At 38.1% G+C, this 144179-nt stretch overlaps 4 protein-coding genes across 4 annotated transcripts; all 4 read right to left on the reverse strand.

Annotated features, from left to right (window-relative positions):
• Window positions 1-4375: 4375 nt before the first annotated feature.
• LOC138392464 (myosin-8) lies at window positions 4376-34745 on the reverse strand. The gene is made up of 40 exons (XM_069483246.1): window positions 34725-34745; window positions 34491-34534; window positions 32785-33024; window positions 31950-32093; window positions 31706-31862; window positions 28436-28463; window positions 28229-28337; window positions 28046-28138; window positions 27853-27916; window positions 27064-27162; window positions 26868-26971; window positions 26570-26708; window positions 25322-25440; window positions 25084-25233; window positions 23760-23930; window positions 22535-22844; window positions 22350-22417; window positions 20675-20762; window positions 20473-20590; window positions 19953-20076; window positions 19719-19855; window positions 18036-18291; window positions 15316-15558; window positions 15052-15228; window positions 14826-14971; window positions 14649-14739; window positions 14169-14558; window positions 13619-13745; window positions 12912-13030; window positions 12584-12780; window positions 10942-11125; window positions 10693-10858; window positions 10471-10595; window positions 8842-9150; window positions 7944-8147; window positions 6826-6951; window positions 6565-6735; window positions 6276-6380; window positions 5618-5713; window positions 4376-4657 (listed from the first exon to the last, which is right to left on the reverse strand). The coding sequence occupies exons 3-40, from the start codon at window positions 32992-32994 to the stop codon at window positions 4508-4510; spliced, it is 5814 nt and encodes a 1937-aa protein (XP_069339347.1). The 5' UTR covers window positions 32995-33024; window positions 34491-34534; window positions 34725-34745; the 3' UTR covers window positions 4376-4507.
• A 19101-nt stretch (window positions 34746-53846) lies between these two features.
• On the reverse strand, window positions 53847-79780 carry LOC138392465 (myosin-4). Its single transcript, XM_069483247.1, has 40 exons — window positions 79759-79780; window positions 79500-79548; window positions 76780-77022; window positions 76527-76670; window positions 75999-76155; window positions 75239-75266; window positions 75026-75140; window positions 74516-74608; window positions 74329-74392; window positions 74083-74181; window positions 73855-73958; window positions 71911-72049; window positions 71169-71287; window positions 70918-71067; window positions 70215-70385; window positions 68581-68890; window positions 67344-67414; window positions 66387-66474; window positions 66187-66304; window positions 65733-65856; window positions 65504-65640; window positions 65118-65373; window positions 64169-64411; window positions 63675-63851; window positions 63292-63437; window positions 62897-62987; window positions 62420-62809; window positions 61806-61932; window positions 61261-61379; window positions 60944-61140; window positions 59140-59323; window positions 58895-59060; window positions 58668-58792; window positions 58091-58399; window positions 57323-57526; window positions 55493-55618; window positions 55232-55402; window positions 55041-55145; window positions 54851-54946; window positions 53847-54084 (listed from the first exon to the last, which is right to left on the reverse strand). Exons 3-40 carry the CDS (start codon window positions 76981-76983, stop codon window positions 53932-53934), a joined length of 5820 nt encoding a protein of 1939 aa, XP_069339348.1. The 5' UTR covers window positions 76984-77022; window positions 79500-79548; window positions 79759-79780; the 3' UTR covers window positions 53847-53931.
• An 11738-nt stretch (window positions 79781-91518) lies between these two features.
• On the reverse strand, window positions 91519-114180 carry LOC138392466 (myosin-4). The gene is made up of 38 exons (XM_069483248.1): window positions 113977-114180; window positions 113736-113879; window positions 113448-113604; window positions 112341-112368; window positions 111441-111555; window positions 111250-111342; window positions 111076-111139; window positions 110277-110375; window positions 110081-110184; window positions 109790-109928; window positions 109465-109583; window positions 109224-109373; window positions 108032-108202; window positions 106921-107230; window positions 106760-106827; window positions 105532-105619; window positions 105332-105449; window positions 104909-105032; window positions 104684-104820; window positions 104332-104587; window positions 102583-102825; window positions 102315-102491; window positions 101353-101498; window positions 101183-101273; window positions 100706-101095; window positions 99996-100122; window positions 98294-98412; window positions 97984-98180; window positions 96613-96796; window positions 96022-96187; window positions 95811-95935; window positions 95118-95426; window positions 94827-95030; window positions 94369-94494; window positions 94108-94278; window positions 93741-93845; window positions 93523-93618; window positions 91519-91671 (listed from the first exon to the last, which is right to left on the reverse strand). The coding sequence occupies exons 1-38, from the start codon at window positions 114178-114180 to the stop codon at window positions 91519-91521; spliced, it is 5817 nt and encodes a 1938-aa protein (XP_069339349.1).
• A 4547-nt stretch (window positions 114181-118727) lies between these two features.
• LOC138392467 (myosin-2) lies at window positions 118728-142805 on the reverse strand. Its single transcript, XM_069483249.1, has 38 exons — window positions 142602-142805; window positions 142346-142489; window positions 140791-140947; window positions 139569-139596; window positions 139372-139486; window positions 139176-139268; window positions 138564-138627; window positions 138358-138456; window positions 137449-137552; window positions 136798-136936; window positions 136316-136434; window positions 136077-136226; window positions 134667-134837; window positions 134269-134578; window positions 133579-133649; window positions 132617-132704; window positions 132410-132527; window positions 131149-131272; window positions 130924-131060; window positions 129286-129541; window positions 127459-127701; window positions 127191-127367; window positions 126963-127108; window positions 126790-126880; window positions 126314-126703; window positions 125545-125671; window positions 124735-124853; window positions 124409-124605; window positions 123492-123675; window positions 123252-123417; window positions 123025-123149; window positions 122549-122857; window positions 122258-122461; window positions 121242-121367; window positions 120978-121148; window positions 120790-120894; window positions 120577-120672; window positions 118728-118880 (listed from the first exon to the last, which is right to left on the reverse strand). The coding sequence occupies exons 1-38, from the start codon at window positions 142803-142805 to the stop codon at window positions 118728-118730; spliced, it is 5820 nt and encodes a 1939-aa protein (XP_069339350.1).
• Window positions 142806-144179: the final 1374 nt, after the last annotated feature.

Consider the following 144179-nt stretch of genomic DNA (forward strand, 5'->3'; position numbering starts at 1 on the left):
CCTAAAATTTTAGCATAGAGATAATCTCTACCTGAACTTTGGTTTAAATCCTTTCACACATTTTTTTCCTGTGTTTGTATGTGCTCTTAAACACTTACACGATTGGAGTATCAGTCTGCAAGCACTGTTTTGTATTCTGCTTTTAGAACATATTTTGAAAGTTTTCTCATGGTATTAACTGTTTTTCTACATCATGGTGTTGTTTTTTTGGTTTTTGTTTTTTTTTTTAAAGAGATAGGCTCTCACTCTGTCAACCCAGGCTGGAGTGCAGTGGCTCAATCATAGCTCACTATAACCTCAAACTCCTGAGTTCAAGCAATCCTTGTACCTCAGCCTCCCAAGTAGGTAGGACTACAGGTGTGCATCACCATGCCTGGCTAACTTAAAAAAAAAAAAATTGTAGAGATGAGTTTCACTGTGTTGCCCAGGCTGGTCTTGAACTCTTGGCCTCACATGATCCTCCTGTCTTGGCCTGCCGAAGTGCTGGGATTATAGGCATGGGCCACCATGCATGGCCTACATCACGATTTTTAATAGTTACATAGTGTTCCATCCTTTGAATATACCATAATTTATATACCCAAATGTCTATTGTTAGACATTTATGGTGCTCTAATTTTTTGTTCTTTTAAATAGTCTAATGAATGTATGTACACGTAAATGGTTATGCATCTCTTTAATTATTAAATTCATAGAATGGACTTTCTGGGCAAAGGCTAAGGATGTTTTATGGTTTGTTATGGTAGAGTCCCTGTTACTGGAGCCTTCACAATAATATTGCATGGGAAAACACAGAGTAATCAATCACTAATGATTTGTTGATCACCAGATGTTGTAAATATACAGTAATTGATTCAAATTATGAAATAAAATGAGAAATCTTGCAAAAATTGCAGAACTTAATGAGGTCAGTGAAAGTGGTGTTAGAAATCTGCTCGACCTTTTCAAAGCCATTGACCAGTGTGGATTAGCAGTGTTGAAGCAGTTAATAACTGAAGAACTGAAAATGGACAAAGATGATAACCTAATAGTTGCTTCAAGTGAATGAGTTCAGGATCAAAGGATTAAGATGGCCCTGAAAAATATGGATGAAGCCATCATATATTTTTGCAAAAAGTACATTATTTGTGATTGCATTATAAAAGTTAAGCATAAAGGGTGCAATAGAAAAATTTATGTACTTTTCCTCCCAATTGCAGCAATTATTCATTCTTTGTTCTAAGAATTAGCAGAGTTGTAATTATGACCTAAATTTTAAGAAATAGAATATAAACATATTTTATAATATTTTTAGTTTTATTTTTAAGATCAAATCCTAGTTCACAATTTATTATGAAATTTTGGACCTCATTTTTATTTAGATTCATTTCAAATGGTTGTTTTTCCAGGTGGCATGATTGTCTATGTAGAAAATCCTGAAGAATCTACAAAAAATCTTAGAACTAACAAGCAAATTCAGTGAAGTTTCAAGATACAGAATAACATACAAAAACAGTTTTTTTAATATGATGGACACCAAAATTAGAAATACAGTAACATTTACAATCATTTTAAAAAAGAAAAAAATAGGTGTAAATTTAAGAAAACGTGTACAGGACTTTTATGCTGAAAACTATAAAACACTGATGAAAGACCAAAAAAGATCTAAATTAATGAAGAAACAGATTGTAGTCACAAACTGGAAGACTCAACAGAGTAAAGATGTCAATAAACTGGTAAACAGGTTTGATGCAATTCCTGTCAAAAATTATGATTGTGGCTTTAAAGTTTGGCATACGGTATTCTAATTATTATTATTTTCCCAAAGTGCTATAATTGTTATTTTTTCCCCAGTGAAAATTTTTAAATAGCTTTAAGGAGGTATAGTTGACATACAACACTACATATATTTGAAGTGTACAATTTGATACGTTTTGACCTATGTACAATTTGATACATTTTGTCCTGTGAAACCACATCTTAATCAAGATAATGAACATGTTCATAAGCCCCTAAAATGTCCTCCTGCTGCCTTGTAAACCTCCCTCCTCTGCCTTTATGCCCCCCATAAACCCTCCCTCTCCATCCCTAGGCAACCACTGGTCCACTTTCTATCACTATAGATTAGTTTTCATTTTCTAGAATTTCATATAAATGGAATCATACAGTATGTATTTTTGTGGGGGCAGCTGGATGCTTTCAATCAGCATAATTATCTTGAGATTTATCCATGTTTTTTCCCCCGTTAACAGTTTATTTCTTTTTACTGCTGAGTAGTATTTCTTTGTATGGATAAACCCCAATTTGTTTACCCATTCGTCTGTTGATGGACGTTTGGGTTCTTTCCAGTTTTCAGCTATTACAAATATGCTGTGAATATTCGTGTATAAGTCTTTGTATGAACAAATGCTTTCATTTCTCTTGGGTAAATACCTAAGAGTGGAATGGCTGGATCATACGGATAATTTCTTAACTTTTAAAGAAGTTACCAAACTTTTCCCAAGTGGTTGTAACATGTTACTTTATTACTAGCAGGCATGAAAGGTCCAGCTCCTCCACCTCTTGGCCAACACTTTGGGTTTTTTGGCCATTGTAATAGGTGTGTGGTGGTATCTCATTGTGTTTTAATTGATATTTTCCTAATTACTCATGATGTTGTGTTTTTTCAGGTGCCTGTTTGTCATCTGTATATCTTCTCTAGTGAAATGTTTGTTTAAACCTTTTGCCTTTTAAAATATTGAGTTTTCTTTTCATTGAATTTTTAGATTTGTATATATATTTTGGATACAAGTCTTTTATCAGGAACATAAATTTCAAATACTTTCTCTCAGTCTGTGACTTGTCTTTTCATTCTCTTTGTGTTTTTCAAGGAGCAGAAGCTTTAAAGTTTGATCAAGTTCAATTTATCATTTTTTTCTTTTATGGCTCATGCTTTTGGTGTTATATCTAAGAAACCTGTGCCTAAGCCAAAGTCACGAAGATTTATGTTTATTTCTGGAAGTTCTTAGGATTATAGTCTTGCACTTGATCTTAGCCAAAAGGCTGAGAAGTGATGTATAGTTTTGATTTTCTCTTTGATCCAAAATTTTGTTTGAGAGAGGATTTTAAATTTTTTTTCTTTTTTTGTTTTGAAATTTAATTATTTTATACGTATTTGAGATTGTAGCTTGCACAATTGAGCCTGTAAAAGATGGAGGCTGATAGGGGTGAGAGGTTGGGGAAGAGTAGATGCTAGAAGGTGGAAGAAGGAATGCATAAAGTACAATCTTTATCTAGATTGCATATTTTGTTCTGCTGCTTCCCCTCTTTTTAGAGGACAAACTCACCATGTTATACTCTGCCAAGCCTTTTTTATCTTACCCGTCACCCCTCTTTTCATAAGTTCATTCTTTCTTGGCCTCTCTGTCTCTCATGCAGTCTATTTGAAAATCCTATGTGTGCTACCTTCAATAAATCTAGACTCCATCCACTTATCATCTGCCAATGCTGTTTTTCTGGTGTAAGCCTTTGTCAGTTTTTATATTTTATTTTGCAATAGGCTCCTAACTAGTTTCTCAGTTCCTACCTTTGCTCCCTTCAGTCTGTTCTCAACACAGTAGCCAGAGTAATATCACTTCTCTGCCCAAAACCCTCCAAGGCTTTCCCACCTCACTCTGAGCAATGGCAAGCATCCTTAGAGTGGCCCTGGGGCCCTAGATGGTCTGGTCCCCTGGTTCCTCTCTTGTGTCATAAGTGTCTATCTTGCTCATTCTCCTCCAGCCATACTGGCCTCATCCCTGTTCCTGCAACATGCTCACCTGCCCCTGCCTCGGAGCCTTTGCATTTTCTGTTGTCTCTGCCCAGAAATGCTCTGCACTCATATACCCACTTGGCTTACTCTCTTGCTTCCTTTGGGTCTCTGCTTAAATGTCATCTTACTAGAGAGGCCTTCTCCGACTACTCTCTACCTCCCACCTACTTTATTTCCTACTACCACTTATCATCTGACACATTACAGTTATGTGTTTATTTACTGCCTTTCTCTCCTTGTGGAATGTAAGCTCTCTGAGAGCAGGAACTATGTTTTCTTCACTGCTATACCCACAGGACTTAGAACAGAGTCTGGCACGTAGTAGATGCTCAGTATCTATTTGTGGAGTGAGCAAATGAATAGGTCCATCTAGAGGGGCAGCCTCACGGAGTATTTTTCTTAGTAATTTGTAACAATCTAGAGAGATTTGATAAAAGCAAGCACAGCAAAAGACATTTGTGTGTGTGGAGAGGGTGGAGGGGCAGGTGGGAAAGGTGGAGGTACAAACTCTTGAATGCTCTGCAAGCCATATGTAATATTAAAAATTAATAGCCAGGTGAGAACTGTGAGAGTAAATAATTTTGTAAATAAAAAATGAAAGTCTGGTTTAATTTATAAATTTACTGCAGTTTTTATTTATTCTACATTAAGAGAAAAATAAACATCATAAAGCAAATGACCAAACATAGCACATTTTGTGCATTTCTTCAGCCACTCGGCAGCATCAGGCAGGTGTGCTTACTCTGCACTGATTTTTGTGTGAACCTCCCGGCTCTTCACTCGCAATTTGTTGACCTGGGATTCGGCAATGTCAGCCCGTTCCTCTGCCTCCTCCAGCTCATGTTGGAGCTTGCGGAATTTAGATAGATGAGCGTTGGATTGTTCCTCCTAAGAACAGAGATAAAATTGTGAGAATTAGACTTTGTGGTTCTCATTTGCACTTGTCACCAGGCAGGATTATTTCCTCAAATCAGATATTTCCTTTTTATGGTCTGTTTGCCATATCTGACTTCAAATCTAGATAGGATTTGTAACTTCAATTACATATTTTACTTTAAAGGATGAAAGGAGAAATAGTTTTGAAGTGGAGGGGACAGCCTCATGTATGTCCTGAGTGGAAAGGAGAAAGAGACCCATGCACCCTTATAGAGTTCAGTAAGTAAATGTAAGGTCACATTATAGCTTTGGGGAAATCCCACTTAAAACATTTTTCTGCCATATATTTTGACTCCAGCGTATAGAGAAAGGGAAAGAGTGGGGCTAGAAGAAAGTCTTCCTTTGTTGGTTTGGCTTATTACCATTTACGCCTTTCCCTTTCTTCTTTCCTGCTTCCTACCTATTACATATGTCTGGAAGAATGGAAGAACAAGCAGGAAAAGTGTAGGTGGAGAATCTTCCAGCATGTTCTCATAGCAGCTACGGCAAACACTGGGAGGAGTCCCTGCTGATGACACTGATAGTGAGTGAATAAGTCAGTCCCAAAAGATCGATGTTTGGCTTTTGAGAATACTTGATTTTGTTTATGTCTAGAGGGACAGGAATATTTATCATGGTGTTAATTAGAGTTTCTACTGTATATTCATTGCAGCTATCACGTAAGGCAGGTTATTTGGAACTTTTTCCCCACTAATCCTTACAAATTGCTTAATAATAAAAATACTACCTCTTCTTGCAGTCTTATCCTGTAATTAGGATTTGGGGCATAAATTCATATTTATAAAATCACCCGTCTCAAAATATGAGTGGTAGATTTTTACTTTGTCTCCTTCCTTCTTAACACAGTCTTTTAATACACTTTCTATTCCAAAAGAAGTTTGCTTCTTTCCTCGAGGGCTTGAAGATACTTACAGCCTCCTCAGCTTGTCTCTTGTATGATTTCACCTTCGCCTGTAATTTATCTACCAAGTCTTGCAGCCTGAGAACATTCTTGCGGTCTTCCTCAGTCTGAAAGTTTGAAAAAACAATCTGAATTCAACCCAGAAAAACAAGCCTACTGTGGGTGGTAAAATAAATACTTAGTAGGATGGCAGGTTGATCTGGGGGTAAAGGTGATCAACTCCAAGGTGTTCTCTATAGAATTAACAGTAGCACTCTTGTTAACTGTTTACAATGTGCAGGTGCTATATTAGGGAATTACACACATCTCTAATTCTTACCTCCTTATCTTGAACAGTAGATGCTGTTATCCTTATTTTACAGATGAAGAAACTGAGGTCAGAGTGTTAAGTAACTTACTCCAGTTCAAAAAGCAAGAGAGGCCAAACTAGGACTGATACTTAGTTTATCTGGTTTTAAAAGCCATGCTCTTTCCTCTCATGCTATTTTCTAAAGGCCTCCCTAATCTTCCTGGCTGAGAATAGGTCTGCGATAGGCAACTGTGTCTTTTACCCCTTATATGCACTGAGTTAATGTGTATCTGTTTTCAAGTGCCACGTAAATTGTCATCAGGTTTTCATTTTCCCTTTGGGGAAGAAGACCGGATAGTCTAGAAAGCTATGCCCTTTACCTGGTAAGTGAGTTCCTTTACTCTTCTCTCATGTTTCCGTAAACCTTTAACAGCCTCGGCATTACGTTTCTGTTCATTTTCAACCTCTCCTTCAAGTTCACGTACCTGCAACCAAGAAAAATATTTATGCAGTCAATCTTGGGGGATAGTAATTAGCCTAGGACCTACTGAAGATATGGGGTGGGTGTCCCCAGCCTCAGGATGAGAATAGGAGTCCATATATAGGAAGAGAGAAGGGAAGAAGGAGTGCCGTTTTCCCCTTCCCAGATTCAGAGATTGGGACACCCACTCTGGCCTCCAGTTTCTGGATCTGCTTCTTCCCGCCCTTCAGCGCCAGCTGCTCGGCCTCGTCCAGACGGTGCTGCAGGTCCTTCACCGTCTGCTCCATGTTCTTCTTCATCCGCTCCAGGTGGGCACTGGTGTCCTGCTCCTTCTTCAGCTCCTCCGCCATCATGGCGGCCTAGTTAGCAAATAAATCGAGAAAATAATGAATCCTGATGATAGCAGGTAACACACATATGTCAGTGAGACAAATGCTCATCTTGCTCACATCAGTGATGGCCTTCTTGGCCTTCTCTTCTGCATTGCGTGATTCTTGGATTACTTCTTCCATTTCACTCTGGAGTTGTGAAACATCATTTTCCAATTTCTTCTTGGTGTTGATGAGGCTGGTATTCTGTTAAAAATAGTTAGTGGAAATTTACAAGATTTGCAGTTCGCCCTCTTAGGATTTTACAAATGTCTTACTTGATGGCTCTTGTAAGGGACCTGCTGGCAACATTTCGCTAAACTTTAAATATTTGTTCAGTGCAAAATACTAATCATTTGCAAGGCTGAAACTCTCTTCCCCAGCGTCCATTTGATTTATGCATAAGGGCTTCTGAGGTTTAAGAATGCCCGTAATAGACATTAATTAATTGCTCATTCAATTATATTTCAACCAGACATCGATAGTTACTCTATCCTTAAAAGGCTGGAGATGTTAGAAAAGAATAGATTTTTTTGTGTGTGTGAGTACCTGGCACTGACAGTTTCTCAATTAGAAGGAATCTATTTTCTGTGAACTTTCATGCTTTGTTCCCTTGGAGAATACTGAATTTATAATATCTTATGAAAACATATTCTTAAAATTTCAACTGTGTGGTTCTCAACGGGGAGTAGTACTGCCTCAACAGGTATTTGAAAATGTTTGGGGGTGGGTATTTTTGGTTGTCAGAGTGACCAGGGGGTGCTACTGCCTTTAATGCCTGGGCAAGTCAGGGATGCTAAGTGCCCTGCAAGGCACACGGACAGCGAGCACAATGCTAAATGCATAAGTGCCCCTGATGAGAATCACTGCGTGGAGCATTTTCAGATTTTGGAGTCAACAGGCATCTTTACTCAAGTTTATTCCACCTCATGGTTTCCAAAATAATCTAAAAAGACAAACTTTATTTTAAATAAAAATGTAGTAGCCTTTTTTGGGGGTAGAAAATCCAAAAAGGCAAATAGGAACAAACACCAAAGACATCACCCATAATCCCATCATGCTAAGATAACTGCAGTGAATATTTTAAAGCATATATGCCATGTGTGTTTTATACACACATGTTTATACAAATGGGGTAGTTTCATATTATAATTCTGATTCATCACTCACCAGTACTGGCATTTGGTGTGAGGTCTCACCTGGGTGTGCAGGAGCTGGACGCGCTCACTGGCGTCCAGGAGCTCCTGCTCTGCCATCTTCCTGCTCCTCTCCGTCTGCTCCAGCGTGGCCCGCAGCTCCTCAATCTCGGCCTGCAGCAGGTTGGCTCTGCGCTCAACCATGGCCAGCTGCTCCTTCAGGTCCTCCTGGCCCCGCAGAGCGTCGTCCAGGTGGAGCTGGGTTTCCTGGTAAGTTTAAAAAAAAAGAAAAAGAAAAAAGGCCGTAGATGTTCTGAAGAAAATGTGAATATCTTAGGAGATTAACTGGAAGAATGTATTTGTGCCAGAAACAGGAGATGACATGCCTGACATTTGAAGGTACCTGAGAATGGTGATGTCATTTGCTTAGGGTGAGAGAGAATTATCAGGAGATACAGATTCTTGTTCTATTTCTGCCATTAAGTGATTATTGTTTCATGGGTGAGTCACTGATGTCTGTCATTTATGAGGCATTTTCCACATGCTCTACCCAGCACTTTACATCCATTATTTCATTTGATCCTCACAGTAACCCTGTGAGGTGGATAGTTTCATTTTTATTTTGAAGAAGAAGAAACAAAGTTCTGAGAGGTTAATTAAGTTGCCTAAAATTGGGCATCTAGTAAGTGACAAAACTAGGACTCAACCTTAGGCTTGTCTGGTGGCCAAGTCTGTGTACTTTCTCTCACATCTTACCTTAATCTCTGGGCTTCTGTTTGTTTTTCTACATAAAATTTCCTTAAAAATATGTTGTATATGTATTTGATTTAGCTACCTCTGTGCTATCAGCTGTATAATTTGTTAAATGAAAAAAAGAATGGTTTAACAAGGTGTTTTGGGGAATGGAAGACAGGTAGGAGCTTCCCTAACTCCTCTGAGAGGCTAATGTGGACCCATTTACCTTCAGGATCCCTTGGGTGTTCCTGTAGTTCCTTAAGCTCTCTGCAGCCAAGCGGTTGGCGTGGTTCAGCTGGATTTCCATTTCATTCAGATCTCCTTCCATTTTCTTCTTGACTCTCAGCGCATCGTTTCTGCTTCTAATCTCTGCATCCAGCGTGCTCTGCATCGACTCCACGACTCGAATGTGGTTTCTCTTCAGCTGATCAATTTCCTCATCCTTTTCAGCAATTTTCCTATCGATTTCAGACTTGACTTGGTTCAACTCAAGCTGGATACGCAGAATCTTCCCTTCTTCATGTTCAAGGGATGCCTTAACGAAACAGTGAACAGTTAATAATGGAAAAGGGGCCAGGTGCTGTGGCTCATGCCTGTAATCCTACCACTCTGGGAGGCCGAGGCAGGAGGATCGCTCGAGGTCAAGAGTTCGAGACCAGCTCTGAGCAAGAGCGAGACCCTGTCTCTACTAAAAATAGAAAGAAATTATCTGGACAGCTAAAATTATATATATAGAAAAAAAATTAGCCGGGCATGGTGGTGCATGCCTGTAGTCCCAGGTACTCGGGAGGCTGAGGCAGGAGGATCGCTTGAGCCCAGGAGTTTGAAGTTGCTGTGAGCTAGGCTGACGCCACAGCACTCTAGCCTGGCAACAGAGTGAGACTCTGTCTCAAAAAAAAAAAAAATAAATAAATAAATAAAAAAATAATGGAAAAGACCTTGAATATTTGGAGTATATTCTCTTGTGAGCCAAATTCTTATTAGTATCAGTTTGTCTAATTTTACAAAGTGTAATACAGTAGTTCCAGGAACTTGTTAGGTAAATCATTCTTTTGTTTATTAAGTCACAGATTATATAGGGCAGCTCTGTAATAAAGGTGCTTTGTGTTTACAAATATTATTCATATTAGTACTAACAAAATTATATGATTAAACATATGTGTAGTAAACATGAACTCTCAATCTGTTTAATAAATTAAAATATTCATGTGTGATACACTAATCCCTGGTCTAGAAACTATCAGTTTTAAAATATGTTGATATTTTTTTCTGAGTAAATAATACATGTTTGTTGTAGAATGTGGGGCAATACATAAAGACAGAGAAAAAAAACTACCCATTGTGCTCCAACTCAGAGACAGCCATTTTAATGTGGTGTATTTTTTATAGTCTTTTGTCCTACTTCTATATATTTTTATGTAATCAAAATTATATTGTATATGCAAATTTATATCTTTAAAAATTACTGTCTACTGTAAATATTTCCCCACAATAATCATATTTAATGTCTATATAAAATTCTATCATATGGCTGTTCTAATAATTTCAAAATAATTTGTTTATTTTTCTCCTTAGATTGGACATCTTTGTCTTAAAGATTTGGCTTCATTTAAGATTATTTTCTTGGAATAAATTCTTAGAAATAGAATGAATGGGTCGGTGTATTTACATTTTTAAGGCTTTAGATAACTACTGCCAAATTGCCTTTCATAAAGGTCCTACGGGTTTAAATTGTCCCCAGCTTCATGATAATGTATTTGTCTCACAGTACCATTGGCAGTTTGAGTGTTTTCACTCATCCGATGTTTGTCTTTGATTTTTTTTTCCCTACAGCATAATACAGGGTAATATGTACCTCTGCTTCCTCTAAGGCAGCCTGAATTTCACATTTCTCTTGTTCCACTTGCTTCTTTATTTTCTCCAATTCATGAATTTGCTTTCCTCCCTCTGCAATCTGCTCAGTGAGGTCAGAAATCTCCTCTGTGGGTGAACACAGAAGGGAGGAGTGGTCAGAAAAATGTCAACATGGAAAGGTGTTTCCGGGCTTTGTGGGGTAGGTAAGGTTATGAGGACTCACGCTGCAAGTTCTTATTTTCTCTCTTTAGCGTTTCAAGTTGATCCAAGGATTCCTCAAAGGCATTCTTCACCTTGAAAAGCTCAGTGCTAAGAGAACGAGACTCCTTCTGGGAGGCTTCAAGCTCAGCCTGAGTTTCCTCATACTTCTGCCTCCATTCTGATAGGACCTGAAAAGCAATAAGGCATTAGCTGATGCAAGGAGAAGGGAAGACCAGTACAACATTGATAAAGTTTAAGCAGGCTGGGCCACCCTGTCAAAGTTCCTTTGCTTCTTATCCAGAGCTGCACAGGCTGCATTAGATCTCTCCACATCGAGCATGAGGTCTTCAACTTCATTCTGGAGCCGCTGCTTCGTCTTTTCAAGGGAAGCACATTTGGCGTTCACGGCTTCTACATGTTCCTCAGCTTCCTGCAGACGCTGGGCCAGCTTCCTCCTGAAAAGTTAGCCAGGCAGTCAAGGAGAGTGGCCAAGACCAGGAGCAAAGCGATAATCTCCTTGGTCCCTTTTCACAGTTCTATTTCTATATTGGCAAGTAACATATGGTTTTCAAAATTCTGGCAGCCAGAACTTCTTTCTAGATTGATAAACTGTATGAAAAGTTCCAAAGTGGTGAACAGTTGGATTCAAGTCCTCGGTATGTTTTTGAATTCTTAGAGGCCACTGTTGGTGCTGCCATTTTATGTGCCTTATTACGTATGTAATTCAGGATTTTTTAAGACTTCTGATTAAGTATAGTTGTGGAAAATGACTAGCCAGGACAACTTTACTGATTGATTTATATATCCCTTCTCATTTCTTTTTTGTTTTAGAGACAGGGTCTCACTTTGTCACTGAGGCTGGAGTGCATTGGTGTGATCACAGTTTACTGCAACCTTGAACTCCTGGGCTCAAGTGATCCTCCTGCCTCAGCCTCCCAAGTAGCTGGGACTACAGGCATGTTTCACCATGCTCAGCTAATTTTTTAAATTATTTATTTATTTATTTGTAGAGATGAGGTCTTGCTATGTTGCCTAGGCTTGTCTTGAACTCCTGGCCTCAAGCAATCTTCCTGTCTTGGCCTCCCAAGGGCTTAGATTATAGGTGTGAGCCACCACGCTCGGCCTGCTTCTCATTTCAAAAAAGATTTGAGGCTAACTAGATATTTTAATTGGTAAAAATACACTGAGCCTGTTCCTTTGCCTGCTAAGACTTTCCATTTCATTTATTAATATGTACTTTTCCCCCAGAGAATAGCCAGTTTCTTCTGATCATATATATTTGGACAGTCTCACCAGAGAAAGAAATTAATGGATAAATCAGGACAATTCATGCAATTTAAGCAAAGGAAGATTTTTTTTTTCTAAATTGTCTATGTTTTTCATTTACAATTGTGTGCCAAGTACACATCCTTAAGGTAGAAGAAAGCCTTTAGCTCTGATGCCCAAGAAGATCTACTTGAAAGTCTCCTTTGGTCTGTACAAAGACTAAGGCTTTACCTTATTTAGACCAAAACTAGACATTATGTATGGTTTGGTGGCCTCCAACATCAGTTTTAAGATGTATATCTGTCTACTCAATGATTAAGAAGGTGGGTTTTAGAATCAGAATGTCTGGTTCCAATCCCAACTATACCATTTATTAAGCATATACCCTTGGGTTAGTTGGTTAACATCTCATAGCCTTGATTTTCTCATCTGCAAAATGGGGATAAGAATAATGATAACAACATAATATGAAAACTAAATGAGTTGATGTATATCTAGTACTCGACACATAGTATGTACTCATTAAATGTTAGCTTTTGTTGTTGTTATCATTATCAGCAACATCATCACAGCTGTTTCTGGGAGTTGCTAAGTTGGGCAGCTAAGAGACCATGTCTTTTTCCTCCTCCAGAGTTTACAAAACATACTTGGCCTCCTCCAACTCCTCTGTGCGCTGGATGGCGTCCGTCTCGTATTTGGTCCTCCACTGGGCAACCTCACTGTTGGCCTTGGACATTGCCCTCTGTAGCTCAGCCTTGGCTTCCTGCTCCTCCTCATACTGTTCCCGCAGCAGGTCACAGTCGTGGCGGGAGGACTGCAGGGCATGGGCCAGTGCGTTCTTGGCCTGTAGAAGTAGAAGTTCAGTGACTTAAATTCATGTATTTAGTAGCAATGTTTAATTTATACGCCTTAAGTAGAAACCCAACTGGGCATGTTTGGATTTGATTAGTCAAGACTGTCTTTGGCAAAACTCACTTTGGTTTCTTCCTCTAGCTGACGTTTCAGCTCCTCAATCTGCTGAGTAGATGCTTGTTTGCTCCTTGAAAGCTGAGAGACTAAAGCATCTCTCTCATCTAATTGTCGGGAATATTCACCTAAGAATAAAAGAAATAAAGGCATTTTTTAATGGCATAAAAATAAGCCTAAAGCTGTTACATACACATATATGTCTGCATGTGTGTGTGTGTACACACATACACAGATTGAGCATCCCTTATCCAAAATACTTGGGACCAGAGTGTTTCAGATTTTTTCAGATTTTGGAATATTTGCATTATACTTACTGGTTCAGCATCCTTAATCTGAAAATCTGAAATCCGAAATTCTCCAGTGAGCATTACCTTTAGGTTCATGTTGGTGCTTCAGATTTTGGAGCATTTCAGATTTTGGATTTTTAGAGTAGGGGTACTCAACCTGCGTGTGTGTGTGTGTGTGTGTGTGTGTGTGTATGTAAATATAAAGAGTTACTTTATCTGCTTCTGGTTAGAACTGGAGATTTAAAAGCAGAATTGCCATAGGAGTGTAACAGGTAAACTTGTCTGCTCAGTCTTGCTTTTTTTTCTTTTTGAACTTCTCAGCAAATTTTGATTTTCCTCTCTAACATGGGAGTATTGCTGTTTATTAGAACCCCCGGAATCCTTTCTTATCTAGTCCATGGTTTGGGGACCCAGAGGTGTCTTTACCTGCTTCAGTCTGCAGGCGCGCTCTCTGCGCTGTCAGGTCGTTTATCAGCCGCTGCTGCTCCTCTTCCCTGGTCTTAAGTTCACTCACCTGATCTTCTAGAGTGCGGCACATCTTTTCAAGGTTTCCCTACGGGACGTGTGGCAATGAAAGATTACACATTGAATATAGTAAAAGAATCAAGTAAAAAAACTTGATTCTTAAAATAATTTTAGAGTGAATAAATTTATGTCAATTGTGAGTAGGAAGTTATGAAATCAACTCTGTGGACCATGCCAGAACTTAAGCATAGTGAGTGTGCATGATGTCCCTTAACTGGTCATTGTTGGAGACTAATTTATCCCAAGGATACTGACACTTGCTTAAAGTGGATTTTGAAATCATCATAATGGATCATAAACAACATTTTTAAAAAAACTAAGTAGAATGGAATTTATTAGGGTAGAAAATATTTGAGTAGTGGTATAAAATGCCCCAAAACGATATTTAATGACAGAGAATAATGGGTGTTCTTGTAAGCCATTACCTTCATTTAAAGACAGTATTGGGTACCTTGGCTTTGGAAATGGCCTCTGCATTACTGCTAAGGTCATCGATCTCCATCTTCAGCTCACTCTTCTCCTTCTCCAGTTTCTGTTTGACCCGCTGCAGGTTGTCGATCTGCTCCCCAAGCTCGGCCATACTGTCTGCGTGCTTCTTCCGAAGAGCAGCCACTGTGGCTTCGTGCTGCAGGGTGGCCTCCTCCAGGTCCCTGCGCATTTTCTGGAACTCGGCCTCTCGCTTCTTGTTCAACTCCACCTGGGCAGAAGTTGCCCCACCAGCTTCTTCCAGCCGCTCGCTGATCTCCTCCAGTTCCCGGGAGAGGTCAGAGCGCTGCTTCTCTGCTTTGGCCCGGGAGGCCCGCTCTGCCTCGATTTCCTCCTCCAGCTCCTCAATGCGGGCCTGGGAGTGAAAGAAGCTCATTAGCATAAACTCATCACAACTTCAAGGTTTTTTTTGGTGTGCAGAAAAAATAGAGGTGAGATAACAAACCTGCAACTCTTTGATCTTCTTCTGTAGTTGAATTTCTACTGCTTGCTCATCTTCAATTTTGCTTATCAAATTGCTAATTTCAAATTCTTTCCTTTAGATGGAAGAACAAGACATATTAATACTCATATGAATTAAAAGATGGTATCACGTAGATTTTTTTTTCCAAAAGGCTCCTACTTTTTAAGCTTTTCATCAAGTTGCTGTTTGTCATTTTCTATATCCATTGTGGATTCTTGGGCCAATTTGAGATCACCCTCCAGTTTCCTCTTTGCTCTTTCTAGGTCCATTCGAAGTTTCTTTTCTTGCTCCAGAGTCCCTTCCAGCTAATGAGAAAGTAAATATGTTAAAAATTGAAAGTATATTTTAAAACAATCTTTCAAAAGGATATAAAAAATGGGTTTACATCATCCACTTGCTGCTCTAGCTTGGTTTTAGCTTTGGTCAGGGTGTTGACTTTGTCCTCTTCTGCTTGCAGGTCATCCAGGGTCTGTTGGTGGGCCTCTTGGAGGGCCTTCTTCTCTTTGGTCAGCTTTGCGATGGTTTCATCCAGGCCTGCCATCTCTTCTGTGAGGTTTTTCACCTACAAAAATTAAGAAAGAGATTATTTCTCCTAGAAAACAACTTGGTGGCAGAACCCCTATATAGTATTGTAGAATATGATTCATACCTTGTTCTCTGTGGCATGTTTCTCCTTCTCAACCTTGGCCAGTGTCAGCTCAAGGTCATCAATGTCTTTCTTGAGTTCTGAACATTCATCCTCCAGTTTCCTCTTCTTGGCCGTCAACTCAGCATTGATCTCTTCCTCTTCCTCAGCTCTCTCAGTCGCCTCCTTGATTTTGGCCTCGAGCTGGATTTTGTTTTTAATGAGTTGCTCACACCTTTCCTCTGCATCAGCCAAGCTATCTGCTTCCTGTGAAGAGATTTATTCAGATATTTAGAGTTTGTTTCTTATTTCGAAAATTGTTTTCGTGCAAAAATAATGGTGTTTTCCTGAATTCTGTTAAATTTGTCAGTATGAATGTAAGTTCAATTAAATTGAACATTGTAACATGGGCCTGGAGAAATGCAGGTAATTAGAAGTGAGACTATGACTTTAGAAACAAACTAGTTTGCAAAATGATTGGGTTTGAGTCATTTAACTATTTAAAAAAATAGTGTGTAGAAGTGTGGAAAGACCTCCACAGGGCAAGCCAGGGTGCTTGCCCCAGTATTGGCTCCATCTGTATGACCTTGGGCAAATTGCTTTATCCCTCTTATTCTCAATTGTTTCATTTGTAAATAAGGGGGTTGGAATAGATGATTGCTGAGAGCTTTTCAACTGTAATATTTAAAGATCATGATTTAGTTAAATTGGCTAGTTTTTTTTTTTTTCATTCCCTACCCTCCTCAAACAACTAATTGCTAGACTGAGTTAAAAAAAGAAAAAGAATTTAAATACATTTCCATGAAGCATTTTTCATACACTAAAACCTTCCTGATAGCCCATAATAGTGCTATAATTGTCCACAATTTCCATTTCCATTTAAAGAATTAACTATTAGTCTCAAAATGAATTTTATTTTTTGAAACTTTTACCCCAATTTTTTTTTATTTTGAACAGTGTTAAACCTACAGAATAGCTGTATGACTAGTACAATAAATTGCCATATACCATTTACCTAAATCCTCAAGTTGTAGACATTTTATCATATTTGTTTTTTTTCCTCTCTAAACATACACACACTTCATTTGAAAGTAAATGGCAGATAAGATATTTCAGCATTTCTCTCCTAAGAACATGAACATTCTCTTACAATACCATCATTACAAATAAAGATATTGTCATTGATACAATAATATTTTCTAATATATAGTCTATCTTCAGATTTCTCCAGTGTCCCAAAAATGTTCTCTATAACTTTTGTTGGTTTTGTTTTATTTTTATATGCAATACAAGCAGTAGGCCTAAACTGTATCATAATTCTCAGAGAGTTGTGAGTTGACCAGGCTAGAGGTTCTTTTGCTCAGAACGGTTCTACTGAAGGAAAAATTGATGAGCTGTTCTTAGCCCTTTCTGGTTTTGTGTTTTTGTTTGCTTTTGCTTTTGTTTTCCTGTTCACCTTCTAATTCTGGTTGATATGGGAAACCTATGTTGAACCTCATAAATTTTGAAAATTTTCAAACCCATGTAACAAGTTAGAAACAAATAGAATGAACAGTGATAATCATGAAACTAGATTCACCAGTTGTTAACTTCCTGCCACATTTGCTTTATCGGGTCTTCTCCTCTCCCCCCATAATTATCAAAACAAATTTTAGACTATATGAGAACATGGAATTCTGAGAAACGATAAAGTTTTTATAATTGACTAATTAAAGGACTCAAAAATCAGTCTAACTTATTAGATTACTCTGGCCTGGGGAATTTTTTTACCTTCTCAGTGTTTGTTTTGTTCTTAAGTGTTTAAAAATGTTTAAATGGAATATAGTAGGGATTTCCTAGGGTTCCTCTGCTTTTCTTTTTTTTTCTTCTTCTTGAGCTTTACTGATTAATGCTTTTATTTTTAATGGTGATATACTCAATATGTATTCATTCATTGCTGATAACTATGAAAACAGGTTAAGATAGAGAGGCTGTGGTCCCATGCTTTTGGAAAAATGTAACCTTCAGATAAGTGAAGCTGTCAGAAGGAAAAATTGAAAATGGCTAAAAAATTTAGGAAAACTGTCCTTTTCACAGGTTACTTTATGACATTGTTAAGCCTGTTGAACCAAGAAAGTGGCAGGTTCTGTTTGGCCAGGATGCTGTCACTGAACTTACCCCCACCCTGGTGACCGCTCCTTCCTGAGCCAATAAACAGAGGGCCGAGGAACTCAAGGTTTGTGTCAAAAGAAGAATCAGGGAGAACACATGGCTCTAACTCACATGCTGATATTTCAGTTCAAGTAAATACAAGTAAATTTACTGAGCTCAATCTTGGAGGTTGGGGCAAGGAGATACAGAGAGAAATAAGATTAACTGTCATTCTTGAATTTAAATACAACCTCATAGACTTGCGTTTTAGAAGAGAGAACTATACTTTTAAGGCTGGGATGAAGCAGCCAAGGAAAAAGAGTGAAATATTGGACTGGGATTTGGCGGCTTGGCTTTAAACTGCTTCCTTCACGGCTGTTAAATTTTGTGATAGTATTGAATAAATTATTCAGTCTTTCCTTTTCCCTTTGTAACTTGGAAGTAATTGTGCCTTTCCTTCCTCACAGAATATTGAAAGACAAGTGAAATACTAAAAAAGGCAACTTGAGGTTTTTTTTTTTTTTTTTTTGATAAGGCCATTAGTAAATCCAAAGTATATGCATATTCCAGAAACGCTTCAGTAACATGGCACATTCAGAATATGGAGTACTTACAGATTGAACCTGGAGTTGCAGGTCATTTTTCTCTTTTAAAAGAGTGACCATTTTTTCCTCCAGTTCCTTCCTTTTTGCCTCTGACTTGGCGAGTTCATCTTTGGTTTTCTGGAACTCCTCCTTCATGGTGGCCATCTCCTTCTCCGTCTCTGCACTCTTGAGGAGGGGCTTGATCTTGAAGAAAAGTTTCATCCAGGGCCAGTGCTTGACATTCATGAAGGCACGGACATTATACTGGATGCAGAAAAGGGCTTCTCTGCAATGGCATAAAAATGTCAGTGTAGATTGATCTCTTAGAGGCAATGTTATTATTATTTATTATACACAAACTCCCCTTTTAATGAATGCTCCCCACATATAAATGACATGTCACATTCTCTACATATCATGTGCACATGTACACACACACACATACGTGCTCACACACTCCAAGTAGTCCTCAGTATAACCACTTTGCTAATGTGAGTAATGTTCATATTGAGCAAATATGTGTCCTCAATCTCTGTCAAACTAGCAAAGAAGCTGACGTTAGAGGGTAAATACTGTGACTGTATGAACAGCATGTACCGTCTGACATATTACAGTATTAGTGATTTGGGAGTGGGCATGGCAATTGTAAGCTGATTGTGCTGCTTTGCTGTTGGCAGATGGATATGAACTGTGAAATGGCATAGGTTGCTTTCTGTACTGCCCCACCTAAACTGACTTTATGATTCGTCATTTCTTCCTTGAAGCCACTCCTCTTACTCTGAACACCACTGAATTATCCACTCTATAAACTTCTTTTGTTAGCTTCTTCAGATAATATACTGGCTTGTCTTAAATTCTTTCAATTGCCTCAGTCTTATTTGCTTAATCAGATTGTTAATATTCACAGGTCATTTAACATGGGTTGATCTCCAAAATTTGTTTTATTTAAATAAGATTGAAAAATAGTAATAAAATATACCCCTTCTGCAAAGTATAGCCATAGACTGGCTAGGTTTGACTACCTTATAGCAATGTGTATGTCTCTTCAAGCTTGTTACAGTAGAAATTCTGTTTCTATAGGTTCAATTTTTAAGACCTATAACTCTGCAAAGGACACAAACCACAATGTAGACACACGGAAGAGACTCAGGAACACTTATAGTGCAGACCTGAATCAGTATAGATGTGTGAAATGAATGTGCATGTGTGTGTAAGGAGAGGGAATGCAGTAGTGCTGGGTAGGTAAGCTGGGTGGGGTTAATTACAGAAAGCAGAAATGGAAGTTCTGAATTGTTAAATAGATAAATTAGGATGTGGGAAGAGGGCTTGTCAAACATGAGAATAGGAGACAAGCAAATTGTTTATCCTGGCTGGAAAATGCTGTGTGGTTGGAAATGATAGATGAGGTGGGGAATAGAGAGGACCTTGACGGCCCAGCAAGGCAACTGGTGTGATGACAATAGTGCTTACTGCAGACGGTTCCTGCAGCTATATGGGAGATGGATGGAAAGGGAGGAATTGCAGGCAGGAGAGAAGTTTTGGAGGGAATCCAAGTGTGAGGGCTGAAGCAAAGGGCTGATGTCCTGTCGTGGTGAGTTCTGAACTGGGTGAGAGGCACATATTAGCCACAAAATAAAATAATTAATGAATAAGGAAGGCTAATGGATAGTCCCTAAGGGATCGTATAATCCTGATATTCTGTATGGTTGTTACCTCCTTTGCAACATCTTCTGATATTCTACCCTCATTAGGAATCCCCTACAGACTGCTTGCGTTCTTGTTATAATCTGGGCCAACTTTTCATCTCTCATTTCTTCCAGAAGACCCAAAAGTCCAGCTTTGAAGAAAACCTGGCAAAAGGAAGAGTCACAAATCATCCCCGTACTACAGGAGACACAGAAATGGCGGAAGGTACTTGCATCAGGTATAAATAAATAACAGCTATACCTTGGTGTGTCCAAATTTATATTGAGTATGATCAATATCAATAGAGGCAAGAAGTTTCTCAGAAGCCTTCTTACTGTCAATGAACTGTCCCTCTGGAATAGCACTTGCATTTAAAACCTTGTATCTGCTCAGTTAAACAAAGAAAGAATGGTTAGGAAAATGCAATCACATGCAAACCAAATGACACCAAAACAAAAGATCAATGAACATATGAGAGCAAAAGTAAAAGTGCAAAATCCAACTGTCCTATAAAGTCAGATAGTAAAACAATATGACTTTCTGTTGTATGTCACCATCCTGTTATTCTTCTAACCCGTTATTCTGTCCTACCACCACAGGACTAACTATTTGACTTCTTAATTTTATAATATATACTAAGAAGGGTGCCTGACATCTGTGCTGAGTCAAAAAATTTAAAAAATATGCTAAGAAGGATATATGAAATATAATGAACAGAGGAAAAAAATTAAGGTGGTGAACTAATCACAGCATTCAGTGAAATACAGCAAAGAGGACTGACCTTTGCTTAAAATCCCCATATAAGATTCTGCTTGGGAATCCTTTCCTACAGATGCGGATGCCTTCCAGCACACCGTTACACCTCAGCTGGTGCAGGACAAGTTCATGTTCCATTGCCCCTAAAAATATAGAATAATACTTACTGCTGGGCATTTAATTTTCAAACCTAAGACTGTTGGATTATTTCATGCTCTGTGCCTTACCGGGAGTTTTGGTTTCGTTGGGAATGATACACCGTACAAAGTGAGGGTGTGTGCTCCTTAGATTGGTCATCAGTTTATTTAAATTTTCCTAGAACCAGACAGAAGGGATTTGATGAGAAAGTTAGATTTCGGATTGCCTTTTTTGTAATTATATAGAATGAACCTAGGCAGTCTTTTAACCATGGCATAAGTCTATGAGGCTTCAGTTGCTCTGTATTTTGAAGGTCTCAAGAGTTCTAGCCTGCCAAATAACCAAAAGGCCAAAGTATTGGGAAAAATACATATTCTAAGATATTCATTTATAACACCTAAGTTCTGTCTTGTAGACAAACTGCAAATTCAGTAGCCTTGATGCACAGGAAGTGTTTCTCAGTTGGGAATCAGAAGACAAAAGACTGTGGCCTCTCTCTGCCACTAATGAGTTGTCTGACTCTATAAAATTCCTTTTGTCTTTCTGGGTCTTATCTAAAAATAGTTGAAATTATCTCTGAGGTCTCTTTCTTCTCTCTTAGTGCCAATAATTTTCACAGTAGCAGTTTACCGTGGTAATCTAGGTTAGCAATTATCCTAACTTTTGCCATTCCTTCCTTGCATTTATTGTTCCCTGAGACCTCTAACTTTTGTTTTGCTTTGTTTTTTGAAGACTCTAAAATTTTGAGACTATATAACCTTGTGTGGATAGATCTTGGGTACCTGAAAATATCTACAGTCTGAAGCCTATAGGAGAGTTATTCCAGAAATAGAATAATTGATGATGACAGAGGATGATGTTTTACTCAGTCACAGAAAACTCACATACAAATATTTCTCAGTATTTCTTAAGCATACTCTTAAGAAGTCACATTTTTTTTTTCGCATCTCAGTTAACAATTAGAAAATGAAGAAAATAAGTAATGTGAGTTTCCAATCTTGAAAACATGTACAAGGATAAGTTGATGAAACAAGAATTTATTTGGTAAGATACTACAAGTGGGTAGTGAGAAAGAAAAAGAACAAGAGCATTTTTCTTGTTTAGGGCTTAAGTCTATGTATATCTGCATTTTAGTTTTAAAAGGAATGAGACTTAGCAACACAAATTTTGATAAAGCAGCCATTAGTCCAGACATTTGGCATATTCCCCTTTCGAGGAGCCAGTTCATAATGCTATGTAAGAAAATCACATTATTTTATAGTAAAATTATTGTTCTTTTGATTTCAAGAGATGTGTTCTGGCTTAATCATCCATTTAAATCACTAGGTTTGGCTTTTTAGATGATTTTCAGCTATAATAAAAAATTAAATGCATCTCAGAGGGCAAAGATGTGTTTTGGTGGAAGATGTAACGAGTGTATCTCAGGCTTATTCTCAAAGGGCAACATTAGTAGAATAAGAATACAACCTTCCACAGGGACAGCTTTGAAGTTTAGCTACTACGCCTCTTTAGAAATCAGCCTCATATAATAAGAAAGCTTCTAAGGACATGTTGGCATTGCTGAATACTTTAGATAATCATAATGAGGAATAATGGGTAAAGCATCCATCCCTACAGGAGGAGTATTTGGCTCTACCCTGACAAGAGTGAATATTTGAAGTGACTCCTATTAACATTTCATTCCCTCATAATTTATTCTAAATCCTATAATTATGGTAATTCATAGAAACTGAATAGATTTTTCAAATTAAATTTGTACTTTACCCTGAAAAGGGCAGACACAGTCTGGAAAGATGAGCCCTTCTTCTTAGTACCTTTCTTTGTGCCGCTATCTGAAGTAAAAAGAAAACCCCTCGATTAGAGTAGAATACCAGAGGTTTATATGAACATATGTTATATGAACATTCTGTGGGAATAGATTTAATTTAGATTAAGGGCACAGAAAGTACCTGCTTCAGCACTAGCATACGTAGAAAAGAGACTAGCCAGAGTCTTCATGGCGGACTTCTGGTACAGCCCAACCACAGTGTCATTCAGGGGGTCCTTGTTTTTGTCAAGCCAACCAGTGATGTTGTAGTCCACAATGCCAGCGTAGTGAATCAGGGAGAAGTGGGCTTCCGCCTTGCCTTTGACCACCCTGGGCTTCTGGAAGTTGGCAGACTTGCCCAGGTGCTGGTCATACAGCTTGTTCTTGAAGGACGTGTCTGTTGCCTTGGGGAACATGCACTCCTCTTCCAGGATGGAGAAGATGCCCAGTGGCTGAATTCAGAAAAGTAGACATTTGTGTCAACCTAACTTCTCTCAAAAAATATAGACAGGGTGGCTGTCATTTGATTGAATTATGAACACCCCAAATTAAATATGTGTATGAAATAAACTGCGGTCTCAGCCCAAAGAAGTTCCTTTGTTAGTACTAGAATGACTTTTCTACCATTCCTTCTCACATTCAATCTGTAGCATGATTTTTAATTAAAAGAATAGCTAGATACCAACTCCAAATGTCAGCACAGCATGTGGAGGTGACCTGCTAAAATGTTACATATTTATCAGTTTTTTCCTATTAAATGAATAAATCTATTGTCAAAATTTTATTTTGCTTTGAAAAGGACTTACTGACTTAGAATGATGTTGGCTGTATGTGCAATAATTAAACAGTATATATAAATAACTCAATCTTATTTAAGATATTTTGTGTACATAATCTCTTTAAAGACAATGAAGCAGCATTTACAATTTGACTTCTTGAATTCAAACAGATTAGCTTTCATGAAAGCACTCGCTGTATTATTTATGCATTACTATTTATTTAGAAAAATATTTTTTAAAAAAGAAAAATATTTTTATTACTGATATCTTGGCTCATAATGGAGATAGGTTAAGAACTAATGAAGGCATTGCTTCTAGTGAAGCAGGTCATCTTAAATAGTTTTCAGTGCTGTTTTAAAATTGGATTTGACTCAGTATCAGAATAAAAATTGTTAGAACAAAACTAAACTGTCAGATCCATCTTATATAAAAGTTGAAGAAGTAATTTCAAAATAGTAATTTTCCAGTTTGTTCAGATCTCAAACTATTTGAGATTACAGTAATACTTTCTCGAATTAAGACATCTGGGAAAGTTATTCTTACAGTCCTTTACAGTCCGACCTTTCTTTAGAAGTCAAACAGGCCTACCTTCTCTATGAGCTCGATGCAGGCAGCCAGGTCCATGCCGAAGTCGATGAACGTCCACTCGATGCCTTCCTTCTTGTACTCCTCCTGCTCCAGCACGAACATGTGGTGGTTGAAAAACTGTTGCAGTTTCTCGTTGGTGAAATTGATGCACAGCTGCTCCAGGCTGTTAAACTGCACAAAACAGTAGAGATTTCCAATATATATTAATGAATGGTATATAGTATATAGTAGTAAAATTCATTACTGAAAAGTTAGGGAAAGTTATTGGAAAAATGTGGAATACAGTAATGAGATACAATTTAAACTAATTGTTGTTCCTTCACAGTTCCCAGGAAAAAAAATGATTATTATTGACATGAGCCTTTCTCATGAATTCTGGGCATTATATAGGGGCCGAGATATCAATTAAACAGTCTGGTAGAATTCATCTCCTTTCACCTCTAAGATTACATGGGCAAAAATATAGATTAAAGTACAACCATGGTCCTGTGTGTTAGGGTTCAGATTTAAGGGTAAGAGGAGATCTAAGTTATTGGAAAGCCTCACTTCTGTCACCACTCCTACTCAAGATAAAGTTCATATTTTCACCTTTGGCTGTCACACTCAGGAAAGCTTACCTTAAGACCATTAGTATAAAGCTCTTGTTTTATGAAGTGAAATGAATAGGCCTAATTTCTCTTCTATTCATATCAAACACATGGCAAATCCCCCTTGTTAGGTCTGTGAACGTAGGGACCTTATATATCATAGCAATTGAAGATCCAAAAAGTCTTTGTAAAATTAAAATTTACTCCCTCATTTTATAGATAATGAAGCTGATGCCCTGGAGGTGAAACAGTTTGTGTAAGATGAACCTGGAAGGGGAGAGACTATCATTTGTCTTTGGGCTTCTGCCTTTGAGCCTTTGCTTCTCCATGAAAGATATCTTGTGTATGGACCAGATGCTACAGATCTGGGTTCCTCTCTTGACTTTGTCTTATATGGCTGTGGAATCTTTAGCTAGTGTTTTGATTTCCCTGCATCTTAGTTTCCTCTGTATGTAATTAGGGATAATATTAGCTACTCCTTGGGTTGTTTTGAAGATCTAATAAGGTAACATTTTCAAGTCCCTAGTATAGTGCCAGAAATACACTGACTGCTCAATACATATTAGCTGTTATTAGTATTATATTCTGTTATCTCCTAGCTATTTTGGAGATAGCACTTGTTCTAGGTGCAATGTGGGTACTACAAATGTAAATGAATAATGATAATACCTATTAATAGTATATAAAAGATCACAATTGCCTACCTCTCAGTTTTTATTAATATGAAGATAACTCACATCAAAGATCTCAAAGCCAGCGATGTCCAGGACCCCGATGAAGTACTGCCTGGGCTGCTTGGTGTCCAGCTGCTGGTTGATGCGGGTGACCATCCACAGGAACATCTTCTCGTAGACGGCTTTGGCCAGAGCACCCACCGCATTGTACACCTTCACAGATAGAGTGAAATGTTGGCGTTATTAAAGATGTGTCATGAAGGCCTGGGATGTGTGTGATTCACTGAGGTCATGTACTTACCTGCTGCACGGTCTGGCCTTTGGTGACGTACTCATTGCCCACCTTGACCCTGGGGTAGCAGAGGGCTTTGAGCAGGTCAGCAGAGTTCAGACTCTGGAGATAGGCTGCCTTGTCAGCAACTACAGAGGCACAATTCAGGAAATTTTGTTTAGTGGTAGATATCCTCTTTAACTTAATCTTTCCATTTTTCTCCAATTCCTTTTCTATTATTCTATAGACGATCAAATGTAGTTCTCTATACCTTAGAGCATATGTTTGCCACTAAATATTTGATCAGTTACGCTGGCCTTTAGTGATGTGTTGCAAGTAACTTTTGAGAATTTTTTCATCAATGATAAACATAAGTTTACCAGTTTTCATTGCAATATTTATGAAAAGTAAAAGCCAAAGTTTCCCTATTTTTAAGACACATTGGCCTAGTTGGAAGGATAAGGTAAATATTCACTGTCAGGGAGAGGTAAAATTCAGAATATTTGAGTTCTTAGTTTTGCCCCTCCCAATTTAATCTTGCTGAATTAATTTCTTTATCTGAAAATATGGATATTAAATTTCACTGGGTGACCGCTATAGAGTTCCTTTCTAAAATTTTGTCAACGACTATAATGTAAATAAATGCCACATGTCAGGTACAGAGATAACTTCTGAAAAGTTTAGAGGCAGGAGAGATAATATCAAGTTTGAGTGGTCAGGAAAGGCTTTAAGGAAAGACGATTAGCTTTCTATGGTAGGTCCTGTACATTGCATGTTCTTTCCATATGTAGAGTATATGATTTTTCTTTTTCAATTCCTTTTTGGTTTGCTGCCCATATTGTCTATAGGTTTATATATAGACAACACATGCATGCAGATGTCTCTAGGAGCACCTTTCACTGTGTTTGGGCAGATTCTCTATTGCTAGTTACTAGAATTTCCTGGCCAGTGCTAAAATAGACCAGTGTGCAAAGTTATCTTATATACCCACCCTGATTGCCAAGGCAAAGCAGGAACACTATTCATCTCATTCTGTCTTATAGGTTGTGCTTATAAGTGGCCAATTGGGGTTCACTGTGACTTATTTGGGCTTGATACAAATGATAGAGTTACGGAGATGTACGGAAGGGAGGGGGTGATGAAAGCATGCAGTGTGTGTAAATGTGTATTTGCCCTTCAGAGGTACAGCTACAAAGGAGATGTGAAGTGTAGAATAGGAGTTTTTTGGGGGGGGACTGTATTGTCTGATTCAAACACAGATGGAGGTTCACTTGGTACCTTCAGTGCCATCTGGCTCAGCTTGTTCCTCGCGCTGTTTTTGCTTGAACTTCATGTTCCCATAATGCATCACAGCCCCTGTGAGTTTATAGATGGACACTTTCTCTTCAGGAGTAAAGCCCAGGATGTCAATGGCACTCTGTCAGAAAAAATGATAGGACAAAAGTTAGGGCAGAAGAGACTAACTTAGAGGAAAATTTATGCTATATCAGGATATACTAAGGTAACCACATCTACAGTGGGTTGCTATTGTCATTCCTATACATAATGGATTTTTTAAAAATTGTGTGTAACTTACATCTGTGGCCATCAACTCTTCTTGGTCATCAATGCTGGGAACTGTGATCTCCCCCTGACTGACAAAGGCATAGTCGTATGGGTTGGTGGTGATCAGGAGCATTTCTGGATACATAGAATTCAAGGTATACATTTTACATTAGAAGATGTTAGTGCAGTGATTAACTTCTAGCCTGTGAATTTAAGTTCCCTCTTACCAATTAGATCTGGCTTCTTATTGGAAGTGATCTGATAAAAAATATGGTAGCTTCTTTCAGCCTTTAGCTGGAAAGTAACTCTAGACTTCTCTAGAAGATCTGGAAAGAAAGAGAGAGAGAGAGAGAAATTGAGTTAGAAAAAAATAGTAGTGCTTCTAAGATATTAAATGAACCTCAGTGTCTCTGGCCAAAATTGCAGGTATTACATTTGACTCCACTGAGATTTCAATTTCATAAATCCTGTGGTTGTACATGCTAGACTTGCAGATGGATATGGCAATTGCCCATGATTCTCACCATCTAAGGGCAGCAACTGAAGCATACCTGCTCTAGAACAAACATTTTTTTTATGTGGAGGATCCATGACCTCTGTATTTTAGTTGATCCCTAATATCCCTTCCTTCTGTGGATCACCTAAGATTAACTTTGTTGTGAGGGGGCACCTTGGAAGCATCTTCCAAAGCTCAGATCAAGAGCAAATCATACAGATGTATCGGGAACCCATAGGTAACTCATAGGAATCCATAGGAAGCCCTAGTATTTGTCCTGGAAAAAAAAAGTTATAGTTGCTTCTGAGCAGGAATTTCTCTAGGATATGCTATAGAACCAGCAGTCTGAGATTGAGATAAATGGAGCCCTCAGTGGATTATGGATAAATCTGGCATTAGCTCACAGGCAACACTGGCAGCAGATCACTCTTTTACAGGCATGGTGCACAGCAAGTGTTGCAAAATATCCCTGGAAATGAAATCATTTGTCTCTCTGTTTTGATGTAGTCCTGTTACTCACAGGTTTCGATATCAGCAGATGCCAGCTTCCCTGTAGTACCGAAGTGGATTCTAATGAATTTACCCTTGAAAAGATAAAGATTATTTAGTATTAGAAAACTGAAGCACACAGAGAGATGCAACTGAAATAATAATTCAGACATGGCTACTCTGGAAGTTTAGGGCTAAGACCCCTCGGTGACTAAGGGACTTACAAAACGAGAGGAGTTGTCATTCCTCACGGTCTTGGCATTGCCAAAGGCCTCCAGGAGGGGGTTAGCACTGATGATTTGATCTTCCAGAGTCCCCTGCAAAGGCAAGAGCAGTTCTCACATCTGGGGCTCCATATATCTGCGAGCCTTGACAGTCTTGATTCTAACTGTGACTATCAGACGCACCTGCATTTTGCCAGATTCCTCCTTCTTCTTCTCTCCAGTAACTGCAATTGTTGCAAAGTACTGGATGACACGCTTGGTATTCACAGTCTTTCCTGCTCCGGATTCTCCACTGTCAAACAGAAATCCGAGAAGAGATCAGAACTATGGCCCACATTGTCAACATATAAGGCAATCACTGCAAATCAGAAAGGGAAAAATATCACATACGTGATCAGGATGGACTGGTTCTCACGATCTGTGAAAGAAATCAAGATAATCAGTTAAGAAAATGAACATTCAATATAAAGATTATTGAATCAGTTCAGATAAAACAGTATGTTCTTTTAAACTGTTTGAATTTGTGTCCTATGATTTTGGTTTTGGGTTTAGCCTCCAAAATAGCCAATTGTTGGTTGGAGTAAAATTTGAGAAAATAAGAGACAAAGAATCATCTGGGTGGGTTTTTTTGTACTTATTAATTTTGTTGTGGTAGTAAAATACACATAATAAAATTTACCACTTTAACCATATTTAAGTGTACATACAGGTCAGTCGTATTAAGTACATTCATTATGTTGTGCAACCGTCACCACCCTTCATCTCCATAACTCTTTTCATCTTGTAAAACTGAAACTCTGTGTTCATTAAATACTAACTCCCCATTCCCCACTCCTCCCAGCCCCCAGAAACCACCATCCTCCTGTCTCTCCTGTGAGTTTGACTACCCTAAATACCTCATATAAGTGGAATCATACAGCACTTGTCTTTTTTGTGGTTGGCTTATTTCACTCAACATGATGTCCTCAAGGTTCATCCCTGTTGTAGCATATGTCAGAATTTCCTTCTTTTTTAAGGCAGAATACATTGTATGTATATACCACATTTTGTTTATTCATTCATCTGTCAATAGGCACTTGCTTTGCCTCCCTGTTTTAGCTTTTGTGAATAATGCTGCTATGAACATGGGTGTACAAATGTTTCCTCGAGACCCTGCTTTCAGTTATTTTGGGTATACACTCAGAAGTGGGATTGCTGGATCCTGTTGTAATTCTATTTTTCATTTGATGAGGAGCTGCCGTACTATTTTCCACAGCAGCTGTATCGTTTTATATTCCTGCCAACAGTGTACAAGGGTTCCAATTTCTCTACATCCTTGCCAACACTTGTTACTTTCTGGTTGTTTTTTTTTTTTTGATAGTAGCCATCTTAATGGGTGTGAGGTGTATGTTTTATTAATTTTTAAAACTTTTGTTATGGAAAATTTTGAACATACACGAAAGTGGAGACAATAAATATAATGAGCCCCCATTGCACAGTTATTAACATTTGGCTAGTTTTATGTCATGCATACCTCATCCCAGTCTCCTGGATTATTTTAAAGAAAATCCCAGGTATTATATAATTTTATTTATAAATATTTCAATAAGAATTATAGAATTTTAAAGTCATAAGAGATCTTAGAAATTGCTACTTAGGCCAGTTCTTTCTTTTAAAAGAAAAAGAAGCTGAGACCCAGAGAGGAGTAAGTGACTTTTCCAATATTATATATTTTTCTGTTACATGACCTCCTCTCAGCTTTTGATGTTGTTACTTTGAATGCTGGTAATATTAAATAAGGAAGAGACCTGGAATTGTGAATGTTTGTGTTTATTTGCTTCTAATTTCCTTCTAATGCTATACACATTTCTAAATAATAAGAGCAAACACTAAGTTATGTGGCTCATATGTTGTATTTATATCGATTTGCTGGTTTGTTAAATCTTTAATTCTATAGTGATAGATTTTAGAGAATACTAAACTCTAAAAATCTATTCAGAGAAAATAGTTACAAATCTAGATATTATTTAGATGTAGAAGCAGAGATAGACTTTAGAGAACTTTAAAGTTCCACTCAGGGAAGTAGATGCAGATTTTGGATCACATTCAGTTTGATTTTTTTTTTTTCCAGTTTAAGCAAAATCATAGACGATCATATCACATCTAGTGGGAGCATAGATGAGAAAACACTGTTCTAGTCTCTTTTTGCAATGCTAAAATATATGCTTGATTTTATATGAAAATCATGTTTGGGAGCCATAAGTAACCTTGAATTTGGAGCAGCCTCAGCAAAGCCTGGGGCCTGGGGACGTTGGTAGGGGTGGTGGTGTACATAGCTGTGTAAATGCAGCTGCTGAGTATTAAAACCTCTGACTGAGCCAGCGTTTGGATAATTTCTGAGAGGTAGCAGCTTCTGTTGACAACGAAAGAATGAGTTACTGGCATAGAATCCTTGTAAAATTGCTGGCCAATTTGTAATGGGAGAGTCCTATTTTATTCCTTTCTCTTTTCTGTCCCCCGTTAAGAGACAATTTAAAAACAAGTTCAATAAAACAAGCAAAAAGGAAAAATAACCCTCAGTTTCCAAAATTCCATGGAACAATGGGAACTTGGGAATTTAGAATATTTCCAGAGACACTGTATTTGGTATGTGAAGAGGAAAGATTTTAAATGCTGTATGTGGGCCTATAATGCATATCAAAGCTGGGTGTTTATGCTTTCATAAGGCAGGAATAACAGATTTTATATAACTTTTAAAAAATTTTTCTAAGAGAAGAGATTTTTTTTTTCTCAAATAAAAAAGGAATTCCCTGAGTGCACATTTGGGAATAACACCAGTTGGGTATCGGACAGAGGTTGGGGCTGGGTGGAAGGGATGGGTGTATACTTACTTGATGAGTGCAATGCGCACTGCCTGGGGAATGGACACGCTTGAAGTTCTGACTGAGGGGGATGGGGTGGGGGTAGGGGAGGGGTGCACACCTACGTGATGAGTGTGATGTGCACTGTCTAGGGAATGGACACAATTGAAGCTCAGACTTGGGGGGATGGGGAGGCATGGGCAATGTATATAGCCTGATCTTTTATACCCCCATAATGAGCTGAAAAACAAACAAAAAATAAAAATAAAATAAAAAAAAATAAATAAATAAAATAAAAAAAAAGGAAGATTTTTTTTCTTTCATTCTAATAGGACAGAGCTTTAAAATCTTTGGGAGGAAAGCCATAGCTCTTTCTTTACTCATGTTCTACTCCAAAGGCTGGCAATATTAGCTGTGTCATTTGAAAATAAAGATAAGAATTCACAAAGTTTTCCAGCTGTGGCTGATAACTCTTTTCTTTGATTACCATGGATGTGGATACTTTTTAAAAATCAACTTGTTTTCTATCCAAATTGTAAAGTAAAAAAGTATGGAAAGCAATAAATACATTTACAGAGGTCTGCTAATGTTTTCACCTAGGCTTCCACTTCCTAGCTATGTTAGTTTGGACAGGACAGTGACTTCAGGGAGCTTCACTTTACTCATCTGTAAAATGGAGATGGCTGCTGGGAGGAATTTAGGGCATCATGGCTGTGAAAGTTTTTTTGAAAGCAGTGAAGCCCCATGTGGCTTGAAAAAGGTCTTGTTCATCAGAGATTCTATTTGCACATTTCTGTAAGTAGATGCCTCACTCACTCACCAGTCAGCATGAACTGATAGGCGTTGTCAGAGATGGAGAAGATGTGAGGCGGGGCCTCCTGGCGCTTCTTGCCTCGGTAGGCCGTCACCACCTCGGGGTTGTACACCGGCAGCCACTTGTAGGGGTTGACGGTGACACAAAAGAGGCCTGAGTAGGTCTGGGGAAATCAGAAAATTCAACATGTGGTTGTTACTTTTATTCAGATAAATAAATGGAATAACAAGAGCTGTTTAAGGGCACTCACATAGATCATCCAGGCTGCGTAGCGCTCTTTGAGGTTGTACAGCACTCCAGGCTCATGTAGATGGGTCATCATAGCCATGTCCTCAATTTTGTCATATTTTGGAGGGTTCATAGGGAAGACTTGGTCTTCTCTTACAGTCAGAGTCTGGTAAGTAAGCAAGAGACCAATTTGTTTTAATGGTTGGAGGTTGAGTTTATGTTTGCCTATTTATTTTGGTATAAAACTATAATTATATATACTTTCATTATATCATTCAATGTTCTTTAAAAAAAAGCCATGAAAATATATTCATTTCAGAGTTTGATGTTAAGAAAATATGTTTCCTATGACGAATGAGCTAGGACACTAACTTTTTTCTAGATTTTTTTCCTCTCATATTCTTTTTCTCATCCCAGATTTATCAGTTTATGTCCTTTTATTATTTTAATAGGTTACATTTTTAATTTTTCCTTTCATTCATTGCAAGAAACTTTATACTGGGAAAGTAGTAGGGATATTAATACGTTATTTAAGTACATTTTAAACTTCTGATAAGGGGAACTAGTTTTTATTTCTCCCAAGTTTGGAGATTTACATTGCGAAGTGGGGAATTGAAGGGAAATAGTAAAGGCCTTTACTTAGTATGGTGAAGTCCTCTGGGAAGTTGGGGAGGGCAGACACGAGATTATTGCTATGAATTCCTTTTGCCTTTCAAGTCGGATGTCTATACACTGACTAGAAGGGTGTTTGTATTGACAATAGGCTTAGAGATTCTCAGTAAGTTAGGCTTCTGCTCCTGAACTGAGGAGATAGAGAAATAAAAATGGAAGTATTTTCTCTTTATGTTTTCACTTACTGCTCCACCTTCAGTCTTTACAGTTACTTTTCCTCCTTCCTTGCTTTGTACAGTGCTCTTCACGTAGGACTCCTTGGGCTCCACGACAAAGACAGATGTTTTAGCATCAAAAGGCTTGTTTTGGGCCTCAATCCGCTCCTTTTCCGATTTTCGAAGGTAGGGAGCGGCTTCGCCAAAAACAGCCATCTCAGCGTCCGAACTCGCACTCATGGCTGCGATTTATTTAGCAAAGTATATTGCCTTGGGGAAAAAAACAAAGAAGAAGGAGAAATAAAAAGCAGAAGTTATAAATATGAGTTAGGATTTGAAATGGAAGAAATGTTGAGTGTAGCCTGTGCTGGAACTCTTCCTCCAGTCTGGCAAAACCTCAGTGTTCTAACATAGTCCAAAGGACTAGTTTGGAATGAGACTGTAATTGGGGCTTCATTTTTAGGACTTTGCAAATTTCCTTTCCAGATCAAATATCTTGATCCTCAGGGCCAGGATACCTACAATTGAATTAGAGTGGAATCCTTACGTGTTTTTTTAATCTCTGAATGTAATAATCTCTATAGCCTAAAACTCTTGATGGATTGTTTTATAGAAATTGTCATGATTTAATCCTCACTTCTCCTTCTGCATAGTGTTTGCATCTGCCATCTGCTAAGACAATCACATAGTTAGGAAAGAAAGTTTGTTTTGTGCAAATGAAGGTCGATATTTTCAAAACTACCAGGAATATCTTTGCCTTTTAGATGGCCATTTTCTCTCATAAATCAAATAATTATTTTTAACATCTATTTTGATATTAGATGTTATGTGTCTCAGTGAGTTGTTAAAAGAACCTCATAATACATTCTAATACTCTGGATTTTTTGTCATTTGGCTTGTTACCAAGACTGAGCATTGCCTTAATTCTAAAATCTTTTTTGACAGTCTCCTTTTGACATGAGGGATTTCAGCTGTCAGTTAACAGGTCTAACCACAGAGAAAGGAGAGCTCCAGCATGAAGGCCCATCTTCCCACACAAATTCCGTAAAGTTCTTTTCTTTTCACTCAGAAAAAGAAAAGAGAAAAAAGTTTAAGAGTACATCACATGCATGTAGGCCATTGTCTTCTATTGACAAATATGCCTCTGCAATGTTGATGTGTTAGATTGATTGAGTTTTTCTGTTACTTTCAGGTAGTAAGTTTGGAAAGGGCAGGATCACTCTTAAATTAGTCATGGCATTTAGCATCCTAAGAGTGTAATACTTGCAACTTTTAAAATGAATAATAAATCTTTCTAACAACAAATAACAATGAATCATCAAAAGTAGCTAAAATATTACGGTTTTCACAAGGTGCTTGTGTTCACATTTTTAGATAAGAATTTTTCTGGGGTTTTAAAAAACTGTGAAATGTCTAAGTTTTCAATGTTCTGCAGTAGAGGAAGGTTGGCATGCAGTCTATTGCCCCTGGACAGTTCTAAGCACAGCTGAGAACTCACTGTCAGAGCTAATTCTGTCCTAAATGGTCCTTTAATCCTGGAACTCAAGTGAGGATAGTCTCTGAGAACAAGACATTCTGAGAAAATGAATTTCTAGCATTTATAAGCAGTCATTTGGAAACGCTCTCTACTGATATAATGGCAAAAACATGGAAATGGTATATAATTAAGAATTATTCACAGCTTCATTAGACTAAATCCCCTTTGTCATCAATAACTGAATAAAGCCAAGTCTTACCTCTGGAGTTCCAGATGAAAATGCACGTTCAAAACTGTCCCACACTGTAAAACAACAAGTTTCTTATTAGTGCTTGAAATTCCAGTAATACAGTTGTAGAATTAAAATTTCCCTGCCCGAAAGCCTGGCTCTATGAAAACAAAAGTCAAAGTTGAGAGCAACTGTTTCATGCTCAGAGATAGCCCCAGGGTCAGCTCTTTCTGTCCCCGCGGTCCCAAGGGCCCCATCACTTACCTCTGGCTTCTTGGTGGAGATAAGGCACAAGGGTTAGCCCCGCTTATATAGGAACTAATGTGCTGATGCTGCAGCTACCTCCTCTTTGTTAGGGCAAGACATTTGGCAACATGAACCCTCAGCATAGTTTGTAGTGACATTTGGCATGTTTGGATATAATTAGAAGTATTCATATCATTTTGAGTATGTGAACCAATCTCCTATAAATAATTTGACAGAGACCAATCTGCTGGTAGAGAATGCTTTCTAGTGTGCTCAGAAGGGAATCTTTGACAGTGCCTGGTGGGGCCTCAAAGTAAGTTCTTAAGAGCTATATTCAGTTTGGCAAACTCTTTCATGCATGCCTTTGGTAACTGAATGATCAGCTCCTGTGACACATTGTTGTCATGGCCTTGACCACTTTTCCATATTTGTTACCTTAGGAAGCCCCCACTGGATTTCCTTGGGCCACTGCCAAGGTTCACCCCTGGAGTCCAGGCTTGTGCAGCAGAGCCAGTCTGAGAGAGGAAATTCTATGCTGAGTCTCTACCATTGGGCCAGAGTCGACCTACCTAACATTGAAAAAAGTTACTATTAGAAAATAACATATATTCATTATAGGAAAAAAGTACAGATGAACAAAGAGGAAAATGTCTATAATTCCATTATGCAAAGATCAAGTAAGATATAGGCATATAAGTGGGATCATGTTATAGACATTATGTACTACATATATGTCTTGTAATCTGTTTAAAAATTAATATAGGTAATTTTCATATCACTAATGTAATTTACACCCTTATTCTTTAAACAAATTATATTATGATTGTTCTTTTTAAATTAGAATCTTTCTATTTTTAGAAGATGGAGTATATTGAGGTATAATTTACATACAGCCAAATTTACTCTCTTTAGGTATTACTTATATGAGGCTTTTTTGCTTTTATTTTTAATTTTTAAACTTTATAATAAACTTCATTTCTGTTGTTGTATGGTTCTCTGAGTTTTTACACATTCATCAATTCATGTGACTACCACCGTAGACAGGATGCAGGACAGTTCCAGTTCTATGGGTTTGATAAATACATGCAATTGTATATACAATTGATGAATGTGTAAAAACTCGGAGAACCATACAACAACAGAATGAAGTTTATTGTAAAGTTTGAACATGTAAATAGGTGGAAAACCATACCATGTTCGTGGATCAGAAGAATCAACATTGTTAAAATGTCTATACTGCCCAAAGTGATCTACAGATTCAATGCAATCCCTACTAAATTACCAACATCATTTTTCACAAATATAGAAAAAATAATTATACACTTTGTATGGAATCAGAGAAGACTCCATATAGCAAAAGCAATTTTAAGCAATAAAAACAAAATGGGAGGTATTAATTTGCCAGACTTCAAACTATACTACAAGGCTGTGGTTCTTAAACTGCCTGGTATTGGCACAAGTGCAGGGACACAGACCAGTGGAACAGAACAGAAAATCCAAATATAAAACCATCCTTATATAGACATCTAATCTTTGACAAAGCAGACAAAAACATACTCTGGGGACAAGAATCCCTATTCAATAAATGGTGCTGGGAAAACTGGATAGCCACATGTAGAAGACTGAAACAGGACCCACAGCTTTCACCTCTCACAAAAATCAAATCACGGTGGATAACAGACTTAAACCTTAGGTGTGAAATGATTAGAATTCTACAAGAAAATGTAGGAAAGACTCTTACAGACATTGGCCTAGGCAAAGAATTTATGAAGAAGACCCCTAAGGCAACCACAGCAACAACAAAAATAAATGAATGGGACCTGATTAAATTAAAAAGCTTCTGCACAGCCAAAGAAACAGTCACGAGAATAAACAGACCATCTACAGAATGGGAAAAAATTTTCACATACTACACATCAGATAAAGGACTGATAACAAGAATCTATTTAGACCTCAGGAAAATCAGCAAGAAAAAATCAAACAACCCTATCAAAAAGTAGGCAAACGACATGAATAGAAATTTTTCAAAAGCAGATATAAGAATGGCTAACAAACATATGAAAAAATGCTCAACATCCCTAATCATCAGAGAAATGCAAATCAAAACCACAATGAGATATCACTTAACCCCAGTGAGAATGGCCTTTATCAAAATGTCCCAAAACAACACATGTTGGCGTGGATGCGGAGAGACAGGAACACTCATACACTGCTGGTGGGACTGCAAACTAGTGCAACCCCTGTGGAAAGCACTATGGAGATACCTTAAACAGATTCAAATAGACCTACCATTCGATCCAGCAATCCCATTATTGGGCATCTACCCAAAGGAACATAAGTCATTCTATGACAAAGACACCTGTACCCAAATGTTTATAGCAGCACAATTCACAATCGCAAAGATGTGGAAACAACCCAAATGCCCATCAATTCATGATTGGATTAGTAAATTATGGTATATGTATACCATGGAGTATTACTCAGCTATAAGAAATAACAGTGATACGACATCTCTTTGATTCTCCTGGAGAGAGTTGGAACACATTATATTAAGTGAAGTATCCCAAGAATGGAAAAACAAGCATCACATGTACTCACCAGAAAATTGGTTTCCCTGATCATCACCTAAATGCACATTTGGGAATGATACCAATCGGATATCAGACTGAGGTGGGGGTGGGGGGAGGGGATGGGTGTATGCCTACATGATGAGTGCGTTGCGCACCGTCTGGGGAATGGACACGCCTGGAGCTCTGACTTGGGGGGATAGGCAGTACATAGGCAACGTATGTAAACTGAACTTTTGTACCCTCATAATAAGCTGAAATAAAAAAATAAAAAATAAAAAATATCAAATATTTAAATTAAAAAAAAAAGAATGCATTGGATTTTATCAGTGTTTTTTCCATATCTATTGAGGTTTCTATTTTTCTCCCCTAATCTGTTAATGTAGTAAATTATATGGTAGATTTTTTTTCTCACTTTTACCATCCTGGAATTCATGAAGTAAAACCTATTGTGTTTTTTTGTGCTATCATTTTCTGATTTTGATACCAGAATCATATTAGTCTTGTATAATAAATGGAGTAGCTTCCCATTTATTTCTGTTTTCTGCAGCATTGTGTTTGAGATGTGAATTACCTATTCAGTGGAACTCATTTGGACTGTAGCCTTTTTGGAGGAAAAATTTTTTATTTACTTGTATTGAGTTTTTTTAATACAATTATTGATTATTGATTAGTTTGTTTAGAGTTTCTACTTGTTTTTTTGACTCACTTGGATAATTTGTATTTTCTCAGAAAATTACTCATTTCATGTGACTTTTTAGTTTTTTTTATACTTTTGTGCATATCTTTTCATAATAAAAAAATCCCTGTGTAGTCGTGTTCTTTTCTATTCTTTACATTGTTTAATTTTGTTCTTTTTATTTTAAATCATATTTTTCAAAGTTTTATCTTTTTAATTTCGTTTTATTGAATAACTCTTATTTTCTAATTTATTTTCTGCTTTTAATTTTATTAATTCCTTTATTTTATTTCCTTAGACTTATTTTTATTACTTAGAATTAGTTCAAAATTTCAGTGTTGCAAGATGGGGAGGATTCTTTCTAGCTGTTAATTCTTTTTAGCATGTGTGTGTGTGTATGTGTGTATATGTGTGTGTGTGTTGTGTAGTTCAAAGCCTAGTGGCCCCAAAAGGAATGAGAGATGTGGTTATTGAGTTTGGATTTGTGTGTGTGCATGTAAGTAATAAAACAATTTAAACAGTATTCAGATAAGAACATTATCAGCAACCCCACAAACTTTAACTCTTATTTTCCTTTCCCAAAGGTAACTGTAAGTTTTACTTTTATTATATCATGTCTCTGCTTTTCTTTATAGTTTTAACATTTGTATATACATGCCTAAACAATGTAGTTTAGTTTTGCTTATTTTTGAGCTTCATATGAATATGACTTTATTTATTCTTTAGTATCTCACTTCTTTTGCCTGAAATTATTGTTGTGAGATTTTTCCACAAAGTTGCATGTAGCTATATTTTATATTCATTGCTGTACAGCATTATGTTGTATGATAATATGACAATTTGTTTATTCATTCTACTATAGACAAATTTTGGGATTGTTCCCAGTTTTTTGGTACAGTTTTTGATTTAATTTAATTAATTCATTTTTTGCCATGATGACTGTCAGCTTTATGATATCTTATTCTAGAATTAATTGATATTTCTTTTGTGGCTTTGTACATGGGTCAGTTCTTTATTTAGGTAGAATTTTACATGCCTTAAAGGTCATCCATTTTAAGTATACAATTTGATGAGTTTCAGTAAACTTACATAGTTGTGCAACCATCACCACAATCCTGTTTTAGAATACTGTCATCAATCCGAAAAGTTTTCCTTGTGCTCATTTGCTATCAACTTCCATTCAACCCCAAACCCCAGGCAACCACTGATTTGCTTTTTATAGCTATAGTTTTGCCTTTTCTAGAAATGTTATATAAATGGAGTCATACAATATGCAGTTTTTTGTGTCTGGTTTCTTTCCCTTACTATGTTTTTGAGTTTCATCCATGTTGTTGCATGTATCAGTAGTTCATTCCTTTTTATTGCTGAGGAGTAGTCCATTGCATAGAAGTGCAACATTTTGTTTATCCATTCACCAATTGATGGACATTTGAATTCTTCCTACTTTTTGGTTACTATGAATAATGCTGTTATTAATATTCCATATAAGTTGTTAGATGGACATTTGTTTTCACTGTTTTTCTTTCATGAAGGGGTGTCAGATATTATAACAAATGGTCAAACAGACTTGGAAGTAGTAGAGAACAGATAGAGAAATTTCTCAGAATGGAGAATTGTAATAGTAGAGTTTTTAGTAAAAGGCAGGAAGTTTCCAAGAATTAAAAGCTTTTACTACACAATGAAGTAACAAGCCACTCTACCTGACATCAAAACATATTATAAAAATATAAGATTAAAATAGTATAGAATTATTACAGGTGGAGATAAGTAGCTCAGTAGAACATAATACAGTCCAGAAATGGACACTTGCATGTATAGTAAGTTAGTATAGAATAAAGGTGGCATTTCAAATCCTTAGGGGAAAGGAAGAAAAATTCAATGAATTAAAATTAAGACTTACCATTTGACAAAAAACTAAATTACTTCTTTGCCTGACACCATTTATAAAACTAAGTTCCAGATGAATTCATATCTTAGGCATGAAAATAAAACAAAACCATAAAAGTATTAAATAATTGAAGAAGATACATAAACATATACCATATGTTTATGCCCCAGGAGTAGGGGAGATCTTTCACAAGACAAAAAGACCATACATTTATAAAACTGACTACATCAAAATTTAAAACTTCTCAATGATTAAAAAAATCTCCATAAACAAATTGAAATATAAGTGATGGGCCAGGAAAAGCTATTAGCAACTTATATAACAGACAAGGACGTTATATTTAGAATATATCTCCTGCAAATCAAAAATAAAGGGAGATACAAGAATATAGAAAAAATAGCTAAAAGCTATAAATAGACAATTCATGGGAGAGGCAGTAAAAATGGCCAATAGACTTGAAAACACGCTCAACCTCAGGAGGTGTAAGCTCAAATAACAAAGAGCTAGTGTATAGAAATAAAAAACAATTGATAGTAGCAAGTGGTGGTGGTATGGAAAGTGGATACTCTGATATGCTGCGAGTAAGGGTGTAAATAGCCAGGGCAATTTCTTGCATCTTTTGAAATTTAAAATTGCAGTAATTGCACTTCTCACTCTGTTACAGAAGCACCTTGAAATAGGAAATTATTCTGAAGGCTGTGCATTTAGCATTTCTTCTAATAACAGAAGAACTTTGGAAACAACTGTCTATTCAGTGACTTTGTAATTTAATTAAGGGGCCACCTGTTAAGTGGTGGTGCCCTGATGATGTGATCAGTGGTGGAAACTGGACACTCACCTTAATCTGAGATTTGGATCAGCATGATCCATTTTCCACTGGTTCACTTGGAGATATAATACTGAAAACTGAAAACCTTATTTAAAATAACAAGAAACCATGAAATAAAGAGTTTTAATGGGCAATATATATGAGAAAACTAAACTGTGAGATATACTTTACCAAAGTCTAATTATTGGTATATTCCAACCATTCTCTTATATGTAGATATCACTTATACAACTCCTGCGTGACAACTCATTTCCTCTAACTTAGACTAAAGGCTCTTCCAAGGTCTGGCTTATGTCCCTTGTCCTTGTTCTTCTGGCTAGTATCCACTTACAATTAAGCCCAAGGCAAGCATTAAGTTACCAATGGTCCTTCTGCTCTGAGAGTCCTTGCCAGAAATTAGCTTATAATACCTGAGATTCCCTTTGCTCTAAGAGTTACTCTATTTTCTCTCTTCAGTAAGTAAAAGCAGGTGAATTATAGCCACTTAAGACATCTCTACTTTTTCTAATGCGAAACTCTGTAACCTAGATGGTAATTATCTTCTCTTCAACAAAAGGAAACAGCTTGCCTTTCTTATGATTTATGCCAAAGAGGAATCTTATTTATGTATGTTCTTGCATGTATCAATAGCTAATTTCCTTTTATTGGTGAGTAGACCTCCATTGTAAGAATATACCATATTTTGTTCATCTATTCTCTGGCTGATAGATATTTTTCTTATCTTTTTGTAGACATAACTGTCTTTTCTTTTGGTTAGAAAGAAGGAGTGGAATTGTTGTATCAAGAGGTAGGTGTATATTTAACTTATAAGAAATAGCCAAACATTTTTTTCAGAGTAATTATACTGTTTCACATCCTCACTAGCAATGTATGACTGATGTAGTTACTCAGGATCCTCGTCAACATTTGTCATTGTTGCCCTATAAAGTTAGCCATTTTTGTTGGTTTGTACTGGAATCCCTTTGTGGTTTTAATATGTATTTTCTAGGTCAATGATATTGAGCAACTTGTAGTTAATAGACCTTCATGGATCATCTTTATGAAGTATTTAAGTCTTTTGCCCATTTTTATTGGATTGTTTTCTTTTAATTATTGTTTTGTATGTATTCTTTATATATAAGTCATCTGTTGAATATATGTATGGCATATATTTTCTCACAGTCTGTGGCTTGCCTTTTTGTGTTTTTAATAGTGCCTTTATGAGCAGTAGCGTTAACTTGGAAGAGGACTAGTTTATCATTTCTTCTTTTATATTTAATGTTTGCTGTGTTCTGTTTAAGAATTTTTGACTGGGCATAATGACTCATGCCTGTAATCTCAGCATTTTGGGAGGCCAAGGTTGGAGGATCACTTGAGGCCAAGAGTTCAAGACCAGCCTGGGCAATATAGTGAGACCTCATCTCCACACAAAAAAATTTTTTTTTAAATTAGCTGGACATGGTGGCGCACATCTGTAGTCCGAGGTACCTCCACAGGCTGGGGCAGGAGGATTGCTTGAGCTCAGGAGTTTGGGGCTGCAGTGAATTATGATTATGCCACTGCACTCCAGCCTGGGCATCAGAATGAGGCCCTGTCTCAAAAACAAAAAAATAATTTTTTCCCAAAGTAACAAAGATAATCTCCTATGTTTTCTTCTAGGATATTTATAATTTTAAGATTCACATTTAGGTCTGTTATCTGTCTTGAATTAATTATTTATATGATATGAGTTATTTCTTCCCATACAGATATCTAATCAGTGCAGCACTGTTTATTGCAAAGACTTCTTTCCACATAGAATTACACTGGCAACTTAGTAAGAAGTCATTTGAAAAAAAAATGTGTGTATACATATGTAGTCTATTTCCAAACTTTCTATTCTACCCCATGGATGTATTTTTCTACCCTTACCCTAACACCACACCATCTTAATTACTGTAGGTTTATATTAAGTTTTAAAGTCTTCAGGGTAAGTTCTCCACCTTTGTACTACTTCTTTTTTAAGATTGCTTTGGGTACACTAGGTCTTTTACATTCCTGTACATATTAATATCAGCCTGCCAGTTTCTACCAAAAAATATAAACAAACCAAAAAATGCCTGATGGAATTTTGATTGAGGTTATATTAAATCTGTAGATCAATTTGTGAAGAATTGACAAATTTACAATGATATTGAGTCTTCCAGTCCAAGAACATGGTGCCTCTCTCTTAGTCCCAATTTTAGGCAGAAAAGGTTTACTATTTCATCATTAAGCAAGATATCTTAGCTGTACTTTTTTTGTAGATGTCTCTAATTAGACTGAGAAGGTTCTCTTTTATTGCTAGTTTGCTGAGAGCTTTCTTTCCCCTGAATGGGTGTTGAATATTGATTATCAAATACTTTATTGCATCTGTTGAAATAATCATATGATTTTCTCTTTTATTCTGTGAATGTTATGAATTACTTGATTTTTAAATATTAAACCTACCTTATATTCCTGTGATAAATTCCACTTGATCATAATTTATTATTATTGTTGTTATTATTTTCATATATAGTTATATGCTTCATAATGACATTTTGGCCAGTGATGGATCACATATATGACCACATATATGATAAGAGTGGTCCTCCCTTATAAGATTATAATATTGTGTTTTTGCTATACATTTTCTATGTTTAGATACAGAAATACCATTGTGCTACAGTTGCCTACAGTGTTTAATACAGTAACATGTCACACAGGTTTGTAGCCTAGGAGCAGTAGGCTCTAGGTGTGTAGTAGGCTATACCATCTAGGTCTGTGGAAATACACTCTATGATGCTAGCACAGTGACAAAATCACCTAATGATGCATTTCTCAGAATGTATCACCATTGTTAAGCAACACATGGGTGTATTGTTAGATTTGTTGAATTTAATTTGCCAACATTTTGTTAAGGACTTTTTCATCCATGACGGTAATTTTCTGTATTGTTTTTGTATTCTCTATTTCATTAATTTCTGCTCCAATCTTTATTATTTCCTTACTTCTGCTAACTTTGGATTTAGTTTGCTCTTTTTTTCCCTGTGCCTTAAGGTAGAAAGTTAGGTTATTGATTTGAGATCTTTTTTTCTTTCTTAATATACGCATTTACAATTATGAGGTTCTCTCTAAACACTGCTTTAGCTGCATCTCATATGTTTTTATATGATATGTCTTCATTTTCATTCATCTCAGTATTTTCTGGTTTCCCTTTTGATTTTTTCTTTGACACATTGATTACTTCAGAGCGTGTAGTTAAATTTCCACATATTTGTGAGTTTCCCAAATTTTTTCCTACTATTGATTTCTAATTTCATTCCATTGTGGTCAGAGAACATACTTTGTGTCATTTCTATCCTTTTAAGTTTACCGTTTGTTGTATAATCTAGTATATGTCTGACCTAGAGAATGCTCCATTTGTTCTTGCAAAGAATATATATTCTATTGTTGATGGGTGGCCTGTTCTACAGATATCTGTTAGGTCCAGTTGGTTTATAGTGTTTTTCAAGTCTTCTTTTTTCCTTGTTGATCTTCTGTTTAGTTGTTTGATCCATTATTGAAAGTGGAGTATTGAAGTCTTCAACCATTATTGTTGAATTGTCTATTTCTCTCTTTATTTCTGTCAGGTTTGCTTCATGTGTTTGGTGCCTCTGTTATTAGGTGCATATAGGTGTATAAATGTATCTTCCTGATGGATTTATCATTATACAATGTCCCTCTTTATCTCTAGTAGCATTTTTTTGTTTTTATTAAAGTCTATTTTGTCTTCTAGTCAGTATAGCCACCCCCAACTTTCTTATGGTTGCTGTTTGCAAGATATATTTTTCAAATCTATTTTACTTTCAATTAATTTGTATCTTTGAAATTAAAGTGTGGCTTCTGTAGACAACATATAGTTGGATCATGTTTTTTTATCCAGTCTGAAAATTTCTGCTTTTTGATTGAATTGTTTAATCTATTTACATTTAATGTTATTGATATAGTTGTAGTTATCTTCTATATACCTCATGCCTTTTTTTGTTCCTCTGTTATTCATTACTGATTTCTTTTGCATTAAGTGAGTATTTTCTAATGTAACAGTTTAACTTATTTAATAAGTTTTCACTGTTTTAAAATGGTTGCTCTAGGGTTTACCATATACTGCATACCTTAACTTATCAGACTCAGTTTTAGATTTATACTAGTTTAAGTCCAGTGATGTATAGAAATGTTATTCCTATATAGCTCTATTCCCTTTTCTCCATTTTGTCATATTATTGTTATATATATCTCTTAATATTACAAACCCAAGAGTACATTATTAAAATTACTTTACTATCTGTGATCATTTCCTTAGCTCAATACAGTTTTGCTCCCACATACCTCCTTTGTGCTATATTGACAAGTATATTGCACATGTATTACGTTTATTGATGGCATAGGCCCGACCATACATTGTATATGTATTATTTTATACAATTTCTTTTTAAATCAATTAAGAGAAGAAAGGAGAAAAATATGCATTTATGCTTTCTAGTAATTGCATAATTACCTTTCTGGTGCTCTTTTTTGTGTGTGGATATGAATTGCTTTATGGGATCACTTGTTTTCAGCTTGAATAAGGCATGTCTTATAAGGCACATCTACTAGCAGCACATCTTCTCAGTTTTTGTTTATCTGGGAAGGTCTTTATTCACCTTCATTTTTAAAAGATAACTTTTCTGGATATAGGATTTTTGTTTGACTTTTTTTTCTTTTGTTTTTGTTTTTGGTCTTTGAGCACTTTGAATATATTATTCCACTGCCTTCTGCCCTCTGTTGTTTCAGCTTAGAAATCAGCTCTTAATTGTACTGTTCCCAGTAAGTAATGAGTCATTTTTCTCTTGATGCTTTCAAGATTTTCTTTTTGTCTTTAACTTCTGGCATTTTTACTATGATGTATCCGTTTGTATATCTATTTACATATATTCTTCTTGGAGTTCATTGAGCTTCCTGGATGTGTAGATTGTTTTTCAATAAATTCAGGGCATTTTCACCCATTCTCTCTGACTATTTTTTCTGCCCCTTTCTCTCTCTTCTCTCCTTCTGGTACTCCTATTATGCATATATTGGTATGATTAATGGTGTCCTACATTTCTCTGAGGCTCTCTTCATTTTCTATTATTCTTTTTTCTCTCTGTTCTTTGGCTTGCACAATCTCTATGAATCTGTCTTCAAGTTCACTTATTCATTTTCTGCCAGTTCAAATCTACTGTTGAGCCCCTTTAGTGAATTTTTACTTCTTTTATTATATTTTCAACTCTAGAATTCTGTTTGGTTTTTTAAAAAATTTATACCTTTTTATTGATAATCACTAGTTGATATGACACTGTTATCATGCCTTCCTTTACATCTCTTATCATGATTTCCTTTAATTCTGTTAACATGTTTATAATAACTACTTTGATGTATTTTTCTGTTAAATTCAACTTCTGGCTGCTATCACAAGCAGTTTCTATTGCCTGCTTTTTTCAATGTATGGGTCATACTTTCTTATTTATTTGTATGTGTCATAAATTTTTGTTGGAAATTGGATATTTTAAGTAATATATTATAGCAACTCTGAGTACTGTTGCCATCCCCACAGATTGTTAGTTTTATTTTCTTGTTTATTTTTTTCTTTATTACCTTTAGTTATTTTTAAATTTTTAAATTATTTTTAAATTAATACATGATATTTGTATATATTTGTGGGGTACATGTGATATTTTGATACATGCATACAATGTATAATGCTCAAATCAGGGCATTTAGGATATTGATCACCTCAAACATGTATCAGTTCTTTATAATTGGGAACGTTTCAAATGTTCTCTTCTAGCTATTTTGAAATATTCAATATATGGTTGTTAATTATAGTCACTCTACATGTGTTATTGAACACTAGAACTTATTTCTTCTATCTAACTGTGCTTATTTGTTTTTAACTGGCTGGCTTATTTTAATGAAATTTATTTCCCATCCACAGTCTTAAAGCCTCTGATATTGGTCCTCAGGGAGGTGCAGCTTTGGTTTGCCCACAGCCACCCTGGGATAACAGTGGTTTGGGTAGGGCTCTCTTTTTCTCTTTCCCTGACCACACCCAACTGTCAGACTCCTTAATTGGTGGTTGATGGCTTTATTGTTTGGAGTAATCCTCTTGGGCATATATTGTTCTTTGAACTTATTAAATCAAATTTTGTCTCCTTTGAAAACATGGTTTCTGGGGTCAGTGGTATTTGTTCTGAGCCTGTGGGGGGGGGGGCCGGGTTCCTCCTAGCTATTTTATTACCTGGTTCTCTCCTGAAAACTTGCTGGACTACAGTTTAGCCCATATCTTGAATTTTGTTCCAATTTCTTTTTACTGCATACATGCCTATTCTTGAAAGTGTACTTAGGTTTTAACTTCTCTTCCTTCTGTTGCAAATGAAATCAGTTCTTTTGGGCAAAGATTAGGAACTCTGTTTTATGACCTGCTTCTCCCCCCAGGCACAGTCTCTGAGCCAAGGGTTTAGAGCTGGTAGTGGGGACTATTGTAAGTTTCTGTCTGATTGACATCCCCCCCCCCCATTCTGGGAGCTGAGCGCTTGGTGGGGATGAGCAGCAGTCAGAGGTCCTCTTGGCTTGTCTCACCTGGTGTGGAACCTCCACCTTATAATCAAGGGGTATCAGGCCCTATTATTCAAGCCTCTTGAGTGGTAGCTGGGCAGAAAAGAGAGCCCCTACCTCTCAACCACACTAGCCTAGGTCTTAGCTTCAGAAACACGTAACTGGAGGCAGGATGAAAAATACTTGTGTCTTTCTCTTCTTGGGAAGAAAGCTGTCTGGTTGTGAGCTTGAGGGAGAGAAAACCCTGTGTTCTTGACTATAGAGATCTAGAGTGGAGTCCCCACCTCTCTGAGCTATGAGGGTGGGAGGGAGGAAGTGATTTTTGTTGAATACCACAGACCCTTACTTTTCGTACTGAATTTTCATAGATTTCTTGATAGATGTTTCTTCATTTTATGTTTTCCTTAGGCCCATTTACAGAGGCTTTAAATTTTTTTTTTTTTTAAATAATTTTTACCAGTTTCACTGAGAAGAGGATCAGTGGAGATCCTCACACTGTCATGCTGGAAATCAGTCCTCCCTATCGTATTAATATTTGTGTGTGTGTGTGTGTGTGTGTGTATTTCTTTATATGCCATTTTTAGTAGTTGCTGTAGGTATTACCTTATATGTGTCTCATCACTGTCTTCTGTTGTCATGTTACAGGTTCAAGTGAAGCATAAAAACCTTTCTCCCCTTTAAGTCCCTTCAATCTCCTCTATTTATAATTGTCTTAAATATTTCCTCTGTATACATTTAGAACTACAGTGTACAGTGGTATTTTTGTTTGAATCATCAAACATGATTTAGAAAACTCACTAAGAAAAAACCTTTTGTATCTACTCGTATTTTTGCTTATTGTGCCTTTTCTTCCTTTTTGATGTTCTAGGATTTTTTTCATTTATTTTTTCCTTTCTATTTAGAGAACTTTAGCCATTCTCTTCCGGTAGGTCTGCTGGTGACAAATTCTTAGTTTTCCTTAATCTGAAAATGTCTTGATTTTCCTTTTATTCATGAAGCTTATTTTTGTTAAGATTCTGGGTTGACAGTTGTTTTCTTTCAACAACTGAAAAATATTGTATTCTTTCTGGCCTCCATGGTTTCTAATGAGAAATCCTCTGTCATCTGAATTGTTTTTCTCCTATAGGTAAGATGTCATTTTTCTCTGGCTGCTTCCAAGATTTTTCTTTGCCTTTTATAGTCAGAAGTTTATGATATATCTTAGTGTGGATTTCTTTGAGTTTATCCTGTGTAGATAAACTCCTTTCTGAATCTGTAGGTTTATGTCTCTTGACAAATTTTTAGGTTTTTCAGCCATTTTTCTTTTAAGTACTTTTTCAGTCCTACTCTCTTCTTCCTCTTTTTAGCTCTCTGATAATATGTATGTTAGATCTTTTGTTATGAGCCTCCCTGTTCATTTTTTTCATTCAGTTATTTAGATTGAGTTATTTCTATTATTCTATATTCCAGCTCCTGATTCCTCTGTCCTCTCCATTTTTTGGTTGACCTCATTCATTGAAATTTTTATTTCAGTTATTGTATTTTTAAGCTCTAAAATTTTCATGTGTTCTTTTTTATATCCTCTATTTCTTTGCTGAGACTTTCTGTTATTCCCTTTGTTTCAAGTATGTTCATAGTTGCTCTTTGAAGCATTTTTATTATGTCTGTTTTAAAATCTTTGTCAGATAATTTAGTGTCTCTATCCTCTTAGTCTGAGCTCTTTTCATTCATTTATCTTTTTAAAATTTGTTGTGACATTTTCCTGGTATCATGAGTAATTTTCATTTGAAACCTGAACATTTTTGTATTATGTTCTTGGACTCTGGATCTTATTTAAACCTTTTAGCTGGCTTTCTGGGGCACTACTTTGGTAAGGGAAATGGGGGCCGGGGGTTCCACCTTATTACTTTCAGGTGGAGGTGAAAGTACAGGTTCCCTTCTGTTGACACCTGAGGGGGGAGGGGTCTTCTCATTATTTCTGAATGGGGGTAAGCTCATTACCACTGGGCAATGGTGAAAGTGATGACTTTCCTCTAGACCTCCTCTGACAGTGAGAAGGACAAGAGGTGCCTTGTTATTCCCATGTGGGTGGGAGTCAAGGGTCCTACTGTTATCAGTACTGATATCACTGGTTGAGGATCATTACTGGCCAGCAGGGATGAAAATCCCATCTTCCTACTTGGCCTCTCTTGACACTACTACATTTGGGGTGTTGGGGTACTTCATTACAGCCTCATAAAGGTAGAAATACAGGCTTTCCACTAGCTTTTGCTGGGAGTGGGGTGGGGAGGGGATCACAATGTTTTCTCTGTTGTTTGGTTTGAGTAGAGCACTTACTGTCTAAACATTTTCTGACTTACTAGGATGCCCATTTCTTTGTGCTCTGGCTAAAGAGAAAGGCTTTTGTTAGGGCTTTTTAAAATTTGCATTCATTTGCATTTCTGTGTTGTCTGCTTCTTCACTTCCAAGTCTGGGGTATATAAGGCATAAAGAAAACCCAGGGAACTTACCACCATGTTGTTCCTTGGGTCCTGAGGTCCCTAGCTTTTCCATCTTCTTCTTTCCTCTCTTTCAGTATCTCTTATATTCATTTTATATATAATGTCCAGGGTTTTTAGTTGCACTTAGTGGGAGGAATAGAGAAAAGTACAACTTCTCCATCTCCCTGGAAGTGGAAGACTCCTTATTGATTTTTTTCATGGTTCTATCAATTACTGAGAAAAAAGTGTTAAAATATCTTCTGCTTTAGGATTTATTTTTGCATAATACATGTAAAATACCTATCACTGTGCATATTACAGATTAAGTTCTTATTAAATGTATTTATTTATCCCACAAATATTTCTTGAGCATCTAGTATGTGCTAGGCTATATTCAACTCATCAGATATTTAACGGTGAACAAAACCAGAAGTCTCTGACCTTTTGGAGCTTATATATCAGTTGAGGGAGACAGATATTAAACAAATAGTTAAGTGGCAATGAGTGCCACAACTACATATAAAGCAAATCAGGGCAATCAGAAAGAAGTATAATTGGCAGGGCAAGGAGAAATGGTTGCCTTTTGATACTGAGTACCCAGAGAAGGCCTCTCTAATAAGGTGTAATTTGACCAGAATCCTACAGACACTAAGGAGCAAGCAGTATGGATTTCTGAGTGAAGAGAAGGGACCCCTCCTCTGCTCTGGTGAAATGACAGATTACTAAGCTTATTTCTAAGGAAAGAATGACATCAGAATCTTTCACTGGTCAGGGTAGGGTGGAAATTTAGGACAGTGTATTACTTCCAGGATGAGGATTTAGAAGTTCTCACTCTAGGTCTGGCTCTGCCATTTATTAGTCATATGACCTTTGATTTGTCAAAAGTTTTGTACCTCAGTTTCCAAAAGGATTCTATCTCACACGGTTATGAGACTCCAATGACCAACAAATTGCATATAAAAGCATTTTGCAAATAAAGCAAAGAGTTCTATAGATACAAGATATTGTAATTGTATCATTATTGCTGACATTGCTGTCCAACTTGGAATCAAAAGCATTTAGATTGAATTTATAGATTATTTTTAGCTCAAGCTCTTCATTTTATAGATGAAGAAACTGAGGCCCAGAGCAGTTGTAGCTTACTTTATAGGTGTGTAAATGTAGGAATACAGAATGTAATATCTATTTTTTTGTGAAAAATTTTTGCAAAAGCTTTGGTGATAATATAAAGCTGTGGCTTTCACAGTGTGGTCCCTGGACTGGCAGCGTGATCATCACCTGGGAGCTTGTTAGAAATGTGAATTCTTTGGCCGCGACCTAAACCTACCGAATCAGAACATCTGGAGATGGGGCCCACAATCTGTGTTTTAACAAGACCTCCAGATGATTCTGATGCATGCTAAATTTGAGAACCGCTGATGTGGAGATTCATAAATCCATTGACTCATGAGGAATGATACTGGAAGACTTAATGCCCATGGTCAGCCTTCAGCAAAATTGTGAATAAATGACCTTAGTGGAAGCCTTTTTAAATCTTTCCCCTTTTCCTGCCTGGGGCTACCTTTTCTTCAGGCACATCCAAGGAACCTCTTTCTTTAGATGCTTTCTACTTGGTTAGTCAATAGCTCTAGTTAGGTTATTAGTTGAAATTAGTATATTTTCAATTTAATAAGAGGTTAAATAAAGTGAACATCCTCCAGGATCCCAAGAATTCAGTCTCTAACATAGGAGATTTGGATATAAGATAGATAGAAGGAGAGGTAATGTTTTGAAGTGGAGAGGTCTTGAGATTTCTTCTGTTTTTGCTTTCTGTTTGGTTATTTGTACACTCATGAATGGAGTGGAAAGAAAAATGTTTGTGATATTTTCAGTGTCATATGTTAATGGTCCCAGAATTTGCTTCCAGTAACCATGGTCTTTGTCCTCAGAACATAGAGAAGAAAATATACCAGCCTTATTATAAATTTTTAGGAGGTTTTATTAGTGTCATAATGCCTGACTGGCTGCCAAAAACACTAGGGCATGGTCATCTCTGCTTAGTTCCCTGTGTGTACATTTTAAATACTTTTATCTACAAGTTAGAGAAAAAGTCCCTTGCTTTTTATAACATTTCACAGTCTTCTTTCAGTCTCAATTTCTTTCCCTGACTGTAAGTTTTGGTGCTACAACCAGGTAGGAATCAGTCTTAAGCCACCTCTGTTGCTCCTTACTCAAATTTGTTCATTCTTATTAGAGACAGCTTCCTACATTCTCCTTGCATGCATCCTGTTTGAGTTCTCATATCCAGCATCAATAGGTTAGAAACAGTTCCCAGATCTCAGTAATGCCTCGTATCAATTAAAGAAAAGGCAAAGAGTATTATAAGTAGTCCAGAATTATCATGTGTGGCTTTGCTATAGTAGATAAGGAAATACACCTATAGGTAACCTAATCTGTGAGGAGGATGAGGAAGAATATTAACCAGAACAACTGTGACTCTGTATGCTTGCTACTTTAATTAGGGAACCCAGAAGAATTGACCCATATATAATGGGATCCACTCTCAACTCTCTACATAAGCGGTTACTGAAATGAGTTAGGAGATGGAATAATAAAGCAATTGCCTGGTGCTTTTGAGGTCAATAGGTTAACTCTACAGAGCTTAATTAAAATGTAATAATAAATGCCTACTCTAGGCAGGATATTTCATTAGTCTTCATCATGGCATAAGTGAAATATTCCTTATAATTATTTTCTACCCCTTTTAAATTCTCTTCTTATGAAGCAAGGTTTTCATTACTAATTAGGATTCCCACATGGGAGAAGGAGATTTCACAAAGCAGCCTCCCCATTAGAAAAGACTACGCCACTGTCAAAGAATAAATTGGTACTCTAACTATCATATTTTTTGGATATCCACACAATGAAGACAAATTTTAAGTTTTAAGAAAGTATCAAAAATCACTCTGGCAATGGCTATGATAATATTTCAGTCATATTGTTTTTGAAATTTAGAAGTAAATTCCCTTTATCTTTTCTCCTGAAAATATGTAAGGAGGAAATACAGAGAAAAGTAAGGTTCCTTAGTAAGCAGAACTGCATGTAGAAATTAGAAAGTGAACAGGAAAATTTATCTAAAGAGTTATGTCCATTTTTCTTGGAGAGGGAGGAGATTCATAGGAACAGAATTTCTTCTAAATGGAAATGAAATCTATAACCACAAAGTAACTGGGAGGTTTGAATGCTTTGAACTGTTTAACTTCTTTAGTGCTTTCCCAGCCCTTTCTTTATACTGATACTAGAACCCTGTTTTCATTCTGCATTCTTGTTCATTTCCATGTGCATCGTCTTTAATTTGAACCATTTTCATAGCCTTCTAGACAGTCTTTGCAGGCTCTGGTCTTTCCCATCTTACTCGTATTTTCATACTACTATCAGAATTGTATCAACTCTCCTCCTCAAGAAATTTGACCAGTACGATGTACATCCTAATTCCTCAGCACTGCACACTGAGGCCAGACCCTTCACAGTCAGGCCTTAACTTCCACGTCTGGCCTCATCTGCTACTCTTCGCTCATGAAGCCTATGCTTAAACTTCTCTGAAATCTCATGCCTGTTTTCTCTTCTTAGAATGACCATATCCTTTTCTTTTTCACCTGATAACTGTCTGCTCATCTTTTAGGAACTAGCTCATTCTTTGAGAGGCTTTGCTGGACTCCCCTGGTTAGCAGCTCACTCAGTGTTATCGCCACACTTTGGTATCATTCTCCTGTCAAGAGTGTTTCTTAATATTTTGCTCCATTATCTGTTGGAATTGCTATTTCCCCACTAGATTGAGGTCCTCAGAGACAGGGATGACTTTCGTGTCCTTGGTGCTGATTTCACCACCAGACACATACTTGATACTCAGTAAAATTGGTTGAATGGCACTGAGAGTTCACTTATCACCTTTACATCTCCTCAGAGCACCTTATTTCATCCACCTTCTGTCAAAGTCACTGCCCACATTCATTTTTGTCATCAACTCTAATTGCACATAGTAGGAGCTCAAAAAATGTTGAATAAAGGAATTAGTTCTAATAGCACCATAGATAGATCTTATAATTAAGAAACAAATGTATTTTTAGATTGCAAAATTCTCTGCAGATTTTATTTTCTTGATATATAGGACAGTGACAAAGAACTTCACATTTTGTGCATTTCTTCAGTCACATTTTCTTTTGTTAGAATGAATTACTCTTCACTTATGATTTTTGTGTGAACCTCCCGGCTCTTCACCCGCAGTTTGTTGACCTGGGACTCAGCAATGTCAGCCCGCTCCTCAGCTTCCTCCAGCTCATGCTGGATCTTGCGGAACTTGGAGAGGTTGACGTTGGATTGTTCCTCCTGAGAACAGAAGTGCATTTGAGAGAACAGGAAAGTTTGACATTTTCTGATTGTTAATGCCTTTGTTACTAAAAGCAACTACAGGATTTGCTTCATGAATGGGAAAGCAAAAGGTTCTGTTGTTTTTACTTAAGGGCGTGGCATCCCAAACTCGCCTATGTAAATAAGTATGCTTATAACCCCCTCTTCAGTCTCTCTCACTTGACTCTCTGGCAAACTGAAGATGCTACAGTGACAACAGGGAGATCAAAGTAGCAGGGATCTGATGCAGTCTTGTTTCTTAAAACAAACTTTAAAACATAGGTGCAGTGGTGGTATTGGGTACAGAAAACCTTAAGGAAGTTCTCAGAATTAACAGGATGAGAAAAGATAACTGTAGCCAAATTGAAAAAAAAAAAAACAGTCCCAAGATGGATTTATCATGAATTTAAATAAGGTTTAGAATTCAGGCCCTCATTTGCACAGGCCTTATGGGTACTGGGAGTTATAGAGTGTTCTGGATAACGGAGGGAAGTGGGTTGCAACCAAGAAGCAATTCTCTGTTAACATGTCTGGAAAATTGCTTAGAGAGGTTTCAGGAGAAATAAACTCAGATTTCTAAGGTTCCAGTAATTTGTGGTTCTTTTTCCTCATTTTAAATATTCAGTTTTGTACCTAATTCTATATTTCCAATTTTGTGTTGTTTGCTTTTAGAAAGCTCTTTAAATTCCATAAGCTTCAGACCCCATAAAACCTGCATCTGCCCTTTTGCTGTGGAGATACTCACAGCTTCTTCAGCTTGTCTCTTGTAAGCTTTAACTTTGGTTTGTAATTTGTCCACCAAGTCCTGCAGCCGGAGAACATTCTTGCGGTCCTCCTCAGTCTGAAAGAGGTAGCAAATAGATAGTGCCATTATTTGAAAACAACTCATTCTTTTTATTTTCTTGTATGCTGTAGGCCTGGAGAACCCTGGTCACCTGGTAAGTGAGTTCCTTCACTCTTCTCTCATGTTTGCGAAGACTCTTGACAGCCTCAACATTGCGCTTCTGTTCACTTTCCACCTCATTTTCAAGTTCCCTCACCTGGAAGGGAACAAAGGCGTTTAACAGTTTGGCTGCAAGCAGCTGCATGAACAGGTCAGGAATTGGTTGAAGTTGTGGACACCCACTCTGGCCTCCAGTTTCTGGATCTGCTTCTTCCCGCCCTTCAGCGCCAGCTGCTCAGCCTCGTCCAGGCGGTGCTGCAGGTCCTTCACCGTCTGCTCCATGTTCTTCTTCATCCGTTCCAGGTGAGCGCTGGTGTCCTGCTCCTTCTTCAGCTCCTCCGCCATCATGGCGGCCTAGTTAATAAATAAACCAAGAAAATAATGAACCTCAATGATAGCAGGTACCACACACGTGTCAGTGAGACAAACGCTCATCTTGCTCACATCAGTGATGGCCTTCTTGGCCTTCTCTTCTGCATTGCGGGCTTCCTGGACAATGTCCTCCATCTCTCCCTGGATATGGGAAATGTCTGTCTCCAGCTTCTTCTTGGTGTTGATCAGGCTGGTGTTCTGTTTAAAATTAATAAAAAAGAAGAAAAGCACATTAAATTACAACCATTCACATGGTCATTTTAACTAGTGTACACAGGCATAAATTGTTGATCATATGAAATGTTTAGAATAAAAACCAAATCAGAAGTCAATTCTAAGGTTATGGCTTTTCTCCTTTCCACTCATATCTCTGTTAATAAAACTTCTCCTAATTTATTCCAGGTAAAATTTAATTTATGATACCAAACATATTTGACTATTTTCAGCGGCTGTTTGTGAGCATAAAACACAACCCCCAGGTCGGGCACAGTGGCTCACGCCTGTAATCCTAGCACTCTGGGAGGCCGAGGTGGGCAGATCGTTTGGGCTCAGGAGTTTGAAGCCAGCCTGAGCAAGAGCGAGACCCTGTCTCTACTAAAAATAGAAAGAAATTAGCTGGACAACTAAAAATATACAGAAAAAATTAGCCAGGCATGGTGGTGCATGCCTGTAGTCCCAGCTACTTGGGAGACTGAGGCAGAAGAATTGCTCGAGCCCAGGAGTTTGAGGTTGCTGTGAGCTAGGCTGACGCCACGGCACTCTAGCCAGGGTGACAGAGTGGGACTCTGCCTCAAAAAAAAAAAACAAAACACAACTCCCAAAACTTAAAGTGCCGTGCCATGTAGTAATGCACAGCTCATTTAAAATGTATTATTAATTTTTAGCTGTTCATTCATATTTGTTGGCTATATAGTGTTAATATAAGTGCATAAGTAGCATTATTATTGGTACAAAAATGAACTAAGAATCCTGCGTGTGTTTGGAAAGTTGATGGTATTTGAAATAGCTGATCAATTCTGGTTGCTCATAATGAGTAAGAAAAATGTTACATATTAATTTGATTTAAAATTATATGTAGCATGTGATTTTAGCCCTTCTATATTGGCTATTTTTGTACATTGCAACTTTTGAAAATATAAAATAATATATGCTTATTATAAAAATAGAACATTCAAATTAGCAAAAAAGAGGCAAAAAGGAATTATCATGCTCTCTCTAACCAGAGATAAAAGAATAAACTTTGTTTATAGTTCTGGATGTTTCCTTTATATTTTTACGCAGGAAAAAATATCATGTATCCTATATTATTTTTAAGTTGCTTTTTTCACTTACTATAATGTGAACGCCATGGCAGTAAATGCACACTACAATGGCTGCACATTAGCCATTGCGAGGATATACGATCATTTATTTAACAAATCCACTATACACAACAAATGCTAACTGGCACTATTGATGGCCTCCATGAATTTGAAATAAAGAGCTTATTTTTGTATCCCCTGAGGTTAGCCTTATGTGCATATGTGATACACATGTATTATTTAGTGGCTTACCTTCTTTCTCTTCTATTTTTATTTGCTTATCTATTTGCACCTTAGAGTTACAGAAGACAAGATGGCTACCAGCGTTGTGTATATGGTTATTTGTAGGCGATCTTCTGTGTTTCTTTATAACAGTTTCTAGAACTCCAGGTTATTTGAAATCAACATGATGATGCCAGTTCATCAATATACTTGTGAACCAGCTAGGTCCCAGTATGTACTTACATCACCTTGTGCATTTTCCAGAATTGTAGGAAGGGAACCCTGCCAAGATTACTCCTAACTTTATAAATAAGCTTATCTTCTCAAATTGTCTTCAGCTTTAGGGAGTACATTTGCTAACCATAGTACTGAACCTCACCTGAGTGTGCAGAAGTTGCACACGCTCACTGGCATCCAGAAGCTCTTGCTCTGCCATTTTCCTGCTCCTCTCAGTCTGTTCCAGGGACGCCCTGAGCTCTTCCACTTCAGCCTGCATCAGGTTAGCTCTGCGCTCAACCATTGCCAGTTGTTCTTTAAGGTCATCTTGGCTTCTGATGGCGTCATCCAAATGTAGCTGAGTGTCCTACACAGAGAAAAAGACTCTTACTCATGCTTTAATTAAAGCAATGGCAAATTTAGGGTCATGTGTACACTTTGATCTTAACAATTCAGAGTATGACTAGCTAGGAACAATCTGTGAGTACCTTTAATAAATTCTTTGTTGCTTGGGTGGCAGTTCTACTCAAAAGAACATGATGTTATATTATTTTTGATCCTGAATCATAAAAAAAGTACCATGGCTAAATCTACAAAATTTCAGATCAGGAAAGCATCCTTAGAGACCAGCTAGTCCAGTGGTGTTATTTCATATATTAACAAATGAAATCTAAATAAATGAATGGATTTAAGCAGTGGCATGTAGCCAAACTCTCTTATCACTTCCTATCTCCCTATCCCTCTCCATGTGTTTTTTCTGCAGATCACAAAGCAAATTCTGCCCTGGGCCTTCTAGAACTAAGCTCTTTTTCAGCTGTGTGAATATATTTTTCAACTCATTACTGACCTATGGGCCTCATAAAATATTAAAATTTGAGTTATACAATGGCACCCAGACTGTAGGACACCATGTGTGTTTACCGTAACGTACCTTCAGTACTCCTTGTGTGTTTCTAAGATTCCTTATTGCCTCAGAAGCCTGGCGGTTGGCATGGTTCAGCTGGATTTCCATTTCATTAAGGTCTCCCTCCATCTTCTTCTTGATCCTCAGAGCATCATTTCTGCTCCTGATCTCAGCATCGAGTGTGCTCTGCATCGACTCCACAACTCTGAGATGGTTCCTCTTTAGCTGATCGATTTCTTCATCTTTTTCAGCAATTTTTCGGTCAATCTCTGATTTCACCTGATTTAACTCAAGTTGGATGCGAAGAATTTTGCCTTCTTCATGCTCAAGAGATGCCTTAATGAAAGAAACATTTATTTAGGTTACCTAAAGAGCTTTTTTTTTTCTTTCACATTATGATGATTTCTCAAGAAGGCATTAGAAAAACCACAAACTTTCATACACCTTAATTTATCCTATTAATTCTGCATTCCAAAGGTACAATTCAGTATCTTTCAATGAATTACATGTGTTGTCCCCTAAAGGTTTGCAACATGATACATCTCAGTTGCTATTAACTTTTCAATTTATTTATAATGTATAGCTGAGCAAATGAAACATGTACCTCTGCTTCCTCTAGGGAAGCCTGTAGTTCACTCTTCTCTTGATCAATTTGTTTCTTTACTTTCTCCAATTCATGGATATGCTTTCCACCCTCTGCAATTTGCTCAGTCAGGTCAGAAATCTCCTCTATAGTTTAATAGCGAAATACCAAAATTCAGTTGAGGAGAATGAAAAATTGAAAAGATATCTCCCTACCATTTTTGAAATAGAAAGATTATAGTGACTCACGCTGTAAGTTCTTATTCTCTCGCTTCAGAGTTTCAAGGTGATCCAGGGTTTCCTCATAGGCATTCTTCACTTTGAACAGCTCAGTGCTAAGAGAACGGGACTCCTTCTGGGAGGCTTCAAGTTCAGCCTGAGTTTCCTCATACTTATGTTTCCATTCTGCCAGAATCTGGAAGTACATCGATAGTAAGTCTCTGAAACCGAGGATGATGCCAGTTTCCCCTTAGGGAGCCAATATCGTGGGTCACCTTGTCAAAGTTCCTTTGCTTCTTATCGAGAGCTACGCAGGCAGCGTTAGATCTCTCCACATCAATCATGAGGTCCTCCACTTCATTCTGTAGCCTCTGCTTTGTCTTCTCAAGAGAAGCACACTTGGAATTCACAGCTTCTACGTGTTCCTCAGCATCCTGTAGACGCTGGGCCAGCTTCCTCCTGAAAAGTGGGTCAGTGTGAGTGACCAAGAACAGATTCAAAGTCACCACAGTGAACGTTATAAAACTGCTGGCTAAGAAAACATATTTTCCCCAAGATTTTGTGCTCCTGTGTCCACAAGTTGTTAAGTGTTTCTAAAATAGCTTCTCAGTACTCATTTTATCTCTCCTAGAATTCTGTTTTCCCAAGTGAGTTCTTATCTTTATCTCAGGTCATATATAATATGTGTGTGCATGCACACACACATATGTATATGTCAGACATATTTATGAAGCCATTTTGTGTGTGTTAGTGTATGTGAGTGTGGGGAGGAGGAAGGGAGAAAGAGTATGAGTAAGCACTTGAGCTGCCTGAGCAACGTGAAAACAGGAGGGTGAGGAAGAAATGGCAACCGTGAACAGGAGGTATACCATCAGAGAATATTAGCATCGAATAGTGTCCTTTTCTGGTATGATCCTTGTTACTTTACAAATGAGGAACCTGGCCCAGAGTGACATGTTCAAGGTCATATGATTAATTGGTAACTTTCTGGATTTGGGACCCTAGACAATAAATATTATTCCATTATTGCATTTCCCAAATATCCATCAAAGTCTTACTTATTACTCCCTTCACCAACCTACATAAGTCACAAACTCTCCCAGCTCAGACTCTTATCTAGAATGTTCTTTTTTGCAAATGGCTGCTAAACTTTCTCATTCTGCTTAATTCTGAGGTAAATCAAATTTAGGAAAGCTTCCTTCATGAGAAACATAGTGTTTTTTTTTTTCCTTTCATATGTAATTCCCATGACTTTTTTTTTTTTTTTTTTTTTTTTGAGACAGAGTCTCACTCTGTTGCCCAGGCTAGAGTGAGTGCCGTGGCGTCAGCCTAGCTCACAGCAACCTCAAACTCCTGAACTCAAGCGATCCTCCTGTCTCAGCCTCCCGAGTAGCTGGGATTACAGGCATGAGCCACCATGCCCGGCTAATTTTTTCTATATATATTTTTAGCTGTCCATATAATTTCTTTCTATTTTTAGTAGAGATGGGGTCTCGCTCTTGCTCAGGCTGGTCTCGAACTCCTGAGCTCAAACGATCCGCCCACCTCGGCCTCCCAGAGTGCTAGGATTACAGGCGTGAGCCACCACGCCCGGCCTCCCATGACTTTTAATGCATAAACACTATGTGGAACTAGTGAATAAATCCATTGATACTGGTAGTTAGTTAAAATGATGACAGGATATGATAGCTTTATTCTAAACATTCAATATTTCAGGTAAGGAAAAACTATTATTAATTATAATATTCATAAAAATGTACTATGTAGTCTCAATGTCTTCATTTTCCTTCTATTAATTCTCATTAATTCATACAGGGTATGCTGATAATTAATAATCCATTTTGATGGAAAGAAATTTAAGATGCCTCTGTGCCAGAATGGGGGAAGAGGTCTCCTCTTACCCTATTCCCAGTGGACATACACTGGGCTGTCAGAAGAATATGGTGGACTCTATCACCCTATAATAAGATAGGCTGAAATCCTTCATCTATTCCTATTCTTAGAATATTCTCTTTTTGATATTTTTTCTTCATTGTTTTTACTTTTATTTCTTTCAACCCCCTCATTAAAGGCCCTTACTTGGCCTCCTCCAACTCCTCTGTGCGCTGGATGGCGTCTGTCTCGTATTTGGTCCTCCACTGGGCAACCTCACTATTGGCCTTGGACATTGCCCTCTGCAGCTCAGCCTTGGCTTCCTGCTCCTCCTCATACTGTTCCCGCAGCAGGTCACAGTCGTGGCGAGAGGACTGCACAGCATGGGCCAGAGCGTTCTTAGCCTAGACCAACCAAAAAGTATGTAAGTTTACCATCTGATCATTGACACTCTCTGTGTGAAGTCCAATAGTTGTGATGTTTCACAGTTAAGTGATTTAAAGTATCAGCTGGAGCATTCTCACCTTAGTCTCCTCTTCTAGCTGCCTCTTTAATTCCTCAATCTGTTGTGTAAATGCTTGTTTGCCTCGGGATAGCTGAGAAACCAAAGCCTCCTTCTCATCTAGCTGTCGTGAAAACTCACCTGTGGAAGACAAAACATCAGTGACTTAGTTCTCTTTTCTAGGTAAAGTATAATTTAAAGAATGGAATAACGTTAGAACCCTCTTATTTCATATGATGAAAAGAATAACTCAAGATCTTCAGTGCTGTTAAGAAGGTTATTTCTTGTTTTTTAAAGAATGTATGAGCTTTCTTTTATATTTTAGGATTTGGGACTTTTTGAGTAATGCTGAGGCAACAAAAATCTCTTGAGCCCAGGGAGCTTAATTTTTTCCCACAATTATAGCTTAGAATCATTGCTTTTTACTATCTCGTAATAAAGAGATGAAGGAGTAACCAAGATATGATAAATGGGTGTACACAGCCTGAGAAATGGTTTGTGTTTGGTGGTAGAGGCTCGCCTTTTATTCTTCACCTCTCTAGAGGCCGATGATGTTCATTTACTGACCTGATTCCGTATGTAAACGTGCCTTCTGGCCTGACAACTCATTTATTAAGCGTTGTTGCTCCTCTTCCTTTGTTTTCACTTCACTAAGCTGGTCCTCTAGGGTGCGGCACATTTTCTCGAAATTTCCCTGGGGTGGGAAATAGGAAATGGGCAGAGTATACATTTCTGTTTGGAAGGCTGGGATTTGGAGATCTGTAACTGCTTGTGGAAAGAGGCTGAGTTTTATTTACTTTTCTAGCAAATTTCTGTGTGGTTCCTATAAAGTAGTAGAAGCATATGATCCTGGCTCAATTAATGCACACATGAATTAGATTATTTTTCTTTTGGAAGGCATGAGCATCATCTAAATTCTGCATCATGTAGAAGTATGGTTTTTAGATAAGTCTTTCTTATAATTTGCATTCTTTCATGGTAGTAGTAACAGTTTAATGTGTTTTCTACAAATGAGATATGAGAATTTAAGTGATTTAATACAATAATGCCTATTAGGAATAATTTTTAAACTTCAGATAACATCTAATGTTGTGCAATTCAGCTAGATACAGTCTTATATAAACTTGGTCATTTTGAATTGTGGCAAATAAAGATGAAAAGGGGGAAACGTTAATAAAGACCTTGGCTTTAGAAACAGTCTCCATATTACTAGCAAGGTCATCGATCTCCATCTTCAGCTCACTCTTCTCCTTCTCCAGCTTCTGTTTGACCCGCTGCAGGTTGTCAATCTGCTCCCCAAGCTCCGCCACACTATCCGCATGCTTCTTCCGAAGAGCAGCTGCTGTGGCTTCATGCTGCAGGGTGGCCTCTTCCAGGTCCCTGCGCATTTTCTGGAACTCGGCCTCTCGCTTCTTGTTCATCTCAATCTGGGCAGAAGTTGCCCCACCAGCTTCTTCCAGCCGCTCGCTGATCTCCTCCAGTTCCCGGGAGAGGTCAGAGCGCTGCTTCTCTGCTTTGGCCCGGGAGGCCCGCTCTGCCTCGATTTCCTCCTCCAGCTCCTCAATGCGGGCCTGGAAATGGTTAAAAATATAAACTCAGCTTCTTTGTGTCAGTAATTTTTTGCCGTTGAATTAGCAAGTTAGCAGTCATGTGCTCACCTGTAACTCCTTGATCTTCTTCTGCAGCTGCATCCCAAGGGCCTGTTCGTCTTCAATCTTGCTTTGCAGATTGCTCATTTCAAACTCTTTCCTATTGGAAGAGCAATACATTAGCTTATAGGCAATTCTCTTACCAATCTTTTTTTCTGTGTATAATTTCTTTTACCAATCTTTCTTTGTATAATTCAACTTCTTTATACTGCTAGTTTTGAGGAAGTGAGTACATGTTTTACAAGTCAATAATGTACCATTTTTGTTAAATGAAAAAGTCAAAGATGTCATTATTCATTTTTTCCTGTGTGTCATGAAGTAATGTTTTGGAGATCTTTTTAACATATATTTCATCTGCATTGACATACAACAAGCAGGTAATAGCTGAATTATACCATACTTACTTTTTGAATTTCTCATCAAGTTGCTGTTTGTCATTTTCTATATCCATTGTGGATTCTTGGGCCAATTTGAGGTCGCCCTCCAGTTTCCTCTTGGCCCTTTCTAAGTCCATGCGAAGTTTCTTTTCTTGTTCCAGAGATCCTTCAAGCTAAATTTATAATGAATTTTATTTATATCAGTTCTTAAGCACTGAACCCTATGCCAGTAGGTAGCCTTCAAAGATACACAAGAAAAAAATTTTTAAAGGTACTCCAAATAGCCCAAATATCATGAACATTTTATTATTTAGAAACCAGGAGTTAAAGGCTTATGAGCATCAGTGATAATTTCATTTCACAATTATTTACTTTATCTTCAAGAGAAACATTTTGTTTTTCACACTTACATCATCCACTTGCTGCTCTAGCTTGGTTTTAGCTTTGGTCAGGGTGTTGACTTTGTCCTCTTCTGCTTGCAGGTCATCCAGGGTCTGCTGGTGGGCCTCTTGGAGGGCCTTCTTCTCCTTGGTCAGCTTTGCGATGTTTTCATCCAGGCCTGCCATCTCTTCTGTGAGGTTTTTCACCTTTAGATTTGAACAGATGACAGGAATGTTAACAACAACCTGTCATCTTGATGAAAGATGGTATAGTAATATCTCAGGACAATGTCAGTGTGAGCTGGAAAGTGGAAACCAGAAGCTAACCTAGACCTATGTGGCTGAAAAAAATAGAAGGTAAAGGTCAAGGTAAATAGAGAGAGGTGGTGAAGACTAAAGAGATGACATAATTATAACAGTGTTTTTCTTTCATATTCAGTGATTTTAAGATTAAATTTTAAATTAAAATATTCCAGTTACAAGTTAGTACTTGTAAATATTCTAAAATGGGTCATGATTTGTACCTTGTTCTCTGTGGCATGTTTCTCCTTCTCAACCTTGGCCAGTGTCAGCTCAAGGTCATCAATGTCTTTCTTGAGTTCTGAACATTCATCCTCCAGTTTCCTCTTCTTTGCCGTCAGCTCAGCATTGATCTCTTCCTCGTCCTCAGCTCTTTCAGTTGCCTCCTTGATCTTGGCCTCAAGTTGGATTTTGGTTTTGATGAGCTGATCACACCTTTCCTCTGCATCAGCCAAGCTATCTGCTTCCTAAAGAGAAAAATTAAGCTTTTTCATTTGTCTAAGCTGTATCTGCAAACACACAGTAATTTATTGAAAGGTGGAGACTTCTGTGGCTCTACTAGGTGGGTCAACACACAAGCCAATTAACTTGCCAAGTTTTAAAAATCAAATAGACAAAGTGTTAATAATTTCAATCTTCTGGTTAAGTATGATAACATATTTTCTCCAAAAAAATTCATGTATGGAAGGTCAAATCAGGAAAACTAGATTGTTGGCAAAAATCTGCAACTTACTACCATTTTCAACTTTGTAAAAGTCACTTATTCATTCTAGGACTTAGTTTCCTCACATATAAGGGGGGATTAATTTAGTGCATTTTCTGCCCTGGTAAAAACAACATAATTGCTATTTTATGCACAAAAATATTCACTAAAGAGAGAATAAGCTAAGAGAAAATTCCATAAAGAAAGGAAAATGTGTAGAGATATTTTTATGACTTTGCTCACTGATGACCAACTATGTATGAATGCACATATGAATATATGCAGCATAATATATGACTTTGCATCTACTGCTTCTTTTTAGGTCTGAGTTAGTATTTTTGAAAGGCAAACAGTTACAACAAAGGTTTCAGTGGAAATGGTTTAATTTTAAACCTAGAAAAAATTTCTCATATCCAGTCAGACAGTGATTGAATAAGATGTGGCTGAAGTGTGCAGTATGTAATACTCACAGCTTGAACTTGGAGTTGCAAGTCATTTTTCTCTTGCATCAGAGTTACCATCTTTTCTTCAAGTTCTTTCCTTTTTGCCTCTGACTTAGCCAGGTCTTCTTTGGCTTTTTCAAATTCTTCCTTCATGTTGGCCATCTCCTTTTCTGTTTCTGCACTCTTGAGGAGGGGCTTGATCTTGAAATACAGCTTCATCCAGGGCCAGTGCTTCACATTCATGAAGGCACGGATATTGTACTGGATGCAGAAGATGGACTCTCTGTAGGAAAAGAAAAAAAGATGTAAATGGAGAAGAATGTGGAAATTGACCAGCACTCAACAAAAGTAATGACTGCATCGGATTTAGTGATGAAATTGTGCAGAAGGAAGACTCGTGCTTGGTCCCTCACCTCCTCTCCATCATCTTCCTGAACTCTACTCTCATTAGGTACCCTCTGCAGATAGCCTGAGTGCGTGTGATGAGTTGAGCCAGTTTTTCGTCTCGCATCTCCTCTAGAGTTCCCAACAGGCCAGCTTTAAAGAAGACCTTGTCAAAGACCAAGTTAAGTGTTATTTGCACTCATGAGAAAGGACGAAAGTGATGACATTATGATAGATAAAAATTGGAGCTGGTGGTACCTTGGTATGACCAAACTTATACTGGGTGTGGTCAACATCGATGGACCCAAGGAGCTTCTCAGAAGCCTTCTTGCTGTCAATGAACTGACCCTCTGGGATAGCACTTGCATTTAGAACCTTGTATCTGTCAGAATAAAAAGAATGTACAAATGTGATTTTTCTTCACTAAAAAAAAAAAAAAATGGCAGAACACTTGGTAGCTATCATTGAAAAGATGACAAAGTTTAAGTTTTGGAGAACAAAATTCCATTAAAAAAATCAAACAGTGCTTTATGTAAAACTAGGGAAAGTAAAAAGAAACTTATGATAATATAAACCTAGCCTTCTTTGTTTTATGATCACATTTCAAGTAATTGCATTTCATTTTTCAAGGAAAAGTTTAAAAATGCTTGAATTATGTAGCAATTTTGATGTAGACTAAGACGTTGAAAGGGAAAAATAATGAGACACAAACCTCTGTTTGAAGTCTGCATAAAGGATTCTGCTTGGGAATCCTTTCCTACAGATGCGGATGCCTTCCAGCACACCGTTACACCTCAGCTGGTGCAGGACAAGTTCATGCTCCATGGCACCTAAAAGAAAGATATGTTTTCTATATAATAGTCTACAGAGAAGTCACACTAGAGTCTTCTTTGAATATCAGAAGTGTCTTACCAGGAGTTTTGGTTTCATTGGGAATGATACAGCGTACAAAGTGGGGGTGGGTGCTCCTCAAGTTGGTCATCAGCTTATTTAAATTCTCCTATAAAACCATATGAAATGTTTTAAAATAATTTCTAGTTACATCTATGTGAGAGTCCCTATCAATGGTCCATAGTCAATTGTGCCCCATTTTACATTTTGATGGGCTGTCTCAATGAAAAACAAACCATTATGACCAAGAAGAATCATACATATAGATAGGAGATTACAGATTACACAAAAATCAGTCAATTTCAGTTTGTTATTCCCAAGCACTGCCAGCCAGAGAAAATTTGTATTGTGACTTTGGACATTTGGAGTAGATGTAATTGAATATAGTGATTGCTTTTAAAAGAGGTTTGATTTCATGTGAAATTTGTTCAATATCAGATCTCTTGGATTTGGGGCTTAGAAGTGGTTTATTTATAAGGATTGATTTGAAGAGACACACTGTGTGTCTTTTTTTGTTAAATTTTTTTAGTACATTTTTCACATTTTTTAGTACAATACTACCACTTTCTTCAGTTTCACCATTGGTATCTTTTTTTTTTTTTTCTTTTTTGTGGAGACAAGGTCTCATTCTCTCGCCCAGGCTTGAGTGCAAAGGCATGATCATAGCTTACTACAACCTCAAATTCCTGGGCTCAAATGATCCTCCTACCTCAGCCTGGCAAGTTGTTGGGACTACAGGTGTGTGCTATCACACCCAACTAATTTTTTAAATTTTTTGTAGAGACAGGGTCTTGCTATGTTGCCAGGACATTCTGGGCTCAAATGATCCTCCCGCCTTAATCTTCCAAAGTGCTGGAACTACAGACGTGAACCACTGCATCCAGCCTCACTATAGATATCTTTAAAAAATATTTTTCTGTTATGATAATTTAATTTTTTAATAAAAATCATTCTCTGGAATTCAAGAATATACTTTACCCTGAAAAGAGCTGACACTGTCTGGAAAGAAGAACCCTTCTTTTTGCCACCTTTCTTTCCACCACCACCCTCTAAAAAATAAAATAGAAAAATTAAAATTATTTGCAAGTCTTTTTTTTCTTTTGAGACAAGAGTCTCGCTCTTTCGCCCTGGGTAGAGTGCAGTGGCATCATCAAAGCTCACTGCAACCTCAAATTCCTGGGCTCAAGCGAATCTCCTGCCTCAGCCTCCTGAGTAGCTGGAACTATAGGCATGCGCCACCAGGCACAGCTAATTTTTCTATTTTTTGTAGAGATGGGATCTCGCTCTTATTCAGGTAGGTCTCAAACTTCTGAGCCTAAGTGATCCTTCTGCCTCAGCCTCCTAGAGTGCTAGGATTACAGGCTTGAGCCACCATGCTTGGCTGTAACAGTCTTTTCAGTACTATTTGTAGACATCAGGAATGCTAAAATTACTTTTGGAATTTAAATTTGCACTCATTCACTTGCATCATTCCTGTTCTTTCCATATCTCCCCTCTCTCAATTGTAAATTAAGAAAATATAAGTATTGGCTCATTTTATAGGCACTCAGGAAAAAAATCAACAACCAAAGAATTGTAAGTGTAAAGGGTAGATATGGGTAGGAGATGGGAATCCCCTATTTGGAATCATCAATGTCTGTTCCCTGAAGCAAGGGCCAAGGAACCAGAATAGTAATGCCCCCTGAGTGCACACATCACCCAGAGAATAGGCAAAGTTGCATGTTTGGTCCCAGGATGCTAAGCCTCTGCTTACCTTCAGGGAAATCCTATTTCCTGTTTGCCTGTGCTTCCATGTTGTTACTTTCACATCTTGTCTTAGGGCAATTAAGAGAACAGAACTTTAATTACCCAAGCACCAGGGTCCTGACAGAGGATTTCCTTAACTCCAGTTTAGTTGGATCCTTGAAGGAACCGATACTATTAAAATGGTAGAAATGAATTGTATGGTATTGGGCCAGTCACTTAACCTCTCTGAGATTCTTATTTTCTCATTGATTAAATGAGGCTGTAGACTAAATGATCCATAGTGTCAATTTTAGCTCTGGAAGTCTATGATTGTAATACTGCACCACAGTTATTAAATATACTTGCTTTCATTGGACCCATATCGGCCAATATTTTCATGTTAGGTTTTGCCCTAACTATATTTGTCTCCGATAAACAGTTTATTTCTATTTTGTGACTCTTGTAACACATTGATGCTGTTAAAAATCACCTGCTTCACCAGCTTGTCCCCCAACGAAGAGTAAAGCCAGAGTCTTCATTGCAGACTTCTGGTACAGCCCGACCACAGTCTCATTCAGAGGGTCCTTGTTCTTGTCAAGCCAGCCATTAATGTTGTAGTCCACGGTGCCAGCGTAGTGAACCAGCGAGAAGTGGGCTTCAGCCTTGCCTTTGGCAGGCTTGGGCTTCTGGAAGTTGTTGGACTTTCCAAGATGTTGTTCGTAAAGCTTGTTCTTGAAGGAGGTGTCTGTTGCCTTGGGGAACATGCACTCCTCTTCCAGGATGGAGAAGATGCCCATAGGCTAAGAATAGGGAAGAAAGGGATGATAATAATGAGGCCTTCAGAAAGTTATGCCCCAATAGTTTATGTAGTAAACCTGAAAGTACAGTGTTTCAGAAGAAGACTTGGAATGGAAAATAGGAATGATCCTACTTTACTGTCTCTTCTCTACTACTGAAATGTGAAACAATCTTTACCTACCAAGAACATATGGGAAATCTGTTTGCTGAAAAGACTCATTTTGAAAAAAAAGTACATCTGTGCCATTTGGTAAACTTTGTGTTCAGGGTATAAAATTAAATTCCAAAAGTACCATTTTGAAACTGAATTCTCTATTCCATAAATGTATATATCTGAATACTTTCTTTCTTACTGACAATGTAATTTCCTTCACCTCAAATCTAGGCACGACAGAAGTATGAAGAGAAGAGAGATTATATATAAGGACTAAAAACGATCCATTCCAAATAGAAAAGTGCATCTCATGTTGTATCATTAAAACTCTTTGTACTTTAAGCTGTGTTCCCCACCACTGCAAAGTTAAGTGATGGTAATTTGGTTTTGCTTTCTAAGCAGTTTGGCTCTTTTGAGTGGCAAATTTGATATGAAAGACTGAAAGAAAATTCAACTTTGATGATTTCACAAATTCGCAAATTGTCTCCTAAAAACTATTTTGATGATCCACAAACTGAAAGACTAGAGAAGAAAATAAATGCCTTTCCTAAGGACCATACAGTTTTCATCAATAGTAGAGATATTAAATCACCAAATTAACATATCTTTTCCCCAAATTGTACAGACCTAGTCTGCTTTTAAACTCTTATCTTTCATATTTTTGTGAATTTTTACCTGAGTATTTGAAGTTTTTATTCAGTAGTCATCGTGAATAGAGAAAGACAAAACAGCAACAGTTGAAGGGCTAACCTTTCAACCTTTAAGACATCTTGACAAACTCTGCCTTGTTACACATGAGGGATGATATATGTGTAATATGCCATCATTGACACACCGCGGTTAATTACGATACTCAGAGGAGTTGCTCTAATTTCATTCCTGTCTCCCATAAGCATGAAACCATGTAGGAATAAAAGTGAGGGAGGATGAAGTTATTAAACAGATAAATGTGAATCTGTGTGTATGTGTATATGTGTGTGATAATCATTTTTCTACAAACTACTGTACTTTGTTCATTAATAACAGATCACTTGTGACACATCTCACAACCAGAGTATATAAGTGCATCATGAAACACCAGGGCTTATTCTTTGAGAGCTGGGATTGCAGTTAAGCATAGGGAGGTGGGCAATTTGTTTTTCCTGTTTTGAAAGCTTGAAAAGTCATCAAACCTTCTCGATGAGCTCGATGCAGGCAGCCAGGTCCATGCCGAAGTCGATGAACTCCCACTCGATGCCTTCCTTCTTGTACTCCTCCTGCTCCAGCACGAACATGTGGTGGTTGAAAAACTGTTGCAGTTTCTCGTTGGTGAAGTTGATGCACAGCTGCTCCAGGCTGTTGAACTATAGGAAGGAATAAATATAGGAAATTACTTATAATTCAGGTATTCATCTCTACAGAGCAACTACTAATATCTTCTGAATTTGAGGCATTTTGGCTTATTAAATCATAAACCTTCAGATTGTTTTCTTAACATATAATTCTAAACAAAGGAAAATCAATTCCTCAAATACTTTGGTTTCCAAGTAACTACATATAATCATATTAGGCAAAATACTATTAAATGAGGGCTCTTTCAAATATTCCCTTAACATAATTTAAGAAAGTGTTTCTATTCTCATCTACTTGGAACCAGGATAGATTTAGAATATTTTAACCTCTCATGGACCATTTTTCGAGACTTCTACACTTGAAAGAATAGATTCTCTGTCTTTTTCTATTTATACCTGTTTAGTTGTTTTCATTTCTTTTCAGCAGGAATTATGTTTGTACTTTCTGTAAAGTACATTTTGTAAAAATAATTTTGAATACTGTAACAAGATAGATCAAATGACTGATTTGCACTTGCTAATTTTCTGTCAGTTCACTACTCACATCAAAGATCTCAAAGCCAGCGATGTCCAGGACCCCGATGAAGTACTGCCTGGGCTGCTTGGTGTCCAGCTGCTGGTTGATGCGGGTGACCATCCACAGGAACATCTTCTCGTAGATGGCTTTGGCCAGAGCACCCACCGCATTGTACACCTTCAAGAAGAATGGTAGGTTAGATTTTTGAATTGGAAGTAGTGATGAACTCTTAAGTCTCCTGTGGTTCAAATAAATCAGGGAGTTTAAGTGATGTTTACCTGCTGCACAGTTTGCCCTTTGGTGACAAACTCGTTGCCGACCTTGACCCTGGGGTAGCAGAGGGCTTTGAGCAGGTCAGCAGAGTTCAGACTTGTCAGATAAGCAGCTTTGTCAGCAACTGCATGAATAAGGTGAGAACGGTGAACCTGACCATGGCTTATACAATTTAAGATGTGAATGATGATGACTAAGAAAAAAGATTGTGCTCAAAGAGTAATATGAGCAAATGTCACCAAACCTATTCATTTGTTCATATTGCTTCAAAAGTATTGCCACTCTTGGCTCTAATTTTAGTCATTTCTTGTGGTGATAAATTGGAGCTGGGGCAATTGGTGCTCTGTGTAATATTTAAAATATGACAAAAGCAGAGCACGGGTTTAAAAAAAAAACCAATGTGAGAAACCCTAACCTAGAGAGCTAGTGATAGGAAAATTCAGATCTCTGTCTTTTCAGTGCATGTGGGCATACAAATTATTTACTGGAATAAACGTGTTATAATCAAATAGCAAGTACTAGCTTACAAAAATCAATAAAGAATGGGATGGTCAGAAACCACAAACTCGTGGAGGGGGAGGGAACTGAAAAAAAAAAATCACAAATCTTCACAAATTTCAGTAAAGTAAAACATTAGGCATTGTGTCATTTACTTCCCCTAATACTTTTGCCCCTCATAAGATAGATCAAAGAAAGTAAAAACATGGTCCCTGTCTCTGAAAAGCTCATCTCAACAGCGAATGGTACCTTCAGTGCCGTCTGGCTCAGCCTGCTCTTCCCTTTGCTTTTGCTTGAATTTCATGTTCCCGTAATGCATCACGGCCCCAGTGAGCTTGTAAATGGCCACCTTTTCATCAGCGCTGAAACCCAGGATGTCTATAGCACTCTGTGGAAAGAGTTGAATTTACTCCCTCCCAATTATCACCATGCAGACTCCCTCAGGACACCAGGCCTGCCTCCCCGCTTTTTCCTCATCACGCTTGCCTTATATTTGACTAGGACTTTGCTGTTTGCAAAAGGCACTCTTCACCTCTTTGATCCACATAGCAACACCGAGCGGTATGTGTCAGTCTTTCCATTCGAGTCATGTGGACGGGAAGGATGTTATGTGACTTGTCCACACTCACTGAACCAGGACTCAGAGCCATGACTTTTGTTGCCAAAAGGAGAGCTTTCCCCATTTTTCCATTTCGGCCTGCCCTCTTCCTCAGGCATGTGCTCCTCATGGTCTCGTGGCTATCCTTGCTTCTCTTTTCCAGTCTCACAAAGCTCTCTTTTGCTCCTCCTTCTCCTATGTCATCCTAACCTAATACATAATTACGGTCTACCTTCCCACCCTAATGGGCATGAAGGATGCAGTCGGAAAGATGTGAGAACGGCATTGGCCCCAAGTATTTCTCCACATGCCTCTTTGGTATCAAGCCACAGCTCAGCTGACTGTGAGATGCCTGGGAGTGAACTTTACCTGGCTTTCATTTTTCATGCAGGGAAGAGACATTTGTGAAAAGAACTTTCTCCTTTTAGCGAAATATTTCTGTGTCTTTTTTCTCTATCAGATTTTGATTACCTTTTTAGTTGCCCATGTAGGCTTTGAAAAGGCTTATAAATGGGGGCAGGCATCATGAAAGGTAGAGGAAAGTGTGTTTATTTACCACTCTTGTCTCCTAAGACTCTTACCCCAGTTATTGCTTTCCCATTCCAGCTCACTAGCTACTGATTCACAGAACCTAGACATTATTACAGAGGTCCTAGAGAAGATTGCTACATTTTCTTTTAACTTCCCAGACTAGGGGTTATTTCTCAGCTCCATATCACTTTTGGACATATAAACAATAAGTTATAGAGAGTAAAAGCTGATATTTATAAGATAAAGGCACATAAATAGATTATTCACTCTTTGAAAATAATATTTTAATAGAGAAAGTTTTTTTACAAGCAACTTTCAACCCTATCTTGGGAGTGTTAGGATATTCCCACTGATATTAAAGTTAAAAATAAGGAAAGAAGATTATTCAGAAATTTAAAAGAGAACATGAAATACATATAAAGTTTATGTATAAAGAAAATATGCCAAAAAGTAATAATCCTTAAAAAAAGAGTTGATGGTGGGGAAAGAATGTGTGTTTTCAAAAATAAATATAAAGGCTCATAGAGTCTCCAAAAAGAGTATTTTTGAGGTAGACAACACATTTCTTCTAATACTGCATAGGAAGGAGAGAGGCATGTGCCATCAGCCCACAGAGATTCATTCAAAACAGGTTAAGTGTTTACATGTGATTGTAGAGGAACTGTGTGAATTCCATGTTCAGTTATTAAACAATGAAACAATGTAAAATATTGTGGCTCTTTCCCAGTTTCTTGGGAAAAACAATAAGGCATAAAACAGAAGAGAAACATCAATATTGGAGTATAAATATTGACCAAAAATGACCAGTAAGATAGAATTTAAAAAAACCTACTAACCAAAGAATGCCAAAGATCTAACATTTCTTACAGGCATCTAAAGTTTTCTAACACTTGTCAGGGAGAGCATTGAAATATTCTGTAATTTTCTCCCAGGGATAAGAAATCTCAAAAGATACTGTTACCTGTCTATGTGTAGTCTTTCTGCTACTGCTTTCCACTCTAATAGAGGAATGTTGTATACTGGAAGATGAATTTGCTTTTTCCTACTTTGTTCTTACTACTTACATCTGTGGCCATCAGCTCTTCCTGGTCGTTGATGCTGGGCACAGTAATTTCACCTTGACTGACAAAGGCATAGTCGTATGGGTTGGTGGTGATCAGAAGCATTTCTGAACACATGGAAAAGAACAATATATAGACAGAGTTACTCTGGTCATCAAAAACATTTCAGAGGGACTTCTTAGAAGGGCTGTTATTCTTCTTTGATAGAAATAAATCAAAGATGCTTTTTACCTATAAGCTCTGGTCTCTTATTGGACATGATTTGGTAAAATATGTGGTAGCTTCTTTCAGCCTGTAGCTGGAAAGTAACTCGGGACTTCTCCAGTAGATCTAGAAAGTCAGATAAGCTCATTTAAAAGAAAAGATCACAGTCAAAAATTAAGCATTTGAAAATTTCACACGCCATAAATATGAACAAGACTTTTTCAATATGTACTCACAAAGAAGATTCTCAATCACTAATATTTATTAACTTACATGTTTCAATATCTGCAGAAGCCAGTTTGCCTGTGGCACCAAAATGGATCCTGATGAATTTACCCTTAAAAAGGCAAAGGAAAGCTTATTGTAGGTATTAAAAAGCAGAAACTATTTCTTCAGCTATGGACCAAATAGATGGAAAGATATTGACACCACATGTACAGAAGTGCCAGTGCAGACTTACAAAGCGAGAGGAGTTGTCATTCCTCACAGTCTTGGCATTGCCGAAAGCCTCCAGTAGAGGGTTGGCACTGATGATTTGATCTTCCAGAGTCCCCTTAAGAGAAATGAATAAGATAGATAAAGAACCCCTAGAAAGGTGACTTGCAGTAAGTAATTTCCCATGGGCCTCCTTCCTTTCCCCCTTTCCCCTTCACAGCATTCTCTAACTTTGGGTAAGGCTTTCTAAAGTGAGTGAAAGGAGGACAAATTGGGCAGTGGGGTACTCCAGTGATGAGACCTTGATTTCTATATCCCTGAGGCCTACTTTTTGCTCCTAATAACTGGTTATGAGAACTTTTGCCTATTATGCTTGCTAATACATTGCCCTATCCTTCACATTCTCATAAGCACTTCCAAGAGTTATTTTTCCAATTCTGGCATCACGTGTCATTGGTTGCTGTGGTTTTGAAGTACCACGGTCAAATGTTAAAGCCCATTACTTCCTCTATCCTCAGATGAATATCATACTCACCTGCATTTTGCCACCTGCAGGTTCCTCTTTTTTCTTCTCTCCAGTAACTGCAATTGTTGCAAAGTACTGGATGACACGCTTAGTGTTCACAGTCTTCCCTGCACCAGATTCTCCACTGTCAAGTCCAAACAGAAGAACAAGTCAGAATCTAAGGCAGTAGTAACCACTATACTGATCAAAACTCAACAGAAAGAAAGCCATAAATTTACATACGTAATCAGAATTGACTGGTTCTCACGATCTGGGAAAGAGAAACCAAAGGTAATGTTAACAAAATACACTATGTGCATAGGTTAACACAATTATAAACTTACAAAGTTATAAACTCAAAATTGTCTTTTAAAACTCCCCATTTGCAAAAATAATAACTGCATAAATCTGTGCTTTGCTTTTCATGAGATTTAAAGAACTAATTTGGTGCCAATTAGCAAAAGATGTGCTAATTGATTAGTGTTATACTCTCATTACTTTTAATATGATAGAATATGTAATATGTTATTTTGCCATTTTATACATGAGAATAAACTATCAGTGTCAGATTAATAACAATTTTGTGTCCCATTCAGTAGCCTGGTACCTAGTTCAAAATTATATCATGTTATTAATGTCCAATCCAAAGTTTCATATATTGTTTGTGATAACTTGTCATTATGAGATTTGAAAGCTTACTTTTGAGGAGAGCTGATATATTAGCTATAATTAAAATGCAGATTTGATGCCTAAATTTGGTTCATTTTGAGCTGGAATTAGTACTAATTAATTTGGGTTTTAGCATAGAAATCTTAGCAAAATTTTCTATATTTTTAGAATTGGTGCATTTTATTCTAAATATATTTGCCCAATTTTATTATTTCTATTATCATGTTTGTGCTGAACATTTTATTCTCAAAGTACTGGCCTTTTGTTTTCTGTGGTATTAGTATACAAATATTTCACAAATGGCTATAGAAATTGTAATTACGGACTCACTCACCAGTCAGCATGAACTGATAGGCGTTGTCAGAGATGGAGAAGATGTGGGGCGGGGCCTCCTGGCGCTTCTTGCCTCGGTAGGCCGTCACCACCTCGGGGTTGTACACCGGCAGCCACTTGTAGGGGTTGACGGTGACACAGAAGAGGCCCGAGTAGGTCTGTTGGAAAGGACGGGGTTGCTCACTCAGCAATCACCTCATTAATCTACTGTGGAAATACTGCTTTAAGGACAAGGGGAGAGAGACCTAAGTACTGTGTTAGTTTTCACAAGGCTTAATGATTTCATTCCATTCATTGTCTCCTTCTATCATCTGTTGCTGCACAAAATTCTTCAATTTTTCAACCTATTTAGTTAAGTGGACGGCTTTCCACAGGTATGTTTTCAAATTCATCAGAATTTACAACACTAACCAAATGATGGTCTTAAGAGAACAGTGCAATAGCCAAATCTATGTGAAGTCCTTAGTTTGTTTCAGTTAACACAGTCAGCACATGGAGCCAGTGAGAAATAACGTTGCAGGGCACTCACGTAGATCATCCAGGCTGCGTAACGCTCTTTGAGGTTGTACAGCACAGCAGGCTCATGCAGGTGAGTCATCATGGCCATGTCCTCGATCTTGTCGTATTTGGGAGGGTTCATGGAGAAGATTTGATCTTCCTTAACTGTGACAGTCTGTTAAGAAAAGAATGTGTCAGTCGGTATGAACTAAGTAGTAGAAAAGGATCAATAATGTCTCCTCCTTCCCTCCCCGCAACTTTTTTTTTTTTTTTTTTTTACTTACTGCACCACCTTCTGTCTTCACTGTCACTTTTCCCCCCTCCCTGCTCTGGATTACGCTTTTCACATAGGACTCCTTAGCGTCCACCACAAAGACTGATGTCTTGGCATCAAAAGGCTTGTTCTGAGCTTCAATTCGCTCCTTTTCTGACTTTCGGAGGAAAGGAGCAGCCTCCCCAAAAACGGCCATCTCAGAGTCGGAACTCATGGCTGCGGGTTATTGATGACAGCTCAGCACTCGGTGTACCTAGAGGAAGAAACAGAGCCAGATAACTGAGGATTGGGGCGGAGAATTGTTCTGTTGGTTTCACCTTAACATGCTTTATTTGCCATACTTGTTTCCTCACCCCTGCCTTTAGGGACCACTCCTGTGGACTACGTCCAGGAGCTGACCTATCTGCTCGTTGATTTGAAAGCCCTGTGTTTGAAGCTTAATTTTTGTGACATTTTAAGCCTCCATTCCATCCTCTATATTGTAAGCCTTAGTTGAGAAATGTGGAAGAATTAAATTCAATTAGCAAAATTTGTGATGCTCCAAGTATGCTCAGAATCTTTTCTTTTTCTGCTTGCTTTTCTTTCCTTTCCTGTTTCCAACCATCCTTCCTCTTTGTTTTTTTTTTTTTTTTGCATTGTGATGATACAAAGAAATGGAAAATAACTTTTCCAATGACTTTTCAATCTAAATGAACCTATTTAAAAATCTCAAATACAGGTAGATATTAAGGCAAATTTTCCTCTTGCCCCAAATTATTAAAATGGATGTAAAAATCATTAAAGTTGGATGTGAAAAGTTACATCTGTTCTTTGAGGACATAAGACCAAGTTGAAAACACCTAATAAGTGCAAATGCACTGACAGGTATTAGGTACATACAGGGAAAAATAAGTACAACGAAAGCTGAAAATCCAACAGATAATTCTGTCTTGAGTCAAAATTAATTCTCTTTCATTGGTTCTAAATTCTGTGAAAGTCAGCAGCATTACTTAAACCAAAAACAACTTTAAAAGATTCTTGGAGAAAAAAGAACATTTGAATTTTTCATAAAATTTTACAGTGATTGTGTATTTTTAGTTGTATTTCTCTTTGTTTTTAGTTGAATTTCAGCATACCAGTTGTTTTTTTTTAAATCTGATTCTGATTGCTTTAGGTCTATATATCTCTTTCCCTCCTCTTCTCTTTTAAAAATACCAGGCTTTTAAATACTTTTCTGAAATGGACTGCCAGTATAAAATCTCAAGCCAAAACTTAAACAATTTTTCCCACTGACAAATTAATTATAAGAAAAAAAATAAGTCCTGTTACTCTGATGGCAAGGACAGGATGACTGGCCAGAGTAAAAGAAGGTGACCCCTGTGGAGCAGGAGAGGGAATGGTTGTGGAAAGCAGTGTCTTGGTTGCCAATGACAATGACAACAAAGACGATGACAACAGCCAAAATCTTTTGTAAGTTTTCCAGAAAAAGTCTTGGTCTTTTGTCATCAGCATTAAACTTCCTCTCAACTTGAAATATTAGATATGGAATTTCCCACGTACTCTATCTCTAAAATCAGTCTTATCTGTAAAAGTCTCCTGATGATACAGTGAAATTTAGACATATTTTCAGGGGAAAGATGTTGGAACATTTAATCTTAGGGTTTTTTTCTTTGAAAGAGAAATGTTACTCTATCACATTTTTTTTTTTGTTTCTATGTTTGTTTTCACACTAGGCAATTTTGAATTAAGGACATACTGCCACATAGAGATTACTGTAATGCACTGTATCCACGAAACACAGAAAGGTTGTTGCTACCCTTCTCATCTCATATCTTAGATCAGTTGTTCCCCAACTTGTGGATCACAAGTCCCCAAGGAGCCTCAGGTTTGTTGCAAGGGTCCTTGAATCCACGTACACAGTGATAATTGCCTCAAGTTTGAACAAGCAACATTTCTACATAAGCATTATGTTTTCTCTCCTTTTCTAAATGAATATATATAGCTGCTGTATTAAATAAAACACTTAAAATAATTCTTAAATGTACAGTAGGCTTTCATTATTATGTATAGTCTTAACAAAATATTAACAGTACCTGTCTCAACATGCACAGTTAGAGGAGGTCCATTGAGTCTGTGGAGGACTCCTTGGAAACCACTGACTTTGATCATAGATGGCAAGAGCTGGGAAGACCTTAGTAGTCCCCAGCTTCCTCATTTTACTGGTGAGGAAAGTAAGGCTCAGAAAGGGGAAGGGTCATTCAGTGTCATAAAGGTGGTAAGTGGCAGTGCTGGGACATGAGCTCTGTTCTCCTAAATCCAGGTTCATCGCTAATTCCACTGCAACACTCACACTATTTCAAAATACATAAAAGCTAACTGGCTTCACCCAGGCAACTAGAATCAGTGAGAAGCCTGGATTGGCACCTAGGAATTTTGACTTCCAGATCAATACATTGTTGATTTTACATGCGATCTCTCTGATAAATTCTTACTGGTTACGTTGGAGTCAGTAGTTCACATTAAATATTACATATGATGGTTGCATTCTTTCTGAAGTTCTAACAACATGTGAAAGGGAAGTTTCATTAAATTTTTTTTATTAAATGGCTTATGAGAAGTTGTTTTTAAAGAACAGCTACTCCTTGTATGCTATTCCCAACACTAAACTATGAAATATAATGGTAGCTTATTAAGATGTAGCAATATAGAGATCCCTTTGTTCTTTACAGTGTAATGATAAATCACTCTTACCTCTTGTGTTACCAGATGAAGAAGGTGGCGGCCTCAAAGCAGACAACTACTGTCGAAAGAAAAAAGAAAGAGAATGCAGGATTCTTTTCTCCCTCCATTTAATCACAAAATACTAGTTAACTATATTGTGTCCATGTCATCCTTAGGAATATTGGAAAGAAAAATTAAAATTTGGGAAATAGTAGCCATCTCCCTTAAATGAAAAGTCATTATCATCAGGAATGTAAAACTAGCTAAGTGTTCTTCCACGAATACATACCTTTAAGAATGTTGAGGAAGGACAGGACAGAGGCATCTCGGCTCCACTTTTATAGAGACCATTCTGCAAACACAGCAGCCACCTCAGCTGTCTTAGCTGGGAACCTACTTGGCAAAACCTTTTTTGGCAATCTCTTTACACAATATTTACTGACTGTGGCTGTGAATGGATATAATTAGAAATATTTCTTGTCACCTATAAATAATTTGCAGAGGATAATCTGGGGCTCTCAAAGGCATTTGATAGTGGATTGGATTCAGGGCTTTTAAGGCTGTTTCTCCAGCTTGGCTCTTGTATCATTCATCACAGAATTCAAAGCTAGATTCTCACTATTCTCTTGCCTATAAAATTGGTCCCACAGAATGAGCCTGACATGAGGAGTTTAGGATTAATTGATTTGTTAGTGCTTAGAGCCATAAGGAGTCTGGAATGAATTTTAGATCTAACACTATGACTGGAAGCAGTGGGTGACAGATATTAAGATGGAAAATTCCTAGCCATGGTCCGGATTTTAGAAAGACTGGTGATAGATTCTTTTAAAGTCTGAAAGTCTAAACATAAAGGCGAAAGTGAATTCTCAGATTAGGCAGTGGTGATGGACCAGTGGGGGAGGCATAAGGGGTTTAGAATAGATATAAACACTTCTGTTGCTTTTCTGGAGGACTTGCCATGGATATCTCCAGCTTGTGTGTTTTCATTGAGGGAACAACGGGATGCTGTGTGACGTTCCATGCATGTTTCCACCGCATGATGGAAGGAGACATAAACATGCATTCCTAGTTCGTGGGCAAACCCTCATGACTAGCTATAGCTCTAATGAGGTGGGTACTGTATATTTTTATTTAAGGTGGGAGGAAAGACATGCTATCCACAATACTCTCCCTGTGGATTGAAAAGATGAGTGGGCTATTACATATATGCCCATAATACTCATAAGTTGGGTTTTGGTGGTTTTGCCACATACAGGAAATGACAGGAAATCTATGTACTCTAAGTGTGTCCCTAATATCTGGTGTGATAATTTTCAAAAATCATCTGCTGGCTTAAATTACTGATTAATGATATCACTATTTTTATAATTCTATTGACTTAGAATTCCTCTTTAACACACTGAGAGATTGAATCTTTTATACTTTTAAAATTTCTTTTGATAAAATACTATGAAATAGGTGGTCAGGCTTTTTTTAAAAAAACAAAACAAAACAAAACAAAACAACAAACCTCCATGGAAATGACTAACACAAATCTAGCGATTTACCCAAAGTTTTTGGGTCTAAACCATAAAGAAACTAGTTCCAATTTTTCTCTAAGATTTTCACAATTCATTTATTTGTACTTCATTTGGAACTTAATATCTGAGTTATAGACAAAACAAGTTATTAAACATATTTACTACATTTGGAACTGAAAGATGAAAGAAAAAAATACGAATGAAACCAAGACACATAGTTGTAGAACTCTCGCTAAAGAGGACTCTTTACCTAAATGGCAGAACTTTGATCAATACGTAGTATAGACTGATCACTCAGATCTTGAAAGCTCTGAAACAAGACAGTGATATTCTAGCGGCACCTCCCTTGGACTACCGGGAGTGGATCAGAGAACTCTGCAGAGCTTGGGCAAGGAAAGAAGAGAAGGAACATTGAATGAGGGAGGAGACATTTTCCTTAGACTTAATTCTCAAAGGGTTGTCTGCATAGAAAATACAGGAAATTAATACTAAGCCTTCTGGTATTTATTTAGTTCTTTATGATTAGATATGAGTGGGAAGAATGGCTTCAGTCTAAATTAGGACAGTTATTTTGGATGTTATATTTAAGCACTCTGGATCAACGCTGCTCTTCTCCTATTTTCTTCACAGAATAGAAAATATTATAGGCTTCTATGATCTTCTATTTCTTTATCTATTAAAAATATAAATCAGGTGAAAATCTGATATTGCTTACACTTTAAAAGCTTGTATGAATTAGATTTTATATGTAAGTATTAGATTGTTATATATGAGATTGTATATACTTTATATATAATCTTGTTTAATTCATACACACTCATACGTACAGTGCTTAGGACAGTGTCACCAGGGGCCACTGAGGCAAACATTTCTTAATTAGAGATGAAGGTCACGCTGGCTTGCTGACACTTCTCCCAGATGTACCCAGGGAGTTAAAGTGGTAGTAAAGAGTTGAAGCTAGATGATGTTGAGGAAATGTCCGATGAACAAGATTATTTTTGTTATATTTTTCTGCTATAAATTTTGTTAAAAAATACAGTTGGGACTTAGGTTGGAGATGTTCATGTCCTAGCTTCTGTGTTATCCACTCTGGCAACATGACATCAATAAAACCCCTTAAGATTCAGTAAGTCAGATTGGTGCTTGTCTTGTTTTAAATTTCTTTGAGGCTCACCCTGCAGGAAAAAAAAAAAATTTCTCTGAGACTCCAAAGGGTCATCAATACTAAAAAGAGGTTATATATTCATTTTTAAGTCAACTGTGTATTACACTTTACATAGTTACTATCCTGTCATGTGGGTAGTCACTGACTCATTTGATTATTCAGTATACTTATGGAATGTCCACTGTGTGTCAGCTACTGTTCTAGCACAAAGGATACTGCAATAACTGGCAGACTCCATGCCCTCGTGGCAATTTCGGTCAGCAGGGATGGATACACACACACACAAAAAAAACAAGTATGTAGTGTTTCAGGTGGTGGTAAGTGCTTAAAGGAACAATAAAGCAGAGTAAGGAGTAAAGGAGATACTGCACCAAGGTAGGTGATCTGGGAAATCTTCTATATTGAGGTGACATTTGAGTAGAAGGTTGACAGAAGTGAAGGAACAAGTCATATGGATATCTGGAAGGAGAATATTTCAGAGGAAACAATGTACAAAGGCCCTCACACAGGAGTACACCTGAAGTGTTTAATTTGTGATAATATGGATGAACCTGGAGGACTTCATTAAGTGAAATAAGCCAGGCACAGAAAGACAAATACCCCATGATCACGCTTCTAAGTGGAATCTAAAAAAGCTGAATGCACAGAAGCAGAGAGTAGAATGGTGGTCACCAGGGGCTGGGGGTTGGGGGAAGGAATTGAGATGTTTGCCAAAGCATATAAAATTTCAGTTAGGAGGAATAAGTTCAAGAGATCTATTGTACGACATGATGACTATAATTAACAACAATGTATTGTATACTTGAAAATTGCTAAGAAAGTAGATTTTAGGTCTTCTCGTCACAAAAAAGTATGTGTAATAATTCATATATTAATTAGCTTGATTTAGCAATTCCAGAATGTATACATATTTTAAAAGATCATGTTATATAGAATGATACATATAAATATATGTAAATATATACGGTTTTTATTTGTCAATTAAGAAAAGTAGCAAAGAAACCTTTAATAGGAGCAAAATGGGCAGAGAGGAGAGTGGCAAGAGATGAAGTAGGGAGGGTCAGATAATACAGGACCTTGTGGGACAATGTAGGGACTTTGGCTTTTCATTTGAGTGATATGGGGAGCCAGTGAGAATTTTGGGAAGAGGAGCAATCTGATTGAAGGTTTAAAAGAACCACCCTGGTTTCTATGTGGAGTGTAGACTGTAGACAGCAAGGGTAGGCCAAGTTTATAGCAGGGACAAGGGTAGATAGGCATTGCAACAATGCAGATGGAATATTATGATGGTTTGGATTATGTTCCAGTTACTATAGCTGCATAACAAATTACCCCAAACAGAGTGGGTGAAAACAACTATTTTAGTATACACATGCATTCTGTGGGTCAGGAATTTGGAATTGGAAAAGGACACCACAGTTTGTTTTATAATATCCAGGGTCCCTGAGAACCCAAATCCTAGGGGTGACCTAGTACCTAGGGGCAAGTACTTTGTCTCATAATAATGGTTAGAGAAAAAAAGGATTGTTGAGAAGGGTAGCTAATAAATGAAGTGGTATCTGGAGGCAGACATGGCGTCAAGATAGGAGAGACTAAACATATTGTTAAAAGATGGGCAACACTAAGCATACTTGTGTTGATGAGAAAGATCCTATAGAGTTAAACAAATTGATGATGCAAGAGAGAGAGGGGCTAGAATCCAGAGGCCAAATGAAAGAACTGGACTCTGATGGGAGCAGGGCCACTTTGTGGATTAGGAAAAAAGCCTGAGACTGAAGGTAAGTTTCAGGTTGCTTAGCAGATTTGATGGTGAGAAGATGAGGGAGTTCCTATTTGGTTGCTTCCGTTTTCTCAATGAAGTATGAAGCAAGGTCATTGGCTGAGAATGAGGGCAGTGGAGGAAATATAGCAAGTACACAGAGAGAAGTGTTAACTGTAAAGTGTTCATTTGGAGAGTGACAGGTGTCGTAGAGTATTGACATGAAGTTAAAGTGAGATGAATTTAGCAGAGCTGTATACTTTTCTCCATCACCTCTAGTTGTTTGGATGTGGCCACAGAAAAGGTGAGTAGTTGAGTTTAATCCAAGGTGACAGTCTGTCAGGCAAGTGCAATATAGGGAGAAAGGGGCAAGGGAGCTAAGAATTTTTTTAAGGGAGTAATTACAATAATGGGCCATGAAATTCAAGCTTTGGATAAGGAACGGACATATGAAAGGACGTACCGGATCAATGAAAAGGTGGCAGGGCTCAGTGGATACTGAGGTCTTGATGATATCAAAGAATTGCAGAGATGGAAAATCTGGAGTAGGTGAGCTGGAAAAAGAGAAGGTGTTGGATAGAGACTGATTGAAATAAATCCCACTTGGTCGTGGTGTGTAATTCTTTCTATACACTGTTGGATTTGCCTTGCTAATATTTTGTTGAGGATTTTGGCATCCATGTTTATGAGAGACATCGGTCTGTAGTTTTTCTTTCTTATTATATAAAGACATCACATTATATGTCTGGTTTTGGTATGGGGTCATGCTGACCTTATAGAATGAGTTAGAAAATATTCCCTCTGCTTCTGTGTTTTTGAAAATATTATGGAGAATTGGTAATACTTTTTTCTTAAATTGGTAGAATTAACCAGTGAATCCATCTGGGCCAGGTGCTATTTTTTTTTGGAAGATGATTAATTATTGATTTAATTTCCTAAATAGGTCTATTTGATTATCTGTTTCTCCCTGTGTCAATTTTGGTAATTTGTGCAGAGACTGAATGGGAAGCTTGAAATTGAGGTTTCTGAGACATTACAGATAGTGATGATGACTAGGTCAAGGATGAACATGTGGTGAATCCAAACTACTCTCCAGAGGTAATTTTCTATACATAAATATTTCTGTGTACACATATATATTATAGTGTATACATTTATACAAATGGGATTATACTGTAGTCATCGTGTTCAGTTTGGTTTTTTTCTCATTATAATTTATTTTGATCTTCTTTCCTTATTAGTATTCATTTGTTTAATTGGTATTTATTGAACAAACACAGAACAGTTTAAAAAAAGAAGTACTTGCTCTGATGAAATTTACATTTTGATGGGTGGGGCTGGTAGAAATATTAAACTCATAAAAATACTTAATTCTTTATATTCTTTCATATTCCAAGTGCTACACCATGGAAAGTTTGAATTAGAATAATGATGTAGAGATTGACATGGGCAGGGGACTACAGGGGGTAGGCCTCTTTGAGCTATGACTTGATAATGTGAAAGAATTAGCTATGCAGAAATCCAAATGAAGGGCATTCCAGGTAGGGAAAATTGTGAGGAAGTGAGTGAGAGAAAAATAGAACCATATTTTGAATGCCTACTGCAAGCCATGTGCATAGTCTAAGCATTTCATGTACATTCCTTTATTTTATCCTCACGCAAACCTAAAGAGTAGGAAGTACTGTTATTACCATATACTGAAAAGGAATCAAGCCACATTCTGGTTAAGTAAATTGCCCAGGTCCACAAAGCTGGGTGTGGTAGGGTCAGGACTCAGCTCAGGCAGAGTTATCCTAGAGACCATTGCCTAACCACTAACCGTTTAGTCTCTAAGGTCCCTTCCAATTCAAAGATTCAGTATTTAATAAGGATGTTTTATTGGCACAATAAAGGGAATGCCAGAACTAAAAAGCTAACAGAATAATAAGTGAATGATCTCTCACCAAATGACTTACACTTTATGAAAATCTTCATTTATGGGAATTTCATGTGGTTGGTATTATAGTGTCCTGTTCTTGAACATTCCATAATGCTTACCCACCAGAAGCAGGAATATTCAAAACCAGGATGCCATAAATAAACTAAAACCATGACACACAGAACTATGGAAAGTATACAACACTGAAAAGATAGAAATATGTAAAGACTTATGTTTTCTGTACTACAGTATGTAAAAGAGCCTTGAACATGTTCTCCAGAAATTCTATCTTGGTGACATGTCCATCATTTGAGAACCAACACATGTAATGATTTTGCTCACTCACCACTTTCCCCTCTTAGCTGTTTAAACCTTTCTTTTTACTTCTTCCACTGTCGGAATAGAGATGCATCTGCTAGGTGTCACAATTAACTCAGAGGCACACAGATTCTTGGGAAAGCAAGGCTAAATGGGAAAAGAATGGGGATAGGGAAGCTTTTAACTCTTTATAGTTATTCTAGTTCATTCTTTAGGGCCTCACTGATTTCTCAGGGTTAGTATTTATTTGTGTGGTTTACTCTTTATTTTCCTTCTTACTTGTTGTCTGACATTTCTGCTCTAAGGTGTGAGAAATCATTTGCTGTCCCTGCTACTCAGGCAACATTAATAACTAATGTTTGAGAGTCTAATTTTTCATGTATTGATGAACTGTAATAAAAATAAATAGTTGGACAAATTTAATTATAACTTAGATCTCCTTAGATTTTTTCTTCCTTCTCAGTTCCAGTTAGACAGCAAGACTTGCTTAGGCATCTTGCTCTAGGAAGACGACTTTATGTTGAAAGTCATGTTTACTTTTAGGATTTATTTTCTGTTCATGTTTTGGGTATGGCACTGATATACCTTTAATCAAGGAAAGAAGAACCAGGAAATCACTGCTGTCCATGTTCACAGCTGGCATCTTCTACAGAATTGGAACTAGAAGTAGGAAGAGAATATAGTATATATTCATATATACTGTATATATAGAATATAGTATTCCAAGTGGTGGGATATCAATGAGAGGTAACCATAAAGAGATAAGAGGCAGTTATATAGGGAAAACAGAGCAAATGTTTTCTTTTTCATGTCCTAGCTTTGGATTTTTACATATTTTACTGGGTAAACAGTTGCCTTATTGATTTTAGAGGTGTTGAAACTGAGAGAAGAGATTGAAAAAAAATTTTTTTCTTAAATACACATTGTAGTTAGGGGAAATTCAGAAGTAAAATGTGAATAAATACAGCTATAATATTTTTCTTTAGACAAGTAAAACAACTGTATCAATCTAAAATCTTGCCTTGAGTAACAGGAGAAATAAGACAGGATGCAATAACTGAAGGTAAAAGATAAGACAGGATGGAATAACTGAATGGGAGAGAGAAGATAAGATACAATAACTGAAGAGGAGAAATAAAAAGGATGCACTAAATGAGAAACAGATGAGAAGAATGTAATAAATGAGAGGGAGAGATAAGACAGGATACAATAAATGAGAGAAAGAGAGAGAGAAAACAGGATGCAATAAATGAACATGAAGAGGTAAGACAGGATGGCATAACTGAACTGCAGAGATGAGATAGGATATAGTAATGAGCAGATAACATAAGACAGGGTGCGAAAATGAATGGGAGAGATAAAACAAGATGAAACAATGGTGAATGGGAAAGTAGGATAGGATGCAATAAGTGAGGAAGAGAGAGAAGACAGGATACATAACCGAACTGAAGTGATAAGACAGGATGCAATAAATGAGCAGGGGAGATGAGACAGGATAAATAATAGGAAAGATAAGACAAGATGGAATAACTGGACAGGAGAGATAAGATAGGTACAATAAATGAAATTGAGAGATAAGATAGGGTGCAATAAAAGGACAGGAGAGATAAGAAAGGATATAATATCTGAATTGGAATGTTAAGACAGGATGCAGTAACTAAGCAGGAGACATAAGACAGGATGCAATAATGGAATGGGAGAGATAATCAGGATGGAATAACTCAACAGGAAAGATAAAATAGGAAGCAATAACTGAACAGGAGAAAACATTAAGTAATTACATAAAGGTGCTCCTTCCTACTACGGAAGGTGTTTCGGAGCTGGTGACTTTGAAGGATGAGTAGGGGACTTGCAAAGAGCAGGAAGGAGCATTATAGTTAGAGGCCAAAGGAGGAAGAAGAATATGACAGTGATAAAAATATGGGGAAAGGAATACTTGAGTCTACATAGGTATCACAGAACACGTAAGAGTGGTTGGTTTGACTCCTAAAGAAATCACAGCAGCAACAAAAATAAATAAATGGGACCTGATCAAATTGAAAAGCTTTTGCACAGCCAAGGAAACTATCATTAGATCAAATAGACAGACTACAGAATGGGAGAAAATATTTGCTCTCTACATATCCGATAAAGGACTGATAACAAGAATCTACCTAGAACTTAAAAAAATCAACAAGAAAAAAATCAAACAACCCCATCAATAAATGGGCAAAAGACATGAACAGAAACTTTCCAAAAGAAGATAGAATAATGGCCATCAAACATATAAAAAAATGCTCAACATCTCTAATCATTAGGGAAATGCAGATCAAAACCACTATGAGGTATTACCTAACACCAGTGAGATTGGCCTCTATCAAAAAATCCCTAAACAAATGCTGGTGAGGATATGGAAAGACGGGAACACTCTTACACTGCCAGTGGGACTGCAAATCAGTGCAACCTCTGTGGAAAAGAATTTGAAGATACCTCAAAGAGCTAAAAATAGAAATACCATTTGATCCAGCAAAAGCACTATTAGGCATCTACCCAAAAGAACAAAAGATATTCTATAATAAAGACATCTGCACCCGAATGTTTATGGCAGCACAATTCACTATTGCAAGGATGTGGAAACAACACAAGTGCCCATCAATTCATGAGTGGATTAATAAAATTGGTATATGTATACAATGGAATATTACTGAATTATAAGAAATGATGGTGATCTAGCACCTCTTATATTTTCCTGGACAGAACTTGAGCCCATCCTCCGAAGTGAGGTATCACAAGAGTGGAAGAATGGGTTCCACATGTACTCACCATCAAATTGGCACTAACTGATCAACACTATGGTGCCCACTCAGTAGTAATATTCCTCAGGGATTGGGGATGTTGGGGGTGGGTAAACTCACAGCTAATTGACGTGGTGAGCATTGTAGGGGGGAAAAGGCACACCTCAAATCATGGTTTGGGTGTGGCGAAGTCATAGCATGTAACCAAAATGTTTGTACCCCCATACTATCCTGACATACATACATACATACATAAATAAGAAAGCATGAAAAGGGTGTAACATTTGGGCTGAGACTTGAAGAGTCTTGTCAAATGGACAAGAATTGGAGGGCATGCAAACGGCAACTTCGAAAGTTAGGAAACATCCATTTATTCATACTTTAAAAACATAAGTATTGAGCATAAACTCTGTTCAAGGCATGATGCCAAATGGAGGGATGTAGGAATGAACAGGTAAGACCCCAAACCTGCATTCATGTAGCTTACATTTTAATGAGAAAGACATTATTTATTCATTATTGTAAATAATAAGTGAAGAGAACATATAACAGGGAAATCGGAACTATTCTGGAGGGTCTAGAAAGGGTTTCCTAAAGAATTAAAATTAAGCTGAAATTTGGAGGATGAGTAGGCCTTCGCTAGTCAAAGTATGAAGGTGAGAGGTAAGAAATAGTCCTGGAAGCTGAAGAAACAATATGTGCTAAGACCCTAATGTGAGAAGGTGCATAGGATATTGAGAGGACTGAACGGAGGTCAGTGCAGCTCAAACATAAAGAGGGAGAAAAGTGTCACAGGGTGAAGTTTCCAAGGTGGGCAAGAGCTGCTTTGATACTAAGAGCAAAGAGATGGTTGTAAGCTAGAGAGTGATGTGATCAGATTGTTGTTTTTAAAAAGATCTCTTTGGCTGCAGTTTAGAATAGTTTAGACTTGGGGGCAAAAAATAGGTATGTGTAAGACCAGGCATGAGATGATAGTAGTTTGGATGAGGAAGATGACAATAAAGGTAGAGAGAAGTTTATGGTCTTGAAACATGTTTAGGAATAGTAAAAAAAAAAAAAGAAGTTAAGATTGATTAGATACAGAGGAATGAGGGGCATGTAAATTTCAAACCTTATGCCTAGATTTTTAGCTTGAGCAACTGAGCGGCTAGTGTTGTCATTCACTATGATGGGGCATGGTATAGGAACACATGTGAGTTTTCAGGAGAGGAGGGGAAGGTCATGAATTCATTTTGACTGTGTTGAGCTTGAAGGGCCTATTTGTAAAGACATTGAGTCTGAATCTCAGGGGAGAGAATTAGGCTTGGGATGTAAATTTAGAGTTCTTAGGTTATGGATAGTAATAGAAGTCAAGGGATTGGATGAAATCATCGGCCTAGGCAAAGAATTTTCAAACAAGACCCCAAAAGCAATCACAGCAGCAACAAAAATAAATAAATGGGATCTGATCAAATTAAAAAGCTTTTGCACAGCCAAGGAAACTATCATTAGAGCGAATAGACAGCCTACAAAATAGGAGAAAATATTTGCTCTCTACACATTCGATAAAGAGCTGATAATAAGAATCTACCTAGAACTTAAAAAAATCAACAAGAAAAGATCAAAACAATCCCATCAATAAATGGGCAAAGGACATGAACAGAAACTTTGCAAAAGAAAACAGAATAATGGGCAGCAAACATAAAAAAATGCTCAACATCTCTAGTCATTAGAGAAATGCAAATCAAAACCAAAATGAGGTATCACCTAACTCCAGTGAGATTGGCCTCTGTCAAAAAATCCCCAAATAACAAATGCTGGTGAGGATGTGGAGAGACGGGAACACTCTTACTGCCTTAAGATAGAGAAGTTTCCAAAAAGACAGAACAAGTCATAGAAACGTATTCATTCTTCCTTACCATTCTAATGTGGTAACCAGGAGGGCGCACAGTTAGACAAGCCACCAAACATCTGTAGATAACAAAAAGCTAAAAATCTCTTATATTTAAAAAGGACCAGAAAACTTGAGAGTGTATTTCTCTCTCAAGGGATCCTAATCCCAACTTAATAGTTCATGTAGTTATAGTGAAGAGTTTGCATTTTAAATATTTTTGACTGTATTTAATCCTAATTTCTTTAGTTTTTCTCTTATGTCAATAATTAGTGCTTTTATTTATTTTTACTCAGTCTTAGGATGAAGCATTTCCTGTTACTTTATGAAGAAAATCAGTAACTTCATTAACAGAAACTAGCTGATGTTTTGCCAAATGACGTTTACCAAATATTCTATGTCCTGTATCCCGATGGTGTACCTCGGCTTCACCTACTTCCCTCAGGGACATGGATGGTGGCAGTTACCGGGGTCGGCCTAGCTGCTCCCTGTCTTATTTTAATCTTGGTGACTAAATACTTTTCCATAAAATATAAGCAAAATATTGAGTTTTTTTTTTTTTTCTTTTCTTGGCACTTATAAAGATAAATTGACATGGAGGAAAAAAAGAGACACGTTCTTGGCAGATAAATTTTTTATCTCCAAAAGTCATAAGTACAAAACAGAGTGACAAAGATTTTCACATTTTGTGCATTTCTTTGGTCACTTTTCAGCATTTGGATGAATTACTCTTCACTTATGATTTTTGTGTGAACCTCCCGGCTCTTCACCCGCAGTTTGTTGACCTGGGACTCAGCAATGTCAGCCCGCTCCTCAGCTTCCTCCAGCTCGTGCTGGATCTTGCGGAACTTGGAGAGGTTGACGTTGGATTGTTCCTCCTGTGAATGAAAATGCAATTATGAGGGGAAAAAAGTTCAGAGTTTCTAGATTCTTAGATCACGGGTCCTGAATTTCATTTTACTTAAAAATGATTCACTCTAGTAGATCTTTTAAGAAACCTAGAGAAATGCTCTTGAATTTTTTTTTTTTTTTTGCATTAGCTCATCTTATGCTTCTTGAACTCATAGATAACAAGGAAGGACAGGTGACATTTGTCTCTGAACTTTTAGAACAGCTGAACACCTTTGAGCTACTACTAAATATGCCAGTTGTCCAGCCTTGTTTTTTTCAGAATCCTGAGAATGGAACCAGACCTTTAAAAAAATGCAGTTATGCAATCTCTATTATACCAGACTATTAGGCTTAAATATAAATTATTGCCACATGAGTATAAATATTTGCCACTTAGTGAAGTTTAGAGATTAAACAAGAAATTTATTGTTTCCTAAAATAGCCTGAGCTGTGTCTGATTATGCTTGAATATACAGCAGGGGATTTGAGAAGGTCAGTTCTAGTTTAGTCTCCAGGAATCATTCTTTCTTAAAACTTTCATTAAGAACCCTCCAAAATATGGCTTTCAAATTTAGAACATTCATAAAGCTTAGAATCACTAAATAGTATAGCTTGGAAAAAAACCCTCAGATTTTCCTCTTACAGATGAGGGAAGTAGGTGCTAGAGAAAGAATAAGCGATTTGTCCAAGGTGTGGGCGTGAATGTATGTGTGCGTGTGTGCACAGCTGTGTGTTTGTTCTCTCACCCTTCCTTACCTCCCCCTGCCCCACCCATCTCCTTTCCTCTCTCTCAGACCTTAGAGATCTGGGGAAAAAATAAAAACCATCAATGAACAGAAAAACTAATTTGTGATATGTTGGTATGTATATCTACACTTAGAAAACTGATACTATTTGGTTTATGATTCCAGATGAAACACTGGATGGGGAAATGAGAGAAGGTGGAGTGCCAAGAATCTACTGGTTTGGACGTAACTGAGACCTTTTGAGCTCCAGACTCTTATTTAACTATTTACTTGACATCTTCACTTAAGTTTATAATGGTGTTTCACACTCAGTGATTCCAAAAGAAAATTCCTGTTTCCTTCTTGCCCTGCGAATATGTTCTTTCATTAGTTCCCCATTTTAGTAAGTCTTAACACCATCCACCTGGTTACTTAAACCATAAACCTGATAAATTACCCTTGATTTTCTTACTTTCACCTCCCAAGTGTAATCTATTAGCATATCTTGTAGTTTTCTGCCTCCAAAAATACATCTTGAATCATTCCACTTCTTTCTGTCTGCTCCACTACTGCCCTAATCCAAGCCACAGGACCAATTTGCAAGCTTCCTAATATGTCTCCCTGCACCCACTTGTGTTGAAAATAACCCATTCTCCACATAGCAACCAGAATACTCTTTTAGAAAAATATAAATCAGATCATGTCTGACCCAGATTAAAACCCTCCCATGGCTTGCCGATACACCACTGTACTTAGAATAAAACCCAGACTTCTTACCATGGTCTGGAAGGCCCTGTGACCCGCCTCCTGACTGCCTCTCTAGCCCTGCCTGTGCTCCTTTCTTCCTTTGTTTTTGTTTTTTGTTTTTTTTTTTCCTTCTTGAACCACATTCTTTTCTAGTTTTGCATTTGCTCTTCCCTCTTCCTAGAACATTTTCCCCTGGCTCGTCCAGTGGTTGGTTTCATCTCATTCTCAGACCTTCATTTAGTCATTCATTTTCCTCTGATACCTCCTCATTTTGCTCATCTTCTCTTTCATTCCTCTAAATAAATTGGCCTGGTCGTGTCTGAGAACTGGAGGCTGCCCGGTTACCCCAAGGAGTTTGGAACTCACCGCTTCCTCAGCTTGTCTCTTGTAAGATTTCACCTTTGCTTGTAGTTTGTCCACCAGGTCCTGGAGCCTGAGAACATTCTTGCGGTCTTCCTCAGTCTGAAATAACATTTTAAAGAGTGAGTTTCTTGAAAGTACAAATATCATCACCTTTTGTTACATATATGGTTTTCAATCCTATGCAGACTGGAGTGAAAATCTAGTGAAGTCATTTTCCTTACTTGGTAAGTGAGTTCCTTCACTCTTCTCTCATGTTTGCGCAGACCTTTGACAGCTTCAACATTGCGCTTCTGTTCACTTTCAACTTCTGCTTCAAGTTCACGAACCTGCAAAAGATGTACAGTTTACAGACGTTTATTATAGTCCGTTCACTTAATGAATTTCTCCTTCTTCAGATGAGCCACATACATCAAAAGAAATACTCTGTTTTATGTGTTGTTTTTGATGCCTTAGTCTAATTGCCCCCATTACAACCTCCTGGGCAGCAAGGAATATCTCTCCTTCATCTAGTTTGCCCCACATCATTGAGCAGAATTGTACGTTGGATTGGAATGATGAACAGGAACACATGCTGATTAGGAGACCCACCCTGGCCTCCAGCTTCTGGATCTGCTTCTTCCCGCCCTTCAGCGCCAGCTGCTCGGCCTCATCCAGACGGTGCTGCAGGTCCTTCACCGTCTGTTCTAGGTTCTTCTTCATCCGCTCGAGGTGGGCGCTGGTGTCCTGCTCCTTCTTCAGCTCCTCGGCCATCATGGCGGCCTAATTAGCAGTAAAGCAGAATCAGTTAAGAGAACTGAGAGAGCATGTGAAGATTCAAGTTTGACCACCACTGTGTTGCCCTCCACTCACATCAGTGATGGCCTTCTTGGCCTTCTCTTCTGCATTGCGGGCTTCCTGGACAATGTCCTCCATCTCTCCCTGGATTTGGGAAATGTCTGTCTCCAGCTTCTTCTTGGTGTTGATCAGGCTGGTGTTCTGGTTAAAATATGAAATTTAGAAATATTAAGTACCTGAGAGCAAAATTAGAAAGCCTGACGTTTTAATGAATTCATTCATTAATTAAATGAACTAATTAGTATCTCTCCTTGTTCCATAAATAATCTGAGTTGATAATATATTTCTAAAAGATGATCAACTCTGGATGTCACAATTTAGATAAATAAAAATATTGTTAATATAAAAAATTAAATGCATTAAACTTTATCCTCCATGAAACCTTTTAAATAAATTTCTAAATAGTACTAAGATTTGAGCAAGAATGTCATTTCATGCCTTTGAATTTCTTACTGTTCTATTATTATACTCACCTGGGTGTGCAGGAGCTGGACGCGCTCACTGGCATCCAGGAGCTCCTGCTCTGCGATCTTCCTGCTCCTCTCCGTCTGCTCCAGCGTGGCCCGCAGCTCCTCGATCTCGGCCTGCAGCAGGTTGGCTCTGCGCTCCACCATGGCCAGCTGCTCCTTCAGGTCCTCCTGGCCCCGCAGAGCATCATCCAGGTGGAGCTGGGTATCCTGTGGAACAAACAATCATTGAGACACCATGTTCTCAGGGCTGCAGCCACCCCAGTCTTTCTGGGACCATCTCTTGCACCCATTTACCTTGAGGATGCTTTGGGTGTTCCTATAGTTCTTCAGGGCCTCAGCAGCCATGCGGTTGGCGTGGTTCAGCTGGATTTCCATTTCGTTGAGGTCTCCCTCCATCTTCTTCTTGAGCCTGATGGCATCGTTCCTGCTCCTGATCTCAGCATCCAGCGTGCTCTGCATCGACTCCACGACTCTAATGTGGTTTCTCTTCAGCTGGTCAATTTCCTCATCCTTTTCAGCAATTTTCCTGTCGATTTCAGACTTGACTTGGTTCAACTCAAGCTGGATACGCAGGATCTTTCCCTCTTCGTGTTCAAGAGATGCCTTAATGACAGCAGGAGGTGACATTAGCAGGGAAATGCAAATGTGTAGTATTCTAGAAATAGGAATTAGTGTCTACCTTTGTGCTGCCATCATACATCTTTATTCCATTGTTATAGAAATTTCTACAATATATCATATACTTCTATCTTTCCAGGTAGATTGTGCCCTTGAAAGCAGTATTAAGTTATTTGTCCTTGTTTTCTCAGTGTCTAGCACAGTTCCTGACTTATAGTTATGTTAATTGTATGCATGGTCAATTCTCCCTCCTCATTCTTAGTGCACGAAGTAAAATTAGTTTTAATTTCTCTTGATTCACCAATTCTTGCATTCAATAGAGGCTAATTTCTCTCATAATTGTTTTAGAGCATATAATAAAATGTCTACCTCTGCCTCCTCTAAAGCAGCCTGAAGTTCACACTTTTCTTGCTCAGTTTGCTTCTTTATTTTTTCCAGTTCATGGATACGTTTTCCTCCTTCTGCAATCTGTTCAGTCAGATCAGAAATCTCCTCTGTTGGGGAACAAAAATACAGACATTTGTTCAGAGAGGGCAAACATTCTTTCAAATCTTTTATTGTTAAGGTGAAATGTACTCACGCTGCAAATTCTTATTTTCCCGCTTCAGGGTTTCAAGTTGGTCTAAGGATTCCTCGTAAGCATTCTTAATCTTGAAGAGTTCCGTGCTAAGGGAGCGGGACTCCTTTTGAGAAGCTTCAAGTTCAGCGTGAGTTTCTTCATACTTCTGTTTCCATTCTGCCAGGACCTGAAGGCCAAGAAATGGTCAAGAAATTTAGTGGACGAGGTTTGATGAGATAAAAGCCATCTATTCTGGCAACTCTCAAACAGAATTGAGGTGATCTAGGACTGAAAAATGCTTATGGGTGAAAAGAATAGAAACCACAGGAACACACACACCTGCCAGTGGGTCAAGAGCTACTGAGAACAGCCCTCAGATGGTTTGGTTTGGTTTTGTTCTTTCAGAGACGGGGTCTTGCTCTGTCACCCAGGCTGGAGTGCAGTGGCACAATCACAGCAGCCTCAAATTCCTGGGCTCAAGAGATCCCCCCGCCTCTGCCTACAGGTGTGAGCCACCATGTCCTGCTCAGGTAGTTTGAATAAGGCACACTGAAGGGAGCAGGCTGTCCATAATCACATGTTGAATGTCAAAGCAGAAACTAGACAGAATACCTTATCGAAGTTCCTCTGCTTTTTGTCCAGAGCTGCACAGGCAGCGTTTGTTCTCTCCACATCAATCATGAGGTCCTCCACTTCATTCTGGAGCCTCTGCTTTGTCTTCTCAAGGGAAGCACATTTGGCGTTCACAGCTTCTACGTGTTCCTCAGCGTCCTGCAGACGCTGAGCCAGCTTCTTCCTAAAATGTGAAATATGGACAATAGAAGTAAATGGCTATCAGCAGAATTTGGTGTTTCAAAGTGGGTACATGTGAATGATTCCACAGTCAGACTTCTACATAAACTCATTTCCATGCTCCAACCACCAAATACTGAAAACAATTCATATTTTGTTATTGCTATACTTCATTGTCCAGCTTTAAGGCCATCCAATTACTCCTGAGCCAACATTTTACCCTTTAATGTAACTTATTTCTCCTTTATAGAATATTAATATCTACCTTAAATTACTGATATTATGTCTGTGTCTCCACTTAATTTTAATCCTGAGAGGGTAGAGTCTGTACCTTACTGATCTTTGTATTCTTGTAGGCTGTCATACATAGTAAGGACTCAAATGTTGGATAAATTAAATTCAAATGAAATATACTTGATTTTGTTATTATAATTGTATCCTTTATTTTTTTGCTAGCTTTTCATTAATCCATTAATAAAAAGAATGCTTTCACAAACTGATATAAATTTTGCTTTGAGAGCTCCTTTCAGAATCTCTTTTAAGGCATCTACCAAAACATTAATTCCAGCAATATGGCTGTACATTATTCCCAGAGTAAATGACTAGATCTTGTCTTAAACTTTCTGTTGAATAAGTAGGTCCTTACCAGATTCTCCCTCTTACTACAGTTCAGTTTTTAACTTTTGAATTGCATCAAACATTTAGTTCTTTATAACATAACACATTTTCTTTCTTATTATAGAATTTACTTTATACTTTTTGGTCTTTAACAATCTATTTCTGTTTCCCCCCACAAATAGTCATATTTTCATATCTCAAAATAAAGAGCTGTGCTTTAAAGCCTGATTATTTTTCTCTTACATACCTATCACCCTGGACCAATTATACCATTAGTGGCTAAGAGGAAGGAAAGGCACAGGAGAATACAATGAACTCTTATTCTGTTTGCACCTGTGTAGATAGAATGATGTCAAAAGTTCCCCCTTTAAGAAAAAAAATAATTCCACTTCCGCTTGCCTGACATCCAAAATTTATTTCCCTCGACAACCTAGAGTATTTGTTTTTCTTGCTTATGTATGTCTTTTCTCGTGTTTTGGGAGCAAGGGCCCTGTTTGCCCACATAGTACTTATAGCAGATGCACTTTGATTGTTAACAGAGGTATTTGCATTTAAACTAAGTCTAGAACATACTTGGCCTCCTCCAGCTCCTCGGTGCGCTGGATGGCGTCCGTCTCATATTTGGTCCTCCACTGGGCAACCTCACTGTTGGCCTTGGACATTGCCCTCTGCAGCTCAGCCTTGGCTTCCTGCTCCTCCTCATACTGTTCCCGCAGCAGGTCACAGTCGTGGCGGGAGGACTGCAGGGCGTGCGCCAGAGCACTCTTGGCCTGAGAATATAGAGATTGGTGACTTAATTTTATATCTTTAAAGTGATGTTTATTTCCTATGCTCCCGTAGGCCACCAGATGAAATGACAACGACAAGAAGAAGTAGGGCTTACCTTTATCTCTTCTTCAAGCTGCCTTTTCAGTTCCTCAATCTGTTGTGTGAAAGCTTGTTTACCCCTTGACAGCTGAGAAACTAATGAATCCTTTTCATCTAGCTGGCGGGCATATTCACCTATAAAAGACCAAGATCCAGAAAACTCAACCTAACTTTGGAAACTAAAGCTCCAAAATAAAAACTGGAGCAGGGAAAGGGAATTGTCTGAAACATGATGGAGAGTGTGGATCACAACAAACCACCAACATCCACTTCGACCCTGATGAGCAAATCTGTGTAAAAATGAGAAGTATGGGGAACTTTGAGGTACATTACGTGCTTATGAACAACACAAAAGATTGCGGGAGATATTTAAGGTTATTCAGTCACAGTAGAAATTAATGAAGAAACGTGAAAAGAAATGTAAATCAATCCAACAAAATATTCCAGTGCTTTTTATCTAAGGCAGTAACGTCCTAGTTTACCTTCTGTTGAAAGTTGGTTGAAACAAAGGATTTACTCTATGGAAAGGGGGAAACTGAGCAGTTGCCTGTGTAAATAGAAGTGATATTGAAAAGAAAATCCTGGAAGCATTTTTATTTTAAGAAGTGATCAAGCGTTGTTCTACCTTCTGGATAACAAATCAATTCCCAAACTAAATGGCATTTAAATTTATCTTCATTTCTTTACATACCATAATTCAGAAAATATACATAATGTAATATACATAATCTATTATGTTAGAAAGAAAGGAAAACCTTTCAGTACCATTTTTAAGCTAGTTACCTGAAAGCTTTATCTCTTTGACATTTAATAAGAATCACAAGTTTCATTTTTTTTAATACCATTGAGTTATTAGGAATAAACATGTATTGAGGAAGAGGAACTACAAGGAGCATCTGACTTCTTGAGAATATAGTTTTTCTTTTTCATGAAATATACTGACCATCTTTAGAATCATAATAAAATCCTTATTTTGAGCCTTGTCATAGAAAGAACAATATATGAATGAATGTGAAAGAGTATAGTGATTCTCCAACACTTTCACCTGCCTATTACTTTAATAGCCTATGAAATAATTTCTTTGTTGTTACGTCTTCCTTGAGGAGGTAGAACTTTGGTAAAAAGTTGGATGAGTCAGCAGGAGGCGGAGTAAATGCAGATGCTTTCCAATTTCGCTAATCAAAAATCTACAAATCTCATTTGAATGCTCCTCAGCTGGGTTGTGGTCCTGAATATTTTTCTACTTAACTGTGGTAGTTACCAGCAATTGGCAAGACTTCAGGAAAAAGACTGGAGTAAGCACTTTTGGACAAATCACTTCATCACCACCACAATCTGTCATCTTTAAAATGGGGATAATGTTACAGTCTAATGAGGAAAATAAAGAAAACATAGCTTGTGAAAACATTTTGAAAAATGAAAAAACATACTGTGAGAATATACTTTGTATTTGATAACTTTTTGATTAAAGCCAAATGTGCTTTAAAATATTCAAAAATAAAATGGCCTGGATCTATCTGTCTGTCTAAATATATCTATATCATCTATATCTATGAAAGAAAGCAGCCCCATGCCAGTGATTAATAATGTGTTCATGTTAGTGGGTGCCTCCCCGGGAGGTAATATATGATCTCAAGCAACTCAGTGTAGAGTTTTTCAGCAAATTGAACACCTAGGGTAGATCTGTCATTCAAGGTAAACACTGGTAAATGGCCCACCGGATTCTGTCTGCAGGCGCGCTCTCTGAGCCGTGAGGTCATTGATCAGCCGCTGCTGCTCTTCTTCCTTGGTCTTAAGTTCACTCATTTGGTCTTCTAGAGTGCGGCACATCTTCTCAAGGTTTCCCTGCATTCAAAAAGTGATAGAAGGCACCTCAAGCAAGCATTTGGACCAAGGAAAGTTTCAATAATCCAAATGTTCCATAGGAGATGCAGTACTTACTTATTTTGAGAATAAACCATTTTTGCAAACAAACAAAACAATGGAGGTCTTAGGTTATGATGGAAAGAGTAACAAGATAGTCTAAACATATTGCTTTGTTAGTTTAACTACTTTACTAAATTGTCTTACATGTGATATGAAAATAATGATACTTGATTCAGTTCATGAGATGTTTTTGAGAAGCAGTTTATATTTATGCTTAAGGGAAAAACAAAAAGCTCAATAATCAACATGAAGAATTTTTAAAATCTCCAAATATATAGCTGAACTGTATTGTTTTATTTGGAAGAGCTTACCTTTCCACTCTCCATATTATTTGGGTGTGGCTATTCTCAGATAAAGAGAGAGCACACCAAGGTTGCTCCCTTTCCCCCAAGCCCTACCCTGCATAGATTGAGTCTCCTCCTGCCAGTTACTAATGATTCTTGAAAGGTTCACTCACACCTTTCCTACATAGGTCTCTCTAAGACTTAAGTCATGTTTGTACCTTGGCTTTAGAAACAGTCTCCATATTACTAGCAAGGTCATCAATCTCCATCTTCATCTCACTCTTCTCCTTCTCCAGCTTCTGTTTGACCCGCTGCAGGTTGTCAATCTGCTCCCCAAGCTCCGCCACACTATCCGCGTGCTTCTTCCTCAGGGTGGCTGCCGTGGCTTCGTGCTGCAGAGTGGCCTCTTCCAGGTCCCTGCGCATTTTCTGGAACTCGGCCTCGCGCTTCTTGTTCATCTCAATCTGGGCTGAAGTGGCTCCACCAGCTTCTTCCAGCCGCTCGCTGATCTCCTCCAGTTCCCGGGAGAGGTCAGAGCGCTGCTTCTCTGCTTTGGCCCGGGAGGCCCGCTCTGCCTCGATTTCCTCCTCCAGCTCCTCAATGCGGGCCTGGAAATGGTCAAAAATATAAACTCAGCTTCTTTGTGTCAGTAATTTTTTGCCGTTGAATTAGAAAGTTAGCAGTCATGTGCTCACCTGTAACTCCTTGATCTTCTTCTGCAGCTGCATCCCAAGGGCCTGTTCATCTTCAATCTTGCTTTGCAGATTGCTCATTTCAAACTCTTTCCTATTGGAAAAGAATTTTATGTAAGTCACAGAAATATTAATAATAATTTCCCCATGAAACTTTTGTCTATAGTGCTTACTTTTTAAGCTTTTCGTCAAGTTGTAATTTGTCATTTTCTATATCCATTGTGGATTCTTGAGCCAATTTTAGGTCTCCCTCCAGTTTTCTCTTTGCTCTTTCTAGGTCCATCCGGATTTTCTTTTCTTGTTCCAAAGATCCTTCAAGCTAAAAGTTAATAATCCATGAATACAGTTCCAGGAATGGTACTACCTTTTGTCCCAGGTTGAGCTTTTAAACATTAATTCATATATAATCAGCAAACTTTTGATTTTTCTATGAATTAGGAAGATTTGCCCCATGGATTCCATTCTCATTAGTATTTACCTAGTCCAAGGCTTCATCATTTAAATGGTGAAATGTGCTTCATAATCACATCATTACAGTAAACTGCTAGTGAGACCTCATACCTTCTATATCTCCCTACTGGAATAACTGTGGTCAGTACTTCTCCACATAGGCTGGACACCGTGGTAACAAACCATGACCTTTGTTAATGCCTCCCTTACTCAGATATTTTAGTGGGTTGTCTATTAGATAGCAGATCATGTTTAAAGCTAAATTTACCTTCCACATTCCTAATTCGTAGTCCCTTTTGTTTCAGTGAGAGAAAACATTATTGATTAATATTACTTCTTTGTTGTTGCTGAACTCTTGCTTAGAATGCCCCCCCTCTTTGTATCTTCCCAGAGCCACTCTCCTTTCAAGCCCAACTAAAGTCCCGTTTTGTTTGTATAGCTTTTCTTTGTGAACATGCTTTCCTGCAGTTCTTTTTACTCATATTGTCTGTTACTCACATCTAACTTTGATTTTTTAAGAACTTTCTTGCGTGTACATCTTAGTGCTTGTAGCAGAGATGATGTTCCATACTCCTTATTCATAGGAGGTACTCAATAAGTATTCACTATGTCGTAAAAATACAAACTCGTGCATACTTAATTTGTTACAAAATAAAAAATTGTTTTTACATGATGTTAGGCTTACATCATCCACTTGTTGTTCAAGCTTGATTTTAGCTTTGGTCAGGGTGTTGACTTTGTCCTCTTCTGCTTGCAGGTCATCCAGGGTCTGCTGGTGGGCCTCTTGGAGGGCCTTCTTCTCCTTGGTCAGCTTTGCGATGGTTTCATCCAGGCCTGCCATCTCTTCTGTGAGGTTTTTCACCTACAAAGGGTTACTAGGCAGCTTAGTTGCTGTACAGCAGTTTAGGTGCATGGAAAAACCTCTATATAGTATTATAGAATATGATTCATACCTTGTTCTCTGTGGCATGTTTCTCCTTCTCAACCTTGGCCAGTGTCAGCTCAAGGTCATCAATGTCTTTCTTGAGTTCTGAACATTCATCCTCCAGTTTCCTCTTCTTGGCTGTCAATTCAGCATTGATCTCTTCCTCGTCCTCAGCTCTTTCAGTTGCCTCCTTGATTTTGGCCTCAAGTTGGATTTTGGTTTTGATGAGCTGGTCACACCTTTCCTCTGCATCAGCCAAGCTATCTGCTTCCTGAGATGAGACAATAGATTTTAGTACCCTGGATATTTTTAGATGTTATTAATGTTTTTGAAACCAAACAAATAAATTATGTTTTAAGGCCTCAGGTTAATTTTTATTAGCTTTCCACTATTCAACAAACATTTATTCAGCACTTACAACTCTGGAGATAATAAAAGAAATTTAAGTCGTGGTTCCTGGTGAAATTATGATATAATTATATTTGTTATAACCTGTATATAATTTATTGGTATATAATTTCAGATCATCTTTCTTTAATATTTATTTTCAGAAAAGTTTAATTATGAAAAAGCAACAAACAAAAGGATTGGATATTTAGTAGGTGGCTAAGAGGGAGGGGTAATAGCAGAAAAGTCCCTTAATGGGAAGACATGTCCTCCAGTGACAGAGTAGTTTAGAAGAAAAGGGAGCACCTGGAAGAACTAAGGGGGAATGAAACATGTTAAAGATGGTGCTTAGAGAAACTCTGTGAGAACAGGGACAGTTTCTCAGGCTCAAAGTTGTATCCCCAGTGCCTGGAACTTCATCAGATATTTATTAAATGGATAGTTGATGGAATGCTGTTGAAAAGAGGTCATACTATATTCAAGGGAGAGGAGTATGCTTGGACAAATTTTAGATACTCTCTTTAGTTATCTCTTGTTTCTTGAAGGTGTGATAAACTGCTCCTCAATTTGGGAAAACCCTGATCTATACAAAGAACAGGAAAGTCACAATGCCAACCTATGCATTTGCAATTCATCTTCCTTATTATGTATCTAAATCCTCTAGGCCCAATGGGACCAATCTTTTCCCTTTCTGAATTCAGACAACTATACAGTAACCTTTAATGTTTCTGTTGTTGATTTTGGTGGCAGCAACAGAAGTCTAACAAAAATGGGTTAGATAGTGGCTCTTGATGAAATTTTTCTCCCCAAGCCTCTGGATATTTGTTGGGACATCAGAATGAGACTATCAACCCTATCTCTCATGTTTTGTATACAAATTGACATATCTACAAAATGCATTGCCATTATCCTTGCCATGATCCTATTCTTGCAGGTACTAGAAAATATCTAAAAATAAAATTGAGCAAAAAGTTGCTAGGGGCCTATAGATATAAAAATTCAGAATATTGGTTTCAAGTTGATGAATTTTAATCACAAAGTCTCCTCCCTCTTCACTAACAATATTGTTCTTTTTTTGCTGTTCTTATTTTGTTCAGTAGGGAAAATCTTAGGAAGCAAAGCTCACCTTATTTCCTGTTCATATTCTGCTAGGAGAAACCATGGGGCAAAGGAAAAATGTTTTTTATTTTTCTTTTCTCGCTACAAGGAATCCTACCACAGTGATTTTTAGTGATGTTGTATATGAAATTTTATAGAACATTCTAAGGAGTTGTGTATTAGGAAAGGTTAATAACCTGTCCCTTAGTTAGATAGAACCTAGACCTTTCCTTAGTGATCACTGAGCTGAAAGTTTAGCATCAGATTATAAGAAATGGGGTCTAATACTCACAGCTTGAACCTGGAGTTGCAGGTCATTTTTCTCTTGCATCAGAGTTACCATCTTTTCTTCAAGTTCTTTCCTTTTTGCCTCTGACTTAGCCAGGTCTTCTTTGGTTTTTTCAAATTCTTCCTTCATGTTGGCCATCTCCTTTTCTGTCTCTGCACTCTTGAGGAGGGGCTTGATCTTGAAATACAGCTTCATCCAGGGCCAGTGCTTCACATTCATGAAGGCACGGATATTGTACTGGATGCAGAAGATGGACTCTCTGTGATAGCAACAGAGACATCCAAAGTCAGATTATAACAGGAAACAATTAAAAGGCCTAGGCTGATGGGGTTAAGTAAAGTATCCTTATTCATACCTTCTCTCCACCATCCTCTGGTACTCCACTCTTGCCAAGAACCCTCTACACCTGGCCTGTGTTCGGGTGATCAGCTGGGCCAGCTTTTCATCTCTCATCTCCTCTAGGAGCCCCAGAAGACCAGCTTTGAAAAATACCTGTGCATGGGCAGAGTTGCAGATCAGAAACTTTACATAAAGTTCAAAGGGACAGGAATAGCCTCAGATCAGATTTAGAGAATATTACCTTGGTGTGACCAAATTTATACTGGGTGTGGTCAACATCAATGGACCCAAGGAGCTTCTCAGAAGCCTTCTTGCTATCGATGAATTGTCCCTCAGGGATAGCACTTGCATTTAATACCTTGTATCTATTTAAGCCAGACAAATAAATGGTATCATTTAGTGACAAATAATACCATTTATTTGTCACTAACAAGACATTGAAACAACATAGCCACTGAGTAGTCTAACATAAACAAGAAATCATGTCTACCCCTTTATTCTCTGTATGTTCAAAAGACTTCAGACTTTTTGTATGCCAGTACAGAATCTGTTGAGTTTGTTTCTCTTCTCTCGATTTTAATAGAAGGTATAAAGATTCTTTCATTGAAAAATTAAAGAAAGTAACAAGAACCTCTTAAAATAATGTATAGTGAGAATGTCTGACCTCTGTTTGAAGTCTGCATAAAGAATTCTGCTTGGGAATCCTTTCCTACAGATGCGGATGCCTTCCAGCACACCGTTACACCTCAGCTGGTGCAGGACAAGTTCATGCTCCATGGCACCTAAAAGAAAGAATACACACGCCATATTTCATGGTTTAAAGCAAACACACCAGAGCTTGTCTGGACATTTGAAGTGTCTTACCAGGGGTTTTGGTTTCATTGGGGATGATGCACCGTACAAAGTGGGGGTGAGTGCTCCTCAAGTTGGTCATCAGCTTGTTCAGATTCTCCTATGAAACCATGTGAATTTATAGTTTAAAAAATGCACTGTTTTCTTACATTCATATTTACAGACATAATTATTGTGATCCCTGACATTGGTTCAATCCTAATGAATCGCATCCAGATTTGAATTTTCAAAGAGTTATCTCTGGAACGTCCACATTCCCGATATGTCCTCCTATTTTCTATTTTTGTGCGTTATAAACATGTTTTTTTCTATTAGCTATTAAAGTGGTTGTTCATAGCTGTTGAATTTTCTAGCATATGTTGTAAATTTACTATGAACTCTAAACATATGGAAATACTCTGCCCATACTCTTTTGCCTAGATAGGTGGTCTGGTTTTACAGCTAATTCAGTATCTTCCTCCAAGTCACACATTTCTTTCTTTACCTGACATTCAGTTGCATCTGCCTCTCTATCATACGCTTACTCCTTGTCACAGATACAGAACTGTATCATCCTGGGGGTCCATGGAAAGTGGCCTTCTAATGCCTCATTCTGGGAATTGGCAGAAAACTGACAGCCATGTTATCAAGTATGTAAAGTTTTCCATCCTGTGGAAATCCAGGTTTTTCAGAATAACTAAAGCTTCAGTTATTAGAGATGGGATTAGAAATAGGATTGCCAAAAGAAAGTTTTCCTTAGAGAGCTATTTCTTATCACATCTAGTTTCTTATTCCTTCTTTTGACTCAGCCTCCAGTTCCCACCACTTTTCTTCTATCTTCAACTTTCAAAACGTATAAATTTCAGTTCTATACCAATATATACATAGGCACCAAAATCATTTGGAGGCCCCCCAAAGACTCACACAGGTCTCATGTTATATTTAATCGTATCTCAATAGACATTTTAAGTGTCAAATGACGTCAGTCCCAGGCCCCAAAATTGAATTTTGCCAGCTGATACTGACCTCTGCAATTCACTGTCATCTCTCCTGACTCCTGTGTCTTTTGGATACTGAGGTATCTCTTCCAAACTATCTCAAAGCTCCCTAAAGCTCAGTTTTGCCACTATCAGCTGTCCTATCTATCTCCTTGAGTCACATCCAGTTCTAGAATCCTGGCAAGATTATTTCCCTTTGCCCACACGATAGAGTAAAACTTAATGTCCTAAACCTAATTAAAAAGAGAAAATTAAGTTTGTACCCTGAAGAGAGCAGACACGGTCTGGAAAGAAGAACCCTTCTTCTTGCCACCTTTTTTACCACCAGCCTCTGGGGGGCAAAGAATACACAGGCCGTTATAGGATAGGCTTTCTCTGGTTATGTTGTATACATTAAGAAAATATTAATTCTATTGAAAATTACCTGCTTCAGCTGCTCCCGTCCCAGTAAAGAGGTGAGCCAGAGTCTTCATTGCAGACTTCTGGTACAGCCCGACCACGGTCTCATTCAGGGGGTCCTTGTTCTTGTCAAGCCAGCCATTGATGTTGTAGTCCACGGTGCCGGCGTAGTGAACCAGGGAGAAGTGAGCCTCAGTCTTGCCTTTGGTAGGCTTGGGCTTCTGGAAGTTGTTGGACTTTCCAAGATGTTGTTCATAAAGCTTGTTCTTGAAGGAGGTGTCTGTTGCCTTGGGGAACATGCACTCCTCTTCCAGGATGGAGAAGATGCCCATAGGCTAGGAGAATGAAAAGAAATAAATTCCATTTGAATTCTGACTGCTTATAGAAACAGTATGTGACATTAATGATCCCATTTGAGTAAATGGATCCTCTAATTCCATAGAGTTAATGAAAACTCATTCTTTTGGTCAGAAGCCATTAACTTGACAAATATTTATTGGCTGCTGATCTGAGAGACAAGTGCTGTGTCAGGCTCTGGGATACGACAGAGCAGGCTAGTCAAGTGCTGTGCTCTTATGGAGTTTGTGTCTTTACCTCCAGGGCCTTAGAGCAATATTTTTACAAGTGTGACTCACAAATTAGCTGCATCAGAATCACTTGTTAAAAATCCAAGGTTTCATCCCATAATTACCAAAAACTATTTCTAGGGGTGCGATGAGGGAAACCTGCAATTGTAGTTAAGTACTCTTGGTGAGTCTTTGGCACAACTGGAGTTCGAAAGCCTCTACTTTAAAGTACAGTACTGGAAATTCATACTTCAAATGTCAGTAATAATGACTCCAACGATGACAGATGATAAGTAAAAAATATTCTAGTCAATGCTCTTTCTATAAAGATGGCTTTAAATGAGAGGCTTTGCATTGCAAACTGTGGGTAACTGTTGAGTTCTGGACTCTATAGAAAATATTCAGTCTCCTTTTACCAGAATACGTACCTCAGAGTTGGCAAAAGAAGGAATTTCCTGGTTTTGTTTACAAGTAGAAATCTTTTACCATAGCATGTACTAAGGTTTTATGATTTTTCTTTTAAATACTGTACAGCAGTATAATCTGTGGTCTGAAAAAAAGCAAGCAGACCTTCTCGATGAGCTCGATGCAGGCAGCCAGGTCCATGCCGAAGTCGATGAACTCCCACTCGATGCCTTCCTTCTTGTACTCCTCCTGCTCCAGCACGAACATGTGGTGGTTGAAAAACTGTTGCAGTTTCTCATTGGTGAAGTTGATGCACAGCTGCTCCAGGCTGTTGAACTATATAAGTGGAAAATACAAATTAACTTTCAATTTATTATGAAAGCTTTTCTGTGAAGGGGCTTTTTTCCGTTGATTAGCCTAACTTCCCCTTAGAATGGTATGGTTTTGTTCTGCCTATAACAAGCCTTCATTCCAGCCTACATATATATTAGTTTTCTTATTTGAAAAAGTATGGATTGCTCGTTCTGTTGCTGCCTGATGAGAGATTATTCCTCTCTTTCTATGTTGGCTTGGGAACGTCCGGAAGTGCACTTGTCCCTAAAGCTGAGAAAATTGTATCGAATTTCTATCAGTCCACACGTAGGAAAAGGTTTAAAAATGTGACCTCTAGATGAGACACATCCAAGACACTGCTGTCAAGTAGAGGACTTCAGTGGCCTTATTTCCTAAACTATGTAGCAAGTGTTCTTTCTCAGGCGGACAAATTTGAGTTTATTTACAATGCCATTTCTATCCTCTATACCTGGATATTGCAGAGGTTATCCTAATATTTAAGCACATTTCATTCATCTTAATTAGACAGATAGGAATCTTGAAGTCTTTCTTTAAGTTTGTCATTGTCTTTCCTACCATTATCTTGATGCCGATGTCACCCTCATCAACTTCTTTATCATTTACTGAGTACTAAATGTGTGCTTGGAGATTGTGCTGAGGGCTTTAAATTACAAAATCTTGAAACTGGCAGAAGGATCTCAGAAGTGAGTCTGTTGTCTGGAGTGCTAAGTGCTGTAGCTACAAGCCCTAGTTGAGTTTGCCCCATGATGGTCAGGTACCATTCCCATTACCACACCCCCAGGAATTGACAGAGCTGCAGTTTGAATCCAGGTATTTCTCATTCCAAAGCTCATGCCCTATCATGTGTCAGTTCCTGTTTCTTTTGGTCCTCGTTCATGTGTCAGTGAAGTTTATAGTATAGCTATTTTTCATGGACTCTTTCCATGCATGACCGCAGTCATGCTGTGTGACTGCAGTGACAAGATTTGTAACTCTTGCTGCTTCAAAGTTTCTGCTAACTCACATCAAAGATCTCAAAGCCAGCGATGTCCAGGACTCCAATGAAGTACTGCCTGGGCTGCTTGGTGTCCAGCTGCTGGTTGATGCGGGTGACCATCCACAGGAACATCTTCTCGTAGACGGCTTTGGCCAGAGCACCCACCGCATTGTACACCTTCCCAGATAGAGTGAAATGTTGGTGTTTAAATTAAAGACGTGTCATGAAGGCCTGGGATGTGTGTGATTCACTGAGGTCATGCACTTACCTGCTGCACCGTCTGGCCTTTGGTGACGAACTCATTGCCCACCTTGACCCTGGGGTAGCAGAGGGCTTTGAGCAGGTCAGCAGAGTTCAGACTCTGGAGATAGGCTGCCTTGTCAGCAACTGCAGAGACATAATTCAGGTACCCAGCATGACCTACTCTGGGCTGCACAATACATAGGGGCAGAGTATTGAGTGAATCACTTTATAGAAAGTCTATGTGGGGGTACATATGTCCATCAGAAGCTCAGCTGTAAACGAGACTTGAGTTTGGAATGGGCATTTTTTGCCTGTATTTTATTAAATTCAGATGGAGGTTTGTTTGGTACCTTCGGTGCCATCTGGCTCAGCTTGCTCTTCACGCTGCTTTTGCTTGAATTTCATGTTCCCGTAATGCATCACAGCCCCAGTGAGCTTATAGATGGACACTCTTTCATCAGAAGTGAAGCCCAGAATTTCAATGGCACTCTACCGGGAGAGATGAGAGAACAAAAGTTAGGGGAGAAGACACTAACTTATTTAGGAGAACTTATACTATTTCCGTAACCACATCTATAGTGGGATGTTATTGTCATTCCCATACATGATGGATTTTTCAGAAAAATCCATATGTAACTTACATCTGTGGCCATCAGCTCTTCTTGGTCATCAATGCTGGGGACTGTGATCTCCCCCTGACTGACAAAGGCATAGTCGTATGGGTTGGTGGTGATCAGGAGCATTTCTGGGTACATAGAATTCAGTGTATACGTTTTACATTAGAAGATATTAGGGCAGTGATTAACTTCTAGCCTGTGAATTTAAGTTCTCTCTTACCAATTAGATCTGGCTTCTTGTTAGACATGATCTGATAAAAAATATGGTAGCTTCTTTCAGCCTTTAGCTGGAAAGTAACTCTAGACTTCTCCAGAAGATCTGCAATGGACAGTAGACATCAAATTAGGTAGAAAAAATTACAAAGTGCCCTGGAGTGATTTTTGGAGCTTGAGGTGATTAGCTAAATGTTATTGGCCCCTTGAGATTTCAGCTGAATATTCCCATGAGGTACCACATATTACATCTCTACAAACACCACTGCAGTTCCTCTTACCACCTCCAAAAAAAAAGTGAAACATGCTTGGGCCAAGACATATTCACTTCTCATACAGAAGATCCTTGACATTTGGAATTTAATTGAGTCTTGAGACTCCTCCCTTCCCAGGGTCTCCTGTTACTCTATAATGGAGGGGCTGCTAAAAGCAACAGTTATCAAGGGCTAGACAGGAAGAAATCACATATCCTCAACCCATGGGCAACTCATTTACTTCTAGTGTTTTTTTTTTTTTTTTTTTTTTTTCTTGTGTGTGTGTGTTTTCTTTAAGAAAAATTTGAAATCATTCTGAGACTGGGATACTTCAGATAAGCCCGGCAGTTCCTGGCAGTTTCTACAGAATCATTAGCCCACGGCTGCAGTGGGTAAAGCACACTGTGGGCTATGGATAAGACTGGCATTAACCATCGGCTTGTTTGGCAGCAGCCTGGTGCTTTGCAGGCTCCATGCTCAGCAGGAGCTGCAGAGTGTTCCTCCAAGCCATCATTTGTCACTCTTGGATTATATTTAGGTCTTATTACTCACATGTTTCAATATCAGCAGAAGCCAGTTTCCCTGTGGTACCAAAGTGGATCCTGATGAATTTACCCTTGCAAGTAAAAAAGAAGATGTGATATACAAAACTTGAAACACACAAGAGAGATGACATTGAAGTACTTCAGGCATGCTATCTCTGGCATCTGTGACTAAGAGACTTACAAAGCGAGAGGAGTTGTCATTCCTCACGGTCTTGGCATTGCCAAAGGCCTCCAGCAGGGGGTTGGCACTGATGATTTGATCTTCCAGTGTCCCCTGCAAAGGCAAGAGCAATCCTCGCATCTGGGGCTCGGGAATTTCTTACCTGAGAGCCCCAGCCGAGCCTGGATCCTGACCATGGCAATCTCACTCACCTGCATTTTGCCAGAAGTAGCTTCCTCCTTCTTCTTGTCCCCAGTAACTGCAATTGTTGCAAAGTACTGGATGACACGCTTGGTGTTCACAGTCTTCCCTGCCCCGGATTCTCCGCTGCCAAACAAAGACCAAACATACATGAGAAATTAAGCTCTGTGGCAAATGAAAGTACTTCTGCATCAGCATTTCCTACCTCATATATCTGTCTTTATATCTTTCTTTCAGAGAGTCTTTTAGATCTGTCTCTTCACCCTACATATAGCTCATAGTATTTCTGTTGCTTTGCACTGACAAGGAGTGGAGAAATTCATTCATTATTCATGTGACGCATATTTCTTGAGTGCTTAAAATGTGTCAGGCTCTCTTTTAGGTGCTGAGGCTTGGGCTTGAGGGGCCCCCAGATCAGCCACATAACAAATAATGTAGTAAATGGAACATTATTAATAAGAAACTCTACAAAATGCACATATGTTCTTCAGCTTCCTGAGACTAGAGACAGGGCTGAAGTTTGGTCTTTGAAGGAATAGACATTCCCTAAGTAGGCCTTAAAAGTGAACCACTGGTGATATTCCCAAACTGCTCTACCTTCGGAAGGCTGTATGCAGCTCACCACCCTTTACTGGGTTCTGGCCATGCTCAGAGAAGGCATTTTACATTTCCTACTCCCAGGAAAGTTCTGTGCACTTTCAGGGCTGGACTAGCAAATGAGGTAATTTGTAGCATTGTTATTTTACATTCTGACTCAATTTAAACCCTACGGTAAAGCGGAAACAATATTTAGTTCCAGGCTGAATCATCCCATTGCTTTAGTATGGGGGCATTCACTAATTTCTTCTTTTGGTTTGTCATTTTCCCATTGAGAATAAAATACCAGTGAGTCTCAGAATAGGAGTACATACGTGATCAAGATAGACTGATTCTCCCGATCTAGAAGAAAAACAGTGGGTGATTAGCATATGTATCAGTTACACAAGCAGAACTTTCTAGGGAAATAGAGTATTTCACTATAAGTATAATATTTTCAGTGGAGTTTTTCCATATATTTGTGGAAAGCTGTACATGGTACTATTCTTAAGCCTCTTAAATTGCAGAAGAGACAAATAAAATATCATGTCTTAAATTCCTTAAGTCATTACAGGAAGTGTGTCCTGTTGGTTTAATACAAAGAGCAGGATACTTCAAAGCCTAACACATACCCTAGTTGTCACCTGTAGATTTCAATGGCATGTTGTTTGCTGATTAATGCTTATAACTGAAAAATGCATAATATGATAAGGGTTTGGGATGTGGTTTCATAGGTTAAATAGTGTTGATCAAGCCAGGGTTGAGATTTAGTTTCTAAATGGGTTGATTGGCTTCACAAAGGAAAAAAAGTTGGGTCTTATGGCCACAGACTACAGCTCTAACTATGATTAGCCTTCCCAAAAGCGCCATGTGTTAAAGAAAGATAACATGAGAGAGGGTGCCTCAATCAAAATAAAATCTTTTAAGGGAGGAAAATAACAACTTTTGTTTATATGTGTGTAGGCCCAAAACATCAAGGAGAGGATATCTCTCTGAGATGTAGTCTGATGACCCTAAAGAGGTAATAGTATCTAATACTTTTAGATACTTCTAAAAGTATCTAACTTATAATCAACAAGAAACTGAGGCACTAAAAGGATCGAACACATGTTTTTCATGTCTATTTAGACAATATATGATTTAGTTGTTACTTAATCATACTCTTATCACTTAAATATATAAAACAAATCATGTGTTTGCAAGCAAGGAGACCATGAACAAATAATGGGATGGAGCAGCAGTGTGGTCTGGGACCACGCAGTGGGGTCAGGAGAGCTGAGTTTTAGCCCCAGCTTTATAGTATAAACCTCTCTGTGCTTTAATCACCTCTTCTGAATAACCAGGGAGTTGAATTATATTTTTCCTAAAGGTCTTTTTAGCTCTAACATTTTGTAATTATGGGTGGTAAAATAATCCACGTGGAAATCAGCTGAACCACTCACCAGTAAGCATGAACTGATAGGCGTTGTCAGAGATGGAGAAGATGTGGGGCGGGGCCTCCTGGCGCTTTTTGCCTCGGTAGGCCGTCACCACCTCTGCATTATACACTGGCAACCACTTGTAGGGGTTGACAGTGACACAGAACAGGCCTGAGTAGGTCTACACCAAAAAAAAAAAAAAAAAAAGAAAGAAAAGAAATATAATTATTTGATGGGGACCTAAATCATCTACTGATTTTCAAAAAATGTTAACTACTCTCGTGAGTAGAAAGGCCTTGAGTAAGAACTCACATAGATCATCCAGGCTGCATAACGCTCTTTGAGGTTGTACAGCACAGCAGGCTCATGCAGGTGAGTCATCATGGCCATGTCCTCGATCTTGTCGTATTTGGGAGGGTTCATGGGGAAGACTTGGTCATCTTTCACAGTTACGGTCTGTGAGTCAGGCAAGAGAGGCCAGGTCAAAACATGAGTGTCAGCTGACAAACTCAAAATGAGGCTCAGTCTAATCAGCCCCAGATGTTTTACTCACAGTTCCGGCTTCAGTCTTGGCTGTCACCTTCCCTCCTTCCCTGCTCTGCACTGTGGCTTTCACAAAGGACTCCTTAGGGTCCGCCACAAAGACAGATGTCTTGGCATCAAAAGGCTTGTTCTGAGCTTCAATTCGCTCCTTTTCTGACTTTCGGAGGAAAGGAGCAGCCTCCCCAAAAATGGCCATCTCAGAGTCGGAGCTCATGGCTGCGGGTTATTGATGGCAGCCCAGTGAAGGACCCTGCCTGGCAGAAGAAGAAAAGAAATTATAGAAATTCAGAAACTGGACCATTAGATTCACATTAAATTTTTTTTTAATTCACTGACCAGTTGAGTACTGAGGATTGCATTGGTATGACCCCCTCCCTGGCTTGGTTGGGGATGAAATGTCAGCCTCCTTGTTCTGTGCCAGTGCTGACAGATACTTAATCGTGCATTTGGAAAGAGACTGTTGTTTCTGGCTCACCTACTACAGTCACTTGGCTGCTTTCTCTGTTTTATTTGTTATGTATATTAATCTTTATTTACATAAAGCTGCCTATCATTGGCTTATACAGAACACAGAGCTAAGATGATATCAGAATGTTCTCTAGTTCTTTCACTTCTAGTTTTTATCTTCCCAACTGGATTATAAGCATCTTGCAGGCAGGGAGCACTGTTCTTTTGATGGTATCCTTCACACCTCTTAGAACACATGCTGGATACAGACAAGGGCTCAAAGCTGATTTGATGAATGAAAAGAACAATAGGAATACTACAGTATGAGGAACTATTTTGTACATGGTGAAAATCGTCTCATTATAAACTAGGGAGTTAGAAAGACTACCAACTATAAAGGAAAGCAGAAATGTGGGGAGCTTTGTTTTGCATTGCTTTGTTTTCTATGTGTATCAATTTCTCTTGTCCTTGTATCGTAATTTTGATAAACTTGGTTTCTTCAGTCTTTAGCATTTATCAAATATTTATTTTAAAATGTTGTTACTTATGTTTTATTGCTTTATTTTCTCATAAAAATTACACAAAATTTTTTCCTTTCAAGATCCATCTCTTGCTGCTTTAACTAGCATTCTTTAATGCTGTCAATAATCATCATATATAATCTATTTTATAATAATAAACATACTTTTTCCAGGAAAGCTCACTTGGGTAAACTTTTTCACATTTTTTCCATTGAAACTACAATGACTCAGATAACAATTACAATGCTTTGTCTTGCTGAAAATGCTTACAATCATGTTTTGCATCACATATATATATTTTTTTAATTTCCATTTTACAGATTCTGAAACAACATGCAGACTTAAGCAAGTTTTCCAAGACAAAAATTCAGACCATCGTATTTATCCATTTAGATGTCATTTCAAAGTTTTTTAGATTGTATAGTGCTGAGTATAAATAAGCTGTAGTACAGAAAATTTATATTTTCTCTGTAAATGACACTTTGAAATGTTGTATTGCATATTGTAATACAATCGTTTAAAAAACAAGCTACAATGCTGTACATAGAAAAATTATGTATAAAACTCCTGAAGACTCTGAGAAAGCATTTTCATATGTTGCAAAGGATATGAGCTAATGAGCACCAGTTTCTAAAACTGCCCACAGAGTTTTTTAAGAGAAGCACAATGTGTCATGAAATTGAACTGCTTTTATTTTTTTTCCCTCCCACCCTTCTGACCACTCTCTGAACCACTGCAGAAGATTCCTTGCATTCTATGAGGAATGAGAAAAAAAATCAGGATCTTACCTTAGAGATGCAACCTTGAAGAAGAAGGTCAGAACTGTAAGAAAAAGAGCAAATTTCTTCTGATCAAATTCTAACACTTACCACTTATAGCATAATTCTTAACTGAGGACCAGGAAATGACTGGGAAGACTACAACATCTAATTAAAATTGCCACGGAGTAAGTTGGTGCTTCACAGGCAGAGCTGCCAGGGGCAGTGGGAGCCAGGATGTGTGGCATGCACGCGGGCAGCCAGACATCCCTTAGCGTCCTCCAGACAGAGCCCTGTCCTCACACACACTTACCTTGAAGCTTTATGAGGAGAGACAAGTCATGCTCATTCCAAGGGTACTTTTATAGGATCAAATATGGAAAACACGTAACCTCCTCCTCTTTCTTAAAACATTTTTGGCAAAACATGTTTTTGGCATTGAAGGTCTCCAAGCCTAATTCCCCTCATATTAAAGATGTTTGGATATAATTAGAAATATTTCCTCTCACATTGGGTTAAGTATATGAACCAATCTCCTATAAATAATTTGAGTTGTTGGCAATATGAAAGTGATCTGTCTGTGGAATAATGTAAGGTGTTGTTTCAAAGACAGCTAAGTTCTGGAATCCCTGGACTTTGTTGCCTACTGCTCTTCTGTTTCACTCAGTCGCCTGTGTGAAGTCTTTTCGGTTGCCTGCACAATTACAGACAGTATACTAGGGAGGAAAGTTTCTGCTTTTCAGCGGAGTGTTCTAAAAAGATTGTTGGTTCCTCCCAAGAAGACAGGATTTCTTTTTTTGCAGTTTATTGTGCTTTTTCAAGGATGCTTGGAAATTTAATTTTGAAACTTGTTTCATGAAGAGCAGCTAAAGATAGCTTCTTTTGTTTCCTTTAGTAGTTGCCTCTGATTCATTGTCAAATCGTTCCTCTTGCACTTGAAACTTGCTCCCAGATTGTATTGCCTTGCCAAGCAGAGATGTCCTGCTTCTCTCATTTTTTAAAAATGCAATTTGCTTGTGAAATCCTGTTTCCTCTATGAAACTCAACATAAGAAAAATATTAGAAACAGGACATTTCTCTGTCTAAATATGCAGCATGTGTGACCTCTCCTCTATCAGCTACCCATGGTATATATTTAACATCTTGTTTACAAACATTACCTGAAGATTGTTTTCTGTTCTAATTTTTAACTTGAAAAAAGTGTGTTTTATTGTCTCTGTGAGCTTGCATCTCTTTCTGTCAGCATTATCTGACTGGGACTGGGACCAAATTTGCTTAATATACCCTATTTTGCACCCACCTCTGTAGTATTGTATGTATATGTTAATTGATTTAATAGCTTGCCTTAGGAAAGCAGACATCTGGAGACACTTTTTGTAATGGTCACACAGTCATATTACCATAAGGGATCATCTAATCTATTTTCCTCATTTTACTAATAAAGCAACTGAGATCCAAAGAATAGAAGAGAATCTCCACAAATCACACAGCAGCTTAGACCCTGGTCACCTGAATTGCCGTCTAGAGTGCTTGCTGGTGACACTCTTCTACCTGGAATAGATTAAAGCCATCAAGAAGGGTCTTGCAGGGGATTTGCATCCGAGACAGGCCTTCCTAGTCAACTGTTAGCCTGCTGTGTTACCACAAGTACATCATTTTACTTTCTTACACGCCCATTTCTTTATTAAGCATCAGCAAAATGTGGATAATGATCCTCGGGAAGAGACAACATTTTAATAATGTTCTCAGTAGGATTTGATGGGAATTTAGAGACAATCTTTTGTCCTACTTTGGATAAACTTTTCAATGAGTAGAAAGTAAGACATCATGTTTGGTCATCACTGCCAAGTCGTGAGACACTTAAGCATTGACAAGTGATACGGGAACAGAGTGCAAGAGGGGCAGTGAGGAAGAAGAGTGATTCCACAGGCTGCCTAAGGCCAGTGCCACAGCGTAGACTCCAACTTACCTCTTAAACTGCTTTCATATGGCTAATCTAGATCGTTCTCACACTGTGCCATTTAAACCAAGATACTCTTGCCTTCTGTTCATATGGGAAGTTACCATATAGCTTTTCCTTTATGCTGTCCAGAAAGGTTATATTTTCGGCTATGCATCTCGGCTGTACTCATTTTAAAAATCTTGATTTTCTAGGAAAACTTCTCTGAGTAATCCAGATTTCTACCACATCCAATTTTTGTACCAAACTTATGCCCATCATTGTGTGTATTGAGTATATATTTGAATGATTACTTTGAGATACATATTTTACTGATATTTTTTGAGTCTTTTATTTTGGCTCTTTATGTGATTATACAGGAGGCCACAAAGCCTAGAAACATAGGCTAACAGCTTATTGATAATATATAAAATAATGTTCTCTGTGTCTCCAGATTTGATATCCACCCTGTAGTTTTCACAGGGAGAAGAGTCACGTCTCACTCATGTCAAACCCATTACCCAATGCACATACTGTGGGCATGTGGTTGGTATATTGGTATTAATAATGAAGATAGTCATGGGCTAATTAAGAATACTTTTGATTTGTATCCTTGATAACAGTTATCAAGCAAAAAAATTTAATGGTATGGTTCAGTCTGAATATGCTATGTGAGATATAGCTAGTGCCATCCTTTGCATAGAACTGGAAAATCAGGTTCATGGTAGGGGAACCAGGATCTTTCTAAGATTTTACTATACCCAGATGTCAGGAAAGGTTAGAAAGAAAAATGACTTCCAGATTTCTGCTCATCAGAACAAGCTTCCCTGCTAAGTGACGCCGTTATGGTCTTGAAGGATTGCTGTAGACCTAAAATAAAAGTGAATACATAGATACTTTTTGGTGGCAGGTTGAATGTGATTGTTTGCCAGGAGAGAGAAAAGACAAGACCAGTCTAAGGATATTTTTTGCAAAGTACCCTATGCTTTTTATTTCCTTTGCAGTAGGGTAGCATAGACAATAAATACAGAGGAAAATGACCAAAGATGTCACATTTTGTGCCTCTCTTCTGTCATTCCATGGCATCAGGACTTGATCACTCTTCACTTATGACTTTTGTGTGAACCTCCCGGCTCTTCACCCGCAGTTTGTTGACCTGGGACTCAGCAATGTCGGCCCGTTCCTCGGCCTCCTCCAGCTCGTGCTGGAGCTTGCGGAATTTAGACAGATTTGTGTTGGATTGTTCCTCCTGAGAACAAAAATGGAATTATAAGGAACCCATACTGGGCATCTTTCTAGACTCTTTAGACCAAAGCGAAAAATAGACTTGGTGTCTACAGATAAGCAAAATCTTACCATCTCCTAGATTTTGCTTATCATCAAAATTAATTTTATGATTTTGGGGGGCTTGGTGTCTCATAAATAATCACTTCTCTATTTTTGCAACAAAACATATTAAAACATATATACCACATATAGAGCAAGAAAAAAAATACAAGCTCAGAGAAGAAAGCAAGAATATTAAAGTCATGGTTGTTAAAGCTCACTGTAAGATGATGACTATTCATTTAGGTTAGATATTCTTTATCATATTAAGGATGAATTTATTAATAGTTTATAAAAATTGAAATAAATTTGAATTTTACCAGATAAAATTTTGGCACATTTCAAAATGATCACCGTTTCCTCCTACATTGGATGTAACAATTTATTGACAGATTCCCTGATATGAAATAATCTTTACGTTGTTGTAAGAATTAAGCTTATTTAATCACTGACAGACAATTCCTTTAATAAAGTAAGAGTTTACTGCTTAGTAATTTATCTTTGCTATAACTGTATTCATGAATAAAACTGCCTTTGGTTCTCCCCCCTCTGCCCCCCCCCCCGCCCCGTTCTCTCTTGGACAGGTTTTGGTATGAGGGTTATACGAGCTTCTTAAGATGAACTGGACAGCTTTCCATCTTTTCCCATGCCTTGAACAGCTTACATAGCTGGGGGATTATCTGTTCCTTGAAATTTTGAAAGATCTATCTGGACCTGGGTGCATTTACAGAAGTAATTCTGAAATAACTTATTTAGCTAACTTGGTAGTTTATATTATTCCAGAAAAATTATCAGGTTCTTCAGAATTTCAACTTTATTGACATACTTTGTATTTAAAAAAGTCATCTATGTGTATGGCTTATTCCCTTTCACATTCTTAATGTTGTTTGTGTTTTCTCTCTCTTTTTCCTTGGTTAAACTTGTTCTAAGTATATTTATTTTATTAACCCCTCAGAAATTATCAAATATTACTGAAATTATCAAATTATAAAAGAATATATGCTAATTCATCAATTTTTACCTTTATTTTTAAAAGTACTTCTTCCATTGTTTTATGATTATTATTTATAATTTCTTGATTGGACTGTCAGTTTATTCATTTATTTTTATTTTTGATTCATAATGTAAGTATTTAAAGCAATGAATTAGCCTCTAAGCACAGCTTTGACTACATTCTATATGTTCATAAAAGTAGCATCTTTTTGGTAATTTTATTTATAATTAATAATTATTCAGTAATTATGCTTTTTATTTCCAATTACCCAAGAATTATTTAGGAAAATTAGTTTTGTTAATATTTAAGTACTTGGGAAGTTTTGTTTATATTTTGTCATCACTTTACCATTTTATGATACTGGTGGCCAGAGAATATGGCCTGTATTATTTCTGCTTTTAAATTTTTTGAGGTTTCTTTGTGGATTGAAAGTTTACTTTTAAAATCAAGCTATTGATATTACAAATGATAAGCAATAAATACAAAAATATACAAAACTTTTTAAGTACACAGTCTTCTATAAAGCAAACTACTTGTTTACTACAAAGGGTAGTAAATCTAATTATATGTTAGCTTTTCTTAATCTGAGGGCTTCCCTCTGCCCTTCTGTCTTAAGAATACTTACAGCCTCCTCAGCTTGCCTCTTGTAAGATTTCACCTTTGCCTGAAGTTTATCTACCAAATCCTGAAGCCTGAGAATATTTTTTCGATCTTCTTCCGTCTGAAAGATTATAAAAATTTCAGGGCCTTACTTGCTAAGCACATGACTATTGCATCAATGCATATGAATATTTAATGTATATTTCAAACCGTGTTTAGGTGCTAAAAACTACTGTACCTGGTAAGTGAGCTCCTTTACTCGCCTCTCATGTTTACGCAGACCTTTGACAGCCTCAGCACTACGCTTTTGCTCACTCTCAACCTCTCCTTCCAGCTCACGCACCTACAAATAAGAAGGCTCTTAAGAACTTTGATCCAATAAGGCATTGGAAGCTGATGAAAATAGGCAGATATTGGGAGACCCACCCTGGCCTCCAGTTTCTGAATCTGCTTCTTCCCGCCCTTCAGCGCCAGCTGCTCAGCCTCGTCCAGACGGTGCTGCAGGTCCTTCACCGTCTGCTCCATGTTCTTCTTCATCCGCTCCAGGTGAGCGCTGGTGTCCTGCTCCTTCTTCAGCTCCTCGGCCATCATGGCAGCCTAGTTAGCAAATAAATCAAGAAAATCAAGAAAGCTATAGATGTTAGAAAAATCTCACTGCTAAATTAATGGAGAAATATGACTGTCACTCACATCAGTGATGGCCTTCTTGGCCTTCTCTTCTGCATTGCGGGCTTCCTGGATAATGTCCTCCATCTCTCCCTGAATTTGGGAAATGTCTGTCTCCAGCTTCTTCTTGGTGTTGATCAGGCTGGTGTTCTGTTTAAAAATAAGTTATACTTTTTTTAATTGTTTTACCAAAGTACTTAGTGGTAGCCATTTTTTGAAAAAAAATTCAGATAAAAATTGCAAGTCAAAAAATATGCCCTTCAAGGCCAAGCATGGTGGCTCATGCCTTTAATCCTAGCACTCTGGGAGGCTGAGGCAGGAGGATCACTCGAGGTCAGGACTTCCAGACCAGCCTGAGCAAGAGCGAGACCCCGTCTCTACTAAAAATGGAAAGAAATTATCTGGACAGCTAAAAATATATAGAGAGAAAAATTAGCCAGGCATGGTGGTGCATGCCTGTAGTCCCAGCTACTTGGGAGGCTGAGGCAGGAGGATTGCTTAAGCCCAGGAGTTTGAGATTGCTGTGAGCTAGGCTGACGCCACAGCACTCTAGCCCGGACGACAGAGCGAGACTTTGTCTCAAAAAAAAAAAAAAAATGCCCTTTAATATTAAAGAATTTTGTTATGTGATACAATTAAATAAAATTGAAATGTTATAGAATATTCAGCATTCAGCATCTTCAAGTGTGTAGTTCATAAGTTGACCAAATTGTTCTATAATTTCATAATTGCCATTTACCAATAAGACTATTCACAGGGGTAAAAAATATAATGGCTGTATCATTTCTCACAATGAAAATGTCAATATTGATAATGAGGGTCAATAAAAACAGTAACACAATGGAATATGGAACAGCTTTAGAATATTGTAGGAAGTAAATCAGTAATAATTTTTCAAAATAAAATGGTGAAAGAGTTCTTAATAATAGAGTGAAAATTTGGTAGAAGCATAAAACCTGGCTGTCATATAAAAAATTCAGGCTTATCTTCTGAGACACATAAACATTTACTGCAGGGGAGTTCTTTGTGCTGAATCCTACCTGGGTGTGCAGGAGCTGGACGCGCTCACTGGCGTCCAGGAGCTCCTGCTCTGCGATCTTCCTGCTCCTCTCCGTCTGCTCCAGCGTGGCCCGCAGCTCCTCGATCTCGGCCTGCAGCAGGTTGGCTCTGCGCTCCACCATGGCCAGCTGCTCCTTCAGGTCCTCCTGGCCCCGCAGAGCGTCGTCCAGGTGGAGCTGGGTATCCTGTGGAACAAACAATCATTGAGACACCATGTTCTCAGGGCTGCAGCCACCCCAGTCTTTCTGGGACCATCTCTTGCACCCATTTACCTTGAGGATGCTTTGGGTGTTCCTGTAGTTCCTCAGGGCCTCAGCAGCCATGCGGTTGGCGTGGTTCAGCTGGATTTCCATTTCATTGAGGTCTCCCTCCATCTTCTTCTTGAGCCTGATGGCATCGTTCCTGCTCCTGATCTCAGCATCCAGCGTGCTCTGCATCGACTCCACGACTCTAATGTGGTTTCTCTTCAGCTGGTCAATTTCCTCATCCTTTTCAGCAATTTTCCTGTCGATTTCAGACTTGACTTGGTTCAACTCAAGCTGGATGCGCAGGATCTTTCCCTCTTCGTGTTCAAGAGATGCCTTAATGACAGCAGGAGGTGACATTAGCAGGGAAATGAAAGCATTCTGAAGTTTGTATGCACATCAATAATTTTGTGCTATGTAACTTTTTATTCCACCTATACAGATGGACTTAATTCTTTTCTGAATTTTTTTTTTTTGTTTATAATGCACAATTTGACCAGTACCTCTGCTTCTTCTAAAGCAGCCTGAAGTTCAGACTTTTCTTGTTCCACTTGTTTCTTTATTTTCTCTAGTTCATGGATACGTTTTCCTCCTTCTGCAATCTGCTCCGTAAGGTCAGAAATCTCCTCTGTTGTTTGAGTAAAAGACAGGGAGGGATTTGGTCAAACAGATGACACAGGAGAAAGATTCCTCCAAGTCATGAATATTATTGAAAGTGAAAGGGGCTTACGCTGTAAGTTTTTGTTCTCTCTCTTCAGGGTTTCTAGCTGATCCAGGGATTCCTCATAGGCATTCTTCATCTTGAACAGCTCAGTGCCAAGGGAGCGGGACTCCTTCTGGGAAGCCTCAAGCTCAGCGTGTGTTTCCTCATATTTCTGTTTCCATTCTGCCAGGACCTGAAAAACCAAGAGCGGTTACCTGCTGCAAAGACAGGAAAATAATGTAGAGCAGAAGATGCTGTAGGAATTACCTTATCAAAGTTCCTTTGCTTTTTGTCCAGGGCTGCACAGGCAGCATTTGTTCTTTCTACGTCGAGCATGAGGTCCTCGACCTCATTCTGCAGCCGCTGCTTCGTCTTCTCAAGGGAAGCACATTTGGCATTTACGGCTTCTACGTGTTCCTCAGCAGCCTGCAGCCGCTGGGCCAGCTTCTTCCTTGAAGATTATAAATGTTTTGAGAGAGAAGTGAACTATGATAAGAATTATGACTTATTACCACACTGAAGAGTATCAGAAACTTCATATTAATGCTACCCATCCATCCATCCATTCATTCATTCAACAAATATCAATGAGCTCCTTTTATGAACCAGATGCTGGGTACACAGCAGTGAACAAGACAAAAAAGGTCCCTGCCTCATGAAGTTTGCAAACAAGTGAGAGAAATAAACAATAAGCAAATCAGAGAACGCATAATAACACCTTGCAGATGTAAGTGCAATGAAGAAAAATAAAATAGGGCAAATGTGGGCAACTACTGTAGGTATTCAGTGAAGGCCTCTGTGAAGAGGTAACATCTGAGTCGAGATCTGAAAGAAGTCAGAGAGTGAGCCAGAGGGAGCTCTGCAGGGAGAGTGTTCTAGAAAGAGGGAACAGTAAATGCAAAGCCCTGAAGCACTGATGAGTGTGATATGCTTGACAAACAGCAATAAGGCCTCTAGTTCTCTGTACAACTATTTGTTCTTCTTTGTTTCCTTAACTTGATTATAGGCTAATAGGACAGGGACCATGTTTTCTTTATCCATATCTTATTCTCAGGGCCTGATAGTGACTGGCTAATAGAAGCCCATTAATGAATGTGGACTAATTGACTTAATCTTCAAAGGTTGTATCTTTCCCATTCAATGTGCAAAGTGTTCTGCGCATTCTGTCTTATCAGTGCACATACTTGGCCTCCTCCAGCTCCTCTGTGCGCTGGATGGCGTCCGTCTCGTATTTGGTCCTCCACTGGGCAACCTCACTGTTGGCCTTGGACAGCGCCCTCTGCAGCTCAGCCTTGGATTCCTGCTCCTCCTCATACTGTTCCCGCAGCAGGTCACAGTCGTGGCGGGAGGACTGCAGGGCGTGGGCCAGAGCACTCTTGGCCTATGGAGATAGTTAACACCTTCATTTTACTGGATATTTAAATATTCAAAACCTTATGAAAATTAGTATCACAAGCTCCATTTAGGATCAGCTCATGGAAAAAGAAATCAGACTTAGAATAAGAGTTACCTTTATCTCCTCTTCAAGTTGCCTCTTTAATTCCTCAATCTGTTGAGTAAATGCTAGTTTGCCCCTTGATAACTGAGACACCAGAGCTTCTTTTTCATCAAGCTGGCGTGAAAATTCACCTGACAGACAAAAGAAATGGCACTGTTTTTTAAAGTGAAAAAAAAAAACAAAATTCTGCAAGCCCATGTTAGAAATAAACTTCAGCTCTTATGCCTCTAAATTGAGTGCTCAAATGAATTCTCCATTGACATTTTCATACTCAATGCCAAATTTCTGATTTTTATGGTGAAACTTATATATCAATTTGAATGAATAAATACAGCTTAAATTCTTGTTGTCCTTTCCATAACGAATTCTTTCAAGGTTATATGATACTGTGCAAAACCTGGTGATGACTGTCAAAGAACAGAGCTAAAATGTCCTGTTCTACATAGTTCCAGTTCCATAGGACTTTTGGGAGACTGGGCTGCCCATTTTCCCATTCAGGAATTTAGTTTATGCTGTTATAGACAAAAAGAAATTTGGCCTGAAACAGAAGCCCTGAACTCATGCTGGAGTGACTCCTAATCTTAGCACCCCCTCTGTCAACAAACATTCAAGGCCCTTCTGGAACAGAGCTTGGTCCAGTCCCATTGCAATCTTTATCTCCAGGATTGTCCCAAAATGACCTTGCATGTAGGTTGAGAGTCTAAGCTCCTCAGTGAATCACACATGTTCTCAGTTGCTTTTATTAGGCTCCTACATCACCAAATCATTTGTTCTTAGCCACATCATCTGCACTTGAGGCACTGTGGGAGAGCGGAAAATTACCAGACTCGGTCTGCAGGCGTCCCCTCTGGGTTGTTAGGTCATTGATCAGTCGCTGCTGCTCTTCCTCCTTGGATTTAAGTTCACTCAATTGGTCCTCTAGAGTCCGACACATTTTCTCTAGGTTTCCCTACACGAGAAAAAGTAAAAGAAGGAAACAAAGACCTTTTAAGCTAATAATAACAATCTTTTCAGTTGCTACAATTTCTCCCCAAAAGTACAATATTTATTTTGATATATAAAATAAGTCAAATTATCTAATATATAATGTTATGTAGAAGAATTTTTTCTTTATATTTTATGAAAGTTAATCATGAAACTGTTCAATTTTAATATAAAAATGTAAAGTTATGTTCTAATTTTAAGATTTTATAAGAATTTAATATTGTATATTTTCTAAAAGCATGTTCAAAAATACTTCATTGCCTTTATGCATAATGAAACATTCCTTATTGGATAATTGAAAATATTAGAGACCTGTGTTCTGTAATCAGAGTTCTGGAGAGCACAGATGATCTATGTTCAAAAGCCGATACTGTCTGTCTTTTATTAATGATGTGATGGAGTTGATGTGCTTAGTTTAGCCTCTTTGAATTTTTGTTTCTTCATATATTAAATGGAAATAATAAAACTGCTAACATTTTTCCTGCTTACCTCCCTGGATTACTGCAAATAACAAATGACTTAATGTGTATAAAGTGCCCTGTGTAAACTATGATGTGTCCATCACAGATGATTGTAATTAGTAACAATTTCCCAGAATTTGTAGTACCTTGGCTTTGGAGACTGTTTCTACATTACTGGCAAGGTCATCGATCTCCATCTTCATCTCACTCTTCTCCTTCTCCAGTTTCTGTTTGACCCGCTGCAGGTTGTCAATCTGCTCCCCAAGCTCCGCCACACTATCCGCGTGCTTCTTCCTCAGGGTGGCCGCCGTGGCTTCGTGCTGCAGGGTGGCCTCTTCCAGGTCCCTGCGCATTTTCTGGAACTCGGCCTCTCGCTTCTTGTTCATCTCAATCTGGGCTGAAGTGGCTCCACCAGCTTCTTCCAGCCGCTCACTGATCTCCTCCAGTTCCCGGGAGAGGTCAGAGCGCTGCTTCTCTGCTTTGGCCCGGGAGGCCCGCTCTGCCTCGATTTCCTCCTCCAGCTCCTCAATGCGGGCCTGGAAATGGTCAAAAATATAAACTCAGCTTCTCTGTGTCATAACCGTGCCTCTTTGAGCCAGACTGATGAAAATCATGTACTTACTTGCAATTCTTTGATCTTCTTCTGCAATTGAATACCAAGTGCCTGTTCATCTTCAATCTTGCTTTGCAGATTGCTCATTTCAAACTCTTTCCTTTTATAAAAGTAGCAAAGGACAACAATTTAGTCTATATCTAACATTGGAAGCAAATTAATACGCAATTTTTCATACTTACTTTTTGAGCTTTTCATCAAGTTGCTGTTTCTCATTTTCAATGTCCATTATGGATTCTTGGGCCAACTTCAAGTCACCCTCAAGTTTCCTCTTGGCCCTTTCTAGGTCCATGCGAAGTTTCTTTTCTTGCTCCAAGGACCCTTCAAGCTAAATATAAATAACGTTGAGTCAGAAGGAATGCTTAGCTTCCTTTAGAAGAAAAGAATTTCCTTGATAATACAAAACTTACATCATCCACTTGTTGTTCAAGCTTGATTTTAGCTTTGGTCAGGGTATTGACTTTGTCCTCTTCTGCTTGCAAGTCATCCAGGGTCTGCTGGTGGGCCTCTTGGAGGGCCTTCTTCTCCTTGGTCAGCTTTGCGATGGTTTCATCCAGGCCTGCCATCTCTTCTGTGAGGTTTTTTACCTACAAAGGGTTACTAGGCAGCTTAGTTGCTGTACAGCAGTTTAGGTGCATGGAAAAACCTCTATATAGTATTATAGAATATGATTCATACCTTGTTCTCTGTGGCATGTTTCTCCTTCTCAACCTTGGCCAGTGTCAGCTCAAGGTCATCAATGTCTTTCTTGAGTTCTGAACATTCATCCTCTAGTTTCCTCTTCTTGGCTGTCAGCTCAGCATTGATCTCTTCCTCATCCTCAGCTCTCTCAGTCACCTCCTTGATTTTGGCCTCAAGTTGGATTTTGGTTTTGATGAGCTGGTCACACCTTTCCTCTGCATCAGCCAAGCCTTCGGCTTCCTTGAGTTGGAAACAAAATCAAAATTGGGAAGAAAGAATGAAATATTTTTACAATGATAAGAATATAAATTTCTGCATTTGGTCCTTTGGATTTCCTATTTTCATTTATTTATGTTTTCAGAAAGTTTTGTTTCATGAACCATTTGCTGTGTGCCATACATTTTCCACATGTGGGAAAACAAAATGCATCAGTTGTTGTTCTGGTCCTTTAGAAGAGTGTATTATACAGTAGATTAGAAAACCTATCTCCCAAAACTACTGTTAATGTAGAAAGCAATTAGTGACACAAGAGATCAGAACAAGTTGGATCAGTTCCTTCATGGTTTCATGAAAGAAGTGGTATTTTAGTTGGGGCTTAAGAGATGGGTATGTTTTGGTTTTGCAGAAATCAATGTAGTGGGAAGAAGAGCAGGAGGCAGGTGGGAAAGCATTCCAGCAGGACAGATTCAAGATACAGCTGCTGCTGAAATATTTTTCTTTGCAGTACTAGAGGGTGATCCTGGACATGATGGTCTAAATTTAAGTTGAGGCATAAAGTAATCAAGAAATTCCTGGCAACCTGCTATTTCAAATTAAGAGGGCCAGGGCAGGCAGGAAATGAGAGAGACATTGGAATATATTTGTCAGTGATCCTTCATAACAGCCTTTGAATAAGTAAAAAAAAAAATAAAGTGTGCTGCATGTAACCATGTAGTGAATATTATGGTATTCGTAATATGTTGTTGTCCCCAGAGATGCTGAGTAAATCTCTGGGGACAAAAGAAGAGAATCCAGGATAGATTTGAAGGGGGTGGGGTAGAAAGGTGCTCCTTTTCCTTCTGTAATCTAGAAGGAGTTATTCCACTGCCCAAACTTGACAGCAGAGACTAGTCGTAACAGACAAGAATATATGATTTTGTGAAGAATATATCAGGGCACTTCAACTCACCCCAAATGAAACACAGTCTTATAAGTTATATTTCTGAGTTGATGGAAGCAGTTTTAAAATGACTAGTTCAGGAGTGAGCAGTGAGCAGGCTGAGAGAAGAGAGAATTGAGGGTAGGAAGAGCAACTTGGGTGCTGATGCAGCACTCTGGGTGTGGTGTGATGGAGCACTAACTGTGGAGATGCATTGGAGAGAGTGAATCTAAGTTTTTGAGATTAATAACAAAAAATAATTCAATAAAATTTGATGTAGAATACTGGTATTTGTCAGCTGTCTAAGACCCGTGGACATCTAGAAGAAGTTCGAGGAAGTTTTAGAAAAATTACTCTCTACATGCTATCCTACTCTTAATATTTTATCTGGGATTGTTTCACATTAAAATCACTTTTAAGGACTGTATTTTAAAGGTAAAATAAGTCCTAAATCCTTAGTTTGATGAAATTATGTAGAATGGAAGAAGAGAGTTCTTCGTTGCCCTTGTGTTGGTTTTTGGGGAGGGGCTTATTGTACAATGATGGAATATATGAACCCTTATTAGTACCATTGGAGTGCTTTAGCCTTCTCTTTCCAATGAGTGTCTCCCATGCTCATGGGTAGTGGCCAGAGTTCTAGCACCTGCATCCTGATGAGTGATACCCAGGATGATACCCCAACTTACAGCCTGAACCTGGAGCTGCAAGTCATTTTTTTCTTTCAACAGTGACACCATCTTTTCTTCCAGTTCCTTCCTTTTTGCCTCTGATTTGGCAAGTTCATCTTTAGTTTTCTGAAATTCTTCCTTCATGTTGGCCATCTCCTTCTCAGTTTCCGCACTCTTCAGCAGAGGCTTGATCTTGAAGAACAGTTTCATCCAGGGCCAGTGCTTGACGTTCATGAAAGAGCGGATGTTGTACTGGATGCAGAAGATGGCCTCCCTGAAATTTAATTGATGCAAATTAGGTATTGTGTGGATGAGGAAATGAGATGCAATCTTGGCAGTGAGAGTCGGAGGTTCTGTTCCACCTTGGTCCTCACCTACTTTCAGGCATGCAGATGGAAGAAATTATATTTGGGGATGATGGTCAAGGTCTTTCTAATCACTCATTTCTCTACTCATTTCTTCACAAACTTTGGCAGACATAAGAATCATCTGAGAGCTTGTTAAGATACTGATTCCTGGACCTCACCTCCAGAGAATCAGATTCAGATCTGATGTGGAGCCTGAAAATTTGCATTTTTAACAGGTTTGAAAGAAACACTGATGATACAAGTCCAAGGGCCACCCTTGATAAGAATTGCTCTATATCAGTGCTTCTCAAATGTTCCCACTAAGTGTTTTAGTAGGAACAGCAAAGGGGGAACATGACCCTTGAGGGAGATGTGGACCATAAGTTCAAAAAGCCTCAGCATTTCTTTAAAAATCTCTGGCTTTATATTTTAACTTTGTGTGAATTTTTCATTCTACTCTGTAATATCACATTTCCTGTACTTTAAATTGTTTTGAAAAATTAATTACCCTGATCTATAGACAGCTACTCAAATATATATAGTGGATCATGACCAAAATCTATTATTTTTAATAGAATATAATAAAGGTATTAGCACAACTGCAAGTGGTAAAATTTGTTTCATGTAAATTATTTACATATTTACCTGCACATACGTGTATGTGTGAATGTACACGTGGCAATGTAAAACACATTTCTCACAGTGGAGAAATGGTCCTTGTCATATGCATCCTGCAGTTTGAGACACCTGTTTCTGTAGTTTTCAAACACTACCCCTGCATCAAATTAGATCATCCAAAAGCTACATGCCTTTATGACACTGTATTAACTTGCTGCAAAAAATCTTTCACAGGTAAATGCCCTTAATAGTTTAAATCACGATGGTTTGATAATAGAAATGATCAAGTGGAAGAAGTTATTTCTACATCCTGTGTAAAATCACTCTTGAACGTGCTGTTCATTATGCAGTTCAGTGCCCCTTATGTAATGACCTATCCAATAAATTCATATTAGAACCAAGTGCGAGGGCAAAAGTTCGTCTCTGCTTACTCACTGTTGTATTTTCTCTTGTTAGATGAGAACTATGCATGCTTTATGCTTCTCAATTTTTTCACACATATGCTCAGAATGTATTCCATAGTGACACTCCCTTCCTTAAGTTTTCTGGTACATGTATATCGCCACTTTATTATAGGACTCTCATTCATTCCTTCTTACTTTTATGCCCTTATCATAGCTGAGTCTTAAATGTAAGCTACCTCAAATGTGTTTTTGAAGAAGGAAGATGTGAATAAATAATGTTTTTATACCTTCTCTCCACCATCCTCTGGTACTCCACTCTTGCCAAGTACCCTCTGCACCTGGCCTGTGTTCGGGTCATCAGCTGGGCCAGCTTGTCATCTCTCATCTCCTCTAGGAGCCCCAGAAGACCAGCTTTGAAAAATACCTGTGCATGGGCAGAGTTGCAGATCAGAAACTTTACATAAAGTTCAAAGGGACAGGAATGGCCTCAGATCAGATTTAGAGAATATTACCTTGGTGTGACCAAATTTATACTGGGTGTGGTCAATGTCGATGGACCCAAGGAGCTTCTCAGAAGCCTTCTTGCTATCGATGAATTGTCCCTCAGGGATAGCACTTGCATTTAATACCTTGTATCTGTTAAAGTAAATACAGCTTTTAGAAACTTCGTTTACTGATGATGCAAACAGTAGCTGAACATTAAATGATCCATTTAAAAAATGAAGTTTTTAAAAAAAGTATTATTCTTTGTTCACAGGGAGGACATTGTTTACATGGATTGTCAAGCTATTGGCCATCAACTTTTACTGTTTTACCTTCCCTCATGGTTGCAACTTTCCCTTTTGTCCCATCAGACCCCATTCTCAGGAGAGGGCTCTATAATCTTGTTCACACTAAGGTGTAGATAACCAAGAAAATGTAACGTGTTCTTCTCCTTGCTAGATGTATTTGCTTTTTTGAGATCGTGAGTCCAAGAAAGCTACTTTTTATTGTGAAATCTAGTATACTTGAGCTATGGGGAACTGTCTTAATCATCTAAAATCAAACTTTAGGGTGCTTTGGGTCCTGAGCACTGGAGTTATCTGTTAACTCCACCTGACCCAGACATGGCAGAGACTAGCTCCCAGCAGTTGCCACCCAGCCCTTTGTCCTCTCTGCCTCTTCTTTGATTCCCAAGATGGGCTTATCTAGGGAGAAGGAAAAGGATCTCAGGGACTTTTACTATTGTGACATATCCCCTCTGTTTCTGGGAAATACTGGGAAACTAGTATGTGAGAGAAAAAGATGACAATAGATGATACCAAAAGAAAAGACAGAAAATGACTTATTTGTAGCCATACATGCATGGAAGAGGTCCTAGCGCAGCCACTTATTAACTGTGTGACTTTGGGCAAATAACTTAATCTGTCTGAGCCTCACCTTACTCATCTATAAAATGAGGTCTTGATAATACTTACCTCTTCTGGGTTTTAGGGAGAATTAAATGAGGTAATCCAAACATATTAAGCACTGAAAAAGGTAGTTCTCGTAATTATTGAAGTTAATGTGTATATCTATGAGCTAAGCCAGGAGCTTGGTAAATCCAATGAAAATTCTGCACAGTGCTTAACATGTGGTATGCCTACTTTTAAAAGTGGTTGAGACTTAAAATTTTTTACCTTTTTGCGACATTAAAAATAATAAGTAGAGGCACATTTTTCACTAAATTGTTTTGTTTTCATTAAATTTGTTCATAGTAAACTTCAAGATATGCCACAATTAGGAGAATCTGACCTCTGTTTGAAGTCTGCATAAAGGATTCTGCTTGGGAATCCTTTCCTACAGATGCGGATGCCTTCCAGCACACCGTTACACCTCAGCTGGTGCAGGACAAGTTCATGCTCCATGGCACCTAAAAAATATATATTTATTTCGCCAAAGAGTTATTAAAGAGGAGGTGTGGCAATCATGCTTTGCACTCTTTATTTTAGAACTTCTTACCAGGAGTTTTGGTCTCATTGGGGATGATGCACCTCACAAAATGGGGGTGGGTACTCCTGAGGTTGGTCATCAGCTTGTTCAAATTCTCCTGTAAAATCAGGAAAAACCTCGTCATCTCAGACTTTAGACATTATCATTAGCAGTTGTTGATGTCTATAAAATCAGTATGTATAGCCGAGTTGAATGACTAGTGTGGACCAGTACATGGCCATTTTCATTGAAGGTAACACCTTGAATGTTTCTCCTGAGATGCAATTTCCTCCTCAGTACCTCTTGCTACACTGGAGTTGCCAGGGGTTACACACAGAAGGAAGCCTGACATGTACTTCCTTTCAATTTATACTAGCACCATCCTTTTTCCTGCTCTGGTCCCTGGCCACCCACATGCATTTACTAGGCCATTGCCTTCCCATGCTAGATGGCCACTCTTTCTTCTACTAAACTCCATAGTTCTCCAATAAAGAAATACAAGCCTCTACCACATTTTGACTTTTTTTTCCTCATAAATATAGTTGACATTTTCCAATTCTATCAATCTTTAGGGCATAAAGTTATCTATAAAGGAACAATTCTACCAGTTATAATCGAGACTTGACTGGATTAGGGCAGGGGTCCCATGTTAGCCTCATTGCAGACTAGCTGCTAGAGTTCGTTAGTGTAACTGGTGTGTTTTAGTCTCTCTGAGTACGTGTCATTGCTCTTTATCAGGACTCAGCTAGATGATAAGTGGGAGAGAACTGCATTTTACAAAGTGTCTTCTAAAACAGTCTTCATTATGTGACTTAGCATGAAAGGTGAGCTAATAATTTCTGAGTAATTTAAATCCCTTCTCTCCAAAGTTAGATCGGCAGAGTGATTAGTTAATATCAGTCCTTTTCTAAATGACTTGTGCAAAGATCTTGTATGTTTAAAAACAAATTCCCAAAGGTACTGTAGAATGTCAAAAACAATTTCTTCCTTACTCTGAAAAGGGCAGACACGGTCTGGAAAGAAGAGCCCTTCTTCTTACCACCTTTCTTGGGAGCGCCCCCCTCTGGAGAAAAAAGAAGAAAAGATTGTCATTCAAATATAGTTTTGAAATGACATGGCTCCTTCTTGCTAATTTGCTGATTTCTGTGCTCATCAAAGTGGAACATTTGTCCACCCTTCTGGTCTCTCTGTTTGAGCATGAATGCATGTTATTTTTTCAACTAAGTTTGCATTCACTTTTCTGGGATTCTTTCTCCATTGGGAAATGAAGTGAAGGGTATTCACCCTACTATGTAGAGATGGATTCCCCAATATTAGAACACTTGGGGAAACGCTAACTTCAAAAATCATTGCTAGAACTAGTATTGAGACTATGTTGCCTTAAATATCCCCAGATATTCAATATCCCACAGATGTAGAGGAAGAAGGGGGAGAGAATCAGAGAAGCTGAGGCTTTTCTTTAGTTGAGAGCCTGATAGTTTCTCTCTGACCCTTTGCAGTAGGGCCCCTGTCAGTATCGGGTGACCCACAAGTGTATAATGACAAGGCAGGCTACCTACTCTATACTTGGAGAAACTAGGGTTTTGGCTGCAACCCTTCTGCCAGGGCTATGAGATCACCAGCCTCAATTTAACATCACATTTTGTAATATCTAGAGAAAGTGTTAGACTTTTGATCATTACCTGCATCAGCAGATTGAGCCCCAGAGAAGAGGTGAGCCAGAGTTTTCATCGCAGACTTCTGGTACAGCCCAACCACAGTCTCATTCAGAGGGTCCTTGTTCTTGTCAAGCCAGCCATTAATGTTATAGTCCACAACACCAGCGTAGTGAATCAGGGAAAAGTGAGCCTCAGTCTTCCCTTTGACAACCTTGGGCTTCTGGAAGTTGGCAGACTTTCCAAGATGCTGTTCATACAGCTTGTTCTTGAAGGAGGTGTCTGTTGCCTTGGGGAACATGCACTCCTCTTCCAGGATGGAGAAGATGCCCATCGGCTGGATTTAAGGCAAGACAAAGCGCATATGGGTGAATATGAGCTGCAGAGTATGAGAAGTGGTTACTGAGTGGCTGGAACAGGCCTACCTTCTCTATGAGCTCGATGCAGGCAGCCAGGTCCATCCCAAAGTCGATGAACGTCCACTCGATGCCTTCCTTCTTGTACTCCTCCTGCTCCAGCACGAACATGTGGTGGTTGAAAAACTGTTGCAGTTTCTCGTTGGTGAAGTTGATGCACAGCTGCTCCAAGCTGTTGAACTAAATAAATAGATGTGTTTACTTCCCTGTTGAGCAAATTGAGCATTTTTAAATTATAGGACTTTTCAATTTAAAACTATGTGTCCTTCAGCTGCTAAAGCCTGCCATAAAAAGACACAAATAAATAAATAAATGTCCAGTGGCCTTTAGATTATAGATGTCAGAGTCATTGCACTGAAGAGACTCCGTTGAAATAAAAAGTGGAAAGTATGGAAGGTTTGAGAGCATATTGAATCTACTATTTTTCTGCTGCCATTTTATAGAAAATCCTGTCATTATTAATACTCTTTTTCTGCATTTGCTTAAGTTTACTCAGGTATTTTCCTGATTTCCTACTTAACTTATCCCATCTTTATTCCCATTTTCTACATTTTCCAGAGGGTTGATAATTTTTAATTGATAATTTTCTGTTGATTCATTCTGGAACCTACTTTCAACCCATGAGAAGCTGAGTCGGAGTAGTCTATCTTGCATGGAAGTCACCATGGATAGCATGCCAAATGAGCAATAATTGCCACCCTTGTTATTCTTTAATGTGAAATGAAAAAAAAAAGACACCAAATGTTACATACAATATGATAATATATGCTTATAGTTTTAAAAAATACCCACCAAAATGTTAACATTAACTAAGTATAAATAGTGGAATTATGTGGAATTTTTTCCTTGCTTTTCTATATCTTCTGCAATACCCAAGTTTTGCTTATATAATTATAAAGAAAAATATAAACTTCTTAAAAACTATAATCAGGAAAAATGTATTTCTTAATCAAATATGAATTTTTATTCCATAATACCACACTAATGAGCCTTAAAAGTTAATTGCATTTATTAATGCTGACTCTAGATTATTAACCTTTCTCTTGGCTCTTATTATCTCTAAGTATTTCTGAATGATTTTTCCACCATATATTCAAAGCATATACTTTGATATTTTTATATCAGCTTCATTTTGTGGGATTTTTAGAACCTCCTCCCCCACCCCCACTGCGCTAAACTAATTCATAACCCTCTTTGGATCACATACCAAATTGAAGAGTCCTCATTACATGCATTGTTTCTCATAGAAATGGAATTGGCACTACAATAAATAATTAGTAGCTGCCCAGTTATTCTCTTTTAAGTCTTCAGATAACTTTGACAGTGGTAAGAAAAGGTCATAGTATTCACAAATTCCTTCTTACTGATATTTCCATTGCCTTATTATAAAATCCTCTCACCAACCAGCTACTAACTCACATCAAAAATCTCAAAACCAGCGATGTCCAAGACCCCGATGAAGTACTGCCTGGGCTGCTTGGTGTCCAGCTGCTGGTTGATGCGGGTGACCATCCACAGGAACATCTTCTCATAGACGGCTTTGGCCAGAGCACCCACTGCGTTGGTCACCTTAAAAGACAAAGATATAAATCTTGAAGTTATCAGAGCACTGTTAAAATGCTTTCATCCCTAGCAGTGAATTTGAATTATGTTCCTACCTGTTCTACAGTCTGGCCTTTGGTAACGTACTCATTGCCGACCTTGACCCTGGGGTAGCAGAGGGCTTTGAGCAGGTCAGCAGAGTTCAGACTCTGGAGATAGGCTGCCTTGTCAGCAACTAAAAGGAAGAAAGAATAGAACAATATTATTATGGTCCAAAGAAACTGACCTCCTTAAAAACATTTTTTAAGGCTCAAGTATTTTGTGCAGCATTTTGGTGTATCTTCTTGAGTATTCTTGCCCATTTTGTCACTAAATTCAAGACCTTGATTATGGGTAGTTTGTCCTAAAGAACTTCAAAAATTATAGGAAGCATCTATCTAATGCCCATGCTTCCCATGGTATATTATTTAGATATACAGGTACTTTAAAACTCAATTCTTAAAAGCAAATTTATCTTCCCTAGGAAAACTCATGGGTTACAAGTTAAGAATGTGATTTTCACACAAACGTGAACTCATGTGAATCACTCAGTTGATACCTTCAGTGCCATCTGGCTCTGCTTGCTCCTCACGCTGCTTTTGCTTAAATTTCAAGTTCCCATAATGCATCACAGCCCCCGTGAGCTTGTAAATGGAGACCTTTTCTTCATTAGTAAAGCCCAATATATCAATAGCACTCTGTCAATATAACCAATAGGATAGTTGTTAGGTTGCAATCCACACACTTACTATTAACAGTTCACGTTCCCATTCCTGACTTGTTGATCAAACTGAGGAAACTACCAGTACTAATGTGGGACAAGGACCTCCTTAGATTGCGTGTGTAGAGACTTGGTCAACCAAAGGCCATCACAGAGCATTAGAATTAAAGGAGCATACCCTCTGAAGATTCAGAAAGTAAACTTAGAATAGGGAATAAAGACAATAAACTTAAGGAACTTGTTATTTTGAGAGGTGGTATGGATCTAATGCAGGTAGATTGCAAAAAAAATTAGTTTAGGTACATTCAGGAATAACAGATCTGTAAAATGTTGTAGGGGCACATCCTACTCTTCCTTTGACTCTAAGTGACACATCCATGCTCATCCTTGCATCTTCCTTTGCTACTTCTACTAGAGACTGAATGTTTATCTGAATGACTATTGCTCTGACCCACTATAATAATTTCCATTTTCTTGTGTTCTACTTACATCTGTGGCCATCAGTTCTTCCTGATCATCAATGCTGGGCACACTGATTTCCCCTTGACTGACAAATGGGTAATCATACGGGTTCGTGGTAATCAGAAGCATTTCTAAGTACATGGACCAGAGCAAAGATAAGCACAATTATTCTCTGCATTAAAACAAGAGATTTCTAGACAAATTTTAAGCCACTACATGATGTTTGGTTGAAAGGTGATTGATGGGCACTGAAGGGCCATTTAAAGGATATCTGGTACCACCTCAGACACTTTGAAGTTGGTGTCATGGTGTTTCTTATCATTCTCTATTTTTAAAAAAACTCCTACACTCCAAAGAAGATAATCACTTAGTGGGAAAGGTTGTATCTATAAGAATAATCATCATAGTGTTGACAATAGAAAATTCAGAATTGGAAACAATCAAAACACCCTTAAAGGGGGTATGGTTACCAGAGATAAGTAAATTATGCTTATCTCTAGAATGGAACACAATACAGCCATTGGAAATAATAATATGGAGCTATATTTAGTGACATGGAAAAAGCTATGATATATTATTGCCCAATGAGAAAGTAGATTACAGAAGAACATGTAACTCTGATTTTGGTTGTGTAAATTGTATGTATGTATCTATATGTAAGGATATGTGTATAGAAATGACTAGAAAGATATTCTTCCAAGTGTTCATAGTTGTTATTTCATAGTCATAGGAATTAGAGGTGTTATTTTCAGTTTTCCTTTTGCTTTCCAATTTTTCTAATGAGCGCATATAAATTTTTACCAAATTTATAAAGCAATTTTTAAAAGTAAAATAGCATATAAACTTGACAATGTTTAGTTGTCAAATACTGTGTTGGACCATGCATTGATAGGTGTTGGTGCAGTAATTCTGAAAAATAATGATAATGTTTCTTACCAATTAGTTCTGGTTTCTTGTTTGATGTGATCTGATAAAAAATATGATAGCTTCTTTCAGCCTTAAGCTGGAAAGTAACTCTAGACTTCTCTAATAGATCTGGAAGGAAAAGTGTAAAAGTTCATGTGACATGCAAATTTGATTTTTGGTCAGTTTTATGGATCATGAAAAACAGAAATGATTTTAAAGGATATCTGAGCACTTACATGTTTCAATATCAGCAGAAGCCAGTTTTCCTGTAGTGCCAAAGTGGATTCTGATGAATTTACCCTTGAAAGGAAAACTAATATTACTACCTTGTTTTCACATTTATCAAATCTTTGGGAAACTCAAAACACTTGACATGCTAATGCTCTAATATTAAATCAATTCAGAGACTAATTTTGTCAGTGGGAGAAAGGGTATCTCCTATTTTGTAAGTAAAAGAATTTTCTTTGATTTTAAAATTGTGAATATGATAAGTATGTGAAGTAAGGGACATGTTGATTAGCTTAATATAATCATTCCATAATGTATACATATATCAAAACATCCTATTGTACCCCATAAATATATACAATTATTTGTCAATTAAAAATAAATAAAATTTAGACGTTTTGAATAATTCTAGCTAAAGACAGATAAAAAAAAGAATTCAGGGAGAGGGTCATATATCCTTTAAGACAAGGCTTTGATCCATGTTATTACATGCTCAGAGGAAAAGGAAAGAATCATGATGTAATGTAATGTGAATGAAAAAGATCCAGAGAATGTATTTGCAAACATCCCATAAATTTTGACCAGTGAATAGTGTGTATCATAGTGTCTAAGAGACTTACAAAGCGAGAGGAGTTGTCATTCCTCACGGTCTTGGCATTGCCAAAGGCCTCCAGCAGGGGGTTGGCACTGATGATTTGATCTTCCAGTGTCCCCTGCAAAGGCAAGAGCAATCCTCGCATCTGGGGCTCGGGAATTTCTTACCTGAGAGCCCCAGCCGAGCCTGGGGCTGGGGCTGACCATGGCAATCTCACTCACCTGCATTTTGCCAGAAGTAGCTTCCTCCTTCTTCTTGTCCCCAGTAACTGCAATTGTTGCAAAGTACTGGATGACACGCTTGGTGTTCACAGTCTTCCCTGCTCCGGATTCTCCACTGTCAAATCAAAACTAAGTCAGATGAGGTCCCAAAGCTAGCAGCTATCACAGCCATAAAAGAAAGCACAATATCTACTTACGTGATCAGGATTGACTGATTCTCCCGGTCTACAAAAGAGAAATTATAGACATTTAATACTGTTTTATTATATATTTGTAAATGGCAAGTAAGGTAAAATTGTAGTGAATTTGGTATGTTTCAGTCTGGGCTTTGCAATCATTAGGGCTTGTTGGGCCCTTCATCCTCCCCAATTTTACCACACATGTACCCATGTAAACAGAACACTGCCACTTTGTATACTCAAGTCTTCCAAGAAATATTTCCTTTGAGGAAAAATTTTATGGGGAAAGAATATGTTGAAAGCTCCAGTGTAAGTGATGATCACATTGGCTGTATTTTCCTGAGGCACCAGACATTTTCTTTTCTTTTTAATACTCTACCACTAAACATGTATTAAACATACACTTGGCTCTTTAGTTGCATTTAGATGATAATTTAAAGTAGGGACATTATTTATTGTAGATGCAAGAAGTAATGAGAAATGGGCATTAGAGATGTTTTTAGTGTGTGAGGAGTAAGTATAGTATAAAGGTGGTAGCTTTGGCAGCACTCATGGCTTTGGTCATAATTTTAGAGGAAAGTAAAAGTTTGTTTTGATGTTTTACTGTTTCTGAAGAGGAATTCTCTAAGCCCTTTCTCACGGTGCCACAAGTACTTTAGACTGGTCTAGCTGAGACAATATTATAGGAAATAGATCCATAGCATGACCGTCTTAATAAACAGATGTGCCTTAAAATCTGGAGCCTGTTCGGGCTGGTTCTGGGCAAAGGGCAATAGCACTTGTGCTGTCCTTAACCTAGACTATTCATTGGTCGTAATTTATGATACGGAGGATAAAACCACAGAGGCAATTTTTATTCTTCTGTTTCTTGGCCCAACTAAAGAGCCAAGTGCATGTTTGATACGTGTTTAGTGGTAGAGTATTAAAAAGAAAAGAAAATGTCTGGTGCCTCAGGAAAATACAGCCAATGTGACCATCACTTACACTGGAGCTTTCAACATTTTCTTTCCCCATAAAGTTTTTCCTCAAAGGAAATATTTCTTGGAAGACTTGAGTATACAAATACTAGGGATTGCAAATCATCTTTTACATTCTCTCCTTCCTGGCACTTCTCCATCACAAATACCAGCCTCAACTAAAGGGGATCATCTCAAAGAGTGTGTTGTGATCGACTAGTCTCTTTCTCCTATGGGTCAGCTCTCAAAAGATTATGCACATACAAAACATTCGGCTCACTCACCAGTCAGCATGAACTGATAGGCGTTGTCAGAGATGGAGAAGATGTGGGGCGGGGCCTCCTGGCGCTTCTTGCCTCGGTAGGCCGTCACCACCTCGGGGTTGTACACCGGCAGCCACTTGTAGGGGTTGACCGTGACACAGAAGAGGCCCGAGTAGGTCTATGCAAGGGAAAAAGAAAGAATAACTAGCCAAAGGCCTTTCCTGTTATTTGTGCAATTCACTTATTAATTGAATTTTCACAAAAAGGAGCACTTTAAGTGAGTACTCTATATTTCTTCAAGGTATCAGCATGAAAACTAATTGGCAAATTCAACACTGTGCTAGCAAAATCCTTCAGTTGAAGGGATTGCAATTCAGAATTTTTACTGTTCTCCTTGGGGCTTGTCACAGTCATTTTCACATAGCAGGAGCATCAAAAGCATGGTTTGGTTTTTTATAATATGTACTATGAAACATTGTTATTATTTTAAGGGAATGGGTATATATTTCCTGGAAGCATTAAAATAATTCGACCTTATGACATAAGCTAAGTGTCTAACAATAAGGGAATGATTAGGTGAACTGTGGTAAATCTTCGTAAGACAATATGATGCAGGCAGTTTAAAAAGCGAATGTGAAAATACGCAGCAACACTGGTATAGCATTTACAAACTATTTTTAATTTATAAGGAAACAGAACACAAACTATTGTAAATACATTATGATTACAGCAAAGGGATTTTAAAAATCTTTTGAAAACTGGTTCAGAACAGGCACCAACCAATTAGAATGGGTGCTGATACCATAAACATGAGGTATACCTATGTAGGTGTTGCCCAGCTAAATAGCGGAACTGGCTAAACTGTGCAAAAATAGGAATGCAGCATAATAAATTCAATTCAAAAATATTTACCAAATGTGTATTATGTGTTAGGCCTCTGCAAGGCAGTAGAAATGAAACATAAGTGAGGTCACGTCCCTCAGGGAACTCCCAATCTACGTGGGAGACAATCATGTAAATGAATGATCAGAAAAAAACATGAGACAGAAACAACAGGGCAGAACATGCAGCTCTGCCTGGGGAAGTTGGAAAGGTTTCGCCCAGGAGGTCCGATTCCAGGCAGAAGGGACTAGAATACACAGATATAAATTGCTGTTATTTGGGGAGAGTGAAAATGAGTAAAATGTGATCTTTAAAATAATCGTTTTTAAGTGTTAAAACATAAGTTTATCTTTTCCCTCTGGATGATTCTGGAGCTAGAATGGGGAGAGTAAAAGTGGATGAGGTAGGCATGTGGTTGGGATGTAAACAGTAGCTGCTCAGGTGTTTGCATGAGGGATCTGTGCAAACCCCGTGAACATGGGCACTGGCCTTCCCAGCTTTGGATGAGAAGGCGAGGCTGGAGTGCTGGTTGCTGGGTTGTGCATCACAATAGCAATAGCAATAATCAACATTTTAACTACTAGTGAGAGTGAAATGGGTCACTACCGATGACCCATTTGTACTACAGTGGAAGCAATGAGCCGGTGGGGGACATGGTGATGATGATAAGGACCACTGGTAGCAGGGCACTCACGTAGATCATCCAGGCTGCATAACGCTCTTTGAGGTTGTACAGCACGGCAGGCTCATGCAGGTGAGTCATCATGGCCATGTCCTCGATCTTGTCAAATTTGGGGGGGTTCATGGGAAAAATCTGATCATCCTTCACTGTCAGAGTCTGGTAGAAAGTAAAGATAAGCATTTACATTGACTGAATGACCAAACCAAAAAGAAAAAAAGAAGAAGAAAGAAATCAATAAAATGTGGCGGGCTCCTGGGACTCTACTCACCGCTCCCGCTTCAGTCTTCACTGTCACTTTCCCTCCTTCTCTGCTCTGGACAGTCCCTTTAACAAAGGATTCCTTGGGCTCCACCACAAAGACAGATGTCTTGGCGTCAAAGGGCCTATTCTGCGCCTCAATGCGCTCCTTTTCAGACTTTCGGAGGTACGGAGCAGCCTCCCCAAAAACAGCCATCTCTGAGTCTGCACTCATGGCTGCTGAACTCAGAGGTCCTAGAAGAGATAAAACATTTTGCACTAGAGAGTCTGGGCCCAGTTGGAAATTCCACTAGGTAGGTCTACTGTGTACCACATTACAGCTACTGAAACAAACATAATCACAAGAACTAAAAGGCATCAGGTGGTCACTGTGTACTGTGTTCAGGGCTTTACATCCATTATCTTCTTTCATCCTCCAAGATTTCTGCATTCTAATCAGGAAACAAGGTCTCAGGAAAATAGTCTCAGCGCTGCTGCCAAGTAGCTTGTGATGTTGGGTAAGTCACTTGATCTTTTTGAGCCTAAGTACCTCCATCTTTAGAATAGGGATTATAATTTATTTCTGCCTTTCTTAATTACAACCCATGAGATATGGCGAAGACACTTTGGAAAAAAACTTTACATAATGACTGAGAGAGAATTTGAAATAGTTCAGGCTATCATTTATATATAAAATGTCATTTACTATAACGTCACAAAATTCCATGTCTTGCTATGTAACATAAGAGAACTTTATTTCCTCCTCTAGATGTCCAGATTGGCTCAAGTTTAGTGGTTTATTGGGGATTATAATTTTTTTTTACCTTTTTTTCTTTTAGTTGGGTGCTTAGTAGAGTTTCTCTAACATAATTTCTATGCGTATCAAATCCAAATCAGTTTAACCCAGTTAAACTAATTAAGGATCCAAATCATAGCCAACATTATGCTCATTCTTCTTCATCGAAGGGCTCCCTTAGCTATTCCAAATTTCTTTCTGAAGATTGCAGGCCCCGTTTTCTCCATTCTGCGTTACCTGCTGGTTGCCAGTGGCACCAGCAGAATGAAAGGTTTGGCAAAGAATGCTACTGCCGTCATTACGTGATCAAATTACTTGAAACTCACTTTAATCAGCTATCCCAGTCTCTCTCTTTAGCAATGCAGTGTGAGCAGTAAGGCAGATTAATACCTCTGCTGTATATAACAAAAATTCCAGTGTTTTGTTTTCATACAGCACTTGGCATTGTGTAGGTGACTTTTTACAAGGGCGTCTTGAGAAGTTTAAAGGAAACATTGTCCTAAGTACTTTCTTATTTGTTGGATATCATGTTTACCAAATAGGACACATTTTTATCAAATTTGAGATTTTAGCAGGGGAATCTGAGTGCAGATTGTTTTTGCGCAGAGACAAAATATTCTATTAAAAGGGATTCTGTTGCTAAACTGTCACCCCACCAATGTTTGAGCCATAAACAAGGATGTGTGCATTGTCTTAAAAGGAAAGTCCTCCCTCTCTCCCTCTCTAGTCCCTTTCCTAAAGTACAGTTGTCAGAGGGTATTTACTGAGACAAGCACTTTCTCGAAGGTTGCTAAGTGACATAAATCCATCCCA

This window comes from Eulemur rufifrons, chromosome 9 (assembly GCF_041146395.1).
Source record: "Eulemur rufifrons isolate Redbay chromosome 9, OSU_ERuf_1, whole genome shotgun sequence".
Classification (NCBI taxonomy): domain Eukaryota; kingdom Metazoa; phylum Chordata; class Mammalia; order Primates; family Lemuridae; genus Eulemur; species Eulemur rufifrons.

Coding starts and splice junctions, on each gene's coding strand:
- LOC138392467 (XM_069483249.1), bottom strand. CDS start 142,805: ATGAGTGCAGACTCAGAGATGGCTGTTTTTGGGGAGGCTGCTCCGTAC. Junction 122,858..123,024: donor CTGCTTTAGAAGAAGCAGAG/GTACTGGTCAAA, acceptor GCTGTCATTAAG/GCATCTCTTGAACACGAAGA. Junction 122,462..122,548: donor ACACCCAAAGCATCCTCAAG/GTAAATGGGTGC, acceptor TTTGTTCCACAG/GATACCCAGCTCCACCTGGA.
- LOC138392465 (XM_069483247.1), bottom strand. CDS start 76,983: ATGAGTTCCGACTCTGAGATGGCCGTTTTTGGGGAGGCTGCTCCTTTC. Junction 66,475..67,343: donor CAGTGTCAGCTCTTTTCAGG/GTAAAGTATATT, acceptor ATGGTTTTATAG/GAGAATTTAAATAAGCTGAT. Junction 66,305..66,386: donor CAATGAAACCAAAACTCCTG/GTAAGACACTTC, acceptor TCTTTCTTTTAG/GTGCCATGGAGCATGAACTT.
- LOC138392464 (XM_069483246.1), bottom strand. CDS start 32,994: ATGAGTGCGAGTTCGGACGCTGAGATGGCTGTTTTTGGCGAAGCCGCT. Junction 15,559..18,035: donor TGCAACTCCAGGTTCAATCT/GTAAGTACTCCA, acceptor ATCTCTTCACAG/GAAGCAGATAGCTTGGCTGA. Junction 6,381..6,564: donor TCCAGAAACTGGAGGCCAGA/GTGGGTGTCCCA, acceptor TCTTGGTTGCAG/GTACGTGAACTTGAAGGAGA.
- LOC138392466 (XM_069483248.1), bottom strand. CDS start 114,180: ATGAGCTCCGACTCTGAGATGGCCATTTTTGGGGAGGCTGCTCCTTTC. Junction 109,584..109,789: donor TGAGCCAGATGGCACCGAAG/GTACCAAACAAA, acceptor ATGTCTCTGCAG/TTGCTGACAAGGCAGCCTAT. Junction 93,619..93,740: donor TGAAGGAACTCACTTACCAA/GTAAGGAAAATG, acceptor ATGTTATTTCAG/ACTGAGGAAGACCGCAAGAA.